The sequence below is a fragment of the Mercenaria mercenaria genome, chromosome 19, assembly GCF_021730395.1.
Source record: "Mercenaria mercenaria strain notata chromosome 19, MADL_Memer_1, whole genome shotgun sequence".
In the NCBI taxonomy this organism is placed as follows: Eukaryota; Metazoa; Mollusca; class Bivalvia; order Venerida; family Veneridae; genus Mercenaria; species Mercenaria mercenaria.
In genome coordinates this window covers 21,995,388-22,135,858 of record NC_069379.1, presented here as the reverse complement: position 1 = coordinate 22,135,858, position 140,471 = coordinate 21,995,388, and the positions used below count along the sequence as shown (strand labels likewise).

General features: G+C 35.2%; 6 protein-coding genes across 7 annotated transcripts; 4 read left to right on the top strand and 2 right to left on the bottom strand.

Moving 5' to 3' along the window:
• Nucleotides 1–33,855: 33,855 nt before the first annotated feature.
• Nucleotides 33,856–36,069, bottom strand: LOC128550990 (uncharacterized). Its single transcript, XM_053531221.1, has 5 exons — nt 36,066–36,069; nt 35,627–36,010; nt 35,361–35,498; nt 34,239–35,207; nt 33,856–34,205 (listed from the first exon to the last, which is right to left on the bottom strand). Exons 1-5 carry the CDS (start codon nt 36,067–36,069, stop codon nt 33,856–33,858), a joined length of 1,845 nt encoding a protein of 614 aa, XP_053387196.1.
• On the top strand, nt 36,068–36,882 carry LOC128550989 (zinc finger protein 853-like). The gene is made up of 3 exons (XM_053531220.1): nt 36,068–36,190; nt 36,278–36,615; nt 36,873–36,882. The coding sequence occupies exons 1-3, from the start codon at nt 36,068–36,070 to the stop codon at nt 36,880–36,882; spliced, it is 471 nt and encodes a 156-aa protein (XP_053387195.1).
• Nucleotides 36,883–45,339: 8,457 nt separating this feature from the next.
• On the top strand, nt 45,340–82,227 carry LOC123542126 (uncharacterized). Its single transcript, XM_045327789.2, has 4 exons — nt 45,340–45,745; nt 70,836–71,211; nt 75,749–76,079; nt 76,628–82,227. The coding sequence occupies exons 1-4, from the start codon at nt 45,575–45,577 to the stop codon at nt 80,940–80,942; spliced, it is 5,193 nt and encodes a 1,730-aa protein (XP_045183724.2). The 5' UTR covers nt 45,340–45,574; the 3' UTR covers nt 80,943–82,227.
• A 5,268-nt stretch (nt 82,228–87,495) lies between these two features.
• LOC123541918 (alpha-mannosidase 2x-like) lies at nt 87,496–105,140 on the bottom strand. Its single transcript, XM_053531219.1, has 21 exons — nt 104,993–105,140; nt 104,715–104,886; nt 103,995–104,122; nt 103,146–103,319; nt 102,244–102,433; nt 101,212–101,389; nt 100,130–100,350; nt 98,739–98,921; nt 98,411–98,519; nt 96,585–96,661; nt 96,093–96,258; nt 95,589–95,722; nt 95,159–95,255; nt 94,659–94,784; nt 93,780–93,894; nt 92,707–92,843; nt 92,352–92,493; nt 91,826–91,888; nt 91,410–91,480; nt 90,839–91,168; nt 87,496–87,567 (listed from the first exon to the last, which is right to left on the bottom strand). The coding sequence occupies exons 1-21, from the start codon at nt 105,138–105,140 to the stop codon at nt 87,496–87,498; spliced, it is 3,033 nt and encodes a 1,010-aa protein (XP_053387194.1).
• A 9,126-nt stretch (nt 105,141–114,266) lies between these two features.
• Nucleotides 114,267–120,083, top strand: LOC128550923 (uncharacterized). 2 transcript variants are annotated; one of them, XM_053530992.1, is made up of 2 exons: nt 114,267–115,192; nt 119,090–120,083. In XM_053530992.1, exons 1-2 carry the CDS (start codon nt 114,979–114,981, stop codon nt 119,686–119,688), a joined length of 813 nt encoding a protein of 270 aa, XP_053386967.1. In that variant the 5' UTR covers nt 114,267–114,978; the 3' UTR covers nt 119,689–120,083. The 2 variants fall into 2 exon arrangements, with proteins under 2 accessions (XP_053386967.1, XP_053386966.1); XM_053530991.1 differs by lacking the exon at nt 119,090–120,083 and adding an exon at nt 117,439–118,629.
• Nucleotides 120,084–125,126: 5,043 nt separating this feature from the next.
• Nucleotides 125,127–132,726, top strand: LOC123542883 (uncharacterized). Its single transcript, XM_045328915.2, has 7 exons — nt 125,127–125,271; nt 128,100–128,188; nt 129,805–129,876; nt 130,520–130,688; nt 131,122–131,219; nt 131,480–131,548; nt 132,463–132,726. The coding sequence occupies exons 1-7, from the start codon at nt 125,226–125,228 to the stop codon at nt 132,679–132,681; spliced, it is 762 nt and encodes a 253-aa protein (XP_045184850.2). The 5' UTR covers nt 125,127–125,225; the 3' UTR covers nt 132,682–132,726.
• The last annotated feature ends 7,745 nt before the right edge of the window (nt 132,727–140,471 follow it).

The following is a 140,471-nucleotide window of genomic DNA, read 5'->3' as shown; positions in this document are numbered from 1 at the left end:
GGCGGTGCTCTTGTTTGTTTTCGTTTGTCTCATACCATTTGCCAAAACATTGTAAAGATGTGTGTTTTGTTATACACAATAAAACAGTTTATCAAGTAACGACACGTTTCTTTGAAAATAATTCCCATGCACCAAGTGAAGTATGAAATATTTGTTATTACCACGAGTACCTCATGTTTAACAGTCTGTAAACACTTAGCAACCAGTTATAACTGGACTTTATTTCATCACAGGCGCCTTACGTTTAAAAGTCCAACCAGTTAGAACTGGGCTTTATTCCTTCATTTCAGGCGAATTGCGGGACATAACTGTATGTATGAGTTCCAATTCTCCGACCATAGGTCTTACACATGAAAATTCATTATTTTTTATATATTAGTATACAAATTTCATAAACTTGTAGAAAATGCATTATGATCGGAACAGTATTTTAGGTTATTTTAGTTTTTATGGAACATTCCTATGGATACTGTATTCTTGCAATGACTGAAAAAAAGAAACGTAGCTAGCATAATTATCAAACAAATGATGTATTTAAATAAAACTTTTTTTATTCTTATTCCCAAAAAGTAATTATGTCTCCCACACCAATGTGGTGGGAGACATATTGATTTACTGCTGTCCGTATGTCCGTCTGTCACAAATCTTGTCCGCGCTTTATGTCAAGCATTTCTCATCCGATCTTCACCAAACTTGAACAAAATGTGTTTGCCAATAATCCCTCGGCAAAGTTCGATAACTAGCCAAATCGGCCCAGGCACTTCGGAATTTATGGCCATTCAGTTGTCGAAAATCGCACGGGTCTTGGGACATAAATGACTCGTATACTACTAATCATTTTAATAGTAATATATGAGTCATTTATGCCCCAAAGACCTAATAATGTCAGTTGAGGTCATGGTGCATGGTTGACTCAAGTATTACTATTCAGATTCAGGCAGTTGTGGGAGACATGCGCTTTTCTCAAAAGCAGCTCTAGATTGAATGTTTGAATGTCTTTTACACACCTTCCCTCCCTCCACTTCCCCACATACCTAACTCCCTTACCTCCACCTTCCCTCCCTCCACCTCCCCACCTACATAGCTCCCTTACCTCCATCTTCCTACCCTCCACAACCCTTAGTTATCATATATAATCTTGATCTCTGACTAAGAGATCTGACATTTGTACAGAACAAATTTCCACATTATTCCAACATAGTTTTGTAAAGTTCTTTTCAAACTTAAATTTTGAATTACACATGCATTTTCCTCTTAATGTGTCCTTTTGAACGAGAATTATACATGTGTTTCCTTGTACTTTGTCGTGTTTCATACAACGTATTCACACCCAACTCCCTACCCACATTACCTTATACGTACACCCCTGACTTTTTCTATCTTTTCGTGTTTAATTTTAACGTTTAGCTGAAACTGTTTAAGACTTAGCTTTACATTTTGAAAAAAAAAAACAAAAAAAAAAAAACATCAAAAAACAAAACAACAACACTAAATCATTGAAAGAAAAGGTTGTTTTACATGAATATTTAACAGCATATAAAACATGTATATTACTCTGCACAACTTGGTTTTGCTGTAACTCTGTGATTCCAGCAGGTATGCAAATTTTGATTCCATACCTCATGTTTTTATTTCGATGTAAATGAGATGTGAAACCAAAATTTGTAGTCCTGTTTGGCGCCATATAACCTATACTGTGTTAGTGTGCCGTAAAACCCAAATAAATAAATAAATACTGAATTCCAGCAAAGGGCTGCATAAAGGGGTCACACTTTCGGATAATTCAGCGCGTTTTAAAAACTCACCATTTTCAAAGAACTGTTACAAATCTTCGTTTCGATGCATTTGAAATAAGTCCCCATGCTGAAAATTCACATAACTATGTTGAAAGTGGTTTTCAGCATTTTTATTTCTTTTACAGATGGTATACATTTTTAGCTCATCTGATTTTTTAGCTCACCTGAGCACGAAGTGCTCAAAGCTGAGCTTTAGTGATCGCCCTGTGTCCGTCGTCCGTCAGTAGTCCGTCGTCAACAATTTGACTGTTAACACTCTAGAGGTCACAATTTTGGCCCAAACTTAATGAAACTTGGTCAGAATGTTACTCTCAATAAAATCTTTGACGAGTTTGTTATTGGGTTATCTGGGGTCAAAAACTAGGTCACCAGGTCAAATCGAGGAAAAGCTTGTTAACACTCTAGAGGTCACATTTTTGGCCCAATCTTAATGAAACTTGGTCAGAATGATACCTTTAATAAAATCTTGGACAAGTTTGATATTGGATTATCTGGGGTCACAAACCAGGTCACCAGGTCAAATCAAAGGAAAAGCTTGTTAACACTCTAGAGGTCACAATTTGGGCCCAATCTTAATGAAACTTGGTCAGAATGTTACCCTCAATAAAGTCTTAGACGGGTTTGATATTGGGTTATCCAGGGTAAAAAACTAGGTCACAAGGTCAAATCAAAGGAAAAGCTTGTTAACACTGTAGAGGCCAGATTTATGATCATATCTTCATGAAACTTGGTCAGAATGTTAATCTTGATGATTTCAAGGTCCAGTTTGAATCTGGATTATGTAGAGTTAAAAACTAGGTCACCAGGTCAAATCAAAGGAAAAGCTAGTTTACACTGTAGAGGCCACTTTTATGACCATATCTTGATGAAACTTGCTTAGAATGTTAATCTTGATGATCTATAAGTCAAGTTCAAATCTGGATTAGGTGGGGTCAAAAACTAGGTCACTAGGTCAAATCAAAGGAAAAGCTTGTTAACACTCTAGAGGCCACATTTATGACTGTATCTTCACGAAACTTAGTCAGAATGTTAATCTTGGTGATTTTTAGGTCAAATTCGAATCTGGGTCATGTCTGGTCAAAAACTAGGTCACTGGGTCAAATCGAAGGAAAAGTTTTAGAGGCCACATTTATGACCATATCATAATGAAACTTGGTCACAATGTTAATCTTGATGTTTAGGTCAATTAGTCAGGTGAGCCATACAGGGCCTTCATGGCCCTCTTGTTTTAAAAAAGATGAGTTATTGTCATCACTTGACATTGGCTTCGGCGTCGGCGTCGCATGGCTAAGTTTTGTGTTTAGATCAACTTTTCTCCTAAACTATCAAAGCTATTGCTTTAAAACTTGCAACTCTTGTTAACCATCAAAAGCTGACTCTGTACAGCAAGAAACATAACTCCATCCTTCTTTTTGCAAGAATTATGGCCCCTTTTGGACTTAGAAAATAACAGATTTTGCGTTTAGGTTAATTTTTCTCCTTAACGGTCAAAGCTATTGCTTTAAAGCTTGGAGCAGTTATTCGCCATTCAAAACAAAACTGACTTTGCACAGCAAGAGCAAGTACCGTAACTCTACATTGCTCTTTATGGCTCCTTTTGGACATAGAAAGTCAGATATCTTGGTTAAATTTTGTGTTTAGATCAGCTTTTCTCCTAATCTATCAAAGCTATTGCTTTAAAACTTGCAACACTTGTTCACCATCAAAAGCTGACTCTGTACAGCAGAAAACATAACTCCATCCTGCTTTTTGCCAGAATTATTGCCCCTTTTGGACTTAGAAAATATTAGATTTCTTGATTAAGTTTTGCGTTTAGGTCAACTTTTCTCCTTAACGGTCAAAGCTATTGCTTTAAAACTTGCAACACTTGTTCACCATCACAAGCTAACTCTTTTGACAATATTTCTATTATACTGAGACAACAGATGAGCGTCTGCCCCCGCAAGGCGGTGCTCCTGTTAAAGGGTCAGGTGTGTCAGGTGCTATATAATAACAGTGGTTTGTCCAATAGTTCGTCTTGGCCACCATTGTTTGACACCAAATCTTCAGATCCATTGATATATGCTGGGGAACAATACTTAAAAATTTGCCCGAATGCATTGAAACCGAATTCTCTTTCGCAATTTATTTTCACCAAGTTACCATATCAATTGGGTGTTGTCGCAAGCTGTTTAAAGGTACGTGTGTATGAGTTGAAACAGAAATCTTTTTTTTTTTCGTATCTGAAAGGTTATCTTTGGCAAAAACCACTGTACAAAGACTTTCTTGAAGGACATTTGTTCAATAAATGAATGATATTCAAGATATCGCCGGACTTTACTCTGACCTTTTTGAATCCTTTAGAAGGATGTTAATTTTGTTCTCGCATATTAATGTATAATTCATATTCATTTAGCAGTGGATCGGTAAATAATTATGTCAATCGATTAAATAGTGGGTTCTTACTCTCAATTTTTATTTTGCATTGAACGTTTGCATTTTGCATCAATACAGTCGATAATTAATACAAAACTAATTAAGTTTTCTAAAACCGATACATGCATTTGCTTATTGTCCCCGAAATATCTTCTAAAAGTTGTATTTATCAGTTAATCAAAGCCGCCGCTATCTTTATCGCGTGATTTACAACAGTTAAAAGCTTATACCACAGTCACACATACGGCGCGGATAGCTACGTCTAGCCACGGATAGAAACGTATTAATCCGTATCGATCCGTACCTGAGCCGTACCTTAAAGTAGTAATCCGTATCAATCCGTACGGCTCAGGGACGGATCGATACGGATTAGTACGTTTCTATCCGTGGCTAGACGTAGTTATCCGCGCCGTATGTGTGACTGGGGTATTAGATGGAGGGATTATGGTAAATCAGACTAAAACCACGAGAAGACTTCGTTCATTTTCATTCAAACATGCTCATTAAAACATGATGATATAATTGGCTTTAGTACTTAGCCTAGAGATAGTACCTAAGATTTTCAAATCATAGGTTTCAAGTTAAAAAGCTTTGAAATGAAGACAAATGTCCATATATTTCTCAAAAACAGAAATATAGACAATATTTTAACCAGAAGTGCGGAGTTATGAGCATTTAATATTTTCATGATAACGAAAATTTTGTGATCAAGGACATGTAACTCTTCTTGAACATGGAGAGCATAAACATCAAAGGGACATAATATAGTCAGTATTTTCTAATTGGGTGCATTTGATTTAACATTCAACTTTGATCTGGATTGCTAAATACTGATCCATGATACTGTGTGCTAAAAATTTAGAACATCTGGAACAGTCTATTAACAGAAAAACTATGCTTTAGCAGAATCTAAATAGTTAAGCTCTAACTGGGACTCGAACCCAGGACCTCTCACACCTAAGGCAGACACTCTACCACTTCCCTATAACAGCAGTAGCTAATAGCTATGCAGTTTAATTGCGGGATTACATTGCGTGAACTGGAACAATAATCGGTGAATTCCGGATTATCGGCGTGTTCGCTTTGTTACCTGACGGCATTTTTTGTATAAAGAAAAAATATAATCTAATGCTGCCAACGTCATAATTGGTCAAATCTGCCCAAATTTCTCTGACGTGTTGTTCAGAGTATGAACTTACTAACTGGCAGTACCAGTGAAATATTACTTACACTGAATATTTTATATTTGCCCTTTTTGCAGCTGCCGAACGGCAAAGACGATAAGATTTATCCAAATATAAGTAATTATTTTACCAGTTTTGAGAGAATTTCAATTAATGGGAAATTACAGTTACAAACTAAATACCTTTCTGCAACACATGGAGTCATTAGCATTCACTGTCAATCAGTATTATGACTAAGATCGACTGTCATTCATCACACCCTATTACCTGATGTCCACCACGCCGAGGGATGCAGCTGCCACAGAGGTAGGAAATCAATAACGGTGAATAGTGGTGTTAGTTTTTTGCGCTGTATTTTTTCATTTCGACTTTCCATGAAAATATTCTGGTGCAGGCATATGTGTAAATGCCTAAACATATTATATGATTAATCCTGGTCGCCAACTTTGCGGAATAAAGAAGTATTCAGCTGTTTAAATTGGACGTTTATTAAAATTGATGCGAAAATCATATTCAACGGCCCAATTCGAAGTGTTTACAAAATATTTTGATCGGGTTTACCTCACACGTCAAACGAACAAACATCTGAGGATAATCCTGGCAAGTTTGAAGTCTGTCATTACGTCTACACCGACGTTATGACCCTCCAAAGGGACTCGGGTACATTCACGTATGATAAACTTTACCGCAGAGGGCATTTTTAAATGATGCCCATCCCACCGAGGAGTCAAAATATAGGATATCGTTTACGACAGAGGGAGATTTTGTGTAAAAATGTCAATTTTGGCGGTTTGTTTTGCTTTTGATACCTGGGAGGTCATGGAATTATTTGCAGTATGCATTGTTTATACTTATGTTTAATAATAGGCGATTTTCAATGGCGGACACCGCTGTAACACGGTGTTTATCAGTCTAGATTGAACGTCTATCTATCTCCGACGTTGTTTTGCTACTATAAGTCTTCGTTTTGTAAACTCAATTTTGTTTCAATTTCTTTTATAATGAAATATACAGAAATAATGATATCGTAAGTCCTGATGGTATCGGTAATTGCGTTCTTGCTGGATTCAGTGTTGAATTTACGGTTTATATTAAGGTGACGCATATTGCTACATTCACAGTTCATACAGCAATGCGGAAGGGGTGCATATTCAAGAAATCGATGGTGGGAAAATAAAAAACATATTCCTAAACTGATATAATACTGATGGACACCTGTAATATTCAGTATTTTGTGGATAAGGATGTGGTACTATGAATGTAATAGGAAAACAGAGGTGTTTGTGAAAGTACATTCAACACAAAATATTAAGCTTTTGTATAAGGAAAAAACAGGTTTTTTACAATAACAGTGTTCCAAATAATGTTGAAGGGATGAGATTTGCTTTCTAACACACCAGGTTTGCTTAAACATGTAAAAATTTAACGCCACGTCAGTTCATCTCGGGATGGACGCCATATTTCTCATTGATAAAAAATGTAAACAAAAAAATCAGAGTGGGATTAGCATTGCAAGGGCATAACATGACATTCTACACAATGAATACCTTAGAACAGATATCTAAGATGCTACACAGGTCAGGCGGGTTAAATGCATAATGCCGATCACTTGAAATTAATCTTGAAAAGGTGGTTAATTTTAGTTTGTTTACATGGTTTTTAATTTTCCCACGACTTCTCGGCGATTCACTGCAAATGTATTACTGCGCCGGACGAAAGGTAACTCTAATAAACAACGGGAGACAACTTAGGTGTCAGCACGTGTACGATTTTTAAAAAAAACATGTCGATGATTATAATTTCTTATCAAATAATGAATCCTATTCAGATATTCGTCTTTAATATTAGAAAATTATTAATTTCTGTGGACATTTGTCAAAAAATATTACCTACAGTGGACTACTTTGCGCATCAAACTGGTTTCCGCTTCAGTTGTGAGGCACTTCCGTTATACTTTTGACAACAATAACAAAACACAAAATGAATCGATAAGTCACTTATAAACCGACTGCTACTTAAATTAGTGTAAGTAAAGTTGTTGTTACAACATTATACATGTTCGTTACGTTATGAGATAAAGTTTATCTTGAACTGCATAATCCATTAACTACGTTTACATGATATTGCATTTACAACTTATTTCACCCCATTTTTTTACGTGAATGACAGCATTCTCGTGCAACTCGTGCAAACAGAGTTATGAAAAGTATGGTGGAGAATTCAAGGACAAATTATAAATGACATTAAAATGAGGATAACTGTATATTCGTCCAGTTTTGATCATTGACATTCCTGCTGTGTATTAGTAACTTTTGTGAACAAGATTAGAATGTTGCTTTTGCACATATACACATTGATTGGACCTCTCAACAAAATTTCATACCTTATTTTAGGGATTTTTAAGACAGTACATTTTCAAAAGTTTGTTGAATGTATTTTGATATTTAAGTGCATTGCAATTCATGAATACCAAGTTAAAAATTAATAATGGCAACATTTCTAGGCCTTTATTGTAAGCCACTAGACTTCTGTAATGATAAATGTTTAATGTATTAAGGGGAATATACTCTTTTAGTTTTGTAATGTGGCATTCCTTGACCACCGTATCTTTTCTTATGCACTACTTTGTAAACAAACTGAATAATGTGTTTTAGCTCACATATGCCAAATGAAAAGCAAGACAGTGAACTTATTTCACATTCTTTCTTTAAATTAGAATCTGTAGGACATTGATAAATGTTTGGACAAAGTGAAGCACTATTATTTTCGCACCAAAAAGTCTTAATTGTTGACTTTGAATGTACACAAGAAGTCTTATGTAATTCAACAATAACTTTCTTGTTTCAGTTTTTCTCATTTTTATTTTAGTGAGCAATCCTTTGTGTACTTATAACAGTTGAAACAGTATTCATTTCATTTACCAAAACCGTGTACTTTTTTGCAGGTAAATTTTATAATACCCCACCCACTTTTTTTCTAATTTCAAAGTATGCGTCCCCTTAAATGATAAATCGTTTTGCAATCAGTCTAGATTGTATATACATTGCATACAATCTGATACTGTACATGTATAGAGTTGTTTTACCACTGAAAGTCTTCGTTTTGTAAAATCATTTTTGTTTCTTTTTTTATCATAATATACAGATATTTGCTGCCAGCAATGAAAGCCTAAGTCCTGGTACTTGCGTTCTTGCTGGTTTCAGTGTTGAATATATGTTAATATTAAATATCAAATCATTTTTGTTTCTTTTTTATCATAATATACAGATATTTGCTGCCAGCAATGAAATCCTAAGTCCTGGTACTTGCGTTCTTGCTGGTTTCAGTGTTGAATATATGTTAATATTAAATATCAAATTGTTTTGCATTATCAAGCTTTCATACTAAGAGGCCACTGATAGTAACATAGTTCTACAAAAAAGATCCGTTAGGCTAGAAAATTTGAATATATTTGTTGTCAGTGGCATAAGTCAAGTGATCGGTTCTAAATAAAAGCTGTTATTCATGAATCGTTTACAGAAATGTTCTAAACAATTTATTTTGTATTCATTTTCAGAACCAAAGATGAAGGCATACACGTGTTATTACTGTAACAATGATTTTGAAGTTAACACTGGAGTGATTGACCATTTAGTTAATTGTCACGTCAAGAGAGATCTATCACAATGCAATAGAAATAACTAAACCATCTGTTATTACCGAGTTACTATCTGAAATGAAGATTTCATTCTGATCGATCTCTCTTGAAAACTTTAAAGATGTATTCAATTTTGATATTTTGCCCTGTAACTTCGATACATGCCCACACGTGCACTAGAAATGAATATTTCACCTTCATTTTGGAATCACGTCGGTATATATTTTCTGTCCTATATCCAGCATTCCAAATGTTTTCATCTTATTCCAGTTCCATGACTTAAATGGTCAATCACTCTACGTAAGCTGAAAATCAGTGTCTTAGCTTTTTTAAAACAATTCTCATAAAAGAAATTGAAGCAAAAATGAATTTACAAAATGAACTTTTAAACAGCAGCAGAACCAATCTATACATGTACAGATAGTATGCAATGTCGGAGATAGATAGAAAACAATCTAACTGATTAACACTGCGTTCAGGGGTATCCGCCTTTGAAAATCGCCCATTTATTAAACTTCAGTATATAAACAATGCATACTGCAAAAATTCCATGACCTCCCAAGAACTTAAAAGCAAAACAAACACCCAAATAGACGTTTTTATACCAAATTCTCCTCTGCCGTAAACGGTATCCTACTTTTTGACTCCTCGTGGATGGGCATCATTTAAAAATGCCCTCTGCGGTAAAGTTTTTTCATATTTTGACGTACCCGGGTCCCATTGGAGGTCATAACGTCGGTGTAGACGTACTGACAGACTTGAAACTTGCCAGATTATCCCCAGATGATGGTCGTTTGACGTGTGAGGTAAATTCGATAAAAAATATTTTGTTAACACTTCGAATTGGGCCGTTGAATATGATTTTCGCATCAATTTTAATAAACGTCCAATTTAAACAGCTGAATACTTCTTTATTTCGTATAGTTGGCGACCAGGATTAATTATATAATATGTTAAGGCATTTACACGTATGCTTGCACCAGAATATTTTCATGGAAAGTCGAAATGAAAAAATACGGCTCAAAAGACTAGCACCACTACTCATCGTTATTGATTTCTGACCTCTGTGGCAGCCGCATCCCTCGGCGTGGTGGACATCAGGTAATAGGGTGTGATTCATTCATTTCAAAGTTTCATAGACAGAGTCCGTTGTTTACATTTTTATCGTAACCGGTGCACTTGTAAAAATCACTTTAGTTTGAAAAATCAAAGTATGCGAAGAGCTATGGTACGGTCTCTACTTAGCCGGACGTCACGCCGACATTTCACGTCATACTATTTTCTCACCGGTACGCGCGTAAATCGTTGATTTTCGTAGAATATACGGCTGTTGATAAAGTGACAAAATAAGCCATGTTAAAATAATGGGTATATCACTGATGAATACATTCTTTCCGATACACAACTTACATGAATGCAATCCTACTGTATTTTTTAAGTATCTCCAGCGCTTGTGTATTTTTTTTAAATTTTTTTGACGGGTATTTGCAATCAGTGTATCGACAGAACCATTTAAAAAAACATTTATAATATCATACCCATTTATGAAAACCTTATCTTCATCTAGAGTTCCAGAACTCGTTACGTATAAGGGAAGAAAATGAAGACCGCTTTTATACGAGCTTTAGACAAAAAGACATAAAACGCACCTAGTCTTTATTTGGTCTGAACAACTGTAGAGCGTCGATATGATAGGTTTTTAAGGATTATGATTTTAAGAAGCTGCGCAACCAATAACATTTTAACATGTTTTTACCTGATAATTTCAGAAAAAGATATAATTTCAGAAAGTGTTTAGTCTTTAGCGTTTACAGTTAACATGGACTTAATATAAAATTGTTCGCTACCTCATATCATTTCTTCAAATTCATAAAATATGGGATTTTGTGTAAGATTATGTGTGACTCTAGTTGTGCTATTGTTTTTGTGTTGTTTTGCAAGTACCATTACAAAAGTTTACAGCCGCCTATATTACATAGATACAGGACACGTTACTGGCATTTCTTCCTACCCAGTGGCCGCAAGGTAATGCAGCTTTAATGTGTCAAAGTAACTAGAATATTCTTTTGTCCTTTATATCGTTATCATTTTATACTCTACGGAGGTTAAACTTCCTATATCCGTCACGTATGTCCGTCTGTCCTACGTCAAAAGGGTCCGGTCTTTATTTGAAAAGCGCATACTTTTTGTCACATACTACCCCTTAAATTTCGAAACTTTGTTATTCAAGACATAACTTTTTATTCTAATTTGGTAGATCACAATAGCACATATTAACTTATGTAAATTTTGCATTTATTATAGGAGTTTTAAGAAATCTTTCTAATTTGCAACTACATAAAATCTTTGTCATTTTTAGCTCCACTATTCGGAGAATAGGTGAGCTATTCTACTCGCCCCGGCGTCGGCGTGAGCTTTCTTGGTTAAAGTTTTTCGGCAACCTTTGTTTTTCTGTAATATCTTTGTTACTATTGCTTATATCTTACTGTAACTTCACATAAACATTGTCCAGCATACAAACAAAGTATGTGCAGGGGCTGGGCCCATTATACGCAAGGTCAAGGTGATCAAGGTGTTATACTTGGGTTATTTTTAAGGCCATTATACCCAAGGTCAAGGTCACAAACTTGTTATACTTGGAATTATTTTCATGTAATTTTTTGAAAGCTTTGTTTATAGACATATCGTTGGTTCTTTAAAAGACAATGACTTGAAATTTAAAATAGTTCTTTATAATGTGTGTTACAATTCCCATAACTCTAATTGTATTTTTGACAGAATTATGCCCCTTTCATACTTGATGTTATTTTAGTACAATATAAGATAAAGTCTTGAAACTTGAAATGTATTTTTATCATGCTCATCTGGGTAACAATCCCCATAACTCTGATGTGTATTTTTGACCAAATTATTTTCCTTTCATATTTAAGTTTTTTGACAATCTTCGTTTTCTGGACATAACTTTGATACTATATAACGTTATGACTTGAAACTCAAAATATATTTTTACCATCTTATCTGCATGTATGGTAACAATCCCAATTACTCTAGTTTGTGTTCTTGACAGATTATAATGCCCCTTGGTGTATCTTCCTTTTAAAGTAGAGGTCTCTTATTGAGATATATATTCATTTTACTGTCAAATCGCCGAATAGTGGAGCGCGCTGTTTTACGGACAGCTCTTGTTTAACCACAAACTTTCCGTAGACAAACGACAATTTTACTTTTAAGAAACTGTCAGTAAATGAATATGTAGACATTGGTTATGACTACTATATTTATGATTCCACTCCTTTATCAAAAAGACATCAATTCCAGTTTCAGAGGGAAAAAGCCTAATACCGGTAATATCCATCGCCCAGTACTTAACTTGTATTTTATTGTTCTATGGCATGTTATTACCTAAACTATTTGAAATTTAACTATTTGAAAATTTTGCTAATAGCACAGCTATTGACATCTTTTCGCCAGCGTCGGTGTCCATTTCACATAAGCAGGCTTCTCTAAAAGTTATTGGCCAAATGCTTTCAAACTTTACACATATATTCGGCAACATGAGCTCACAGGACAACTTTCATAACTTTAGCTTTTATTTTGTCTCTTTTTAACTTAAAATTTCAAGTTGAAGCTTTGCATATAAGCAGGTTTCTGCAAAATGCTTTCAAATTTCAAAAATGTCTTCGGCGTCATGAAATACCTCTAGCTTTTTTTGTCAAAATTATCCCACTTTTTTACACAGAAAGCATGTAAGAGTGTTGCTCAGGAGGATATACGGACAAATGTTTTCAAATTCTATATATATTTTTGGCATCATAAGATGCTTGCATTTCAGTAGAAGGGATCTCAAAGTTGGGTATGTTGGGGATAGCGGCAAATTCTAAAACGGGCTTTCCAAAGTCTTACCAGTACATGTTTTTGTATAACATCTTGGACCAGACCTTGTGTAAGATGAGAGGGCGGGGCGTGCGTGTGGGGTAGGATGTTCAAATAATATTATTATTACATGACGCATTTACTACACAGAAATTTTACAAAATGAACTGAAACATACAAAAACTCGCAAGTTATCCTTACAAGATGAGAATGATATTGTAAAAAGTCATGTAAATCAATATATAAATTTTAATGTCGAACTTGACGACAATCGGATGAAGCTCCCTACCACTTATTGGATCCCTGAACTTTACAAAATTACATACAAAGTTGGATTAATTGTAAATTTAACCTTATGCTATACAAAAACACTTGTTTTACTTCAATAGAAGACCACGTACAGAAGTCTTGCTCTAGGGTATATGAGAACTTGGATGTTAATCTGTTTTGGTCCATCAATAACTCTCTGTAGCGAATGCCCCAATTTTAAATGCTACATAATCTTTTATTAGTTTTTTTTTAATGATAACAAATATCCATCATATTTAAATCATATCATATTTTCTTATACACCTTTTTACTTTATAAATCCCAAACTGAAAAGCACTAGTCTTTCCAAATAATACACCTATTTATAGTTATTCTAAACAATGAGATTCACATGGAAAGTATGTACTAAAGTCCGCCGATGCTGATCCGCCGGTAAACATAAATCATGCCGGCGGATACAAATAGATGAGTAATATTGCATACTTTGCAACAGTTCAAATACTATAATAATTTCGCGTACTTCGCGACACTCTGGAGATGTTATAAAAAAACTAGTAAACAAACACTTCAAAACTTCAAGTATAAGTACTTTGTATGACTTTTCTACTCTTTAGACTAATTTACCACATAATCTCATTCAAGAAACTGAACTTGTAGCTGTAATTGAGAAAACATTTGCAAGAGAAAACTTATCCCTCCCCCACCCTTCTCCTCTATCTATATTTTGCATAAAATTCAAATGTACTTGTTGAATTTTTGAAGCAATCCGAACTGTAATATTTTTCTATTACAGCTTCTTTTTGTTGTGGGCCTACTTTGCAAATGCGTGGCTCTAAGGCTGTGTTTTAAGTGCTCTCTGCTTCCGAGAAATCTATCCTTACATATTATCTTTTGCTAGGCAAAATGTAGGCTGTCCCTACTCTCGGAGTTGAGGGGACGACCCCACTGGTATTTGGCTTTGTTTTACGGAATTTTTTCTATTTTAATGTATAATGTCGATGAAATATTTAATCCGGATCATTTTTCACTTCAGAAGCCGACTGGAATGTGTGAAATCTTGTTTTCAAGCTAGCTCCTGTTTATCCGCTCTATGTGATGACGTTAACGTAAACAACACTTTAAAAGAATGTCGTCATGTGAACAACGTACTACAGGTTACTAGATCTACTATGTTTACAATAAAAGAGGAAATGTTTTTGACAATGGATGCTATCTGGGAGTTTATACCGCGGCAAAGTGTAAGTATTAGTGAAATTAACGGTTTGCAGTGATGACAACATTATCAAAAGACAAGATATATCGTCACTTTCTGGGCTTTTTTTCTATATTTTTACAACGATAAAATGCATCCTGAATGTGTTTGTAGCTATATTTGTCTAAAGTTGATCCTTTCACAAGATGGTTCAGTCAGGGTAAAATAATTACCTTGTAGGAAGGTATCTGGTCTTCTGAATCTTCCTATATATGAAGGTATCTGCTCTACTGAATCTTCCTATATATGAAGGTATCTGCTCTACTGAACCTTCCTATATTTGAAAGTATCTGCTCTACTGAATCTTCCTATATATGAAGGTATTTGCTCTACTGAATCTTCCTATATTTGAAAGTATCTGCTCTACTGAATCTTCCTATATATGAAGTATCTGCTCTACTGAATCTTCCTATATATGAAAAATTCTGCCCCTACTGAATCTTCCTATATATGAAAGTATCTGCTCTACTGAATCTTCCTATATATGAAAGTATCTGCTCTACTGAATCTTCCTATATATGAAGGTATCTGCTCTACTGAATCTTCCTATATATGAAGGTATCTGCTCTACTGAATCTTCCTATATCTGAAAGTATCTGCTCTACTGAATCTTACATTGCAGGAAGGTAGTACTAGTACTTCTGAATCATCTATTGCAGGAGTAGCTCTTCTGAAACTTCATTCGTATTGTCCTTTCTGGATCTTCCTTTTTAGGTAGCGTCTCTTCTGAATCTTTCTTTGTAGGAAACTTTCGTCTCTTCTAAGTCTCCCTTTGTAGGAAGCTATCGTCTCTTCTGAATTTTCCTTTGTATGAATGTATCGTCTCTTCTGAATCTTCCTTTTATGGAAAGGTTATCGTCTCTTCTGAATCTACCTTTGTCGGAAGGCATCGTCTCTTCTGAATCTTTCTTTGTACAGTGAATGTATCGTCTCTTCTGAATCTTCCTTTTATGGAAAGTTTATCGTCTCTTCTGAATCTACCTTTGTAGGAAGGTATCGTCTCTTCTGAATCTTCCTTTGTATGAATGTATCGTCTCTTCTGAATTTTCCTTTTATGGAAATTTTATCGTCTCTTCTGAATCGACCTTTGTCGGAAGGTATCGTCTCTTCTGAAGCTTTCTTTGTATGAATGTATCGTCTCTTCTGAATCTTCCTTTTACGGAAAGTTTATCTTCTCTTCTGAATCGACCTTTGTCGGAAGGTATCATCTCTTCTGAAGCTTCCTTTGTAGAGAATGTATCGTCTCTTCTGGATCTTCCTTTGTAGGGAAGGTATCGTCTTTTCTGAATCTTTCTTTGAATGAAGGTATCGTCTCTTCTGAATGTTTCTTTGTAGAAAGGTAGGATCTCTTCTGAATCTTTTATCATAGAAGGGTATCGTCTCCTATATTCTGGATCTTCCTAGGAAAGTATCATCTCTTCTGGATCTTCCTTTGTAGGGAATGTATCGTCTCTTCTGGATCTTCCTTTGTAGGGAAAGTGTCTTCTCTTCTGGATCTTCCTTTGTAGGGAAGGTATCGTCTCTTCTGGATCTTCCTTTGTAGAGAATGTATCGTCTCTTCTGGGTCTTCCCTGGTAGGGAAGGTATCGTCTCTTCTGAATATTTCTTTGAATGAAGGTATCATCTCTTCTGAATGTTTCTCTGTAGAAAGGTAGGATCTCTTCTGAATCTTCCATCATAGAAAGGTATCGTCTCCTCTATTCTGAATCTTCCTAGGAAAGTATCATCTCTTCTGGATCTTCCTTTGTAGGGAATGTATCGTTTCTTCTGGATCTTTCTTTGTAGGAAGATACGATCTCTTCTGAATCTTCCATCACAGAAAGGTATCGTCTTTTCAGAATCTTTTTTTGAATGAAGGTATCGTTTCTCCTGAATGTTTCTCTGTAGAAAAGTAGGATCTCTTCTGAATCTTTCATCATAGAAAGGTATCGTCTCCTCTATTCTGAATCTTTCTAGGAATGTAAAATCTCTTCTGGATCTTCCTTTGTAGGGAAAGTATCGTCTCTTCTTGGTCTTCCTTTGTTGGAAAGGTATCATCTCTTCTAGATCTTCCTTTGTAGGGAAAGTATCTCTCTTCTGGATCTTCCTTTGTAGGGAAAGTATCATCTCTTCTGAATCTTCCTTTGTAGGGAAGGTTTCATCTCTTCTGGATCTTCCTTTGTAGGGAAGGTATAATCTCTTCTGAATCTGGCTTTGTAGGAAGGTACGATCACTTCTGAATCTTCCATCATAGAAAGGTATCGTCTCCTCTATTCTGAATCTTCCTACGTAGGAAGGTATCATCTCTTCTGAATCTGGCGTAGGAAGGTATCATCTCTTCTGAATCTTCCTTTGTAGGGAAGGTACGATCACTTCTGAATCTGGCTTTGTAGGAAGGTACGATCACTTCTGAATCTTCCTGTGTAGGGAAGGTATCATCTCTTCTGAATCTGGCTTTGTAGGGAAGGTATCGTCTCTTCTGGATCTTTCTTTGTAGGGAAGGTATCATCTCTTCTGAATCTGGCTTTGTAGGAAGGTACGATCACTTCTGAATCTTCCATCATTTAAAGGTATCATCCCTTCTGAATCTGACTTTCTAGGAAGGTACGATGTGTTCTGAAATTCCATCATAGAAATGTATCGTCTTTTATGAAACTTCCTTCGTAGGAAAGTATCGTCTCTTCTGAATCTTCCTTCTTAGCTCCACTATTCGGAGAATAAGGTTGTTATTCTACTCGCCCCGTCGTCGGCGTGAGCTTTCTTGGTAAAAGCGTTGGTCTACGGATCGCGGGGTCGCGAGTTCGATCCTCGGGCGGGGCGTATGTTCTCCGTGACGATTTGATAAAAGACATTGTGTCTGAAATCATTCGTCCTCAACCTCTCATAATTCATGTGGGAAAGTTGGCAGTTACTCAAAACAAACAAAATTAGACTATACTTGGGTTATTTTTAAGGTTAAGGTTTTTCGGCAACCTTTGTTTTTCTGTCATATCTTTGTTCCTATTTCTTATATCTTACTGTAACTTCACGTAAACATTGTCAAGCATACAAACAAAATGTGTGCGGGGGCTGAGCCCATTATACATAAGGTCAGTTTTTCGAAAGCTTCGTTTATAGACAAAGCTTTGGTACTTAGGATAATAACTTGAAATTTAAAATATTTCTTTACAATCACTATCTGCATTTATGGCTACAATCCCCACAAAGCTTTTTTTGTATTTTTGACAGAATTATGCCCCTTTCATACTTAATGATTTTTTTGCAATATTTGCTTTCTAGATAAAACTTTACTATATAAGATAATGCGTTGAAACTTCCTTTTCTAAATCTCTTTTTGTAGGAAAACAGTCGTCTGTTCTGAATCTTCCTTTATAAGAAGCTATCGTCACTTGTGAATCTTCCTTCGTAGGAAGTTTTCGTTGTAGGAAGCTGTCGTCTCTTCTTAATCTTCCTTTGTGGGAAGTTATATGCTCTTTTGAATCTTCCTTTGTAGGAAGCTATCGTCTCTTCTGAATCTCACTTTGTAGGAAGGTATCGTCTGTTTTGAATCTTCCTTTATAGGAAGGTATCGTCTGTTTTGAATCTTCCTTTGTGGGAAGGTATTGCCTCTTATATCAATTTGCCTTCGTGGGAAGTTATATGCTCTTTTGAATCTTCCTTTGTAGGAAGGTATTGTCTCTTCTGAATTTTCCTTTGTAGGAAGGTATCGTCTCTTCTAAATCTTCATTCATAGGAAGGCGTTGTTTCATCTGCATCCCCTGTGTAGGAAGCTGTTTGCTTCCCTGAAGTTTTGTTTAGAAAGGTTATACAGTAATTTCGTCTACTTCTGACTTAGGGTCGTTCGTATTTAAATGCTTTATTGTACACTTGCGTTCTTGTAAAATATTGATTCTTATTAAATCTGTAAAATGGTGTAAATTTAGAAAGCTGATTTTACGAGAAAAATGTTTCAAGCATGACTGATGTATCATAACCTTATATACCATATAACCTGAAAACCAGCGAATGATTATAAAATTAAGTAAAGTATTGAATTCTCCTTGAAGATCAAAGTAAACGTAACTCTGTACTAAGACTCCTTAATAATTCATCATAACAGTCTGTTATTAAGGAATTGAGTATGACTATATGCGAAACACATAAAGGTTTTTATTTTCATAATCTGACTGAAATGTAATCTGTGATTATATCAGTCACAGTATCTTTCCTATCTTTCAGTCAAGTTGGAGACTTATTCATGCGCATGATGGGGACGATTGAACAACAGTCACAGCATCATTGTATTTCTCTACTCCAATATCGACTTCAGCTATTAAAATAATAGCAACTTCTGCACCAGCAACGACGACAATAACAATTTCTTCACTAGTTTCACCGAAAACAATAAATACACTAGGTACGACAACAACAGCTGCTTCACGGATTATAATAGGAAATAAGAAAGTAAGAAATTAAAGTTATAAGATACTTTTACAGAAATGTTCCATACGATATCATATACCAAGATTGTTCAAATTGTTCTTGCCGGAGAAATGGCTGCCAGAGGAAGTGGTAATTTTAGTAGCAGTTTTAAAAATCTTCCGTTAGTTCAGAAACTGTTTGCCCAGTTAAAAGAAAACTTCTACAAAATTATTCCTCGTGGTCATGTTACTGAGATTTAACGGGTATAGGACAATCTTGTGAAAATCTGACTGGACTTTAGTCATAGACCTGTATGTGAACGTAGATTGATCTTATGAACAAGACTTGTTTGCCTGAGAGTGTATATATGCGACATGTCGTACTAAACACGTGCATTTCCCTGGTAGCGTGCGCTGTTATACGACATTAGAACGTAAGCTAACGATTTTGACGTTTAGATTATGCATAGTCGACCTTCACAAACAGTTCAATGTGTTTTCTACATCTAATTCATAGTGTAAATCAGAGGGCATTAATAACAGCCAGTGTCAACATGTACCTCATAAAGGCGGGAATTGGAAACTAAACCACTTTCCGGAAGCTTTTAAAGTTCGTATCCGGAGAAAGTGTACGTATAACCTTTCGCTGCCAGGATTTTTTTATCGTTTTCGTGCCTAACACGTGCTTAAAAGTTGTTTGCAGATATATAAGGCGTTATGTAACATTAAGTTCATATTTTCACATTTGTATATTATAACCGTGAAATTGCTGGTTCCAGTTTTAGTGACTTTTGTTTTCAAATAAAACGAGAACTGTTCTGGGCCATTTGTAACAAATTTTGTTACGTTAAATTGATGTTTTTCTTAACCGTTCTTCCGCACGAATACTTGATACTTTGAAGAATGGAGTAGTTTGTTTTATGTTAAGAAATGTTTTTATTAAACAGGGGTTGAAAATTGATAACCAAATTAACGTATATTAATTATATATGTACAATTTTACAATCAGAAAAGAATAAGAAAGCATTCCTTCAAATACGACCTGACTATTGCAAATATGTTAATACCTTTCAGTACTGGCCAATCGGGTCAATATAGGTCGCAAAAACTTAATCTACAAATGATGAATGTGTTTATATTGAACGCAGAAATATCTTAATACCTGTGACCTTGATCCGAGGGTCGAGCTACTTTACCCACCATGCCACCCCTAAGTGTCACCTTGATCCGAGGGTCAAGCTACTTTACATATCATGCCGCCCCTAAATGTCACCTTGATCCGAGGGTCAAGCTACTTTACACACCGTGCCGCCCTTAAGTGTCACCTTGATCCGAGGGTCAAGCTACTTTACATATCATGCCGCCCCTAAATGTCACCTTGATCCGAGGGTCAAGCTACTTTACACACCGTGCCGCCCTTAAGTGTCACCTTGATCCGAGGGTCAAGCTACTTTACATATCATGTCGCTCCTTTACTTTGTTTCCTTTAAAGTTCCATCAGTAAATAAATGTTTGACAGACAAGACACTTTGACAACTAAATCCCACTTTGACCTTGAATATAAGACTTTTACGTGACAGAATGTTTCCATAGTAACGTAACACTGAATATCTTACTTAAATCTGTTTTATTAAAACATTCAGACTTATATACACGACATAATCATGTCTTGATAAATATTAGCATTATTGTATTAGGAATACAAGAAGCGACAGATTCGCCCTCATTCTTACAAGAATCTTGAAATTGTACAAATAGGCTCACATCTAGTTAATCCAAACTTAACAGAAATAGGTCGGTATTTCTTCTATGTATACGGATTACAAGCCTGAGGTGGCAAACTGAATCAAACGTTATGTTGGCGGTGGTGGGGTTGCGAGAGGGGACTGGAGTGAGTTTGGATTCAATTTGCAATTACTATAAAGGATGGCATATTTGTTTAAGTAGTGAAAATATATCGAATGTTGAGTTAAGGAGGTAGGTTACCTTGTTACAAGGGTAAATTCAAATTGGTTGAACCGCAGCATGTTTTTGTATTTCGTGTAATATGAAGTTTTCACTGCAACAATCTCAGTTTCGTTTGTCTCTGTCCCTTTAAGTTCAATTTTTATCCAGGTTTGAAGAACATGACCCTCCAAAGGTATTTTATATTGAAAGAAGAAGGAAAATACGGATATTTAACACTTTTCAGTGTATTTTAGTTTCATTGATATCCGTAGAAGTCTGCATAATTGATAATTTTACTGGTATGCACGTTATCTTTCTAATATAAGCTTAAAATGTATATGTCGCGGGGCTCGTGTTTCCATTGTAACGCATTTTCTCTCATTTTTAAACAACTATGTATAAAAATAGCTGTTTTCGACGGCTTCAGTGCCATTCTGTTAATGACCAACATGAAATGTTTGGGTAATATTATTAGCAAAATACCAAGCACTTTACATGGTACTCTATTTTTCTTAAATTTTAAAGTAACCATGGCAACAGAGATGTTTAAAATAGCTTATATCTTGCTGTTAGTCGTAATTTCTTTTTAAAAAATATTGAATAAGATTATCTTTCTAGTTGATGTAGCTTTAAAACATATTATTTCTAACGTAAGTTACATTTTCGTGCTTTTTGAATTTATTCAAACAAATTTCACAGCTTAGAATACGTACAGCAGTACCCCTCGTCTGCCATTTTTCATGGAAAATCGTTCAGCGTGCTGCTATTATTCTCATGGCTATTGTTGAAATGAAAATAAAAAGCCGAAGCTGTGTTTCTTAAATAGACCAGTGTCAGCGCTTTTGAATTTTACATTTAGATACATAGGTCACGGGCTTCGTTTCCATGGTAACATCAATTCAATTCATGAATCCACAATTTTCTACTGAAATTTGAACAATTTTAGATCTTAGTTTTAGTATATAAGTAACAAATTATCAACGGAACCTGAAAAATAGGTATTACAAATCAAACGGCTAGACTTTGTATTTGAAAATGGCCGTAACAAGTAACCTTTCACCCAACTATATTCCAAATAACATCGGTTGCCATCATCCATTTTCTTACATTCCGCATAACATTTCAATATAACTACATAAAAGAAGCAAAATATTGATTATTATTCAGAGCAAAAGACTCATAAAAAATATTTCAGCAAATAATGGTTATTTGAAAATAGTTAAAATAAAGAAAATGTACAGAATTACGTACTTTCAAGATAAAAGCTATTAATTTTGCGCGGTAACTGACACGTAACGTCATGACATCAATGACGTCATTTTAAGGCAACATTGTTTTGAAGCGTTTCTGCGGCAATTTATTCATTATTTCTGCATTATTAAACCATAAAGCATCAGATCGAAAACAAGTTCATGATTTGTTTTCAGAAGAATGAATATACAAACACATTTAGCGATGTAACTCATTGCAGACTTGGAGCGGTCTTCTGCGCATGCCCGAAAGTGATTGTCAATTGTAGCGCACGGCAAAAATATGCATATTTTTGCATGTCCGCATGCATTTAGTGTACAATATGCATAAAATACTGACTAAAGGTTAGGGTTAGTATCACCATGGTTACAAAATATATACATTTATGATATTTTCGTTCAAATTTAGTTAATCCGGTATGTACCGGAGTCTGTAATTTATACCGGCGCTCCAAGTCTGCATTGAGTCACAGTCCACATTTAGTTTGTCGTAAACGTCGTCGTAAATCGTCACGTTAACTTCCGGTTGGACATGCGCACATACAAATATGAAGGTAACCTACCTTCTTAAGGTATATACGATCCACAAATAGGTAACATTTAAATGCCTGGTGACGCCATGTTTTTTGTATCATTTGAAAGAGTTGTGTTTGCTGAATTAGTAAATAACATGACCATAGATGATATGCAAGAATCATTACAGTCATTTTTTTTTGACTACGAGATGATAAATCTTACATTCTAATAACTGAATTTCTGTTAAAATATCATTGAAAAAAAAAGACATTGAACATATTTTTGTCTTTTAATTTATCTTTTTCTTTTTCAGATGACATTACACTTTCAAATGATACCAAAATTATATAAGTTTGCCACGCATCAATATTTGATATACTTTAACAGCACTGTTATTTAGAACTTTCTTATTTGTGGAGAAGTGTTTGTACTTCCGTTTTTGCAACATTTACAAGAGAATGTGCTCGATAATCAAAGGCTGATATTGTAGATTCTGTTTCACGTGTTTGTAATCGATAGGCATATGGACGGTAGATTAGTTCTTTAAAGATTAATAAAATCTTAATGGAAGTCACATTATGCACCACAAAGCATAGTCGTAATTTGAAAATATTTATTCCTATTTGTTAATTGGCTTATTTCAGTGCGTAGCCTCTTGAATAGGAATAAGTGGAAGAAAGCCTGAAACTTCATTGATAAGTTAGGTTATTGTTCATGCTTTTGTTTTTCTACTGGTATTGCGTTTCGCTCTAATAAAAGAATTCCAGGAGCGCAGTACGTAATCTACAGTGCTGCATCTGTTTTTTCTTCTACTAAAACATTTCACTATGATTCGACGCCGCAAGGAGGCGGTGTCGAGTATATGGGATACACTTTTATTTTGGACCCTATAAAGATGGTAATGAATAGTTTTGGAATGATAAACTGAACACAGTGAATAGTTTGTTAAAGGACCCACGATATTGCACAATAGATTTTAGTGAATAAACAAAAAAAAATGGCAAAAAGAAAACATAAGAAATGTATGTAATGAAACTTATTATGTGATAAAAAACAATGTTATCTGTCTTTCCTCTCCTTATTTGTCGAGCAGAAAATATCTTTTTTATTTACAATTTCGTCAAAATGCTAATCTGATTTATTGATAAGGGAGGTTACCCTGTAAGTCAAGTTTTCTATTTCTGACCTTAGCATGGCCTACTTACAAATCTAATTTTCTATAAATAGAACACATCGCAGATATACCATACTGCAACGCGTGAATTGCGGACAAGGGAGCGTTCATGTATTTTACAATAATTGACCTTTCAGTAAACTTCGAGAGAATATTAAGAAATAAAAATACGGAAAATTACACTTTTCCTGCATAAAATTCCTTGAAAAAAACGTCTTAACAAATTAAATAAAGTTATCAATAAGCATATATATGCTAAAATGAACGTAGGAAGTGCCGCTGTTAACTTATTTTTAATCTTTTGTCTTATTTTCTTTGTTGATAGGTACAGTGATGTAATTTCAGAATGCGAACATTTTTGCAGATTCCTTTTACAGTTGTATATTTATTTAATTGTTATGGTTACATTAACTTTGAAGCATGGAGTTTCCCCACTTTCAAATAGATTTCCTTGTTGAATTTATATTTTCATTAATTTTATATGACTAGTCAGTTGCTCTTGTTGTAAGATATATCTTGTTACTTGTTTCATTTTTCCGTTTTTTTACTTAAAGTTTTATAGATAGTTTGTTTTTGTATCTGTCCATTCCTGTCTAACTTAAAAAATGATTTTCATTAAAACATTTTCTACACTTTAGCAGTGGGTTATTATGCTTGCTAAATTTCTTGTAATATTAGATTTGAATCTAGACACTGACATATTCCTAGTAACCTTATGGTTCAACGAGGACTTCAAGTTTACCGTTCTTTAAAAAAAAAAAAGAATTCTATAAAAGACTATGATATTCCAAAAGTATATAAGAAAGATTCATGACATTTGCTTTGTGAATAGGAGCAATTTAGATATTATTCATGTTATATCATTCTTTTCTTGGACAAGATTTTTGGTTGTTTTGGCAACGGAAACTGTATAATCTGCATTCTGAAATTTATAATGTAGGTGACTAAGGTCCATGAAACTTCATCAGTGAAAAGAAAACACTCATTACATTATATGATAATAAAAATAATGGTTTCTGTGAACCACAACTTTGAAATAATTATCTTTCAACATTTCCACATTCCTCAACAAACTGCATTTCTGTGAAATTTCATACACTTGCTCCTGCATATAAGAACTTTTCATAGGAGCTGACCTTAGTTGCTGAAATAATAACTTTAATTTTGTATGTAAAGGGACCATCTACTCGCAATGTCAATGTCATTGCAGGTAGACGAACTGTAATGCATGGTAATACATTTCTATCATGCTTATTCTTCATGCTCTTAACAGTTTATAACATATATTGTATTATGTGCTAATGTTGATAATTTTTAACCAGTCAGACTAACCAAACTAATAATTAGGTGATGTACTTCAGACACAACACTTGGCGGCGTCTTTGATGCTTGCATCAATGAATTTTCTTGTATCTGTAAATGGAACTTATTTCAGAGAAGTTTATCAAGAATGTTAAATTTGAACTTTGTATGCCATTTTTCCAAAAATACTGCACTGAGAAATACATTTTTATTCCATTCACGGAAAATGACTGTAATCAAGAATTCTGTATTTTTTGGAAGTTGTTTTGTTCTTGCATAATTAAGATGATATTTAAGTAAACGCTTTTATTTATTTAATGAATCTTTTTACATTTGTGAACACTATCAAATGTGCAATTTTTCTGATCTATTACACCTCACTTTTGTCTACAATATAAAATTCCATTACCCGAGAAAGAGATATTTTGACTCATCGGCCAAGTGAAAGTGACTGTCATGTCATGTGACCGCGCTGATATTTTGAATATCATATAAGGGCAAATAACTGCTTCAATATTTTAGCCAAATCATGAAATGGTTGCCTCCCTTGTACACGTATAGTAGTGACGCCACTATTCAATGCGTAGGCACAAGAAAGTGGTTACGCGGAAAATATTTCCTCTGTTTGATGGTGAATATTAGTGAATTTATGAGTGCAAGACCTGCAATAACTGGCATCATTTAATAGAGGAGATATTAAAAGTAGGTACATATACAATTTGACAGAATGAGAATATCAGAATATACATAACATGACTTTTTAATAGGGCCTGTTTTGCCTGTTTGCGCTAGCTAGAGACTATCCTTCATACGCATGATTGTGATTAGGTTCAAAATGGTGGAAAAGAAGAGTCGCTCAGTCCCATGTTTATTGTGACTGGGATTTTTTCTCTTGAATAGTTCTGTTGAGTTCAGGTATTTTAGGGGGTATGGAATGCGTACAAAATTGCAATAGTGTCCATTGTAATAGAACATATAAGTAACTGTGGTCTTATGTCTGAAAACTGTCATACAGAAAAACAAAAGAATTAAACACATTTTTAACTTTTTAAGTACTTAATTTTGTTCGATATAATAAAATAAATATCATTATGTCAACCATTGAAACAGAATGTCACCACTCGGCTTTTTGACACGTGACGAAGCGGAAGTGAATGTGAATGTCGGGTCATGTGACCGCGCCGATATTTTTATTTTATTTTTTTTATTTTTTATTTTATTTTTTGGTTAAACGTCGCACCGACAAAATTTTAGGTCATATGGCGACTTTCCAGCTTTTCATGGCTGAGGAAGACCCCAGGTGCCCCTCCGTATGACCTATAATTGTGTCGGTGCAACGTTAAACCAAAAAAAAAAAAAAAAATCAAAATATCAGCGCGGTCACATGACCCGACATTCACTTTCGCTTCGTCACGTGTCAAAAAGCCGAGTGGTGACTATCATGTACACCCAGTAACTGTCAGAAAGAAACAAAAGAATTAAAAACATTTTTTAATATTTTTATGTAGACTCTACTTAATTTTGTTCGGTATAATAAAATGAATATCGAAACAGAATGTCACCACTCGGGTTTTACCCCGGGTGACATTCTACCCTCGGGTTGACGATATCAATGTTACACACGGTGCCAATAGATCTAAAACTGTTCTAGCAGTCTTTTCAATCGTGGGCATTAGCCTCAATTTATATAATGCATTTTGAATCAATTCAGCCGATAACGTAAACAAAATTAATAATTAACCTGTTTTTGATGTAAGGCGAGACTATATCAGATATGTTCATCATTACAGGTTAACTTCTATTGAATATTATATACTCATCTATTGTTTTGAAATTTTCAGACTTGTATCAGTAGGTTAGTGTACTAGTTTAGGTCAGCTCGATTGTGATGAAAGCTATTTTGGCGATCTAATAATTGTTTCGAAGTATTTGTGTTTTGTTTCTTTCATATCTGTAACTTAAACATATACAAATACATGTAACAATCCTGAGTTTTCATTTCCGACTGTCAGGCACTTTGTCTTTGATTTTTATCTGTTTCTTAACAGGAATTTGTTTTGATTTCTTTTATATATAATAAAGTACAACTTTATACAGGAGCAGATGGCTTTTTCTTCCTATCTTGCTAAAAGGACATGAAACATACGTTCTTCTTTGGCCTAATCCGGAATATCTGCTTTGTAAATCATCCACTATTGACAACGAAAGAAGTACAAAAATGTGTCCTTGTAACACAGGGGGTGTTTTTTTGAAAATCATAAAAATGTTTTAGTTTACACGGAACACGGAATTAATACCACAATGTTCGCTACACTTTATACTTTATTTAAACTTTAAGATATGGAATTTTGTATGAGATTATATATGAGCCGTGCCATGGGAAAACCAACATAGTGGCTTTGCGACCAGCATGGATCCAGACCAGCCTGCGCATCCGCGCAGTCTGGTCAGGATCCATGCTGTTCGCTAACGGTTTCTCTAATTGCAGTAGGCTTTAAAAGCGAACAGCATGTATCCTGACCAGACTGCGCGGATGCGCAGGCGGGTCTGGATCCATGCTGGTCGCAAACCCACTATGTTGGTTTTCTCATGGCACAGCTCATATTGTGATTTTGTGTTGCTATTATTGTGATATTTTGTATGTACCATAACAGATGTGTACAGAAATGTGTATTACATTGACACAGGGCATATTACCGACAGTGCTTCCTACCCGGTGATTGCAAGGTATGTAGCGCGCGTAAGTAGAACATTCAACAATTGCATAAATGTTGTTTTTTGTAAATATCGTTATTAATTACTTTTTATCATATCAGTCCTTTTAAAGAGGTTAATTCAAATATAAACCAAATGAGGGAGCCTAGTGAAAACAGATTACAGAAAAGTGTAGTTATTTTTTGTGGCGCAATTTCTACACATACAAAGAAGGCTAAACTCAAGAAACTAGCGTTATTACTCTATGATGTGTCTGGTCTGTGAGACAGATGACGTCTACCTTGACCACCCCGCTACCCTGCTATCACTAAAAACAAAGTGTTTGTAACCAAACTCTCCTTAACAATAAAAAAAAAAAAAGAAACAAAGAAAACACTTTTCATGTTCAGCCGGAAAACGCACAGTTTTCAGAACTATTCTTATAAATAAATGAGGCTGCAGCGTGTAAATCCCTTTTTTCGTATTGAATGTTTAGTTCCATTGCCATCCATCCCCATTTCGTCAGGCCATAATGTTACTTGTACTAATTAAGCGAAACATTGTGGTGTGTAGTGCGCAGGCTCCGTCAACCTATATTCGAATTCAGGGTCTTAGGGGCACAAATCAGTTTGATTAGAATCATCACTTATATATGCTACGCATTTGGTCTAAGGACAGGCTACGAGACTCACGTTCACCAAACACAGCCTTGCTTTCAAATTTGTGAAAGTGAAAGTAGAAGTTTAAAATAATCTATATTTAACCTGGGATTCCAGTTTTCGATTATCAAGGGTTTATAATTTTTAAATAAGAAAGCCTATGGAAACACATGAGAATTAATTGTTTTCCTATTTTTTCAATTCAGAATTGAAAAGCGTTTGCAACGGGGTCCCGGAGGTAAACTGCCTTAATTATAAAGCTTTATAATATTTAACCATCGGTAAGAACGTGTTCCTCTGTAGTGTAGTTGTCAAACTTTTATTCTAAAGCAAAATTATTTTAGCAAAAATCTAGAGTCCAATCCCTTTTGGCCAAACGCTTGTTGAAACAAGTCGCCTGATTGGTTCGAATAGAAATAGATTGGTGAAAATAATAATAGCAATACAGGAAATCCAATTACTTGAATCTAACTTTTAGGAAGATCGACGGTACCAGTACTTTAGTCAAATGGGGGCACAAATGCTTTTTAATGTTGCCATTTTCTTTTCTTTCCTTAGTCCAGTTTTTAAACTCATGACACAGTCATTTATGCCGTATACTACAGTGCAAGTCTTCCTAGTCCAACCTTTAAGGTCAACGATAGGAGGGGTCAAATCAGCCTAAAACATTTCACTGTATTGTATATTTTTAGATTTCTATATTTACCGTCCAGTTCAAATATTTGATCTTGAGAAATTCTTCACTTCAGAAGCCGACTAGAATGTGCGAAGTATTGCTTTCGCATTAGCGCCTGTTTATCTGTTCTTTACGGTGACGTTAACAACACGGTCAAGGAATGTCTTCACGTGAGCAGCGTGATACAGTTTTCTAGCGCCAGTGCATTAAGGTCAAAAGAGGATACGTTTCTGACACTGGCAGATATCTGGGAGTTTATTCCATTATATCACGTGAGTATTTGGGGAACGCAGTGAAATGCAACAAGGACAAGACCTCTTATATGAGCTACCTGTAGTTGTTTGCGCTAGTTTTCTTCATTTTTTTAAAAAATTTCATTTGACACTGTAAACTATGTGGGAAAATCACATTTTTTTTGTTTAACAGAAATTGTAGCTCTAAGTTAAATTTACCAAACTCTGGTAAAAGGGGAATGAAAATACATTCGTTTGTTTTAGTAAGTTATTTGCCCTACAAAGGTTTTGTTAAATGTCCGAGGTCCGACCAACCGAAGGTTAGGACTTGGGCAGTAGTTCTGACTACTGACCTGCAAAACGTGTTTTATTGCACAAACTGTGGACCGGCAATTCATATAGAGAGTCATGTAACCATTCTGTTTATATATCTACCAGAATCTAATTCAACAAGGTTATTGACCAAGTACTTTATACATGTACTGTTACAATTTCCCATTACATTTCTTTTCTTTCAAAAATAAAGATAGACCAGATCGATCAAATATAGACAGAAGATCAAATGACTTGCCATTAAAAGGCTCTCGTTGCGTGCAGTTCCAGCTGGAGTATTTTGTTGTTTGGATAGAAAATTAAAGAAATCAATAAATTATGACAAAATATTTGTGCTAACTGAGCCTAATTGATGCTTGATCATTTTCGTGTTGTACCTTTTCTACGTTGTATAGAACTAACATATATATGCAAAACATGCAAAAATCATTGATGAATGAAAACTGGACGGTAACATTGAATTGAATTAATGACGATTTCTATAGCATTCTTGTGTAAATTTTTTTGTTGGGTTCAGAGTTAGAGTAACACACTTTAGGTCAGAAGATGGCTTTTCCAGTTTTGATGGTTGAGAAGAAGAAGAAAAAGATTTTATTTCAGATTCAATAGGCCATAGGCTCATGTGAACATATACATGAATTACAATTACATAACAATAGCAAGTCACGTGACAAAAATTGTGTTGATATAAACCAGCTTTAAAAGTGCATGTATAAACACAACGTTCTGCTCAGAATAAATAGCAACTGGACACTCTTAACTAGCAAAAGTAAGAAAGATTAAGGGTTCAACTGACCGTCCAGTAATTTACTGTATGCGGAGAAGGTGTCATTTCTTATTTTGTTTTGACTAGCTGAGTATGAGATTATATCAACACAAATTTACATATTTGTACAACATATGAATATACAATACTACATCGCTATATTACACATATATCGTACTCAACATATGTAGAGACAAGGTATGATAACAAAATACATTATGTGCCATTTATACTGTTTCTAATTTCAAACGATTTAAATATGTATATACTTAAACGCTTAATTACATTTTCACTTTTACACTGAAACAATTGTTTCAATTTAAACATACTTGGTCTAATCCAAAAGTACCTGTTGATGTATTGTTTACGTAAATCGTAAAAGGATGAACATTCTAAAATGAAGTGAAACTCATCTTCAAGTTTATCACAAACTGTGCATTTTCTATCTGCTAATGGAATACTTCTTGGTCTATGCCACCTGCCAGACTCAATCTTAAGGTTGTGAGAGGAAACAACTAACCTGCTGAACGCTATCCTAAATTTCTGTACGTTTAAACATTTTAGAAAAAATTGAAAATCAAAATCAATAATCTCCCTGAAGAAAACTGCTCGAGTTGAATTTTCTAAACGATCGTGCCATAACTAAAGACTATTTTCATGGAGGCGTTGCTTGAAAATATGTAGGAAAACACCAAAATTACCAACTCCCTGTGCAAGCCATACATCATGGAAATCCATTGAAGACATTAAATCTCGGACTAAAGTAACCCAGGAAGTCTTATTTGGATGTATATTTGCATCAGCCATTAACATGTTATATACAATCTTATTATACTTATTATCACTGCTACATGTAAGTTTAAACCAATATCTAATAACTCTAATGTATCTATGATCAGTAAGACTAAATCTTCCTAAGATACCATATACAAAATCGTTCTGTGTTGTGCGCTTAACTTTTAAAACTCGTTTACAGTTAAGGTGCCACTCAGGGCATTGTTTCAGGCATGCGGGGTATTTGAGAACAATGTGTGATAAATTATTGTTACATATATATTTTTTAATGTGCCAAAGCACACATTTCTTCATGTGATGGAAATGTTGGCAGAAGTTTTTTTTCTTTAAAATATTATAGTAGTGTTGATCAGTTATGTTGATATATATTTCAAAAGAAGTAGAACTGTTTGAAAACATTTCTGTAAAAATATTTTTTTTTCATATACAGAAATTGTCATCACGACTAAACGTTTCTAATCTTAAAAAATCTTATAAAGCAACACCGGATAATTTTACAAGCTATTACTTCATGATTCCTGCGTACATCTCTGAAATTGTGCACAGTTTCAAAACTATTTGTTCATTACGCAATTACAGTAATATCAAAATTAAATTCAGCTGTATAGACAGGCCTTTTTATTTTATTTATTCTTTTTATTCAGATCATATTATCACATTAGTTAGGTCGGTGGTTTTCCGGTTCCAATTATAACCTTCTGGACCTAAAACAGAAATAAATCGAAGAAAAAAGATGATATATAGAGTTATAGATATGAGCCTTTAATTCATTGCATATGATTGAAGAAGAGACTTCCTGTTTGGAACTGGCCGCAAGTAACTAAGTAAATCAAGAACTGTCGAGCGGTCTTCCTGGCTCATCGTGAACAAAAAAATTGTTATCGGCTTTTATAGGGAATTTTTCGACGGGTCTAATGTGCCTACGCTGCTCTCTCCCAACTGAATTCGCATATGTATGTCTGAAAAATCCAACAGTCTAAAACAAAATATATATATATTACTGTTTTAGGAATTTAATACTATTCTGGAATTGTATGCTGAAGTTAAATAAACTTTTAAATCCTGTTTTTTTCTTTGATAAGTTTTCTTTTTTAGTTCCTTTTCAGGGCTTTGAAACAAGCTTTTATGGCACGTGTGTGTTGTTTTCATAAAAAGATATATTAACATATGACCAGAAGCATTAAAAAGACACTTAAACGATATAATTATGTGAGAAATAAATAACCCTCATCTCATCGCTTAATCAAAAGTGTGTACTTTGTGATCTTTTGTGCCCTATTATTCATTGACCTTACTCTTAATTTAAGGTGGCTATTTAACATCTACTGTGGGATGGTAGGATTAGACAGACACCCAAAAGTTCATCTAAGTTGCGTAATATATCAAACTTATTAGTAGTGTTTGTGAATAACTGAAGTCAAAAATGTCAAACACTAGTTTTAACAATGTAAAGCAATAAAAGTGTTGATCAATAAATTAGGGTAAGATATGTCAAATGTTGTCGTATTTCATACCTAATTTAGGTTAACTAGCAATGCATTCTGTTAGATCATTGATGAAATTGTATGGGCAGTTGTCATTCCTACGTTTATTCAACTTATATATTCACGCAAAAAAACGTTTATGTATTATGCATTATCCGAGACTAGTCAGTATTGTCTTCTTATTTTTAATGATTGGCGACACAATGTATTTCATTATTGTATTAACCTGTTTATACAGAAAGGGAAGGCAATTATTGTAATGTTACAATAGTTAATATGATAATTTAATAAATGCGTGTCCCGAACCTACTACCATAGGTACACAAGATAGTTAGAAAACAAGCTTAAAAACTATTTTAGAATTGTTTCTTTCAAAATTGTGCGGCAAAAGTAAAGCTTAGTCATAAATTATCGACAAAATTAGAAGTTTGTTATTTTTTATAACTTTTTTAAAATTGATCTAAAATTCCTTATTCTTCAGGTATAAAAACTTATGTTTTGATTAGTTCTATTTTTGAGTAATTAATTCAGCGACAAGACATGTGCAATTGTGCATATTGTTAAAATTCTTTTATACTGACTTTTTTTAACTATTCACATTTCATAAATAAAATTGGAGTCTAAGTCTTCTCAAGGAAATGCTAACTGTCTTTAAAGTTTTGATTTGCAATTTTTATGACAAAACTTTCGTGTAAGCAATTTATCATCAAAGCTGGTAATAGAACTTTCATTGTGTGGTATTCGCTTAAGAAACATCCGGGGAAAAGGCAGGAGATGACCAGAATTTTAAGCAACAGGATTTGCCAAAAATAAAATTGTTTTGTCATGCCGACCATTTAAGTTCACTATGCTATATGGTGAGTTAGTGTGAAGATTTCATTTGCACCTCATCAACCTCGAGCAGATACAAACATGGAACCAGCGGTCCTCTGCAAACCATAAGATAGACTCCGTTTTGGATTATCAGTAACAAAACGTTTGTCGGAAACAGCATTTCTTAAAAAAGAACTATGACTACATGTCTTATTGCCTATATTTCTTTTTATATAAAAATTATCGACAGAAGCGTTTTGTAAACGAATGCTGGATTGTGATAGCATGTACCTACATAAATCTGGTTTAACATAATATAATATAATAAGTAGAACAAATCTCGTTGTTTGGTCAAGAATAATCATGTCGGTTCTTATGATTCTTTCTCGTATTTCTCAGCTTACCTTTCAGTCAAGTTGGGCAATTATTACAACATCCACCACTAGCGTGCAAACAATATCAACATTTGCACCAAGTACTCCAGCAACAACTTCTGCAGCAACTACTACAACAACAACTTTTGTACCAACAACGGCAAGAACAACTTCTACACCAGTTACTACAACAACAACAACTTTTGTACCAACGACAACAACAAATTCTGCACCAACTATGAAAACAACACCTTCTTCACCAACTACAAAAACAACAGCTTCTGCACCAACTACTACAACAACAACTGCTACACTAGCTACTACAACAACAACTTTTGTATCAACAACGGCAACAACTTCTGCACCAACTACGACAACAACATCTGCACAAACAACGACAACAACAACTTATGCACCAACTATGACAACAACACCTTCTTCACCAACTACAACAACAACAACTTCTGCACCAACTACTACAACAACAATTGCTGCACCAGCTACTACAACAACAACTTTTGTACCAACAACGACAACAACAGTTTCTGTACTAACTACGACAACAGCAACTACTGCATATGTTACAACAGCAACAAATGCACTAACAACGACAATATTAACTACTACACCAACAATGACAATAGCAACTACTGCCCCCACTATAACAACAGCATCTGCAACAACAACGATAACAACAACTACTGCCCCCACTATAACAACAACTACTGCACAAACAACGACAATATTAACAACTGCACCAAAAACTTCTGCACCAACAACGACAACAACAACCACTGCACCAATTACGACAGCAACAACATTTGCAATACCAACGACAACAACTACTACTGCACCAACTACAACAATAACAAGAACATCAGTACCTACACAACCAACAACAACATCTGCACCACCAACGACATAAACATCTACTGCACCAACTACGACAACAAGAACTACTGCAACAACTACGTCAACAACTCCTGCACCAGCAACGACAACAACAACTCCTGCCCAAACTACAACATCTACGCCGCAACCAACAACAATAACTACTGTACAAACTACAATAACAACTCCAGCACCTATTACAACATCTGCACCACCACCAACAACAACTATAACTATTGCACCAACCACGACAACAAATAGTACACCAATTACGACAACAACAGCTCCTGCACCAACAACGACAATTTCTGCACCAACTTCAACAACAACTACTGCACCAATTACAACAACAGCTACTGCATCAAAAACGACAACTACAACTCCTGTACCCACCACGACAACAATATCTGCACCAACAACGAAAACAGCAACAACTGCACCAACGACAACAACAGCTTCTACACCAACAACGACAACTACAACTCCTACACCGACTACAACAATAACAACTACTGCACCAACTGCGACAACAACTTCTGCACTAACAACGACAACAACAACTCATGCACCGACAACGACAACAACAACTCATGCATCAACAACTACTGCCCAATCTACTCTGCCACTAACAACAACAACTATTGCACCAACTACAACAACTACTGCACCAACTACAACAACAACTCCTGCTCTAACTACAACATCTGCACCACCACTTACAACAACTATAACTACTGCACCGACCACGACAACAAATACTGCACCAATTACGACAACAACAGCTCCTGCACCACAACGACAATTTCTGCACCAACTTCAACAGCAACCACTGCACCAACTTCGACAACAACTCCTGCACCAACAACGACAACGACAACTGATGCACAAACGACGACAACAACAACTCATGCACCAACTACAACAACAAGTACTGCCCATACTACAACATCTACTCTGCCACCACCAACAACAACTATTGCACCAACTACTGCACCAATTACAACAACAACTCCTGCACCAACTACAACAACAACTACTGCCCAAACTACAACATCTACTCTGCCATCACAACCAACAACAACTATTGCACCAACTACAACAACTACTGCACCAACTACAACAACAACTCCTGCATCAACTACAACATCTGCACCACCACTAACAACAAGTATAACTACTGCACCAACCACGACAACAAATACTGCACCAATTACGACAACAACAGCTCCTGCACTAAAAACGACAATTTCTGCACCAACTTCAACAGCAACCACTGCACCAACTACGACAACAACTCCTGCACCGACAATTTCAACAACGACAACTCATGCACCAGCGACGACAACAACAACTCATGCACCAACTACAGCAACAACTACTGCCCAAACTACAACATCTATTCTGCCACCACCAACAACAACTATTGCACAAACTACAACAACTACTGCACCAACTACAACAACAACTCCTGTACCAACTACAACATCTGCACCACCACCAACAACAACTTTAACTACTGCACCAACCACAACAACAAATACTGCACCAATTACGACAACGACAGCTCCTGCACCAACAACGACAATTTCTGCACCAACTTCAACAACAACTACTGCACCAATTACAACAACAGCTACTGCACCAACTACAACAACAACTACTGCACCAACTACAACAACAACTACTGCACCAACTACAACAACAACTACTGCACCAATTACAACAACAACTACTGCACCAACTACAACAACAACTACTGCACCAACTACAACAACAGCTACTGCACCAACTACAACAACAGCTACTGCACCAACTACAACAACAGCTACTGCACCAACTACAACAACAGCTACTGCACCAACTACAACAACAGCTACTGCACCAACTACAACAACAACTACTGCACCAGCTACAACAACAACTACTGTACCAGCTACAACAACAACTATTACACCAAGAAGACAACCGCCTTGAGTACGACAACAGCAACATCTTTACCAACAACGACAATAGCAACTACTGCACTAGGCGTTGAGTGCTTTATTTTGGTCGCGTTAGTTATATAAGTTTTGTCGCGCTGGTAAAGCGTTTACATCGACTTTGATAAACTTTGATCGTACTATACGGAAGACTTGGTCTATATATTTCTTTTATTTCAGCAGTGCATAAATGCGTTTCTTTTTAGCTCACCTGTCACATAGTGACAAGGGGAGCTTTTGTGATCACCCTTCGTCCGTCGTCTGTGCGTCCGTCCGTCCGTGCATCAACAATTTCGTGTCTGCACGATAGTGGTTTCGTTTATGATTTTATTTTAACCAAACTTGCACACAACTTGTATCACCATAAGATCTCGGTTCCTTTCTTGAACTGGCCAGATCCCATTATGGGTTCCAGAGTTATGGCCCCTGAAAGGACCAAAATTAGCTATTTTGACCTTGTCTGCACAATAGCAGCTTTATTTCTGATTTGATTTTTACCAAACTTGCACACAACTTGTGCCACCATAAGATCTCAGTTCCTTTCTTTAACTGGCCAGATTCCATTATGGGTTCCAGAGTTATGGCCCCTGAAAGGGCCAAAATTAGCTATTTTGACCTTGTCTGCACAGTAGCAGCTTTATTTCTGATTTGATTTTAACCAAACTGGCACACAACTTGTATCACCATAAGATCTCAGTTCCTTTCTTGAACTGGCCAGATGCCTTTATGGGTTCCAGAGTTATGGCCCCTGAAAGGGCCAAAATTAGCTATTTTGACCTTGTCTGCACAATAGCAGGTTCATTTATGATTTGATTTTAACCAAACTGGCATACAACTTGTATCACCATAAGATCTTGGTTCTTTTTTTAACTGGCGAGATTCCATTTTGGGTTCCTGAGTTATGGCCCCTGAAAGGGCCAAAATTAGCTATTTTGACCTTGTCTGCACAGTAGCAGCTTTATTTATGATTTGATTTTTTACCAAACTGGCACACAACTTGTATCTCCATAAGATCTCGGTTCCTTTCTTGAACTGGCCAGATCCCGTTATGGGTTCCAGAGTTATGGCCCCTGAAAGGGCCAAATTAGCTATTTTGACCTTGTCTGCACAGTAGCAGCTTTATTTCTGATTTGATTTTTACCAAACTGGCACACAACTTGTATCACCATAAGATCTCAATTCCTTTCTTGAACTGGCCAGATTCCTTTATGGGTTCCAGAGTTATGGCCCCTGAAAGGGCCAAAATTAGCTATTTTGACCTTGTCTGCACAATAGCAGGTTCATTTATGATTTGATTTTAACCAAACTGGCATACAACTTGTATCACCATAAGATCTTGGTTCTTTTTTTTAACTGGCGAGATTCCATTATGGGTTCCTGAGTTATGGCCCCTGAAAGGGCCAAAATTAGCTATTTTGACCTTGTCTGCACAGTAGCAGCTTCATTTATGATTCGATTTTAACCAAACTTGCACACAACTTGTATCACCACAAGATCTTGGTTCCTTTCTTGAACTGGCCAGATTTCTTCATGGGTTCCAGAGTTATGGCCCCTTAAAGGTCCAAAATTGGCTATTTTGGCTTTTGCAGCCATATAGAGACTTCATTTATGGTTTTATTTGATACAAACTTCCAAAATAACTTCAACAACAATAATTCTTGGATTCCATGACAAATCAGATCCAAGTGTAGGTTCAGAGTTATTTTATATCTGATTACCTCCCCTGATTGTAATCAAAATGGATTTATATCAGTAAGTACTTATAGTACTTATTTGAAATTTCATTATTGTCATTAGTTGGACTGAGCCAATCAGGGTAGATAACTATGGACTGATTTTATGTCAAATTACCTCCCTTAATTTCAAATTAAAATGGGTATATCTCCGTAAGTAATGAAGATACTGATCTGAAATTTCATTTATGTCAACAGATTTATTTTGCAGATCCTTCTTTTCTTCACTTACAATAATTTTTTTTAATTACTTCCCTTTTACGTTACTATTAATAGCTTATTTTTAGTAACTTTTTTATTATTGGCCGTAGGGAAAAACCGAGACCACTTTTCTGTGGTACAACATGGATGGTACCTCCAATTTGTAGTGTATTTTGACATATCTGTACCTTGTAAGAATTGTTTTTCTTTTTGGTTAAATTTCTTCCCTTTGTTGTTACTGTCCTTTGGACTTAGATATTTTTTCTGAGGATCTTCTTGTCCTCAAGTGCAATGATAACAGGTGAGCGATATAGGGCCATCATGGCCCTCTAGTTTATTTTAGCCGCTTGCAATAAAAGTGCTCACCATTTTCTTTTAGGCCAGTTTTTAAAAGGCATTATCTGTTTAACTTTTACTTTTCTGGGGAAACGTTGGCTGTTTTTCATTTTGGCCTTTCATTAATGCGTTGATCTTGCTGGAAGTGATAATGGCATTTCCTGTTACTTGAAAAACAAAATATATTGTAAATATGACCGTGTATTTGCAGAAAAGGCTGTACTTCTTAAATTATAGTTTTTTACTATGCCCCCCTTCGAAGAAGGAGGGGTATATTGTTTTGCAGATGTCGGTCGGTCGGTCGGTCGGTCTGTACGTAGACCAATCCGTTTCCGGATGATAACTCAAGAACGCTTGGGCCTAGGATCATGAAAGTTCAAAGAAAGGTTGGTCATCACCTGCAGATGACTCCTATTGATTTTGAGATCTGTATGTCAAAGGTCAAGGTCATAGTGACCCTGAACACTTAAACGGTTTCCGGATGATAACTCAAGAATGCTTGGGCCTAGGATCATGAAAGGTTATAGGGAGGTTGATCATTACCTGCAGATGACCCCTATTGATTTTGAGGTCAGTATATCAAAGTTTAAGGTCACAGCGACCCGGAACAGTTAAACGGTTTCCGGATGATAACTCGAGAACGCTTGGGCATAGGACCAGGAAAATTGATAGGGAGATTGGTCATGACTAGCAGATGACCCCTATTTATTTTGAGGTCATTTGGTCAAAGTTCAAGGTCAGATTGGCCAGGAACAGTTTAAACAGTTTCTGAACGATTACTTGAGAACGCTTGTGCCAAGGGTCATGAAAGATGATAGTGAGGTTCATCATGACCAGCAGATGACTCCTATTTATTTTAAGGTCAGTAGGTCAAAGGTCAAGGTTACAGTGACCCGGAACATTTAAACCATTTCCAGACAATAACTTGAGAATGCTTGGGCCTAGGATCATGAAACTTGATAGGGAGTTTGGTCATGACCTGTAGATGGCCCCTATAGATTTTGAGATATGTAGGCTAAAGGTCAAGGTCACATTGACCCGGAACAGTTAAACCCTTTCAAGACGATACCGTGAGAACGCTTGGGCCTAGGATCACTAAACTTGATAGGAAGGTTGATCATGACCAGGAGATGACCCCTGTTGATTTTGAGGTCAGTAGGTCAAAAGTCAATGTCACATTGAACCAGACCAGTAGAACTTTTGTTTACAGTGAGCAAATAATTTCTGTTCCTTGTGCAATAACTGAATGCATCAAGGACGGCATTTCGTGTTCGACGAGCTCTTGTTTAGTATACTTCCTTTTTGAAGTAAACAGCTTAAATGCGTGGTTGCTTTCGATTTCTTAGGAATGTTATCAATTTATTTTTGACATGTCAAATCGCTCCTACGCCCGTGTTTTGTACAGTATATACATAGCATTTTATAATGAAATATATTTTTAAGTACTAAACAGTTACAAACCAATTAATCAGTTAATGTTCCAAGTTGTGATACAGTTATAAAACAGAATAATCGATCATCTATGGCATGTTATGACTTCCCGCTTATTATTACTTAATATTGATAAACTAGAATATATATAGATTCGTGAAATAAGCACGAGTTGCGCGACTTTTGGAGTGAAATATTATTCCGCTAAAGAACAAGTGCATATTTCTCGACACAAAACAAATAACCTTTTTATTACATTAGAATAGCAAGAATCTACACGTAATAATAATTTAATATTATATAAATATTATGAGTTTGTTCAATAACCTGTATAAAACTGATAATAGTGACGCAAGTAAAAAGTAAACATTAATGCAACGACATACATTTTAATGGCGTCACGCACCCGATATGAAATTCAGATATGGAAAAACATTTCCGGTTCCATTGTAACTTTACGGAGAGTGAATATATAATGATAGTACGTACAGTAATGTATCTCAAAATCTCCGAATAACAATTGTAAAAATAAAAAAATATGTGAAAAAAAGGTTGTATTTGACCCAATGGAATTTTTCTGTGTTAAAATGGGTTTCAATAATCTTTTTTACAGATAGGACACGACAACGATGTTATTTTGTACATTACATAATATTTCTCGCTAGTTTGTAAATTCTAGATACATGGTGTATTTGTCTGACTTTTCATTATGGGTCAATCTTGATTTTATTTAAATTTTTGAATACCATCTACAACATATTTTTCTGAGCATACGCAAAATTATATTATAATGCATGTTGTATTTTGTATTCTAATGAAGTTGTAGAGGTAGTGTTACTGAAGTATTTCTATAATTGTATTGTGCCTATCAAGAATGGAAGTATAAATGTATCGAAAATATGATAAACTTAAAGCATTTACATTTAATTCCAGCCATTGGTATAATTAATTTCATTGCTTTCTGTGCAGATCTCATTACAATATATTATAACGATATACTATCCGTAACATACGAAGTCAGAAACTGCCATTCCTAGTTGCATGTGAAAATATCGAATGTTATTTTTATACGACCGAAGGGACGTATTATGTTATACCCTCTATGTCCGTCTGTCCGCTTGCAATTTCGTGTCCGTTCTGTAACTGTTGAAGGATTTCAAAGAAACTTGACACAAATGTTCACCACATCGAGACAACGTGAGAGCGCATGTTCTGGATGGCTCGCTTCAAGGTCAAGGTCACATTTTAGGGGCCAACAGTCATATGAGTGTGTTTCCTGTCAGCTCTGTAACTCTTGAACTGCTTGAAGGATTGTAAAGAAACTTGGCAAAAATGTTCACCACATCGAGACGACTTGCAAAGCGCTTGTTTTGGATGTCTCGCTTCAAGGTCAAGGCCACACTTAGGGGTCAAAGGTCATCGCTGTGTAACTCTTGAACCCCTTGAAGGATTCCGAAGAAACTTAACACAAATGTTCACCACATCAAGACGATGTGCAAATTGCATGTTCTGGATGGCTAAATAGAAGGTCAATGTCAAATTTAGGGGTCAAAGGTCATTACCTTTGGGCGTATATTGCTCTGCATTGCGGTGCTTTGTTGTTGAAATATCACATAGTTTTAGAGAAGAAAAGAAACTGAAGAATTTCCTTTCTTAAAATAATCACAACAAAAAGTAAATAAAAACAGAAAAAAAAAAACTAAATGAAAACGGGGAAATATGTTTCTGTCATTTAAACCCAAAAACTTCCATCAAAACATATCGTTTGTCAGACCAATATGTTTTGAGTTTGCAACTGTAAGCTGTTTCCTTCCTATCTGAATGGACTAATAGTGGTTTTTTAAACAGGGAGACGTTTTAATCAGTACATATTAAACTGACGGAAATCTATTAGTGACGCATTTCATTTCTTTAAAACATGCTGCGGTTGAGGTACGTAAATGAGAACATTAGACTGTCTGCCCTGAACTTTGAAAGGTGCACAGTTTTATTAAAATTATTTAACATCAACAATTTAAGTTAATAGATAATCAATTCATATCTTAAATTACATTTATGCACACCTTACAAAACATTGTCAAGTAGATGATTGTTAAAAATTCAAAGATCCATGAATTAGCATTTATTTTACGACTAAAATTTTCAATTACGACACAAAACAAAAATGGGCGTACACAATGAACCTGTTTATTGTAAAATGTTATATATATTTTTATTGTTTATACAAATGGAATTGCGTCAAATAATTCACAGCATATGTCATCATAAATCTAATAAATTATTTCTATGAACTTGTAAATTTGTCAAAATAATATGCACTGTACATAATTAAAACTTCATATAAACAGGTTTTAAATTCTTAGTTTTGCTAAATTAAAATCATTTATTTCAAGTAAGCTAATAAAATTCCAACTGAAGTTTTAATTGAAGGTGAGAATTTGACATAGATGTTTGGGCCTATAAAAAGAAGTTATTATATGGAACGAATTCCCTCTTTTAAAGCTTGTCGATTGCCTAGTACACGTGGCTTTTTAATGCACTTAAACCTTTGGGTCAGAAAATTTACACACACAAAAAAAAAAAGAAAAAAAAAACCTAAATAAATACGGTATATAATCCGATACAAACATAAAAATCGTGCAAATTATGAGGTGAAATGGTGTCCTTTTCTAAGTTTATTTTTGTTTATTGTTCAGTCTTTATCGTCACTACATTCTGCTAAAAAGAATTATCATCATTATTATTAGTATCATTTCTTTATTCATTTCTTTATTTCTATTTTATCTATGTATTTATTTTGTTAGTTATTTCAAAATGTTCAACAGTCTTGCGAGATAAGCAAGCCAATGATTTTCCATTCGGCAGGTAAATCATTGCAAAACAAACCTTTCCTGTATGCTATTACAAATGTATGTTTTGTAGTCTGTGTTTAACAAATAAAATATCTGTTCTGTTCTATTCTCTTCTGTTCTGCAATATTAAGAGTTCAGCTGTACTTATATATTATTGTATAATTCTTCAAACATTTATATTTTGCACGTTTTCTAGTTGTACTGTAAACTTTTTCGTTTCAACTGAATCTTTTCCATTGAATATATTTTCTCTTGTACTTTTATTTATTTGTTCTCGTTGTTTTCTAGTAGTATCGCATGCTTTATATCAGTTATATATTCAACCGTTTGTATCAGTTTGGCTGGTATCTGATAAATTTTAATACTTTTAGGATTATGGGATGCATTTGTTGTTTTTTTTTTATAACGAAGTGTTTCATTGGTCAATTTATTTGTTAGTATGACAGGCTGCTCAGACCACGTGAGTATGCACTTAAGAGACAGCCAATTGGTTATACATCATTGTAAACATCATAAATAGGTTAGATGTGTCTTAGCAAACCTTTATGGCCTATTACATTGATCTGTAAGTGGTTTCTGGCGCCTGAGTTTTAGTCTGACCTGCATATATATATTTCGGAATATCTCATGCAATGGGATTTCAATGATGAACAATGCAAGTTATTGCTTAGTCTGAACGGTAATTTTGTCTCAGATGTCCCGGACGTGATCAGCTTTTGATGAGAAAGAACAGCGCCTAATGACAAAAGTATTCAAACTTAGACAAACACTTGCAGTAATATAATATTTTGTTAATGTTTGGCCATCATGCAAACCGATAGTTTGAGGTATTTGGTTGGTAAATACATTCTTGATTTTGTATTATACTGACGTATGAACATGCAAACATTTTAGCAACAATTAATTGCGTATAGAAATGATGTATCATAAGATCACAGTCTAGGGATGAAGTCGCCTGCATTCAGATTAAAGGGTTTGACGATATATTTCCGACTGCTGCCGGGCTACCTTTATCTTTCAGCAAGTGACGCCCCTAACAATAACGAGCTACATCAACTATTCGGCAACACAGCCCCTAGCTTAGTCCTCTAACAACTCGGCCACAGAGTCCCTAGTTGAGCGGTCTTCCTTAACCACTCAGCAATAGACGCTCATTAGCTAACTTGTATTACATTAACCACACGGCCATAGACGACCCCTAGCTAAGCAGACATATTTATTATATTGTATCAATTCACTGCAACATGTAAATTGTCATCATTTATTACCTTTACCAATTTACGTTTACCATGTAAATCACAATCATTTACAACAAATCACAATTATTTATCACATTTGTATCAATTCAAAAGCGTTTCTACTTATCCGTTTATATACATATTTTGTTGTTTTTATAGACATTTTTGCATATAGATATGTAGGATAGTTTTAGTCCGTCAGATCATTAACTCAGCAGGTGTGATTATGTATTATGATGGACACATTTATCTTTCAGTCTTTTTCAGGACATGGCGACATTACGAAAAAACGTCAGATTGACTAATGACTTTCTGTTTGAAACAAAACAGTATCTGTATCTACTGTTTTACTTATCTTAAATGTTATAATAAATATAATTCTACATATTTTTAAAAAAAAATAACTCGATATATTTTGAATGATTACAGACTCGATTTTAAGTTTAAATATTAAAAGGTCGATTAGAATTCCCTTGTCACCTTTTATCATTGAGAGTTCTAAAAGTCTCAAGTTCACGTAACTGTCTGATAAATCCTTTCATATGGAGCCATTTTAATTTGAAATAATTGAAAGGTAGTTCTTTTACATTCTCAATATATTGTTTCTTTAACAACTGGTTAAATTGTTTTGTTTTGTTTGCCATTCCAAAAATTGCTATAAATTTGCATGAAATATTGAGATTTTCTTCAGTTCACTTAAATGCATGATATATCAACAAAACACAAGTAAATTGCGTTATTTCTCATCATAAAGCGAAACACCTATAGAATAGATTCAACTGTCACTAATGCGCCAAAAATAGAAGTAGTTATATCATGTCATATTTTGTCATCAGTCATGTGCGTCTTGCTAGAAGGTGACATTCTTCCTTTAGAGACGGTGTAAGGCAGGGGACGTTTTTCGTGCTCCACAATTTATTCTTTTTTTTCTGATTGATCTTTTACATATAAAAATTAAAGTTGCATAAATTGCATGACAGGAAAAGAACAAAATAGACAGATGAAAAATTAAACTGTACAAATAACATTCACAATACGTAGAATATTTCAGTCGCTTATATAAATGTTAAACTTGACAAAATAATCTCAAGATGCATTTCATCAAGTATTTCTTCGTAGTTTTGATTTATCTTTGGAATATTTTTCTGTGGGCGGATGCCAATGCGATGCTTAAACCTACCCATCGCGGGATGATGTGGACACGAGGCAGTTATAATTCCGCAGGATATAATTACATGGGAATTAACTGCGGAGGAATTGGAGTAAGTGATAAAAAAATAATTTTGTACTGTAAACAAAGTCAAAATCTATTATAAAACGTAAACAAGTAATTCTTAAAGCTTTTTTCCGAGCGTTTTTATTTTTTCTCTCGAACATAAACTATTGAAACATTTGCAAATCACCACGGTTATTCTATATCGGCTGTAATTTCGTTTATTCTTGATCATTTCGTATACAAACATGTCACTATTTCATTGTTTTATTTCATCTGTCGACAATAAATCGCCGTTCATGCGGCCTTATCATGCTCCTATCAGATGTCATTACTGGCTCATAAATGACCACAAGTAACATAATTGAAAACACAAAACACAACATGTATGACCATTACTGCTTCTTTGTCACTTTTGGTTCGGAAATTGAATACTTAATGTTCATGTACACATAGCTTTATATGAAATGTATATACGTTATTTGGAAGAACATAAATCACGTGAAGACTGACAAACTGAAGTATAAACTTGAAAAAAGACTCGTCACCTTTCCTTAACATTGGTGTTTCAAAAGTGATCGACCAGTTTTTGGCCACGCAATAAGTAAGTATTGATCACTTGATAAAGAATATATACTGACTTTAAGGATTTTAAGACATTTTTCTAAATAAAGACACAGAGAAAATATACCAATCATACTTTAAATAAAGAATTTTAGAAATCTGAAGCAACCAAGTATATATGTGAAAGATTTGCATCGAAACGAGTACAGATTTAGCATTGAGACAATACAAAACCTGGCTCCGCAACCAAGAAATATTGAATTGCATTGAAGTTTACTTATTGGTTCAGACAGTTGAAATATTACTAAAGCTATCAAACCGAATGTGAAACAGAAAACTCTTTCGAAAGTAAATCAAATACATAACCATTTTTAAATATTTCAGACTAGTAAAACAGAAAATTGTTGTAATAGATCACAAAGCTTCTATTTCGTGTGTTAAGCCCTTTAGTTTTTAACGAAACAGTATTAATCAGTCACTTTTGTTGAAAACACAGAAGAAATAAGAAACGTATTTCTGACAAACCTTTACACACCAGATTTAAACAAGCTCGATATCAAGAGTTATACCATGTTTGTCAAATGATTACTATATACTAAGACATATATACTTAGACAGAGCATGACATAGCTTACTGTGTGCCTTCTAAAGAACATGCGAGCAGTAGACAGTGAAGGCATGGTGAAATGTTAAGAAGAGTCCCTACCTGTATTCATGTCAAGGAAACAATTCTCAATCTCAAACTGTATTCATGTCAAGGAAACAATTCTGTCTCAAACTGTATTCATGTCAAGGAAATATTTTTATGATTTTTAATCTCGAACTGTATTCATGGCAGGAAAACAATTTTTGATCTCTAACTGTATAAATGTGGTAATTTTCTGTCAAGGATTTTGTTAAGATTTAATTAATAACTAACACAACAATTCACGAATTGTTCGTAGCCTGAGGATCTAAGTGTCACATCATTATGCAACAGTTTGGGACTTTTTGCATTCGCCAGTGTATAACTATGATGTGCTACGGCAGCATATATTTCATTGCGAAAAAATGCATTCCTTTGTGAGAAGAAGCACGCGCAGTGTAATAAATGACAATATAAGCTTCCGTTTCAATGAATAAAACTCACACAAATCATGTAAAATTAAAAGAAACTTAAAGTTTGATGGATGACCTTTTTATTTTGATAGCCAGTTTCGTGTTTAGGAACTACGTTGATTTCTAGGTTTTTGTTGTTTCTACATTCGGTAGTTTTTCAGCTTGTTTTTTTTTCCATTTCAAATTTCTTTGTTTAATTTGTTTTTAGTTGTTCATCCAACTAATTATATATCTATGATGCATGAAGATTCATGAATAACAACATGACAGTTATATACTTTGAAGAGGCAACAACAATAGACGCATATCATTAACATGTTCATGTCTCTTTACCAGAAATTAAAGATACGAAAACCATACATTAACCTCTTCCTTTATTCAACGTATTTCCTCGAAAACCATAAGATTACCTCTGCTAATTCACACTTTTTCTTGGAAATCGTACACTCTAACCGCTTCCTTTTCACAACATAATGCCATATGAATAATACACAAACTCTTCATCTTTTTCACAAAGTAATGCAAGTTTTGCAAATTGAAGATTCTAACCTCTTCTTTTTCACAGAAATAATACACAGTAACCTCAGCTATTTCACAAAATTAAAAATTCTAACATAATTATTCTATTTCAAAGACATAATATACAATAATCCGTTCTGTTCCTACACTTAAAAATAACAGAACAGAACACATTTTATTACACATAAACTATTTAGTGTTTTCCATTGTAAAGTTTTAAAACGATATAAACAAGACATATATATATGGGAACAAAACATGTATATATAGAAAATATATTTTTCTCAACAAAGTTATGTGGATGAACTTACAAATCTTTTATGAATATGACTTTCAATGATCTAAATAATTTTACAATAACAAGTTGGTTATGCGGTGATATTGGACAAACGGCTACGCATATCTAGAGCTTCATGTATAAATTTGCTTAACAAATATAATGCGGATTTATTTCGGCTACTTATTAAATTTACAAACTTAAACATGCTTGATCTCTGTCTATAATAGCTCTTGATATATTAACTCATTGTAAGGTGCACATACAAACACAAATAATACGCATCTTCAATTTCAATAACAACACTCTTCTAATACACACAAACCTATTATACTTCAAAACATAATGTCTTGGAAATCATACACATTTACCTCTTCTATTGTCCTCTCTTATGCCTTCATCTTCTTTTCATAAACATGATATACAGGCTTTAATCATTCTCTATTTCACATACATGATATACACATCTCTGTGCAATTTCTCGGACATAATTTCACATAGTACACTTCTTGCAAATAATACAATCTTACCTGTTCAACTCATGCAACAACTTTGATGTCAACGGCGACATTTAGCGAGTAATTCTCTAGTAGCTTCGTAAGCTGTATTTCTTCTTCAGGTACAGTAATATATAATAAGGATCTATTGGAAATTAGTCCTTGTCGTGTTACAAACGTTCTTTGAATTAACAGATTGTCTATCAACATCGTCAAATATTCTATAAGATAAACGCACCAGCATATTGTTTGATGAAGTACAGAACTATTAACACAGCGTCAAAGGTTTTTTTTCTGAATCTGAGCATGTCAACAATATCAAGGTTTTTTAATTGGCTTTACTTATGAATACACGTTTCAAACTAGTCTAAATGTTAATCAAAACATTCAAAAACATAACCTTGAACACGTATACTAAATTATCTTTGTGCATTCTGAAGATTAGAAAACTCAGTGTTTTAGAAATCTATCACAAAACCGAGCTGATTATTATTACACTTCATGTTTTCACAATGTAAATGATTTGTGCATTAATGCATTTAATTGTGCACTATGCTATTGACATGTGCACTATTGTACTTTATTGCGCACTTTGTCATTGACATGCGCACATTTGCAATTTATTGCCATTGATGTGTGCAATATCGCAACTTATTGTGCACTATGTCATTTGCATGTACTCTGTTGCAATTAATTGTGCACTATGCCAATGATGTTTGCACTATTGCGCATTAATGGGCACTGTGCCATTGATGTGTGCATTATCTTACCTTATTTAGCACTTTGCCATTGACATGTAGTCTGTTGCAATTTACTGTGCACCATGCCATTGACACGTGCACTTTTACACCTTAATTGCAATATGCCATGCCATTGATGTGTGTCCTATTGCACCTTATTTTGCATTATCCCATTACGTCGCACAAGCTTCTGTTTTTCTGTTTAGCTTGGAAGGATCCAATAGCAAATGATAAGTACATCATCGTGTATAGAGTAAATTGTTCGATTGTATTACATGTATTCCTTAATAAAATTACATACGGTATGACTCTAAGGAACACATATACGACTACAGTGTTGGTATACTCGTTGTTTCAGATGGTATATTCTTGCCCTTCTTCTAATTTCATATGAATTTTAGTGTATAAAGATGTAAACTACCTCTTTTACAGATATATTTAAATGAAAGTTTTTATCGTAGTTCAGATTATAACTGCTAACCAGTTCATCCTTGATCTGATCATGGATGATATTTGCTTTTTTAAGGCATTTTTTATTACGCGCATATAGTGCCACAGTTTTCAAATTTCAGTTTCTTAATAGTACTTAATTTATGGCAGTTTTTTAATATAAAGGTTAGCGGAGGTAATATGACTTTTATGCAATGTAATTAGTATATGAATGTAATCTGTTTTTGTGTCTCTTATAATTCATTTATTGAATGACCAGTAACATGTTAGATACATTCGCTTTTTATTATACACCCACAAAACGAAGTTTGGAGGGGGGTGGGGGAGTATAAAGGACTGAGCTTGGCGGTTGGTCGGTCGGTCGGTCGGTCGGTTCGTCCGTTGGTTTTCATGGTTTCCGGAAGATAACTCATGAAAGGCTTGACCGATTTAAATAAGTTTTGGTACACAGGTGCAACATCATAAAATAGAGGTCAAGTTCGAATTTGGGGTCAGTAGGTCAAAGGTCAAGGTCACAGTGACCCTGAACAGTTAAACAGTTTCTGGATGATAACTTGAGAACGTTTGGGCCTAGGAACATAAACTTTGGTACACAGGTGTAGCATTATGAAATGGAGGTCAAGTTCGACTTTGAGATCTGTAGGTCAAAGGTCAAGGTCACAGTGACTCGGAACAGTTAAACGATTTCCGGAAGATAACTTGAGAACGCTTGGGCCTAGGAAAATAAATTTTGGTACACAAGTGTAACATCATGTAATGCAGGTCAAATTCGACTTTAAGATCTGTAGGTCAAAGGTCAAAGTCACAGTGACTCGGAACAGTTAAATGGTTTCCGGATGATAACTTGAGAACACTTGGGCCTAGGATCATAAATTTTGGTACACATTTGTAACATCATGAAATACATGTTAAGTTCTACTTTGAGGTCATTAGGTCAAAGGCCAAGGTCACAGTGACTCGGAACAGTTAAACGGTTTCCGGATGATAACTTGAGAATGCTTGGGCCTAGGATCATGAAAATTGATAGGGAGATTGGTTATGACCAGCTGATGACCCCTTAAGATTTTGTGATCAGTAGGTCATAGGTCAAGGTCACAGTGACCCGGTACACTTAAACAGTTTTCGGACAATAACTTCAGAACGTTTGGGACTAGGACCAGGAAACTTAATCGGGAGGTTGGTCATGTCAAGCAGATGGCCTGTATTGAATTTGAGTTCCAAAGGTCAAAGGTCATTTAAACCTTTTACGGACAAAAACTTGAGAACGTTTGGGTCGCGGATCATGAAACTTCATAAACTTCATAGGGAGGTTGATCATGACTAGCAGATGATCTCTATTGATTTTGAGGTGAGTAGGTCAAAGGTCAAGCATGTTCGGCTTTGACATTGGCTTAGTTCTGTGACAAGGCCATATTGTGGGGGTATAATTCGTCACTCCTGTGACAACTCTAGTTATGTCAATTGTGAAAATTGTAACATGTATGTTGGATGAGACGTAAATAAACTATATATATATATGATGTGCGCATTCTATGCCACTCATGTGTGCACTATTGCAACTTATGTCATTGACATGTACACTGTTTAATTTATTGTGCACTATGTCATTGATTTGTGTACAGGTGCAAATTATCGTGCTTTATAACATTGACGTGTGCACATTTGCACTTTGTTTTGCTCTGCGAGGTTGATGCGTACGCTACAGAAGGAGTAGTAACAGAATTATCATAAATTTACTTGTAACAAGGTGGTGTGCATATTTTCAATACTAATTATATGGCAGACTGCAGTTCATCAGTTTTTGTTTGTTTTCCCGTCTGGATTTAGCTTCGTGAATCTCATAAACAACATAATGTATACAGGTTGCAATTTGTGTACCGTAAATATATTATCAAAAAGAAAAGATAAGGTCAGCGGTAGATATACAGACTTACTCACGATAAAACTATGACTGTCACATACACTTGTCACAATGTGTCAACTGCAACATGCATATCATACAAAACGTGTTCCTTTAACTTTTCTTCTTGTCTATATAAAATGTTTATCAATATATTTTATTCAACATTCTGAGTTATTCTCCGCTTTAAGGCTTCTTCGAGTGGTGAAATATTAATATACCATGTAATCTATATGGAATTACTGCATAAATGTTCGTATACAAACTACAGTAATGGTCAAGATTTATTATGAAATGTTTCATTTGAAGACCGAAACCGAAATATTTTTCCGTGTATTTGACAGAGATCTTACAGCCAGTTTGGGTGTAGGGTATAGTTAAGTTTTCTCCTTTATATTTAATGATTTATTTCTATCGAAACCTGGAGATACTTTTCCAACGACCAAGTAATGTTTTCCTAACTTGTTGAAGATGTTCAAGATTCGGTTAGCTAGTTTTCTACTATTTTGTGTCTGATTTAAGTTAAATTATGGTGTTTGTAGCTTTAGAATAAAATTGTTTGATAAATGGAATTCCCAGTCAATACTTTTTGCTACTTGTTTATAACATTCGGAGAGCCTGTTACTATACAAACTGTCCCCACATTACAACTGAAACAAATCACTTCAAACCATTCAGCTACGTGACATTAAATGGAGATCTTATATACGCAAAAACAAAAACTGTATGCTATAATACAACCGAGGTATATAACATTATACTTGCGTGGCTTTCGATGTATGCTGTATACGATTCCCGTCAACATAAATTTTATTTATATGAATTTCGCTACTTTACTTTTTTTTATTTTAAACATACTGCCTGCATCAGTTATCTTTGTAAAGTAAATGTTAAAACCCATGCCAGTGCATAAAGTGAAATTTGATCAAGGATTGTCCATCAGATTTACCAATTCGCGTGATGTGGCATACATGACTAAACGGGTAAATTAAATTATTATGTTAAATTTTTCTTGTTTTATCCAATCCTTTATATCATCATCTCATGTCGACATTGAAGCTTTGTTGGAATAGAGCTGACACACAGTTGTCCATGAAATCTCAGTGTTGTTATATTATCTAGACCTTCGGGATCATTGATTTCAACTCATTTGGATTTGAAGATTGAATACTGCTTAAGCCGGTGCTAGGGGGCGTGGGCAGTGTTGCATTTTCCATTACTGCTCATGAACAGACTCAATCAAACCGAGTTTGCAATTTTCACTGTTTGCCTTGTTCTCGGTGCTTCTGAGGGATCTACTTTTCAGATTTTATTGGTTGTGCAGAAGCGAATTACAGAGTTCTTGCTAATATTCGCTGAAAACCATCAGACATCATGTGCGTAAATATATATATCAAGTTTTTTACTGCACTCTTATTTTTTAAATTATTATATTTTTTTCTTCTGACTATCTATATTCTGCAGTTTTCTATTTTACTGCAGATTCTTTTGATTAACTATCTCCGGTAATAACAAACAGTCAGCAAAAATTCAATGTTTGACATGTCATTGTTCCCGTTGCATTCCTTATTCTCCTTGCCGTCAAAGAAACCCGACATAATATACTAATTAGAACATGAAATTCTGTTTAATAATTGTTTTGATTACAGGAAAGTTACATTATAATTATTTAAGAAAGACTTTTAAAAGCCCGTCACTGTTTAACCACTTAAGCTTTACAGTATGCAAATTTGCCGACATTTTTTGAAGTAAATTAATGAGTTGATAATATTCAGGGGACATATGTTCATCCACAGTTTCCATTATTGTACATTATTTACATAGTTTTCGTGAAAATTGTCTAAATATAGTCTAAAATATATTTTGTGTCGCAGATATGCATTTTACAATGTCTGCTGCATGTGTCTTATTGCATTAAAACATTACTTATTATTTATCTTATGTAAATACAGCAAAGTTACTTACTCGATACTTGGTATCATGCCAAATAATGCCTAAAATTATTTCCCATGCTATATATTTTATTTTGTTATTTAACATTTATCTTTACGATACGGCGGTATATTTGGACGAGACCTATTCGAAGTGGAATATTGGACGAGACGATAGGCGAGCCCAGTATGTTTTTTTTTTCGGAGTCTAAATAGATGTCGTTTTGTACAAGACCATTTTTTTCTAAACATATTTTTCTCAGTCAAAATTAAACAGCTGACGGACACGATTCCGTCTTTTAAACATACACAGAAACAGTGTGTCAAACTAGTTTGTGCAGATGCTGATAGTCCTTCGGATAATTTTATTGATCAACGGCTTTTAGGTCACACGGACCTAATATCATTCCAAGTATATTCTTTAAAAAAGACAATGTTCACAGAGCTGTCATACATATCTAGAGCATTTTGGAGTATCTCATTTTAAAAGTGACATAAATGAAGAAAGAAGTAGGACTCATGCTTCTTCTAAGAGATATTTTTGCTGCAACCACACACCAAATCATACTGCTATGACTTGGTACTGCTGCAACCACACATCAAATCATACTGCTGCGACCTGGTACTGCTGCAACCACACATCAAATCATACTGCTGTGACCTGGTTCTGCTGCAACCACACATCAAAAAATACTGCTGTGACCTGGTACTGCTGCAACAACGCATCAAATCATACTGCTGTGACCTGCTGCAACCACACATCAAATCATACTGCTGTGACCTGGTACTGCTGCAACAACGCATCAAATCATACTGCTGTGACCTGGTACTGCTGCAACAACGCATCAAATCATACTGCTGTGACCTGGTACTGCTGCAACAACGCATCAAATCATACTGCTTTGACCTGGTACTGCTGCAACCACACATTAAAGCATACTGCTGTGACCTGGTACTGCTGCAACCACACATCAAATCATACTCCTGTGATCTGGTACTGCTGCAACCACACATCAAATCATACTTATGTGACCTGGTACTGCTGCAACCACACATAGAATCATACTGCTGTGACCTGCTGCAACCACACATCAAATCCTACTGCTGTGACCTGGTACTACTGCAAACCACACATCAGATCATACTGCTGTGACCTGGTACTGCTGCAACCACGCATAAAATCATACTCCTGTGACCTGGTACTGCTGCAACCACACATTAAAAGCATACTGCTGTGACCTGATACTACTGCAACCACACATCAGATCATACTGCTGTGACCTTGTACTGCTGCAACCACACATCAAATAATACTGCTGTGACCTGGTACTACTGCAACCACACATCAAATCATACTGCTGTGACCTGCTGCAACCACACATCAAAACATACTGCTGTGACCTGGTACTACTGCAACCACGCATAAAATCACACTCCTGTGACCTGGTACTGCTGCAACCACACATTAAAAGCATACTGCTGTGATCTGGTACTACTGCAACCACACATCAAATAATACTGCTGTGACCTGATGCTACTGCAACCACACATAAAATCATACTCCTTTGACCTGGTACTGCTGCAACCACACATTAAAAGCATACTGCTGTGACCTAGTATTACTGCAACCACACATCAAATCATAATGATGTGACCTGCTGCAACCACACATCAAATCATACTGCTGTGACCTGGTACTACTGCAACCACACATCAAATCATACTGTTGTGACCTGGTACTACTGCAACCACACATCAAATCATACTGCTGTGACCCGGTACTACCACACATCAAATCATACTGCTGTGACCTGATACTACTGCAACCACATCAATCATACTGCTGTGACCTGGTACTGCTGCAACCGCACAACAAATCATACTGTCATGACCTGGTACTGTTGCAACCGCGAATCAAATCATACTGCTGTGACCTGATACTACTGCAACCACACATCAAATCATACTGACTGTGACTGGTACTACTGCAAACACATCAATCATACTGTGTGACCTGGTACTACTGCAACCCACATCAAATCATACTACTGTGACCTGGTACTACTGCAACCGCACATTCATACTGTTGTGACCTGGTACTACTGCAACCGCACAACAAATCATACTGTCATGACCTGGTACTACTGCAACCGCACATTCATACTGTTGTGACCTGGTACTGCTGCAACCGCAGAACAAATCATACTGTCATGACCTGGTACTGCTGCAACCGCGAATCGAATCATACTGCTGTGACCTGATACTACTGCAACCACACATCAAATCATATTGCTGTTATCTGGTACTACTGCAACCACACATCAATCATACTGCTGTGACCTGACACTACTGCAACTACACGTCAAATCATATTGCTGTTACCTGGTACTACTGCAGCCACACATCAATCATACTGCTGTGACCTGATACTACTGCAACTACACATCAAATCATATTGCTGTTACCTGGTACTACTGCAGCCACACATCAATCATACTGCTGTTACCTGGTACTACTGCAACCGCACATCAAATCATACTGCTGTGACCTGATACTACTGCAACTACACGTCAAATCATACTGCTGTTACCTGGTACTGCTGCAACCGCACATTAAATAATACTGCTGTGACCTGACACTACTGCAACCACACATCAATCATACTGCTGTTACCTGGTACTACTGCAACCACACATCAATCATACTGCTGTTACCTGGTACTGCTGCAACCACACATCAAATCATATTGCTGTGACCTGACACTACTGCAACCACACATCAATCATACTGCTGTGACCTGGTACTACTGCAACCACACATCAATCATACTGCTGTGACCTGGTACTACTGCAACCACACATCAAATAATACTGCTGTGAAATCATACTGCAACCACATCAAATCATACTGCTGTGACCTGATACTACTGCAACCACACATCAAATCATACTGCTGTGACCTGGTACTACTGCAACCACACATCAATCATACTGCTGTGACCTGGTACTACTGCAACCACAACAATATCTCCTGACAATGCAAATCAATCTAGCTGTGACCTGGTACTCTGCAACCACACATGAATCATATGCTGTACTGGTACTACTGCAACCACACATCAAATAATACTGCTGTGACCTGTAACTCTGCAACCACACATCAATCATACTGCTGTGACCTGGTACTACTGCAACCACACATCAAATAATACTGCTGTGACCTGGTACTACTGCAACCACACATCAATCATATGCTGTGACTGTACTACTGCACAACATCAATATTGCTGTGACTGTACTACTGCAACCGCACATCAATATATGTGTGACTGGTATACTGCAACCACATCAAATCAATTCTATCTGGTACTCTGCAACCGCAATCATACTGTGTGACTGGTACTCGCAACCACATCAATCATATCTGGACCTGGTACTTCTACTACTCTGTATAATCCAAATTACAACCTGTTCATCTACAACCTTTCTTTTGACTAAATGTAAACTAGCGTCAATTTAGACTCCTGTTGCCACTCAAGCCATTAATCTGCCCGCCATTACAATCACATTATGTGTCGTATTGTCATAACTAAAAGTTACTTTTGGTTTTGATTATAACGTTAAAAAATAGTAGATGAACACTTGACAAAAATTTCTGACGCCCAACCAATATATTGACATTCATTTTATATTACTTATACTAAATTAATGAAATAAACAAAAGTTAAAAATAAGCTAAGTTGTTAATAACAAATCCATATGACGTCAAACCAAGTCACAAAAATATTACTCATAAATGTCTAGAATTTACAAACGAGCTGATTATGTTATATATATAAAAAACAACATTCATGTCTATTTTGTGATATTAAAATTAGGTAGAGGTCATAAAATGAATAAAAACGATTATACAAGGATTTTTTTTTATATCTTAATGTGTCATTTACAACATCTTTTAAATAGTTTTTTCGAAATGTGTGAGAAAATTTATCAATAAATCTTTACCATTATATATAAAACATATTGCAAAGAATGAGAGAGGCATTAGAAGTATTGTTTAAGATATACAAAGCGTTTTTACTATCTTTCTGAAGTTATTACATGTTATTAAAATATCTGACGTGTTAAATAATTCCTAAAATGTCTTAAAATCAGCTTGAAATGCATGGATCTTTTTTTTTAAATTAGCGAATACACACGGCCGTGTATATTTTATTTCATCATAATTATTTTTGTCGTACTCTGAGAAGTTGTTTCATTCAAATCTACATTGTAAAAAAAAATTATTCCTGGAAATGTTGTCAAAATTATGATCATTCCCATAGACTCCCATTATGAAAACTTGTGTGAGGTCAAAGTTTGTTAAATCAATTTAGCAAAAAGATAAGCACACGACCCTTTATTACTTATTGTAGGATTTTTTTATCCGAACGTGCAGAAGACCTACCTTCACTATGCATATTTTATGAGTATACTGTATAAAATTAATGTTGATTCTGTCTTCGTAGAAATTGTTCATATTTTCAAATATGAACATTTTGTCTAGTATACATTTAGGTGTATATATACAAGTATGCGTAGTTCCGTAATGTCTTTATACTGTTTATTGTAAGGTTATAAATAGAATAAATTATATGATTCTGCCTTTCTAGTTGAGGTTTTGGTATTTTATTATGATTGATAAGAACAACTAAATTCAGTATACACTATTCTATTACCAATAAAACATCAAGTACTGTATCATAGTATGACTAATTCCCTATTCTTTTTGTAAAAGTCGAAAAAAAAAAAAAATGAAAGCAATTGTTTGTCATGAGAACAAGCGGAAAAAAACAGAAAAGTTTGGTTTCGCTGTATTAGGGGGAAAAACTGTAAGGAGGTTATGGCTGGCGAACAGATATGTGTAAAGGCCTGGGACAGGTCGCATCGAGCCTAGTTGTTAAGAAGGTAGACCTCACAAGAGGTATAAAAGTCCGAATAAGGAACAGGACTTAAATGACAATGTCCAGTAAGAATTAGAATAAGAAACTGGTAAGTAAAGTAGGTTTACTTTACTGTCGAAAAATGTTTTAACTATGTATTTTCCAAATATTTGAGATTGTATGCTTGAAAACAGAGGTACAAAGTTCAAATATGGACACTGTTAAATAAGAAGCTCGTAGTTAATGGACCTGTCTGATTTGTCGAAACTAGCAATTAGCTCAGAAACTCGGGACAATTTATGGTTTTGATGACGAATCGCCGACGATTTCGCAGGCAGGGCCCAAAAAACAACAAAACACACGCACACACAGAGGGAGAAAAGGCGTGATCGCTCCAAAGCGCCGTTCAGCTGTATTACTGGGAGCTGGAACTGGTCTCCTTTAATGCAGTCCGTTATTGGACATTTCAATGTAATATAGATCTAAGTCCATTTCCTTATTCTAACTTTTTACCTCTATTTTGAGGCATGCTCTTATCCATGGAAAATACCGCTTACATATTTAAAATATTTCATGATGGTAATGTGAAAGATTCTAGTGCAGTTTTATTATTTTCATCTCTTTCATGTTTTAAAAGAGTTTTCTGTGGCAGGCCATGGTTTCGTTTTTTTCTTCTCCTTATTCAACTTTGGAAAAAAAAGAATTAGGAACCAGTTCATTATTCCTTATTCGGTTTTTCGGTCTTACTTGTTTGTATTTTGATCTAATATGTTTATTTATCCCATGAAACGTTTTTAACCGCGAGTAAGCCGATTAATGGAAAAATTGAAAGTTCAATATGATTAGTTTTTGCTTTTACAAAGTATTCTCCGAAAAGGGAATAAGAAAATTCAATTATTTCGTACTTGAAAAAGGAAAAAGGAATAAGCCTACTTGTTATTCGCCATTTAAACAGTTTTAATTAAAATATTGCTTAAACTCAACACTTCTTTAGGAGTCATAACTGCACGTGCAAGTAAAAGGTCAGGTATATCTATATTGAGAAACAATTAGCGTATCTTTGTTTAAAATTGCGAACAAGACTAATTGTTAAGACAAAAAGTAGTAACCAGTAAAACTGACAGAAAATTGTCTCCTGCGATAGTCATATAAATATGCATCGTGACGAACTATGTCTGCTTAACGCAAAATTGAGGGCTGAACAGAAAACTGTCGTAACTCATTGAATAAAGAGAAATAATTACGACAGATTCCCGTTAGCTCTAGAATCAAAGAAATTTCACATATTCGTGTGCTATTCACTTTGTCAAACACAGTGAAGTTAATTAAATCCTCTAAACAATTGTCCAGCGCAATAATATTAAATTATGCAAACAGTAGGCAAACACTTCAGGTGGCGATTACAAACTAACAAAAGCCCCTGCGGTAACGTGCAGTGTCGGTCATCATTAAGATGAAAGTTCTTATCTGACATTAGTAATTTTTGTTAACTTTCATTTTTATTTTTTAATTTATTTTTATATTGTGTAAAGCCACTTTTTAGTTTAACGTCCTGTACATTCTGTTGAGACTAAGCATTAGGTTTCTATATAAAACAGGAGTTATTTTACAAACAGAGGTACGGTAAATTTTTCTGGACGACTTAGACAGAGACATACATGTAGATAAACAAGAGCTGTCCTTAAGACAGCACTCTCGACTTTTCTCAGTGCTTGACTCTGAATTAAAGTTTTGCCAGTAAAAGGGGCATAACTCTGTCAAAAGTCTAATCAGAGTTATGTGGATTGATTCCTATGTTGTATCCTTTGATAGTAAGTAACTATTTTTAGTTTCAAGTCAATAGTTTTGATAGTAAGAGAGTTCTTGGACGTTACATAAAATTTCAACCAAAACATTCTAAGTCAAAAAGGGGCATAACTCTGTCAAAATTCAATCAGAGTTATAGGGACTGTTTCTCCTGGTGTAGACTGTGATAGTAAATAACTATTTCAAGTTTCAAGTCAAAAGCTTCGATAGTAACAGAGATATTTGACTCTATCAAAACTTCAACCAAACAATTCTAAGTTAAAAACGGGCATAAATCTGTAAAAATTCATATAAGAGTTATGGGGATTGTTTCTCCTGATGAAGACTGTGATAGTAAACTATTTCAAGTTTCAAGTCAAAAGCTTTGATAGTAACAGAGATATTTGACTCTATCAAAACTTCAACCAAACAATTCTAAGTTAAAAACGGGCATAAATCTGTAAAAATTCATATAAGAGTTATGGGGATTGTTTCTCCTGATGAAGACTGTGATAGTAAACTATTTCAAGTTTCAAGTCAAAATCTTTGATAGTAACAGAGATATTTGACTTTATCAAAACTTCAACCAAACAATTCTAAGTTTAAAAGGGACATAAATCTGTCAAAATTCAAATCAGAGTTATAGGGATTGTTTCTCCTGGTGTAGACTGTGATAGTAAATAACTATTTCAAGTTTCAAGTCAAAAGCTTTGATAGTAATAGAGATATTTGACATTATCAAAAACTTTAACCAAAAATTTCTATGTTAAAAACGGTCATAAATCTGTCAAAATTCAAATCAGAGTTATGGGGATTATTTCTTCTGGTGTAGACTGTGATAGTAAATAACTGTTTTAAGTTTCAAGTCAAAAGCTCTGATAGTAAAAGAGATATTAGACTTTATCAAATAGAGAATAATAGGTTAGTGCCGTAGATGAGAAAGTTTATCTGGCGGTGTAGAGGAGGTTATCGGGTGAGCCGAAGGCGAACCTGTTAACGTCCGGAGCCGAGCCATATAAACTTTCTCCATCTTAGGCACTAACCTATTATTCTATTTATCTTGTCATTACTTCATTTTCCGATATTTGGCAATTTATTTTACAAAAATAAGCGCGCGACAACCATTTTAATGACGACATATTCGTAATGACGTCACTTATATAATGACGTAATCACCGACAAAATCGCAATAACTTCTTCGTTTTAGAATAAAAACTCATTATTTGACCACTCATTTTCTTAGTTCCAACATTTCCAACACAATGGTGATGGTTTCAATGCAAAATTTCTTATGACAACAATATCGATCATAAGGTCATAATTATGATCAACTGACCGTATATCACTGGTCACGTGTCAACTGACGGTATATCAAGAAAGATATACGGCACCCTGATATCGGGTCGAAAATACTGAAAGTGACAGGATAATAGAGAATATTAGGTTACTGTCGGATAAATTTAAATTTATTAGGCGAGTTGAAGAAAATATATTAGGCGAGGCTGCTGCCGGGCCTTATATATTTTACGTAGACGAGCCTAATAAATTAAAAATTTTCAGACAGTAATCTAATATACTATTTATCCTACGTGCTCAGAATATTGGGGAAAAAGTCGTTGGAAAGAGCAAACAGCGTGCAGACTTGACGTCATATATAACGTTTGCAAGTGCAATAAAATTTGCGGATAAAATTGAAAAATTGCAATAACTTTTTTGTTTCTGGATAAAAACTTTTGATATTACCACTTATTTTCTTAGTTAGAACATTTCCAATACAATGATAACGGTTTCAATGAAAAATTCGGAAAAAAAATGTTTTCAAAATTTCCGGCTGAAGTGCCGTAAAAGTGAAAAATAGCAGATCCAATAACTTTTTTGTTTCTGGATAAAAACTTATACTGGTTCGAGTCGTAAATTCGGCCAGGTCGTAAATTTATCCTGTCACTTGCAGTTTTTTTCGACCCGATATCAGGGTGCCGTATATCTTTCTTGATATACCGTCAGTTGACACGTGCAGGTGATATACGGTCATTGATCAGTGACCTTATGATCGATATTGTTGTCATAAGAAATGCATTGAAACCATCACCATGTTGGAAATGTCCGACTAAAAACAAGGGATTGGTCAAATAATGAGTTTTTATTCAAAAACAAGAAGTAATGCGATTTTGTCGGTGATTCGTCATTATATATTCATCAGTACGAATATGACTCAATTGAAACGGTTGTCGCACATTATTTTGTAAATAATTGCCAAATATCGGAAAATGAAGTAATGACAAGATAAATAGAATAATAGGTTAGTGCCTAAGATGGAGAAAGTTTATATGGCTTGGCTCCGGACGTTATCAGGTTCGCCTTCGGCTCACCCGATAACCTCCTCCACCTCGCCAGATAAACTTTCTCATCTACGGCACTAACCTATTATTCTCTATATTCGGCCACCCACTTTAAAGCTTTTTTTCGAGCCAGATGCTTGAGAACGCATCTGTGTCATCACAAGCACTTGCGTTAGCAACAAAGTCGGCAAAAACAACAAGTTGAGGTGAGTAGGAAAAAGGTTGTCCTTCCCTAAAGTTTCGTACTCTCAGTAGCAAATATTTTGTCTAACGGGTCGCGTGACGTCATTGCAAGCGCTCGTTTATGCTGAGGCCCGGCAAGGGTTAATTCAAATCTAAACTTTATAACACAAAAGGAACATGCGCTAACTAGCTTCAAACGCGTTAAAACCAAGAAAATGAATATATTGTCCCTCAACGTCATTGAATTGCCATGTCTACGTTGTTTTTTCACGTTGACGTCATTTCCTTTTGAATTATCCGTTTTGGGGCCGTAATACGTTTATGCTTTGCCACGGAATGCGCTTATATAAAATGGTGTTATAATAGCACGTGAGAGAAAGATTCTCTATCATCTCCTATTGAAATTCCCCCGAAAAGTGACAAAAACAGCTATGCTAGAATGTGTGATGAACAGTGACGTAAAAATTAAACTACGTCATGCTGATGTGAGACGGATGACAGGTGCCTTTAAATCTCTGTTGGCAAATATTTCCCACTTGGACAATTGATTGCAGTTTGTTGAAAAAAGAACACTTTTGGCTGTGGCATCGGTTTATTTCCAAGAAAATGTTGAAAATACAACCAACTTTATGTTTAAAAAGTGGCCGAATATTTACAACCTCTAGAAGGTAAAATGTGGAGGCTTAACCTGTCCGTTATTTTTAGCGCGGTTTTACTGTTTACCATACTGTAAACGGCCGTTAATGATAACGATCAATGTTGCTTGTATCAAAGCACATATGGTAGAAATTTTGTACAAATCAATTGTAAAACGAAAGAAATATTTATGAAAAACCGCAAAAAGTGACCGAATTTACGACTCTAACCAGTAATTTGACCACTCATTTTCTAAATTCAAACATTTCCAATACAATGGTATCGGTTTTAATTAAAAATTTTGATAAATATGTGATTTCAAAATTTCCCGCAAAAGTGATATTTTGACACTGACTGAATAAAGCAAAGTTTATTAGGCAGGCCGATTTTGTGCCTATCTTGTATAAGGGTAGGATAAAAAACTTTAATCAACGCCGACGCTGGGGCGAGTGCAATAGCTCTACATTTTCTTCGAAAAGTCGAGCTAAAAATGAGGTTAAAAAAGAAATTTGATTTTTTTAATCAGCCATGATTGAAAGCTAGTGCTAAATTCATGAATGCAATAACGTGCGAAAACCTGATGGTTCTACCAATAGCGCCACGTTCCCTATAAGGAATAAGTCACATTATATTCAAGTATGTAAACTGTCTGCACAATTCTTGAAAATAACATATAACACCAGATTTATCTTTGAGGAGAATTTACATTTTATGACAGGCTTTCAAGTCATCATAAAAGCACAGTACCTTTTATAAACTGTCAGTACACGATAATGTCATCAGAACCGTCATTTTCCCTATAGACAGACATTATGAAGACTTGCCAAGGCAACGGGAAGGAAAAATATTTATAACTTCTTCTTGCCAGAAACCAATTGCTACAAAAATAAGGCTAAAAACTTCAAACGCTTCTTGAAATTATTCAAAGACCGGACTAGCGGGTAAGAAGTAAATATCGATTATCGAATTTTTTCTTCTATTTTAGCTTTTGTTGCTACGTTTTTGACAAACTGAAAGACGCTTTCAAATTAAGTTTTCTCTACAAAACATACTGCCAGTTTTAGGTGTGACAGAGCGAGCTGGATCGGTCACAACTCTCTACTTTTAGTTTACTGTTGTTTTGAAAAAAGTACTATATTTCACAAAAAAACAACTCATTGTTAATTCAAGAAATACACTTTACAAAACAAATCTATCAAAACATGCCAACTATCTTAAAATACATAAAATACTTTTTAAGTAATCGTCAGGTACAAGTCCATAAAATAAAAAGACACCGATAATAAAACAGCATTTTGTAAGAATGCATTAATGTATGGTCACATAAAGCTTTTTAATTTATTGACGTTATAATGAATTTTCACAATCATATCCCTTTAAATATCACCAATGAAAGCTGTACAAATAGCCATTGTTAGAGATGGTAGCAAAACATGTCGTAATTTATCAACTTCGTGTGCTCCCGGACGTAAAAGACTTTTTTGACATTCATTTAAAATTTGAAATATTTTACAACAGTACCTTTAAAAGTTGTCTTAGTTGATACCGTGTTATTACATTATCTGGTGCCTCCATGTAATGATTATGTATAACATAATCTCGGTCAGGCTGGTGCAAAGATGTTGCCGCTCAAGACTTTACCCGATCAAACCGAGTCGGCCGTTAATTTGCTTGTATGCGCTCTGTGATCCCAGATAATCTTCAGTCAAAAACAGTCAGGCAATATGTGCATGTGCTTGACAAAATCTGATTTATTTCTTGAAATAGAACAATACTATATTAAATTTGGCCGCTCATTGCTATAAAAGACGATACAAATTGGCAAAACTGAACAATGTGTATCTGGTCAGTCAAGTAACACTTGACATTTACATTAAACTTCGAGCTAGTTAGACAAAATTATCTATAAAAATAAAGCCGCAATGTGCTTTAAGTCAATTAGACTACATTTGTAAAATGGTTACTGTACAAATAAAAAGCCTAATAAGGAAATATACGTTAAAAGTCATAAAATTGCCCCATTTCCTCCAGGAAATACTAGTAAAAAGTCGTACAACGCACTATTTACACATCAGGTTGGTTAGCTATAATTTCTATGAAAAATGAATGATAATTATTTACAGTAAAGTATACTTATTTTCATTCTTTCGTTGTCGATCCCTCATAATAAACAATATTGATGGCTTATATCTTATAAATGATATGAAATAGGGCTGTATATTGTATCAGTGCAATGGAAATTGGGAGATAATGTATCAAAGCCGGTGGTTTTACGTCATGGCAACAATAAACAAAAGATAGTTAAACATGACGCACTACATATCGTTGAAATGAAATATTCGCAAATTGATATAAAATCAAAGCGCTCAAAGCGCTGATGGTGGCTGCTAATCAATGTTTAAAATATTACAAAGAAAGCGACAACTGAGGAATTGTTAATACAAACCGTAAGAACATTTTTTTTGCATTTTTTTTTTTAATATTCGGCTTTGGTTTCAAAATTAATCCTTTTTCACTGCCCGTCATTGTTTACATACACACTGATTCAGTCTTTAACGAATAGTTTTGATCCTTTTTGATTATTTGTGACGAAAACTACAACATAAATTACATCGAAGATGTTTTACTATGAAAAAATAATATAGGCTTTTCTCCAAATCATTCAGCTTTTAAGATTTCTTTTTAAAGCTTTTGGGCAGTGTCTGTCATGAATTATTATACACACTGATTTAGTCCGTATCAGATAACTGCGGTTTTCACGAGACTTTTGTGAAAGAAAACAACACAAACATGCACCACAAATGCACCTCAGAATGTCAGTTCTGCAGCCAGAGTATTTTAGAGGTACATTAATTATCACTCCATCTGTTATACTCAGAAGTTCGCTAGACATAACAGCAGGCTTCGCAAAATTGCTGGACATTAAGTGAGACGTATAGTATAGCAAGGATCCTGACCATAGTCAGTGGTGTGCGGGTCCGCAGTTTGATCTGGGTCCATGCTGGTCACAAATGCACTATGTTGTTTTTCTCATGGTGCGACTCGAATGAATTTAGCTGAAGGGAGCAGAATCTTTCTTGAAACAATTTAATTTTTAAGTTGGTCAAATCTGTTATCCGACGAATTGCTACAGTCTGACAAATTGCAGTTTCAAAAAGGCGAGTATTAGTATCATCGCTGCGCCCACTTTCATGGGCTTACAAGTTGATGAAATCGTGATACAGTAGCACCACTTAGTCAAAGCGAGCATGCAACACTTCTCAGCTTTGGCGACCTGTGGGTTTCCACGTTGATAATTCGTGTTTTGTCAGACGAAATTATACCGAATACATGTGTATCTATGCATACATATAGTATCTTATATTGTACATTTGCTGAAGGAAGACTATCCGTGAGGGAATATTATTTAGAAAACATGCATGTCTTTGATTCTCACGGCAGGTCACAGTGCAAACAATATCGAATGAATTTTAACTGAATGTTCTTTTATTTTTGTTCACTCTCGTATTGCTAAGCATGTTTTAGTATATTTTGTTCTTGATAGTGATATAACGATGAACTGTACATGTTCAAGTTATATAAATAAAGTACTGTCCTGTTCATAAATCATCTCACTAAATCTGCGCTAATTAGTGTTAATCGGCAGTATCAACGCCTGAGAAAATCCATATCACTGCTGATTATCGATTTTCTATAAATAGCCTAATTAACATGTGGTCATATTTTTGCATGCTTGAAATGCAGTCGAAAATTCAGTAACTTTCTTAGATCACTAGGGTTTCATCAATATAATATCTTACAATTTGATAGCTATGACGAACATTTAAGTTTGTTCTGACATATTTGAAAAGTGTTACAACTTGCTGGAAAAGCTATCAGAGGTACAAACTGGTATTGTATACGGACCGGAAATGTTTGGAAACTTTTCCGTTGAAATTCCGTTTCTGTTTTTAGCCGCAAATTATTGCACGGCTCATTGTTCTTTATCAAATAAAGCCTTATATTTCGGGAGTTATACATGTGACACTGCGGTCAGGAAACGTTTTTGAATTGTCAGTCTGGATTCCGAGGCTAGGTTTCTATATAAATAAGCTAACTTTTCTACGTTATAAGCTACGTGACCTCTGGGGCAGTACTATGCAATAGCTAATCAATTTCATTGCTCCAGTTCAGGTGACATGAGGTCATCGTTTATTCACGTGACCATAGATTTGCATATTTGTATTCATACACGTGGTTGTTTTAATTAAAACGTTTAAACTTCATTTGTATTGATTTTAGTCGCCGAATTTACACTAAAATGGTATTAAGGCATATAAGGCATATATTATAGCTTTGCATATTCTGCACGTTGTAAAGATAATTGTTTACTTGGAAAGCTTGGAACTATTTTGGTTGTGTTGTTAGGATGGTCTTAAGAACTGACAAGATTTCTCAAACGGAGTATTCTTTTTGATACTGGTGGCAGCTAGCAGCCACCAATGAGTCTAGAATGCGAAAAGGCTGTTGTCGTTTGAATCCAACTTGGAAGACAGACGTTGACACAATGTGTTATCATTGTGCACGTTATTTACATTTAGTTTAAATATATTATTCCGAATCTGCATAGACACAGAAATGACTAAAGTATTGTGATGATTATTTCACTCAAGTAGTTAAAGCTTTTTAATTTGGTTTTGATTGAACAAAAGAAGAGAGAATATGAAATAAAGGGTTTCTGGTCCTGATCATAGAGGGAAAGAAAATAAAATGTAAAATAAGACACACTTATCATTAGTACATGTCATTGATACGTAATAATGATCAGAAAGATGAATTTGTTTGTTTGTTTGTTTTGGGTTTAACGCCGTTTTTCAACAGTATTTCAGTCATATAACGGCGGGCAGTTAACCTAACCAGTGTTCCTGGATTCTGTACCAGTACAAACCTGTTCTCGGCAAGTAACTGCCAACTTCCCCACATGAATTATCAGAGGTGGAGGACGAATGATTTCAGACACAATATCCTTTATCAAATCGCCACGGAGAACATACGCCCCGCCCGGGGATCGAACTCGCGACCCCGCGATCCGTAGACCAACGTTCTCCCTACTGAGCTAAGGGATGAATTTGATAAAAGTCTTCGGTTCATACTGTTGAAAACATTTTTAAGAATTAAGGGTTCCAGGCTTATCCAATTTCAACAGAACAAGTGTGCAATTTGAGATGACAATATTATAAATTAATAAATTCAAATGAATACTGTTGACCTTTCGAGTCGTCCCCATATAAAAAAAAAATAAGAAATTTCGAAAACAGTGTGTTTCTGATCCTGATCTTAGAGGGAAAGAAAATAAGATGTAAAATAAGACACACTTATCATGTGTTCTCAGTTATTCAAAATTTTAAAAAGCAGATAGTAAAGTTTTAGCGGTAAGCACAAATGGTTAACTAGAAAGAATGCTTAAGAAGACATTGTGGTATATTTAAAAACAAAATGATCAAGAACTGTGAGAATTTAACATAGCCTAGTTTATTTACTTCTTTATACCTATATATCATTGCAAGAAATGTTAAACAAATAAACTGTTTCTGATTTAGATTCTTTCCATTTATTAAAATTTCCTTTAATAAGCATTACTTTTAATCGTTGAAAACACTCTTAAACAGGCATGTTTAGTGTACGATATCAAAAATCAAAATCTCAACAAGCCCAGTTTGACATTCATAGAAATGTTTGAATCTAATTAACCCTTAAATTGCTGAATGTAATCTGAAGTTATACATTTATAATAGTGTTGATATTGATAGCTTGTCATTTTTTAAAAGTAATAAATCGGGAACAATTTACCGAAACGTATGAACATCACTGTACTGTCACTCAGTTTGTTTATAATTAGTAAAATGACATGCAAAAATCAAGTACTAATGATTTCTAGTCTCGCTTGAATGGAAGTCATAAATTAAAAAATATTATTGTCATAGGAAGGTTTCATCAAAATATATCATTTATGTCAAGATGGAAGTTAATTCGTCAATCGTCAACCGGCAGACAATTACACTTCTATCATAGAAACAAGTAACAAGGAAACAAGCAGAACTAATACATTCAATCACGTGACCTGTATTTCTTCATAATAGATATACATAGTTCTCCTTTGGATTCTTTAATTTTCAAATTTTCTTTAACTGTTTGTGAGAACAGAGTATGCAACTTTGTTATGAAATATAAGTGCACCTGAATGTTCAGCCTAAGGTTCCATGTATAGGGGCAAAGTAAGAGACAACCACTTTGTTGCAATGTCTTTTCTTTAAGTCATCCTACATTAAACACAGAATAAGGTATCATCTTTGTCCTCTTAAAAATTTGAAGTTGAAAAACCTATAAATGTAAGCTGATCACTACCAAATGAAATGTAAGTCTACGCTTGTCTGTCACAAGTAGTCCAAATAAAAAGAGTCCTACCCTTTCTTCCTTTCCTTGTGCTCTTTCTCAACCTTGTCGTATTTTCTTTACTCTACGGCGTTTCATAATGAGTGTGTAGCATTCTGTCGAAATCGGCATATTCCTATATATAGCCTATAAGAGGATTTTGTATGAAATAAAGAACAGACGGATTTAGTTATGTTTAGCCTATAAAGTATCCCGCTTGCTTCTATAGAATGTACCCAAACCTCAAAAAGTCAAAATCAAGAAATAAAATGAAATAAAAAAACCCCGAACTCGCTCAATATTTCTTTCTAGTATTTTCCAAAGAACTAAAAACCTATTTCGCACGATCCTATTTGTTCAATTTTACTGCATTCAATCATTTTATATTCTGATTACCTTGCATATATATATATTAGTTAGGTACCGCCCTAAACACGACTTTAGCAATTAATCTGCAATGGTTCTGACAGAGGCTGTCAAGCAGTGCATTAAAGATAAGAAAAATTCGCATAGTACGATAACTCATAACTCTTTTAACGTCATTATAGCCTATGGAATGAACGTCACTGGATTTACTGGTGTTTCTAACGTCGGTCGCAGCATTTAACTTACATTCTCTCACTTGCTACAGAATGCAAGACATCGAAATGCTATGATATGAATGCGAACTACTATTTTAATGCATTGAATCTTCCAACAGCGGTCGATAATGGTAAAATGCCCACAGCTATTATCTGTTATTATATACAGAGGATGTGGACTATTTTTCCCCTGAAAAAGCTTTTTTTTGTACCGGCCACTTTGGCTTTTTCATTCAAACAAAAATCACTATCATGCGATAAGAGGTATAACTTTAATTAACACTTACTGTCTTATTCCATCTTTCAGAACGTTAAAAAGAACGATGGGAAATGTGGTTTATGTGGAGACTCTTACACTGGTCCCCGGCATCACGAAACTGGCGGGAAATATGCTACAGGCGCAATTGCTGACGTTAGCGACAGAGGACAGAGAAATATATATGTTAAGGTTCTACTGAACTCTAACCAAGGAGGTTATTTTGAATTCAAGCTCTGCGCATCTAATGGGACGGCAGAAACACAGGCATGCTTCGACAAACATTGGCTAAAAATAAGTGAAGGTCGTCTCCAAGGCGACGAGTATACGTACTATGTGCATCGAGCTGGGATTATACCTTTAACTATTGAGATACCCGACGGAGTTTATTGTGACAAATGTGTGTTGCAGTGGACATATGTTACAGGTAACTTTTTAACTTTTAAGTAAATAAGTTTCAGGTAAGACGTAACAAATCAATCACTGTTCGATCAAGTATAGAAATTATGAACGACTAGTAACTACTCTTCTGAATGTCAAACTATTATATTGACGAGGATATTGAAAATTTAATGACAATTTATGCGTTGTCAAAGTTACATGGGCACAAAATATGTTCACTTCATGTATCGATTACTAAATTTCATTTTACTGAGAAATAAATCTGTACTTTTACCAGGTAACAAACTGAAAATTTGAAAGAGTTGGCGATTCATTCGTTCAAAAACCTTTTTTTAAAAAACATGTCATGCAAACTATTTACAATACACGAAACAAAACAGAATTTTGAATTTGTAGGAAGCCTTGAAAACGATGCTTAAATTTGAAAACAACAGACATGAGAGACAATGGAACTGCTTTGTTAGTGTTCACGTGCATTGAGTAATACTACACAGTAACGACATAAGTAGACTCTGAGATACAACTGTTGGGTTTAGAATAACATTGCTCACAGTGACATTAGTAGACTCTGAGATACAAGTGTTGGGTTTAGAATAACATTGCTCACAGTGACAATAGTAGATTCTGAGGTACAGGTGTAGGGTTTATAATAACAAATCTCACAGTGGTATTAGTACATTCTGAGATATAAGTATAAGATGTAGAGTAACAACGCTCACAGTGACATTAGTAGACTATGAGATAAAAGGATAACATGTAGAATAACAACGCTAACAGTGACATTAGTAGACTATGAGATAAAAGTATAGGATGTAGAATAACAACGCTCACAGTGACATTAGTAGACTATGAGATAAAAGGATAACATGTAGAATAACAACGCTAACAGTGACATTAGTAGACTATGAGATAAAAGTATAGGATGTAGAATAACAACGCTCACAGTGACATTAATAGACTATGAGATAAAAGGATAATATGTAGAATAACAACGCTAACAGTGACATTAGTAGACTATGAGATAAAAGTATAGAATGTAAAATAACAACGCTCACAGTGACATTAGTAAACTATGATATAAAAAGATAACATGTAGAATAACAACGCTAACAGTGACATTAGTAGACTATGAGATAAAGGTATAGGATGTAGAATAACAACGCTCACAGTGACATTAGTAGACTGTGAGATAAAAGAATAAGATGTAGAATAACAACACTCACAGTGACATTAGTAGACTATGAGATGAAAGGAAAAGATATAGAATAACAACGCTCACAGTGATATTCGTTGACTCTGAGATACAAGTGTAGGATGTAGAATAACAAGGCTCACAGTGACATAAGTAAACTATGAGATAAAAGAATAAGACGTAGAATAACAAGGCTCACAGTGACATTAGTAGACTATGAGATAAAACGATAAGGCGTAGAATAACAACGCTCACAGTGACATTAGTAGACTATGAAATAAAAGGATAAGACGCAGAACAACAACGCACACAGTGACATTAGTAGACTATGAGATAAAAGAATAAGACGTAAAATAACAATGCTCACAGTGACATTAGTAGACTATGAGATAAAAGGATCAGACGTCGAATAACAATGCTCACAGTGACATTAGTAGACCATGAGATACAAATGTAGAATGTAGAATAACAATGCTTACAGTGACATTAGTAGACTATGAGATAAAAGGATAAGACGCAGAACAACAACGCACACATTGACATTAGTAGACTATGAGATAAAACGATAAGACGTAGAATAACAATGCTCACAGTGACATTAGTAGACTATGAGATAAAAGGATAAGACGTAGAATAACAACGCTCACAGTGACATTAGTAGACTATGAGATAAAGGGATAAGACGTAGAATAACAACACTCACAGTGACATTAGTAGACTATGTGATGAAAGGAAAAGATATAGAATAACAACGCTCACAGTGATATTCATAGACTCTGAGATACAAGTGTAGGATGTAGAATAACAAGGTTCACAGTGACATAAGTAGACTCTGAGATACAAGTGAACGATGTCGAATAACAACGCTCACAGTGACATTAGTAGATTATTAGATAAAAAGATCAAACGTAGAATAACAACGCTCACAGTGACATTAGTAGACTATGAGATAAAAGGATAAGGCGTAGAATAACAACGGTCACAGTGACATTAGTAGACTATGAGATAAAAGGATAAGACGTAGAATAACAACGTCACGGTGACATTAGTAGACTATGAGATAAAATGATAAGACGTAGAATAACAACGCTCACAGTGACATTAGTAGACTATGAGATAAAAGGATAAGACGTAGAATAACAACGGTCACAGTGACATTAGTAGACTATGAGATAAAACGATAAGACGTAGAATAACAACGCTCACAGTGACATTAGTAGACTATGAGATAAAAGGATAAGGCGTAGAATAACAACGCTCACAGTGACATTAGTAGACTATGAGATAAAAGGATAAGACGTAGAATAACAACGCTCACAGTGACATTAGTAGACTATGAGATAAAAGGATAAGGCGTAGAATAACAACGCTCACAGTGACATTAGTAGACTATGAGATAAAAGGATCAGACATAGAATAACAATGCTCACAGTGACATTAGTAGACCATACAAATGTAGAATGTAGAATAACAATGCCCAAAGTGACATTAGTAGACTATGAGATAAAAGGATAAGACGCAGAACAACAACGCACACATTGACATTAGTTGACTATGAGATAAAACGATAAGACGTAGAATAACAATGCTCACAGTGACATTAGTAGACTATGAGATAAAAAGATAAGACGTAGAATAACAACGCTCACAGTGACATTAGTAGACTATGAGATAAAAGTATAGGATGTAGAATTACAACGCTCACAGTGACATTAGTAGATTATGAGATAAAAACATAAGAGGTAGAATAACAACGCTCACAGTGACATTAGGCTATGAGATAAAAGGATAAGATGTAGAATAACAACGCTCACAGTAACATTAGTAGACTATGAGATAAGAGTATAGGATGTAGAATAACAACGCTCACAGTGACATTAGTAGACTATGTGATACAAGTGTAGGATGTAAATAACAACGCTCTCAGTGACATTAGTAGACTATGAGATACAAGTGTAGGATGTAGAATGACAACGCTCACCGTGACATTAGTAGACTATCAGATAAAGGGTATAAGACGTAGAATAACAACGCTCACAGTGACATAAGTAGACTATGAGATACAAGTGTAGGATGTAGAATGACAACGCTAACAGTGACATTAGTAGACTTTGAGATAAAAGGTATAAGACGTAGAATAACAACGCTCACAGTGACATAAGTAGACTATGAGATACAAGTGTAGGATGTAGAATGACAACGCTAACAGTGACATTAGTAGACTATGAGATAAAAGGATAAGATGTAGAATAACAATGCTCACAGTGACATTAGTAGACTATGAGATAAAAGGGTAAGACGTAGAATAACAACGCTTACAGTGACATTAGTAGATTTTGAGATACAAGTGTAGGATGTAGAATAATGTTCAACGCTCATAGTGACTAGATTTTGAGATAAAAGTACAGGAAATAGGAAAACAATGGTCACAGTATATAAAACTAAAATAAAAACATCAAACTTCACTCACGCCTTTTTATTACTTTATTTACCTTAAATGTTTTTCATTTATAAATAGAAATTTTCATGTTTGTTGAATCTTGTTTTTGAACGATAAGATAATAAACACAATTAAATGTAAAGCTGTTTTTTTTTAAGAAAATATCAAGATGGTTTCAGACAGTTTTTTTCCAACTTATAGTGAACAGTTACATGACAAAGAACGTTAACAGGTCTATAAGGCTCGTGTTTCTTCTCATAATGTCTTGATCTTACTTAAAATAGAAGTAAAAAATAAGCCAAATGCTACATTCTAAATGTCGAATTGCTAAATGATAAATGCTAGTCGACAATTGCTTTCACTTAATGAGTTAATGATCTGTTTCTTTAAACCAATAAATGTTCTATCAGTCTGGTTCGTATAACGTCTGCAGACGATTTTGTAGGGTATTTGTTGAGGAAACCCTTGTTTGATTTACCAAAATATGTGAAGCTATAGCTTTTGTATCATTCAATTTTTTTTCCCAAAAACTGGTATTTCACAAAGCAGACTTGTTCTCGTTTTTACCCAATTAGGATGCAATATGGACATTATTTAACCAGTTAGGTCGCAGGCAGTATTGGTGTAAGTAAATAGGCTATGGCGCAAAGCAAACTTTTTTAAACCAGTACGTGGTAGTATGATAATTGAAATAATAATAATGATAATAAAACTATAATAAACTTTTATTTTGTGAAGGTAACATATCAAGACATTAGCTTATTTACCATATGACCTTCAGTTAAAGCATATAAAGGTTTAGATGAGTGTTATTCAGCCAGTTAATGCTCAATATAGATATTAATCTGGCAATACTAGTCCTGTTTGAAATACTGGTAAGACCTTTTTATAAAACAAACATGTGATTTTCTTCACTTTTCCTCATTGTAGGCAACACATTTGGTCGCGACGAACACGGTGTTGGCTGTCTTGGATGTGGGCATCAAGAAACCTATGTTAATTGTGCAGATATAACGATCAAAGGCTGGGAGATACCTATCACCCCGCCGCCCCCTACCACACCTATACCAACTACAATGATATGGACAACCTCAACAGCCGCTCCAACAACAACAACAACAACAACAACAACACCTGTCCCTACCACACAGGCACCCACAACACGTGCACCCTCGACAACTGTTTCTAGAATAAACCAAATAACGAAAGTACGGAAGATCAAAACCACACAGCTTGCAAACCGATACGCTACAAAACAAAGGTAAGTAGACTAAAGTCTGAAGCTTCAGAAGTTTTGTTTTCTGTCTTATCTTCATGGAGAACTCTGTCTTGCTTGGGTATCGACCGCGTAACGTTTTTGAAGACTGGCAGTTTTTAGCTCTATCCACTTTGGTATTTGGCCGGGGATTATAAATTTACTGTACTACATGTAACTGGACGGGAAGTCTCAAGATTACCACAGTGCTGACTGCCCAGGAAGTCTCAACCCACTGTGTTAACTGACTGGGAAGTCTCTTTCCCAAAGTGCTAACCGGTTGGAAACTCTCTCAACCCACTGTGGTAAATGACCGAGAACTCCCTACCCACTGCGCTAATTGACCGAAAACTCACTACCCACTGTACTGAATGGCCGAGAGCTAACTACACACTGTACTAACTGGCCGAGAACTCACTGCCCACTGCACTAACTGGCCGAGAACTCATAATATAAACACTCAGTCCTAACACTGAGACACTTTTCTTTAAACTTAATTCTAATTTATAAAGTTGATTGATCAGCATTAACCAGTTACTTTATGTCTTTTTCAGAAGACCCGTGACAGATTTCGATGAGGGTTCAAGGCACCGATACGCCCGGTATCCCAGTGCCTATGCGTCGGTTCCAGCTCCGGTTCCAGCACCTGCTCAAAAATCACCATCCGTTGTTCCAGCAAGTGTTGTCCGATCAAAGTCCGTAAATATAGCTCAGAATCAGCTAAAAGCTGCTGTTAAATCCCCAACTGTTGTCGTTAAAGCTCCAGACAAAGTAAAGAATAAAAATGTGGTCAGTCTTCCGAAGAAAAGTGAGAGTCATAAACCAGCTAATCGAGCGAAAAAGCGAAGTGGGCCTTTTAAAATTCCTCGTCCTCCTAGATTGTCTAACGAACAGATAGACGCTCTGAACAACAACAAAAATATTGTTCCTCATCATGATCCATTACAAAAATATGTAAAGGTAGGTTCAAGTAGAATTATTGCAGCTGTTGACTTTACAACACTGCGCGCGCAACAAGTTCAGACACCACCTACAATATATAAGGGGGGTAACTCCGAGAAAATATCTAAGACTTCAGCTGTTACAACACCTGTAAAGGGCATACCTTCCGGGGGACAGAAAACTAATTCGGTGGATATGTTCAGCAGTTTCGGAAATGAAATGATGGGTTCTCCTATAAACTCTAGAAAGATAAATTCTGGCACTGATTTGATGAATGAATACAGCGTGTTACCTGGCAATACCCCTAAAGGGTCACAACAAAGACAAACAAATGTTCAAAATCGGAATAATCAAAACAATATGGGCAGCCTTTTAAATGAATTTACTGACGGAAATACGAATATCGACGGCACCAGAGCAATTCCTAAAACGTTTGGTATTGCAGAACCTACCACAAAGGGACCACAAGGAAACCGTTACTTTTCTTTTGACAGGTACAAATCATTGACAGCAATACCAAAACAATCTCCTCTACTGCAAGATAATAATATAGTGAGAACTCCTACTAGTAAACCACTACAACTGAAACAAACACAATCACAGAGTTCTGGTTTGCCTAAGTCCTCAATGTACAGTGGACATCAGCAGCTTTCGCAGAATTCATTTATGTACAACGGGAAACAACAGACATATTCTCCAGCACATCCTAATATTAACCTCGTACCAGAAACTGATATGTTTGGAAGTAGTGTTTCACAAAATTCATTTGGATATAATATGCCTAATCAAAATTCCTTAAACGTAGGTTCAGTATCTCGGTATGGTCAGTTGCCAAACAAAGGCCTTAGTAATACCTACCCATCATCTCAAAATATGAATCAGGTCAGTGGAGCGCATATAGATAAAAATCAAAATTCTTACAAACAAATCAATCAACAAAATCAACATTTGAACGCCATGCGTGCGAATACCGAAATTCGAACTAGACCAACAAAAACAACTAAACTACCAGTAATAGATACGTCAACACATCGGGTCAAGAACAAACAATTGTCTGAGAACAGTGCACCATGGCGCAAGCTGGCTTTGAATCCTAGTTCTAATATGAACAATGCTAACTTGCAGGATACTCCTGTCAATTTATTCAAAAACAAAGAACGAAGTTCATTCAAGGCCCCTGTTGTGTTCGAGAGATTCACAAATTACAAGGTTGGCGGCGGTCGCAAGAAACCCAGTGTCGTGCCAAAAGATTTAATAAAAGCAAATCAATTTTGGCAGCAAGAAAATGTTTTATTACAGAATACAGGGATTTCAAATGAGAGTTTTCATCTAAATACTGATATACATTCTCCACAGAACTATTTCGGCCAAGACCACTATATAGCACATGATGTAGAGATCAGTAATCCAGCTTTTGGTGGACCAGAAACACAAGATGTTCAGTCACAACTTGCACTTAATCTTGGTCAACATGAAATCCCACAGGCAGAAGGCGGTCCACAGTCATATGATAATATGCATTTAAATGCTGCACTACATTCGCCCAAAAACTATTTTCCCCAGAAAACAGCAAATGTTGATCGAACTATGCCGAGAAGTCACGATAGAAGTATTCCCGAACAACAACATATAGGTATTCATAACGATCTTAATATCGAAAAATTATTTGTAAAAGCAAGTGCTACTAAAATACCCACGACAATAAAACAAGCTCCAACAACTTCACTGTCGACAACAACAAAACCAGCGACCGCACATACAACCGACGCACTAGATTATCAAATGCAGGAGCTGAAAAAACTGCGGGAAAAAATGGAACGCCTTCAAAAACTGATAGAAATGAGAAAGGGTGGTTTTCGATCAGAAAGCTCTACAATTAATAGTCCTACACAAAGCTTCAAAGATAAACACTCCCAACAAGGAAAGAGTGTCTCACAAGCAACAATTGATGTGCCCCGCTCCTTTAATAAACAATTTATTTATACAAACCAACAGAATATCAACAGTAACACAAACCAGAAATCACAACAAAATGTACAAAACACCAATTTTCAGCGAAACAACCATTATATGCCAATTGCTAATGGGAAGTTAGAGAGCAATGAGATGACTGTGAGAAAACCTTCCACTGTTCCTCCTGGTATGAGCAAGGAAACTACCAAATATATAAATCATTTTAAGACCCAAATGCTGCAGTCAATAAAAAAGGCAAACACACAGAAGAAGCAACAATTGTCGCCTACACCTGCAAGTACTCTACGTAACAAGAAAAATGATATATACAATATAAAACCGTACAATATGGAGAAAACAACTTACGTTACACCAAGTATACGCGCAAATGTCCAAAGGTCAGAACCCAGTACAGTAGATTCACAAAGTCAACCACAAATGCAGAGGGTACATCGAAAGCAAAAAAGTATGCAGACAAACACTGCGGCGACGGTGTCACCGGACCAAGATAGGAGAGAAAAGTACAGAAGGCTCTTGGAGCTACTTATTGAGCGAAGAAAACAGAAACAGTTGGCTGCCAAACAAGAGCAACAAAACAAATTCACTGAAAAGCAACAACACTCTTCGCAGCAATATAATACAAACAAACAAAAGAATATTCAATACATAAAAACACAACAACAGCAGAAACAAATGTCAAATAACTATGACTCTCAGAATCGTTATCAACAATCCTTTCAGCAGAAACCTATAATGGCTGAAATACAGACACAGTCAGTCAAAAAGCAAAGGATTGTGCAAGACAAACAGACGACAAGTATTCGTCCAGTAGAAACCATTCAAGCACCGAATACCGCAGCATCGATTTCCAATGTGCAAAAGAAACACAAAAGTGTTTATGCAAGCCACTACAAACCAAATGCGGTTAAAACGACTATAGATAAACTTGCTGACAGACTTGCAGCTGGAATGACAGAAAAACTAAGTTCAGCAGGACATAATTTTCACGTTTTACCTTTATCAAGCGATTCTGTAATGTCAGCGTTACGAGATATTGCAGCAAATGTTTTAAAGAGCCAAAATGATCAGTCTCACTTACCACAATCAGCGAATAGTAAAACTGATATCTCTGTAGGACAAAAACAACAACCTTTCGAAAAACCACTTTTAAGTGAAATGCAGGTGACAAAACGTTTTCAAAAACAAAAGACAAGAAATGCGAACGATTTGACGACGACTGAGGTCAACAGAAACGGTCCAGTAACGACTGCAGCTAAACATACAACAACAAAAACAGCACAAAGACACATGCAGAGTGGGCGTAACTCGTACAAGTCAATGGATAAGTTAGCTAGACGACAAGAACTAATCAGAAAGATGAAGGAAATGATGCTTAGAAGAAGGCAAAAATTGAAAATGAATACAAAAACAAAAACTGATCACATACCAGCATACATGCCGAAAGTTAAACCGCCCCATTCTGGACAACGTGATATGGTCAATAATGCAAAACTGCAGTCTCGTGGCGACATATCAGTACACAATATTGCTCAGGCCAATAATATCAAACAAGTTTACAAATATAACGATCCATCAACGACGACCAAAAATTATTCACCATCAGCTTCGTATAATAACTTACAACAAACATCACAACATACTGCAGGCAAAAGTAGTTCACAGATACCCGCGACCTCAAGTGCTTCCTCTGAGTCGATATACTCAAATAACAAACCAACTGTTGATACTAAATCTAAACTGCGATTGACACCTGATATTGCAAGAGCGATGTTATCAAGAGTTAGAAACATGCTAGCAAGGAAAAACAGCCAAACCGGGGGATCAAAAGAGGTATCACCGAAAAGCGTTCAAGGTATGTCAACAAAAGATGTGTTAGTGATGCCTTTGAAAAGAGAAACATTATATAAACTTTTACATTCGATGAGGAAACAAAAAGTGAGTACTGGTAGATGACGATCAGTTTAAAGATCTACAATATTTGCGCCTTTCATGGAGTATCAAGTAAGCAAGTGCTCAGAATTACGTATAAAAGTATAATGAAAAACGTGCATAAAAGAGACTCACACTCATATATTTATATATATACATATATATATACACACACTATTTTTGCCGTTAGATACCCGGTTTCTCTTTAGAAGAAGTTCATCATATATTATCATCACAACCCATTATGTGATAATCGTAAAATGACGCGAGGAAGCAACCATTTTACATGCTGCTGGTACTTTTTGTTTATTTCGCGGATGTTTCGATATTAATGATCCGAATGCCAGTGTCGATGACAGATGTTATTAAATGTGTGTTGAAATTTTAAGATGCAGAATAAGACAGTCGAACCGCGAATTCTTATTTTGTCTCAATGCCGCTGACCAAAGCGGCAATGTGTGTTTGAGAGCGAATGTCATGCACACTTTGCGAGGAACTACAATTTAGAAAAGACTGTTCCTATCATGTTTATATCAAAAATTGGGACTGACAGTGTGCCCGGTTAATTTCTTTCATTGTTTTAGAACATTAAAAGGGGAGATTAATGTGATTATAACTATTATGCAATCCATTTAATTTTTGCAAGTTGAAGTTTCAAGGATATTTAATAATTTATATAATCTTATATGTATGTTTGTGTGTAGAATGTATTTAATGTTGGAATTCTTACATGTAGTGATAACTCGATGATTAGAATGACCAGCTACATATGTCATACTGGTTTTGGACCGTGTTTGATATCTTTCAATGATGGTATGTTAATTGTTGTTAATACTGTCGAAAGAACAGAAGCGGACAAAATGCAGAATTGAACAATAAGAAACTAAACAAGCCTAAGAAACATTATGTAATACATGTATAAATTCCATTCAGCGAATGTCTGGTTTATCTTTTTATTTTGTTTCATGTTTAATGACATGCACATCAGTTGTATTTCTTTATATAAAATATCATGTTGTTTAAAACAGTTGTTGTTAAAACTTCTTGAAGATTTTAATTGTGAATAATGGCAAACTAGGGTATGACAATGTCTTGTCGTGTCTAGAAGAAATGTGTTATTATGTGGCGCAGACTGCCTTCGCACCTGAAAAAATGTGTTATTACGTGGCGCAGGCTGCCTTCGCACCGGGTGAACTGTGTTATTATTTGTTGGAAATTGCCTACACACCGGCGGGAGGAATGTACTATCTTGAGATGGAACCAGCCTGTGCACCGCCTTAAATATGTTAAATAAATATTTTGAAATTAATTCAGTTTTTTTTTTATCTAGTGCAGTAATATTACAGCATGTCATAATTTATATTGCCATCGTATTGCAACATTCACTACATTGAACTATGAATATTTATTGAATGAAGACTTGCGTCCAGATCGTACAACAAATAAAACAAGAGGGCCAAGATGGCCCTAGGTCGCTCACCTGAGAAACGTACTATAACAGTGTAAACATGTTTGACCTAGTGATTTCATGAACACAAATATTCTGGTCAGTTTTCATTAAGATTGGACAAAAAATGTGGTCTCTGGAGTTTAAACAAATTTTTCATTTGATATGACCTAGTGACCTACTTTTGGGCCCCAGATGACCCATATTCAAACTCGACCTATATTTCATCAAGGCAATAATTCTGACCAAATTTAATTCAATTGAAAAATACACCCTCTATCGCATACACAATGTTGTTGTTTTTTCATTTGACCTAGTGACCCACTTTTTAAACCCAGTTGATCCATATTCGAACTCAACCTAGATTTCATCAAGGAAATGGTTCTGACCAAATTTTATAAAGATCAATTGAAAAATACAGCTTCTATCACATACACAATGTTTTTCTTTCACTTTACCTAGTGACCTAGTTTATAATCCCAGATGACCCATAATCAAATCTGACCCAGATTTCATTAAGGCAATCATTCCGACAAAATTTTATGAAGAGCAGTTGAAAAATACAGCCTCTATCTCATACACAAGGTTTTACTTTGATTTGACCTAGTGACCTAGTTTTTGACTCCGGATGACCTATATTAAGATTCAATCTAGATTTCATCAAGGCAATTATTCCGATCAAGTTTCAAGAAGATCAATTGAAAAATACAGCCTCTATAGCATACACTATGTTTTACTTTCATTTGACCTAGTGACCTCTAGTTAATGACTTTTGATAATTCATTTTTAAACTCAGCCTAGATTTCATCAAGTTCATCCTTCTGATAAAATTTCATGAAGGTCAGTTGAAAAATACAGCCTCTATCGCATACACAAGGTTTTACTTTGATTTGACCTAGTGACCTAGATTTTAACCCCAGATAATCCATTTTCAAATTCGACCTAGACTTTATCAAGGTAATCATTCTGACAAAATTTCATAAAGATCATTTGAAAAATACAGCCTCTACCGCATACACAAGCTAAATGTTGACAGACGACAGACAGACGCCGGACATTTAGCGATCACAAAAACTCACCTGAGCACTGCTCAGGTGAGCTAAAAACTTTAGGATATCAGAAAATGATTATCTTTGTTAAGAAGGCTTCAAAAATAGTTACAAACATATTAGATATTATGACACACATGAGAATTAGTTGTTTTCGCTATTTTCTTTTATTTAAAATGTAACGTGTAACCGAAAGGGAACTACCTTAATCGTAAAGCTTTATGTAAACGATCATTAAGTATGATTTCCTCCATGGTGTACAGGTCAAGATGATAGGAAAGGTTTCTTGGGCTTTTTGTTGTTGCCGAGACAGCCCGAGTTTGATTCCCGACTAAAACAGGGTTTTTTTTCTTGATTTAGCCTTTTTTAAAATAGATAAGAAACAAGAACTCATGTTTTAATTTGCATAATCAAACTTCAGTTTTAAAGAAAGATCATTTTAACCAAAATCTAGAGTCCAGTCCTTTAAATACATATAGCTACATTTATAATTATACATGTTTATTTGTCAAATTTAACACTGGCACTGAAACTTGTATTTTACAAAACGGACATCTATCTGATTTCTTCTACCTTATCACAGACAAAGGGCTCGATTTCGTTTTACCTATTTATTCTTTGCCTGAGAATTTAGGAATTATGATTAGTTTACATAATAAACAGTATAAATAAAGCAATATGCTGATGATTGTTCGCCTGTAACGCAACCCCTATATTACCAGTTACGGGAAGGAAAAACGAGGTTATCAATTAGAATTCAAAGTGAAGCAAAAAGTCAACGCAAAAATAGCGTGGTACATGTAACACGTCCAAACTACATTAGGTCTGTTTTTGTAATTAGGGTTTATATTTATTATCATCCATGTGGTTCTTGTCATTGTCTATTTACACACAAAGATGTACATTGTCTATTTACACAGAGATGTACATTGTCTATTTACACACATATGTACATATTTTACAGTTTAATTGAATACTGCGTCTCTATGTAGTCAAGGACATTGTGTATAAAACTAAGAATGTGATGTACTTTGAACCCAACTCGACTTTTTTAGGAGAAAACCGTCATTAATGTTGGAAAACCTGTGGCTTACGCAGTCGCTTTCCTTTCTTAAACCAGCTTGTCATTTTCTTGTTACATGTATTTCTTTACACTCTGTATTATGCATTTACATTAGGAATGAAACCTTTAAAAATAGGGGCGGCGAGAAAAAAAGAACAGTGGGTGTAATTACCGGAACAACACTAGTTTTCGCCCTAAGTCGGGAATATAAATTACCTTTTACTGAATGATTAATGATGCGCATTTTTGTATGTTTCCTGTCTATGACATATGACTCTTTTGTTCTCGGTGAATGTTAAAGTTCAAAATATGCGTAATATAAAAACGATTATGGTGCAATACATTAATGTGGGAAGTTAACTTGAATTTCTTTAGGTATCTGCTCTGTCTTCCTCAAAAACATATCAGGCACAGTCACGACTCCGATGGTAGTACCGGAATGAAAAATATATATTTAAAGGATATGCAATCTGGAACTTAGCTATTGTTTTAATAAGATTATTTCATGCGCACGTCATCTAATCTCGAGCGTACGACATCTTCTCTCGTGCGCACGACATCTTATATCGAATACACGACATCTTATCTCGAGCGCAAGACATCTTAGCTCGAGCGCACGACATTTTAGCATTTGGTAATTCGATGGTCTCCTTACAAAACCACAGTGTTAGTTTTGTTCTACAAAACAGAAACACGCTCCCCAAAAGATAAAAATAAAAGTGATTGTAAAAAAAAAAAAAATATTTAAATCTAGCTGATGGCTATGGTGGCGAATTTGTGAAATTTCGTTCTGTCGCAGCGACATAAATAATGATAAACGTCGTTATAGCTCCGAACGTTGCCCTGCCAAATGCCACCCCGCCAAACGTCGTTATGACGCCTCGCCAAACGTCGTCCCGCCGAATGTCGCCCGCCGAACGTCTCCCTGCCAAATATGACCCCGCCGATCGTCGCTCACCGAATTTCCAACAAACGTCGCCCCGTGGAACGTCGCCCCTTTTCGCCTTCCGGGACGACATAATTGTATTAATTTGATTGGAGATAAAAGGCGGTAATAGTTATAATAGAGCTCTTCCATGTAAGAAAGCCATCCAGGTGGCTTCCTGAAGGTCAGCAGCTCTACACAGGTAGGTGCACCAGGGTCTTCATGGTGTCAATCAAATGGCCGTCATTCTCTCGTTAATGCCACCGTTGATATTTCCCTTTTTCGTATATCATTGTAGTAAATAATGAAAGAAATGATTAATTAGAGATGAATATCTTAGTGAATATCAAATGTATGTTTGTAGTTACTCTGAACATTCAACTTAAATTACAGAAGGTTCAAAACCTTCTCGTGATAGAGAACGAAGGCATAGCCATAAATTTGATAACACATTTATATTCCGAAAATGAATAGTAAAAATTGTTTAAGTGTCAGCATGCTGATGTATTCGTCAGGATATCTAACAGATGGTACAGCACAGATTACAGGTATGCCTGCCATATTGTTACTGCTGTAAGGCATCAAACAAATTGTTGTTCATAAACCTGACAGAACCAATTACATAACGCTTGCTCATGCACACATAACTAGGTAAGCCTCATCATGTTAATACGCTTGTGTCTTGAGTTGATGACATAGAAATAATGGAAGGTACAAGAGATGTATCACTTGCATATGACATTTAGAATTTATGTAAAGTGACAGTTTGAAAAAAAATCATCTTATCCGAACGTCCGTCAAGGACGATAATGGTACTGTAAACTCTTTTATCTTGCATACCAGACTATTAATGCTATTAATTCATGGTTTAGCAGTTTACACTTGGAAATAAAATATGCATGTTAAAAGCGTTGTGGGGCCTATACAAACCCAAAATGAAATTATTTAACTACGATTAATCACTTAAACGTCTAAAATGTCTGTTTTCTCCTTTCACTTTATTTAAATTGATCCAGTGTTATTACAGCTTTGTGAAACAACAAAGCAGCTGATAGAATGGTAAACGTTCAAACGTTCCGTCAAAAGCGCAAGCTTCCGGTAATTTAAAATGCTCTTATCTCGAATGACGTAAGACGCATGTAAACAAACGTAGCTAATCGAGCGTTGTGTCACCTTTACGTGACGTCAAAGCTATGTAAACTCATTTGGAATTTATAAACAAATGGGTCATGCGAATTCAGAAGTATTATAAATTTAATGTTAAATCTCCAAATATGTGTCCAATAGCCCTGCATTGTCAATCGAGTGCAGAGGATTAGTTTAAGAAATAGATCTAGTATTTTCCTTAAACCAACGACAAATATATAGAAGAATCTTGACATTCATCTCTGATATTATTTTTGTTCACTCCGTCAAAAATCACATTACTCTGCATAGATCCAACCGATGTCCAAACTGTTTAAGAATGTTCATATGTCACTCGGATTGAAAATTTTACCGAGGAAACAATGTTATCTAGTAAGCCATATATAACAATGTAACCAAGAATGAAAAGCCGTTGATAACAACTTAGAAGCAACCGCCTTCATTGACCGTATTTTGTTGATGTAACTATGCAGTATTTTAAATGCAAGAGGACGAAGTATTTCCTCCTGTCGTGTTTTATTTACTAATTGCATTTAGTTATGGCTCAAAAATGACAGCTGACTTCAATTAATTTTGAAATGTATAAAAGTAAGCACATACGCGAAACATTTGTCGTAACGTTTAACGTTGTTATTTTCTCCTGTAATTAAACTTGTTACACATAGTGTACACTTTGATCTGAATATTAAGCGTCGTTTATCTCTCGGCGTTCACAACCACCTGTCCGTGTACAGCGGGAAACGACGTCACTTTTATGCCCTCCTTACGACCATTGACGTTTATAGTTCGAGACATTAGAAGATTAGACAAAGATGCAATAGCCGTCTGGCTTTGTTTCACATTACTTCAATGTATTTTAGTTGGCCAGACAAATAGAGGATGATCTAAGAAGCCTAAAGCGAACATTGTAACGTTGCGATAAATATATCAAATAAATCTGTTTGAATTCAAGTCAATGCGACGACCTGTTCAGGCCTTCGGGGTGGAGGAAGAATCTGAGGCATCTCCCAACCTATAAACTGAAAAGTAAGAAGTATACATGTAAAGTATACCCTACTGTTAGGACTTTTTCTACATATACACCCCCACACTCTCCATCCCCCACACACCAATAGAAGAAATTGGAAAAAATATATTTTGAATTAAAAGCGATGATCTGGATCGGTAATGTTTAATCATTCCGATCCTTGATGTCCTGGACTTTGAATCATGAGAACAAGGAAATGCACACCAAAATATGTGAATATGATTATGACACTGTATTTTTATTTGATAAATTAATAAAAAAATATGGTAATCTAAAACAGTTTAGATAATGGCAAAATGTTATACTTTACAAAATGCCTACCCTCATTTTTCTTGCACAAAATAAATGTACAATTTCAAGGCTATATACATGTAGCCATTGTTTCAAAAGCTGAACACCTTCAAAAGAATATAACAGACAAATGAAAATATCCTCTTTCGCTGAGCTCAGAATATGTTAATTTGCATTTAAGGCCAAGCAAAAAGGATCCTATCAACCACGAGCATGAAAAGTGTTGAAACTATATGTACATCAAAACAGGAGCCGTATAGTTATAGCACACTCGACTATTTGAAAATATTATAACAGCCTATTTACAGAAGGTATAGTAAGGACGCCAGTACACCTTGTTTAAATTTTCATCAAAATTTCTCAGTGAATAGGGGCATAATTTTTTAAACGTTATGAAAAACCTTTTCTCAGGTATTCCTATAATATTGAAGATTTGTATGCAGTTTCAAGCTTTCGGTTCAGTAGATGCTGAGAAAGCAGCTTTCGCCTAAGTTTCCAAGTTATAATGAACATTATTTTGACACAATATGAGCTTACATTATATAACTTGCAATTTTAGATCCTCTTATAACGCCGAAGTATTGTGTGTTCGGAGCTTAAAAACATTCAACTGTTTATTGCAATATATGCTTCGGATGACAGCAAAAGCTAGATACTATTTGAATCACAGTCGAGATAAAAAAAAGAACGTTGAGAACTTCAATGCCCCCTAAAACATAGCTACTGTGTAATTGGTTGACCACACCTTGAGAAAATTAGAATGTTAACTCCGGTCTGATTTCCAGAGCACGGGAGACAACTTATCAGTGTAATCCTTTTTAACAGATTATTTGTTAGAGTCCTTAACACAGAATAATATATTACTAACGCTCAGTCATAAGGTAGGCAAACACAGGAACTTGTATTCTAAAATAGGTTACAACATGAAATGCTTCTACAATGAACCATTTGAGTATATTTTTTGAAACACAAATGGTCATATTAGAAGATCTTCGCAACATGGTCAGTTATGTGTGTACGACTCTTAAAACATCAAATATCACTATTCTGAAAGCTTGAGGATTGTTTTAGAGGTGAAGGTATACCGCTAGACTCATTTTAAACGGGCTATTAATGTCTTTATTTCCATCGGTGAAAGTTGAACTTTGTCTGTGACATTCAACTCCTTCTTTGTATGTAGCATTGTTAATGAGGTTTCTCTCGCTGATTCTACTTCCATATAGGAAGCATGAAAGATGTTTGAAAGCTGCACCTGAAAATAACGGGCAATATCAGCAAAAATATCAACTATATTCCAAAACAGTAATAAGGAAATTCAAAGAAAGTAATAGATAAACAAAACAGCAACGGGCAAAATTCATATAGAGTCATGGGGTAATAGTTTAAGATAGGCACCATCGTAAGAAGCAGTTCAGCAGTTCTCGATACCAAGCAGATTCTTTTCAAATATAATGTAGATCGTACGCATCCTTCATAATTGTAGCATACACCGCAAGTAACCAACTCTACATTCATGCTGCAGATATACTGCTTATACATTAGGAATAAGGAACCAGCCTACTCACCATTACATTTCTATACCGCACTTTTCCAGCAGTCGTCCTATATTGTTAATAGTAATGCTGTAAATGCACTGCATTCGTGCTGCTTTGACATGAAACACGTAGAGTTGTGTTGCATTATCAGCATATAATGTTAATATACTGTAGCTACTGCTTTGATGTTGCATTTACTTAAAAGCATAATGCTGCAAGCATGCGGCATATTTGCTGCTTCCATCTGCACATAAAAGAATTAAAGTGGGTCAACACTGCATTTATACTGCAATAATACACACAGATATTTTTTGTTGCGGAGGGAGTAAATAAACTGCAATCATGCTTTCTTATCCTAGCATAAAGCAGACATGCTGCAAACAAAGACACCAGCACTTTATAAGATCTTTCACCAATTTACACCCATAAAGGCAAATATTGTAGAAAGTGCACTATTCAAAAATATTTTACCAAAACAGGAGACATTATATTATACATTTATTGTCTCAGATCTAATTTCTATTGAATCCATGTGCTAAATTTGAGATTTTAGATGTGTACCTAGGCGAGAACTGCTACTAAAACCTGCTAAAGGTAAAGGTTTTGGTGGATGTCCGTATGTTCGTTTGTCCGTATGTTCGTCAGTCTGTGACTTGTTTACATCTACAGCTTTGGAGAAACCTAACGTAGTTTAGATATGGGCCAAATCCCACCATAAACTCAGGCGTTGTGATCCTTGATTAATCGAAAATGCCCAATTTGACCAATGTTACGCGCAGTTATTTTGCCCTTTAAGAATGTAATGTTTTGGAAGTTAAGGTTACGGTCAAAATCAGTAATGAACCAGACCTGAATTTGAATTTAATAGGTGAACTACGTATTTGAGAAAGTCCTCTTTGACTGTTTCAAGAATCAGTTGATCGGCTGTACTAGTACCAACTCTTCAAGAACTTGTTCTTAAACTTAACTTCTTGATATAGACATTCTGTTAGAATTAAAGTTCTTTAACTCTTGAAGAACTGGTTTGGGTCTTATAACAAATATCGATATGGCCACGTCTTGAACTTTGCTATCATGGTTTTTGAAATTCTCGCCGGGGATCCTACGGTATATATGTGTACGTTCACTATTTTTCCAGCATATAAGCGGCATATTCCTAGTTTTAAATTCGAAAGGTACTTCATATATGCTGAAGTGCTTCAATCATACTTCCTGCGTTAAAACGTATGCACTGCCGATTTAACAATTCTTTGTTTGCTGGGCAATTTTGCCGTGCCTGTTTGATTTTAATTTCCTGCATAAATTCTTCTTTCAGTAGATATTAAAATTCTAGTTAGTAAGAGCAACAGTTTTACTGTTCTTCAAAGCCAAATCAAGGTTCTGAAATGAAAAATAATAACATATACCATAAATACAGCCGTGAGCAAGATGTCTTACCATGTCACCAATGTATTCACAATTTTCACTGGGGTTTTTAAATGTGCAGTCTAGCCCAGTTCTGTGTAGTATAAGAGTTGTTGTTGTGCTTGATATTTGTTCCTGATTTTCATTATCATATTCATCACCGTCGTAATTTTGCTGCATCGTTCGCAAATTCAGCAGATGTGTATCACATGGTAAGTTCTTCGTAAGTGGCGACACGTTCGACTGTTTTGGATATTTTCCCAAGTATGTTGAACTGGCGGGCATTACAAACACCGGGTGTATCAAGTCAAGCGAAGCCTGTTGTGCCATGCCGGATGGAAATGCCGTTATTTTCTCACTATCCTATATAAAATATTCATTTTTCAGATAAGCAATCAGTTATCCATGTTTAATAGCATTTCCTTTAGAGTGCAAAACAGTCTAGTTGTGTTTGCCCACAGTAAAAAAAAATCAGTTTCGCCTGATGAGAAATGAATGACATTTACGAGCAAAATCTTCGCATAACAAGTGATAGCATGTGTGCTTAAACTAACAAATCATCAAGATTATGGAAGTCATTAAAACTGTTCTAATTCATACTTACGCACTGTTTTGATGCACAATTTTCAATGAGAAGTCTGAACCTACTGGACGTGGCTTTGTTGTCTGTTACACCTATATCAGAAATCGCCGAGAACAAAATTATACAATGAATTTTAAATTTTATAAAGACACTATATATACTGAACAGTCGTGTAAAATACCCTATGATTAACAATAATTATTGCCCTATATAGGGTAAATTCTTGTGAAGAACAGTTGTCGCGAGAAGCCAAGCTAACGGCATTGTCTACAAAAAAAGGTTTCATTTGCAAACTTCCTTTACTTAATATACATATCTTTAATAAGATTTTGCTAACCTTATGTACTGTCAGGAATTACCTTATGTATTGATAGGAACTGAAAACGGAAGCAACTTTCCTATTGTAAAATTTAACGATATCCAGCTGAAATCTATACCTTGGAAAAGACCTCTGTTGTCGTCTTGGTTTAACCGTCTATCCAGCATCACTTCCATAATTCCTAATATGTCGCAAACAATTCCATAATAAAAACAACTATAACTAACATAATGAAACGCATTGCCATGCAATACTCTATGATAAGTTATTTTCTAATATACAATTAGGACTGTATTCAAGTGGTGAAAGTTTGTTAAATGTAGGTAGTCATTAGACAGTAGACTGTGTAATTTCAACAATAATTAATATAATCTCTACTGGAATATCCTTTGAAAGTAAGCGATATAATAAGGAACTCGGGTTGTCTTTACCTAGATAAGAAGCAATTAAAAATAAAACATCTCTCACGATCCCTAGCACTGGTGTAAGTGATCTTTGTGCTAAGATAACGAAGAATGGACTGCAAGATTCAATAGGACCAAAAAACAATAACAGTGCAAGTATTTGAAGTTCCTCACCAGTAAGTTGTCAACATACATCTTCTAAGAATTTCAACTGAATTTAAACAGATACGAATTACCTACCTTGTTCAAGACTTGAGAATCCTAAAGAGTTAGCGGTCAAAATGGAATGTCTGTGATGATTGTCTTGTATAAAAGCCATGGTTGCCATAGGATAAACATTTCCTTGTATTGGTAATTTGTCGTATGTTCTCCGCCTCTGTATCTGGGATGAATATAAAGAATATTCATTATCGAAGTATTCAGGCCACCTGGCAGGACACAACACATCTGATATCATTTGTTTCAAATGATACTGAATCCAAAAACACTACATGGGTAAATGGCCTGAAATACATTATCTGAATAGTGTCGTCTACATCTAAAAAAAACAAACAAACAATCACAGTTGGATAGATACGATATGCTTGATATTTACCTGGAATCCATTAAGGTCAGTATAGAAGGTTCTGTTAATGTTCTTTGTATCTGTTGTTATCCTGAGCGCAAGCTCAAAATTATGTTCTGCACGAATGTCCACAACGTTTTGTATATCTACACAACAGCTTTCTATTCCTGCAGTAAGAATAGCATTATTGGTACTAATTGATACTTTCCGTCTTATAAATCCAACCATGCTCTAAAATTATAAAACTGCAAAACTGCCAGTGGTCAATATCAAAACTGTGCTTAGAAATAAACAAATTGATCATACCTTGGTTTTGCAATCACAAATTGACAGTGAAACACTACAAGTCAATGTCTAAAAGTTTGTGCAATACTTGATATTTTAAGTTAGGTTTAGACCATTTTTTTTGTTTCTACAGTGTAAGATGATTCTTTCAATTGCTTTTAAATTTTTAAAATATGCTGAGCAAGGGACTGACTGAATAAATTCTTGACAGAAAAGGCAGATACTCATTTACTTAAAAAGGGCCTTAAATTGTCCACCTGTCATCTAATTAACAGAATTTGGCATGTGCCATCAGAATAGTTTTGATTAAAATTAGATCAATAGGTTATAGTTGGTCTCAAATGTATTCGCTTTGCATTTATAAGTGAACAAAACCTAGCATTGTTCATATACATGGGAGTAATTAGTACATAACATTTGTTTGAAGTCGATAGGCTTCTCTTTTTGAATGTTCTTTGCGAAAAATCTAAAAAAAAAATATATTTGCATTTGCGAAATAGCTAGTTTGGCAGCAATTGACACGTGTATTAAAATCTTTTAAAAGTAACAATATGCGTGTTTCGTTCCTAATTCTGTGTAAGAATGAAAAATGGCATCAATTTTTTAACTTCAATTCCGTACTTTAAGCTGTTTTACAGTACGATAACGGGCATAATTTCAAATATTAAACGTAATTGTGAACACCGGGTATCTCTCCAGTTCATGAAGTATCTAATTGTCTAATTCAGCAAAGAGGACAGTACTTGCTGAACTTGCAATGAAAGGACATAAAGTTTCTCATTATTATTATGATTACTTGTTATATTATAAAGACTCACCTGTTGTATTATAAAGACTCACGATATGTATCAAGTTTTCCGAGCGTACGTGCACCTGTGATCTAACTGGCCCACGTAAAATGTAGACTTTGGGTTGTTGCTCATTAGCCAATAACTGAAATTGTCAATATCAAAATAATGTCCATTAACAGAAAACAATATGAAAATTATATGTGATATCTATGCCCTACTGCTTACCGCAATGGGGTTAGTAAACATGTCGAGCTTCAACCGGAAGTTACAGTGCATTCATTCATTAGCTTATTATACTGCTTTAACATGTAATGCTTTGAAATTATTGATTTTTGTTGCATAATTCAACCTCCAGGGAAAGCAGTTGTTTGAACATGTATTCACAAAATGCGTAATTTTGGAAAAGTCAGTAATACACTTATCTTTGTTACGTCAGGCTTATAAAATAAACAAGAATTTACCATGAACTAGATGCTGCACAAATTACATTCACACTTTACTAATATTCCAAGGCTATACGGGTTATTGACTACTATTGTCAGAAATTCACTACAATTTCAATTGTAATCTGTCGTCCACTGATAGCATCGTTTATTCTCTATTTCAAAAGCTCCACCTGTATGGGTAGCTCTCTTGGCAATTTGTCTACTAGTCAGCCAATTTAAAACAATACCTATATAGCCTTTCTGAAACTTTATATCGTTTATAATAGCAACTTTTATAATAGTAAAGATTTTATTTTGTAAAAGGGGGAGTAAATCTCCTACTTGATCAAAGATGTTCTATGTCAAGCTCAATATCTCACTTGTGTACATTTCCGCAGAATCATAGGAACCTAGTACGAGTCAAATTTCTCACTGTAATGTAATTTATCATTATGAATAAGCCTGACTGAGACTTGTTTACCTTGGCCGGCCCATCTGGAAGGAAAAGATAGGCTCCACTTTTGACATCATGGTGGGTTTTAGTTCCATACTGCATAAATTCTACTTCCGTCTTGTGCAAGATATCGTCACTTTTTGTTAAAACTGACTAAAATGAAAAAAAAATATATTGAAAGAAATCAAACAGAGTGTATTTCATTTTCTGTTTCTGCTTGTGCTTGAAGTATGAAAATATATATTAAACTTCCACCATTAAAGCTGGAAAGTCGCCATATGACCTATCATGTGTCGGTGCGACGCTAAATCCAAAAAAAATTTAAAAAATAAACTTAAAATGAAAATACATTATCAAATTAAACAAGTTGTCAGATACGTGCGGAGGAAACAAGTCAGTGACGTGTCAGGGAAAGCTGGTTGGGATAACTGAACATTATTACATAACTGACATACTGTTTAAATGTGCCCTTAAAGCCAACACCAGTCAATCAAACCAACAGATATAAAACACTGACCTAGCTTTACCTGTAAAAGACCTGTTTCGCCATTAAATATTGCTTTCATGTGAAGATTTTCCAACACGTACTCTTCACTTCTGCCTTCCAGAAATGAAAAATGACCTCTGTAATGTTTAAACTAAAGATGAACATTTAAAAAAAATATTTTGTCATCATCATCATCATCATTATTATTATCATTATACCACATATATATAGAACCTTTTTAATGTATCTAAACACGATCAAAAGTACTTAAATCAAAATGATTCAGTGATTAGCTGATAGGGCCTATACATTATACTGTTATCTTGAACAAATATTGAGTAAAGTTTATATATACGAAACTTCATTTGATAAAGACGACTGTAAAAGAACAATATCGTAACTTAAATAAATCGTGAAAAATGACATTTTGAACTCTACTTTGTAAACTTTAAAACGTGAACATTGCATACGCCTTGTTCTGTCGAATTCTTTCATCAGATGTTCCTATAGAAACAAATGTTGATCTTTCTTTATCATTGTAAGCAACGTGCTGTACTGTATATAAAACAATCCCGAGACCACTGACACTCACTTCAAATGAAATCTAAAAATCAAATGTGAATCCCTTACAAAAATGGCAGCTTTGAAATATAATCTGCAAAGGTCATGTGACAGTGCAGAAACATATATATATATTGTTAGTCGATTTTGTGATGTATCAGAAAAAAGTATCATTGTTACAAACTGTATTATAGTGTACAGAGTAAAATAATAATATATATTTTCAGTCTGATTCATTGGAACTGTCACCGTTACACCAAAATTAGCACGGTCTGACGGATATGCATTCTGGAAAGTAAAATGATAATAACATGATACAACAGACTTCCTATATCAACGTACGACATATGTATGTAAATGTTCTCCATTTGTCAGGCATGCAAGAAGAGTTTAATTAAGGTTCTGTATTTTACCTGGTAGATTTGTCTTGATATGTCATATTTTCCCATCCAGTACGGCTCCGTTTGAGACTGTATGTGCCGCCCGGCCTGATCTCGTATTGAAACATGTGGACTGTTTACAAAAATGGACACCGTCGCCTTGCTCTCAAATCCGATGGAGTTGTAAAACATGACAGGCCTTAAATAATATTTTATAACAATACATTTTGTATATTAATAGTTACTTACCAAACTGAATTATTGAACAATTATAGAACGTAAGATGATACTCAGATAAGTTCGAAAGCAAGTTTATAATCAACTAGACAATAATTCGGGAATTATTAAAATCATTTTAAAACTAAATCGTAAAACTGATGATTTCTCAAAATGTTTACTGTTTTCAAACTTAATTATATAAGTAGTGGCAGTTCAGAGAGAGGATTTATAAAACATGTGAAACTTTCCTTAATCTAGACATATTTGACGATAACTTTATTTAAACTAAGAATGCATGAACTATACCTTGGATCGCTATATTCCTCGCCAACATTGAGCACGGTTGGTTTCGATATGATTTTTTGTCTGTCCATTGTTTCATCCTAAAATATTCAATAACGTATGTTTTAAGTATATAACTAGTATGAAAACGAACACAGTCTCGTAAAGCAAATAACAATCTATTCGATACTATGGCATACGCCAATGGTCAATGAAATGGGATCTATCTCTTAGGTGATTGGGTCTTAGACTAGCTGTTTGACCTTTGTTGAAACTGCTAAGCTGGTAATATTTATTAATCTGATTATCTGCTTTACTAATTAACAGAGTGTAAATAAATGTATAATGTAAAATAATTAAATAGAATAAAATATTCTAGCGCATGCACCTTAATCAAAACCCCGTCTGCACATATTTACTTGTTACTAGTATTTGATATTTATACATCTATATACACATATTTACGCATACACATATAATATATACACACACATAGACATAGACATATACTTTGAAGTCTGTGGAATTTTATAACAATAGAGATCTTTAATAAGATTTTGGCTTACTTTATGTATTGTCATGAATTACCTTGCCTAAACATTGCCTTGATGATTCGTTTAACAGAAATCTTTGTAATGGACTCAACAATTCCATTCGTCCTAACTTTCTGTAGGTTGTAACTTACATATTTTACTTGCCTTTTGGATAAAGTTTATGTGGATGGCAGATATTTTGAAATAAAAAAAAAACGATTTTGTATGTCTATTCAGTCTATGTTTCAGAACATACATCTGTTCAAACAACTTGACCTACGAAAAGTATATCAATCAAAGACACTTGTTAAGCTTCAATGATGAGCGACTCTCCTTTCTAAAATGTACGTAGGTCAAACTAAGCTCTTGTCCCAAACTATTGCTGCTACTGTTTACCGCAAAACTTTATTACAAACATGGTCTTAGACACTATCAGGGTTTAGCAAAATCATCTTAAAAAGCAGCCAAGTCTATGATCTGGACATACAGTACAAAGACACAAGAAGCATGAGCAGAAGCTGCAAATATGAGGGACCCTGGGCTCTATTTACTTATCCAGGTTTCTTATACTTATCGCAGCCGGAAACCTATAATGCATGACTCTTCCAGGAGACTGTTAGTTATTTTAGTTGGAGGACAGTTAAAAAAAACAACAGTAGCTTCTCTGAATCTTTAGCGTGCAAAGCACCCACATACAGGACTCTTATCCCAATGTTAGTAATGTTAACTGAAGGATCTGGGATTCGAACTTCAACTTCTGTTTTCCTAATCAGACAAGTGTTACCACTGGACAACTACGTACGCTATAATCTAAACTCTTTTGTAAGCTGCAACCCTACGTCTACAGTTTACTTTTACACTGTGGTATTTATATCGGACAATCTATTTGGTTGAAAATAGTACCTACACCAAGCACGTGTTTAGTTACGATTATGGTTTGACGTTTTATGAAACATCTAGAGGGTCTTTATTTATTTGATTGAATCAAACGGCTTAAATGTCTATGCTCATTTACGTTAGAAATAATCAACCAGTTAAAAAGCAAATTATACTTACTGATGGCGATCGAGTAAAAAAATCAACAATTATACCAGTTTTAATATTTAGTGTTAAAGCAGAGGATTTTTAATGTTTAATGGACATTTGTACACTTTTGAAAAACTGACTTATTACATTTTACCTTTGTCAGATAACAATCGCGATTGATTTGTTACGATTATTATTGTAAAACTTTGCCTGATACAAATCTGGTGCCACTAAATCAGACAGAGGAACAATATACGCCGTTACTTTTTTTAAATACTGATCTGTTATTACCAAGTCATACAGTGGAACGGTAGAGTTGTAGAACAGTTTATCATCCATTGTCAAGTAGACGGCAGATTCTCTCATTACAACTTTCATATCTTCCAACGACTCCATAAGTCTGGAAAAAAAGTCGAATCATTGGTACACTATCTATGCTTTGCTTACAAAATTTCAATACGAATGGGAAGATACTGAATACATCTTAGAGAAACGGCTGCCTTTTAAAACTGAGAAGTATTCAACCATTAATTTGAAGTTTCCAAATTGTCCACTTGAAAAAGTGTTAGATATGGTATATAAGAAGATGACTGCTTCGTGTTAGTTTACATGGATTTACCTGTTTGTATAATCGATTACAACATGGTCTTTAGCTGTTCCTGTGATGCCATCATGATGTTGAAATAAGCCCAAATTTCGCCTTGCTGTAATCAGTTTCTTCATCAATCTCCGCAATGGAAGCTTTGTACCTGGTTCACGTCCTGCTTTCGTAGATGCCAAGGTGAACAGAATTTCTGCACCTCTGGAAAGCAATCCGGATAATAAGAGAAAGTTTTGTTATCAATTAGATCTATATAGGCTAGAGAACATTAGGTTACTGTCTGATAAATTTAAATTAATTAGGCGAGTTAAAGAAAATATATTTGGCGAGGCTGCTGCCGAGCCTTATATTTTTTTGTAGACGAGCCTAATAAATTTAAATTTTTCAGACAGTAATCTAATATTCTATTTATCCTATTTGCTCAGAAAATTGGGGAAAAGGTCGTTGGAAAGAGCAACAGCGTGCAGACTTGACGTCATATATATATAACGTTTCAAGTGCCATTCAATTTGCGGGAAAACACTGCAATAACTTGTTTTGTTTCTGAATTAAACTTTTGATATTACCACTTATTTTCTTAGTTAGAACATTTCCAATACAATGATAAAGGTTTATGTGAAAAATTCGGGAAAAAATGTGTTTTCAAAGTTTCCGGCTGAGGTGCCGTAAAAGTGAAAAATAGCAATAACTTTTTTGTGTCTGGATATAAACCTATAATTTGACCACTCATTTTCTAAGTTCAAACATTTCCAGTACGGTTTCAATTCAAATTTTGATAAAATATGTGATTTCAAAAGTTCCCGCAAAAGTGATATTTTGACACTGACTGAATAAAGCAAAGTTTTTTAGGCAGGCCGATTTTGTGCCTATCTTGTATAAGGGTAGGATAAATATATAATTTAAACTGTTATACACTCACAGACTTAAATAATCTGTCAATGTTCTAATTGCGATAACTTTGATAATATTTAAATTACACGACTGAAATTTTCTCAATCACCTTTGTTCCCATATGCTATTTATTCATGAGGGTATTTTTCCATTAAAATGGATTAAATCAACCGTGCACGGTATACTTTATTGTTTTATTTTCAGCGTAGTCTTAACGAAATAAACCGATTATAAATGTCTAGGAGTGTACATGATAAGCACAACACGCATGGTCTTTAACTAACTGTATGTAATATCAACATTTGTTTCAAGCATCCGAATTTCATGTAAAGTGTTACATCATAACATATCAAACGTTATATACAAAATGGTTTTCTAGAAAGAAGTAAAACACCTTTCCTGTGTAATGTTGTATTATTACCTGATATACCTGACCAAAATACAAACCAGATGAATTATGTAACAACAAGAAAATGAATAGTATATGACTTTCTTACAAACTATCCATATACATTTACCTTAAATGGCTTTCCATTTTTCTGTCTAGATTCTTCTGAAACGGTCTTGATGTGAAGTACCCACTCCAATAGTGATCTTCTCTATCCGCATAGGTAAAGAAATCGCCACTCAGTGACTCCAATCCCTTCCTATCTTTTTCAGATGTCATATCACTCTTTTGTTCGTGAGTTAACTCCTCCCGTATGATTTGAAAATAATCTGATAATGTACCAAATTGTACCTGCAACCATCGAATAAATATATAAGCTATCATTTGTATAGAACTTTTACAAATACCTGTTAAAACAGAATGTATGTTGCCAGAATAGCAAATAAATCTACTATATTTTACCGATGGTCATATACCAGTGGTGAGAAAAGCTCAATCTATTGCTATACCAGTGTTGAAAAAGGGCATTCTATGTACATTTACATGTAAAGGCCAAGTCATATGTCACCTTCTTGCAACACACTTGTACATTACAAGAAAGTATATGAGTGACTACATCTACTTGTAGAAATTTAAAGTCATTCCTTTATTTATATTTTTTTAAGTAGTTGTGCTTTAAATTTGATGCCCATTTCATCCACAAATTGGTAGAAAAAATTACCTTGAATAGTACTCCTTTGAAATATGTAAAGATTTCCGTAGTGACTTCCATGGTTTTCTTAGAAATATTCTTTCTATAAAACTGATTTCTCGTGGAAAGTATTAAGAACTATTTCCTTAAAGTTTATTCCGTAATAAATTGATACGGCATATGATATTAAATCTAAAGGACATTTTAGATTAGAATCATATAGTCTATATATTTTAACTCAAAAAGAAACGGGAAAATCGCCCTGTAATTTACAATGTATGGGAAATAGCTGTTTTCTAGGGGACAATGAGCTCATCTTGGAATCATATTGATAGAATAACAAAAATCACGCTTTTTTCAGTTTTCATGATTCATTTGATGCATAGTATTTGTTTAAAACTTCTCTTGCAATACTAGATCTTTTTGCCAAAATATCGTTCCTGGCAATATCAAAATTGCGGCTTTGTTGTGCATTTTGGCTATCTGTAAGATGCAATAACGACTGTATATGAACACTATACCTTTACACCTAAATCTTCATGACTGTTGATATATCTAAATAACTTTAAATAGTTCGAAAACTGGCGGTCCCATTCAGCTGCGGTTGAATATCGAAAGTCGTCTCCAAGAGGAACAAGAACAACATTGCCTTTATATAAAATCGCCTTTTTCTTCCATTGGTCAACAATAGTATTAGATCTAAAATTAAAAAGAAACATGTCAAACATTACTATATAAACTAAATATACTTTTTGTTAATAATGGTATATGAAAACAACAGAAATTGTGGACTTAGATTGAAAGTGATATGCGAACACATTTCGTCCCACTATACGCACCTAAAACGGTGACAGATTATATATCCAGTCCGAAGTCCCTATTTCTGGATTTATTCTATAACAATTTTATCATATGACTACATTATAGAGAGCTTGCACACAGGGTGGTATTGAGGTATAGAATATTCCCAAATTATGCTGTACACGAATAGCTCAACTTGATCTACTATCTCTTAAAGCAGCTGATCATACATGTGTTACTTACCTGCTTCTAAAAAGTAACGGTTACACGCGGTTACCATTATACACTCCATTTTTGACGAAACGGCCGAAGCTATTACACAAATTCAAGTACACTGGAGTTCTACCCGTCGGAATTCCAAGTTGTGCATACCCAGTCAATTAGCGACATTAGACATTTATCTTTCTCTTTAACGCAATTTTATCACACTGGATGTAATTGTGTTTGATCCTGATTTGTCCAAACGTGTGTTTATATATAGGTACCAATTGTTTGTCTTGTGAATCGAATTTCTTGATTTATGCATGTTATTTGATGGATGCCTGATATATGTCCAATATCAATCATTTTAAACTAAAAGTGACAAGCTTTCAATATTAAAATAGGCATTGTTGTGAGGTATTTTCAAAGACATGCACTTACTTAGAAGAGTACGATTTTGGTTGACTAATGGGACGGTCCGTGTCATTCTGCCATGTATGTGACAAAGCCAAATAAGATAATGTAAATATATAACGGATAGTGTAACCAACCTTTCCTTAACGTTTGCATCCGTAATTGCTCGAACCGTTGAATATTTCCACGGACATTGTAGTCTACCAACTGGTTTACGAGCAAAGTCAAACTCACAACACACTGAAGGATCTGGCCCGCATGTATGAGGGATGTCATAGTTGTAATACGGCATTAAATGGCTTAACATATCTGTACTGCCTTTATTGTCTACAAAAAATAAGTCACAGAATCTGCGTAAGACATTTGTACATAGTGTAACCTAGCGAACTAATTTTACAGTGATTATTTTTATCATCATTTAAATTTCTTTTTGCTTTTTCAATTCACATTTTATGTAATGTAATCTTAGTATAGGCCTTACGGTACTCAAGAAACCATTGTCGGAGCCATCTGGTCCCTTGAAAACTGTAGGAGTTATCCTGCCAAGGCCTATATTAGTATTGCACAATATACAACAGTCTGTAAAATTTCAAAGGGACATAATTTTTAAATCAGACAAGGTAAAATCATGTCCTAACAATATGCGCAAGACCACTTCATAATTATACATTTCTATAACTTTGGGCCAAAACCCTTGAAAACTGTAGGAGAAATGTCCGAACAAATATTTGGGACTGACGGACAAGACTATTGTTTTTATTAAATACCATTTCGTCTGATGACTATGACACGAGCAATTTCTCAGCCTAAACAGATTTTTCAAAGTTTTGATTGATAGCATTTTATCTCAGATTTCCAGTGTATTAACAGTTTTGCAAACTACTTGTACTGCAGAAATGTATTGCTGTTGGATTAGTAAATAACAGACATGTATGATAACAATACTCACCCCACACCTGCCTCCACATGAATTCCAGCTGTTAACAATACTCACCCCATACCTGCCTCCACATGAATTCCAGCTGATAACAATACTCACCCCATACCTGCCTCCACATGAATTCCAATTGTTTCGACTTTGACAGATATTTCTTCACAGCATAATGCACTCGTTGCATGACCATACCAGTGAACCCTGACTGACGTAGCAGATAAGCCATTGAAGGTGTATGGCCGAATGGATCTATTGCCCAACCAATAGAGGGCGTCACACCTAAAACACCAAAAATAGTGTATCTCTCTTTCTCTCTTTACTTATTATTATTCGTCTAATTACCTCCCAACACTTAATTGTAAGAGTCTGTGAATGGATCTATTGCCCAGCCAATAGAGGGCGCCACACCTAGCAAAGTCAAAAATAATGTCTCTCTATCTATAACTATCATTTATCTACTTCTCAAATTAAACTTGACCGTACGATTCTGCGTTAAGCAAAATTACTTTTACAGCAATCATAATGTGCCCATATACTAAAAGTAAGATAAGTTGTACATCGCTAAACCAACCGCTTCGGACATAGGTTACCTCTAAAAACGACATTCGCTACCAAAATTGCCTTTAATTTCTGAAAACTGTTATTCCATCGTTCGGAATCCTTCTTGACCTAAGTAAGTTACAAAAGACCACTAGATTAACGAACCCCATCCCCCCCCCACACACACACACAGACACACACTCACCTCCCCCACGGCTGTTATACGAAACATGCCTTTAAGGGGAAGCATTTATGAAAGTGTAAACAAAAGTAAAACTTTTAAAAGTTCATTCTAGGAAAATTAAGAAATGTTCTTGATAATTTCAAAATAAGTTATATACACTGATCTTACTCATTACATATTCTACTATATTCTACTAAATCAATATCTAAACATTGCTTTATGACACATACCAAGTGTTTGATTAAGCCACTGATGTCCTTCTATCAGCTGATCTATCATAGCAAAGTAATGCGTGTTTGCCTCGTCATTCATCACCCATCCTCCTGTGACAATCTCAAAACGGCCTTCATCCAACAACCTGCTTAATTTAGCTAATCATAAATATACTCTAAACAAAATCAATTAGTTAGTGTTACCCCATTTTAAAAAGCATTGGGGAGCCCATTCATTCAAGTACCATTGCTCCCTAATTCCTACACTCAAGTAATATTCAAATTTATTCTATATCTGTTGACAATGAGACAAAAGATAATGGTACGGTTTAATCAATACTGTATCAAGTACTTCTTGCATGGCATTTAACTGCTACTTTCAAAAAGTGCAAATCAATTTGAAATTCAACTACCTTAAGTTTCTACCCATGAAAAACTTGACCATGATATGTATGGATACTCTAATGCTATAGTAAATACTAGTGCTAAGTTTATCCTAATTAAAATTTCTCTCCGATAAGATTGAAATGAAACATTTAGACCTATATCGTTTTCTACAAGAAACTGAAAATATTACCGGTATATAAAATGATCGATCACATTATAATTAATGAAATTATTCATATATTCACTGGTATTTCGAATCAACCTCTCCATGATTGCACTGTGATTCTTACTTAGCAAAAACGTTTTTACACAAAATATTATGTATGTAATAAATTGGTTTATAAATATAACCGTTTAACTCTGCCTCTGTCATGCGCAGTCAGACCATCCCACCACAAATGGAAAAATGATATTTCTGCGTAAATAAAGCGACCTTCCGGGTACTGCTCTAGCTTCACTAACATGTTGTCCAAAATACTCTTCACAAATTTCTTATAATACTCTGTATATGTCATCAACCAACCTGAAATATATTTACATTTCGTGTAAAAAGATCAACTTTCAATCCTTCAAAAATGTTTTCTTGTCAGCAAATTACATTTTCATATCATTTTAAAACAAAAAATCACCTGGGTCCGTATGTGAATGCGGAACAACAACAATTTTCAAAATATTTGTAGAGTTCCAATAGTTGCTAGGATACGTAACTTGCCAGCCCTGTTTCCATACTCCGCCGTCAGGATCGTCAAATGGAAGTTCTTTGTATACTTCGAACATCTGAATATAAGATAGATTTATTAAGAGTCATTTATTAAGAGTCATTGACTGTTTTAATCTGACTGACTTACTCAATACTGAACGGAATGCTATTTTCAGTTAGATGACGCGTTGAATGCCCGGGCACCAGATCTATGATTTTGTCTCCACGGAAACTAGTTTATTGTACCACTACCTTCATAACTGACATATTTACTGTTTTTGACGTTATTCCTTTATTGTGACACTAGCATCGTTGCTTTATTCTATCAGCTATCAGTAATGCTATATTATGTCAGCGAAAACAATATATAACGTTTAACTATATTCCCTGACATCAGTTATTGTATTATTACTAAAATTCAGAATATATAGAGGAAGTATTTACCTGGATGTCAGGTTTAGCCCCTGGTTCCATTTTCAACAAAGGGCACTCATTCTTCTGTGTCTTACTTAATCTTTCTGTGAACTTCGAAAAGAAAATAAATGCTGTAACGATACAGCGGTATCTGTCCGGCGTTAAGGAAAAGGTCAGTTTACACTGTGACCATTTTACTAAGATACAAGACACAGAGTAAAAGTTCAAGATAAGAGTGTGTCTGTTTAACATGGTTCAATATAAAGCATATAAACAAATATTCTAGGTGATGTATAACGCTTTATGGCATTTTATTATACAGACTCTTTAACGTTTCTATTTTTAGGAAGTATACGAAACGTTTTCTGCTAGAACAGCGTAAGCGCATGTTCATTTCATGTTATCACATCTTCAAAATCAATCGGAATACGTTGGCACCCTCGCCCTACTGGGCTCCGGTACTAACCAATCTTTCGGGATTATGCAGATGCACACGACATAAACATGCGTTATCCGCACACTGTCACTTCAAAAAATACAGGTCACTAAAGGAAATGAAATATCTAACCAACCATTAATTTCAGCTAGTGGTTGAACCACTGTACTCAAACGCTTTTTACTATATTTTGTATTAAACAGTATTCCCTGCTTGATGGAAATATGTAACAAAATTTTGATTACTGTCTTCCAATTCATTTTGTGCTCCGAACTATACCTCCTTAACACTGCAATAGAAGTAATATAATTGTATCAAATCATTTTTAAAATTCTTTCAACGTCCCATAAAGCATGAACTAGTGAATTAAGTGACCAATATCTTTTTGTAGTCTCAAGCTAATGTATAGAATCAGTTTTGTTCTTTCTTGTTTACGGACGTTGATTTCCCGCGCTTTGTTTAAATACGCTGCTATAAGAAATAGTTCGACTGATTTTATTTTTATTATTATATCTTTATTTCGGTATGCAAGAAAAAGATTCTGTCACTGGTTATAGGTACAGACGGGAATATCCGGCTCTCGGGTAACTGTTTAGGCGGTAACTCGGTAGGAACCTCGTTACCGCCTAAATAGTTACCCTCGAGGCCGGAAATTCCCATCTGCACCTATAACCAGTGAAAGAATCTTATATGACCAAAACAAAATAACATCAGCGTCGTACTTTATGTAAGAATAGCAATGAATTTTGACAGGTTTTCGCAGGTTCAATAAAAGCAAAACATGTATGTAGACTTTTTTGACATTTTAGAAATGGGTCGAGCTCATAAAATTATTATGAATTTATAGATTCGATATTCTAAACATTTTGAAGTAATATCAACAACGCATTGTTCTAAAATTGTGACAACACTCAAAAATTTATTTTCAGTAATTGTAAATCAAGTGCTGAGTTTAGAAGATCAGTTATAGGCACACCTGATCACTTCGGAGAATGATTGGAAACTTGCCAAAAAAATATAGAGTACGGTGTTCTTTTTTATTGCATGCTGTATTATTTTCCTAGACGCAAAGGTACCAAAATATGCAAAGGCAACCTTAAGTTTTTATTATCGTTTCAAAATTTAGTTTATCTCGATACTAAAACAGATTTAACAAGAATTAGGAACATTAACAAGTCTAAGCAATAAGCCGAAAATGATTTAATTCCATGTTGCCATTTTGGCCGAAAACAAAATATGCCATAAAGTGTATGTTTGGCAGAAAGAATTACAAAATAAGAAACATACGTGTGCATGTAGGCTTGAATTTTGATCCCTGTAATGTGATTGGTGTGAATTTGTCCTAGACCTCTGCCAACTGTTCATCTCTTGTATTACCTGTAACAAATGGAATGAATGATAATATTTTATAAATGTAAGGTTTTATTTGGTATCGGAAATCCCTGTCTGGTATGCAAAAATCAATTATACTGCACAAAGTGAGTCCTCATCGCTCCATTAGCGGCAATAACGACATATAACTTTTAGCCTGCTGGCGGCAAGTGATTCTGCCTTTGCAAACTGCGCAGACCAATATAATCATGCACGTTCGTGCAGACTGATCATGGTCTGCACTGTTCGCTATTCAGTCAGTAAATATTCAATGAAAACACCTTTGAATAATAAATGGTATTGCCAAAACTGAATGATGGACCAGTCCATTTTAGAAATTTAGCAGGATTATGATTTAATCATGTTTAGATAGTAATTATCATATAGCATTTGGTTCGTTTCGATCTGACGACAATCATGACATTTAAAAATATCTCGGCGCAATGTTTTACAAAATTTATGATTCTTACAGGAGTTCTTTGTCACTGTGGCTTTTGATACAATAAATTACATTTATTGTTTAACATTTATTGTTTATACCAGTGTGGCAGAAACAACTGACTATTTCTTGTTTTATATAAAAGACGTTTCCGAATGGTTATGGTTAGTTCCTTTAGTGAATGCCGGTAGCTGACGTTGATATGAAAACAAAACAGGTTTGCAAGAATATTGAACCAGTTCATACATTTTTAATTGCATTTCATTTGAAACCTAAGTATCTCTTGTGTGTATAGTCTGTGAATCGATTTTTTCGGCGACGCCGTCTAAATTCGTTTTCGTTACCTATGCCACGTGACTTCAGTTTGCAAATCAAACTACTTGATAACGCATTATAGATCTAGATAATTTATCAAAATGGAAGATTTATGCAACACTCTGCCTGATTGGACGGGAGTGTCAATTTCTTTCACTCTGTTGATTGTGCTGCGCTGAGTGAAATGTAGAGAATATTTATTATCCTATTGAAGTATTCTACAGACAATAAACTTTTTATAAATGTTTTTAGTTTGAAATTATTTTAATGCCTTCTTGCTTCCCTAGACGTTTAAAAGTTGGTGATTTTTGTATTATTTCTTTATCTGCCGTGTCCGTGGTATTTCCGGACGCGTGCGGAAACGCACGAACTCGCCAGAAGTTTAGCTGCCGATGATACAGAAAATATGATTGTTACAACATAGTATTAAGTGATAATAACAGTGCGGGAATAATTTCAGTTATATTAAGGCGAGCCATAGTTTTTGGGAATTACAAGCTTTCCGCAAAATAAATGTTACAGAGAAAGATGCTGACGTATCATGTCAATAAATAAAAAAATAAGACATGATGCACGTTGCAACTATATATATATTTCTTTCTAAACCATTGTCTCGTATTTTAAAGATTCGTTTAATTATACTTATACCCCTTAGTTTAAGTTTAAACCATAAATATGTTATAAAGAATTTATATAATGCAACATTTGAGTAAATTGTTTTCGGAGCCTCTGAAACAGCCATATTAAAGCGCTTTTCGATAGTTTTTTATTACCAATTAACAGCTTTTTGCAAGTTTATTGCTTATCAACACCTTTTTATTAGGGGATCAGGTCTTTTTATTACACAGACAATAATCTTCTCGGTGACTGCGTAAGAGCATTTTGAAAATTGTAACATGTTTAATGAACGAGACTTAAATACACAATAAATATTTTTTTTATTTTTTTGTTCATTTTTAAGTACAATGTTGTAAGATACATAAGATAATGGGACAGTGATTGAGTATTTAATTGTATTTGATTAACAGATTTTTTTCTGAATACAGGTTAATTGTTCGATATTAAAGTATAACTACATTAGTGTCACTTTATCCTAAATCTTTTCTAAAAGACTTTTTTCTATGGTGTGCTTGTTTTATTCTTAGGTTTTCCAATTTTTATTTTAAAAATCTGACATTTATTAAATTAGTTGGTCAGTCCCTTTTGAGAAACCTTGAGAAGTCATAATTCGCAATTTACTTTATTACACAATGACTAGCTCGGGGGCAAATAGGTCACATTTCCAATTAACAGGCTCTGGTGTCATAAAAAGATACCTTTTACATTGTCAAGTATGTTTGCTAGTTTGTTTTTCTGTTCATTTTTCATCAGTGTCTGGCAATTTGTTTTTCAAATGTTCATTACATAGCAAAATTAATTTTGACAAGTTAAATAAGATTAATAATAATAATAAAAAACGCATTTCACATCTATTTATAATAACTGAAAATGAAATTGTTAAGTTTGTAAGCACTTTTAAAATATATATATTTTTTTTTCCTGCTTTCTATTTTTTAAGATAATAGTAGTTTCATGTACATGTATGTTATGCTCGCCTAATATACATGATTTTGTGTATTTATATTTGTTTTTTTGTGTCAGTTTCTTTAATGTAAAATATAAAGAAGATAATATAGTGTTGATCATATTTTCATATACTATGCGAAAGAAGTATAAACACATTTTTTTTATAGCTCTTTGACCATGCAAAATAAAAGAATAAATAACGTAGTGTCTTCTTTTTTTCCGTTCTGTATTTTACATTATTGAAAAACAGAATTAAACCAAGTTGATGACTATATTTGCTGTTGTTGTTTTACAGGTACTTAAAATTGGTGTAAAATAAATCACCCGTCTCACTACGTTCTTACAGGAGATCTCTAATCTATAATCCTTGTTTTGTTTTTTTTTTATGATCGGCACCTCCCGTGATACGATAAGCGGAGATAGCCGAACCATAACGATCTGAACACCCGCTAAAAAATATCCGATAGTGATCGATATTTAGCTAGACGGTCGAAGGGAGACAACAAGGTATAGCGTTGATCTCAATAAACAAGGAAAGATAAAAGAATCGATTTTTGCCCAATTCTTCAGTATGAAAGCGTTTATCCTAAACGACGCTGTTCACAGTTTTAAAGCTAACTTTGGCTCAGTATATTTAGCAAGAATATTGATATATCTCAAAACGATAAGTAAGTTTAATAAATATGATAAAAACCTGTTCAAATACCAACATATATCAAATTAAAGAAAGAGCTGAATACGGTCTGCGTATCTCATGAATAAGGGTGTGATAAGAGTCTTTTATGTAGAGAAGTGCTTTTTAAAAGATTTTCCTTGTTACAATTGTCGTCTGTATATGAAAAGGTTTCTTGCTTTTGTGACTTATTCAGATTGCATATTAAAATGCGTACTTGTTTGCTTTGATATATTTGTTATAAATTATTTAACTGATTTATTATATATGAATATTTTTCTTTAGTATGGTATGCAAATATTGAACTCAGTTGAAACCTGTTTTATTATATATATGCTATATAATGACTGAATCTCATTACACTAAAATGAAGGTACGCTGCATACAGTTTATCTATGTGATATGACTACGGTCAAACTTTGCTTATGAAACAGAAATATTGAAATAATTACAATTGTATGTTTTGCTTGGCCTTCACTTTTTTATAGGTGTGACGTCATTGTCCAAGGATTCATGAATAGCGAATATGCTATTTGTTAAAGCGGGATCAGTTGGCCTATTTTAGAAATAAATAAATAAAAATAATAAATAAAAAAAATCTTTAATTGATTTTTTTTCTCATGTATTCTAATCAAACTTGATTTGTAGCATCTTTATTAAGCCCGCAGCCAACTTTGTTCAGCTGGGACATTTGACTCCTTTTAGGGGCTGCTAGAGCTAAAACTAGAAATACCTTTATACAGCGTCTCATGAACAGCTTGGTGGATCTTGGTCATACTTGTTCTGGAGCATCATTATTAGGTCCTCTTCCAAATTTATTTATATAGGAACTTGGGCCCTATTAGCGACCACTATAACTAAAAGTAGATATGCCTTTCTTCGCATTAACGACTAAAATGTAATGGATTTTTATCAAACTCGATGTGTAACAATATCGTAAGGTCTCCTGCTATTTTGTTACAAATGGGGATAGGGACCAATTTAGCTAAAAATATAAACACGTTTAATGACCTCTTCTCATGAACCGCTTCATGAATCTTCATCAAACTACTGCTGTAATTGTTCGTCTAAGGATAAACGAAACAAAATTGCAACCCTACGAAACCTATGCGAAAAATTAAAAGAGAACCATTTAAATTGTTAAAGTGCGGTGTTTAGTTTTGCAATTTGAAAAATGTTAGATGAAAGATGAATGTTAGATGAAAAATTCATAAACTTCTTTCCTTATTACAATTCGCCGACCATCATTTTTAAAGATATTTCTTGTTTTCAATTGTAGTCAAGGCAACTTCATTTAAAAAACTAGTGCTTCTTTTAAGAAAAGCGCATGTCTCCCATAACTGCCTAATCAGCTGAATAGTAAGTCTGTCTTTATATACTGTTTACTCACAGAAAATATACCTTTGATAGTTTTGGAGTAAGTTTTGGAGTATATGGCATTTAACAGTTTTTGGAGTAAAATTTAGAGTAAGCGGCCTATCTGATAAGTTTTGGAGTAAAGGTGGCAGGGAAGCAGTTTCGAATTATGTCCCCGATCGATTTTTTAAATATTTAGGGTAGCTTTGATCAAAGTGTATTAATATTAATTTTGTCATTATTGAAAGTTTATTCTAAAAGAAATCAATGTGTACATGCATGAAACTATAAATAGCAGATGCGAATATTTTGCTACACCTAGATCCATAAATTTTGTGAGTCATTATTTATGGAGGCAGATTTGAACCAATCAAGTGTTTTCTACAGCAAAATGGACAGTAAGTATCTTTGACCTTCTTTTTCTCCTGAAACTTGGTGGTTGACAGACACTTTGCTTAGCAGGGCTTTGCAACCTGAGGGTTGATTTATATGAAAACCTGGTGTAATTGTATGAAAGTTTACAAACGAGTGTATGGCATGTGTTGAAAGTAAGGAAAAAATGCTCAAATTTTCTTGATTTAAGAGGGGTTAGGAGTAGGTTGTAATGTCTACTCCTTTTAAAATTGACCACATGGATTAAAATTAATGCTTTCAGTTTGAAGCTTACTTTAGTGCCATATCACAATGTAAAGCAGAAGTACTGCTCTTTTTTTGTACTGATAACTTATAAAGAAAAATAATTGAGAATCGTGGACTTGCTTAAAAACTAGCAAAAAAAAACTGCTCCCCTGCCACCTAAGCGGCCTATTGGTAATTCAAGGGCCATAATTCCGGAATGCCTGGGTCGAAATGGCTAGTTATCAAACTTGGCCAAGGACTTTTTGGCAAACACATTTTGTTTAAGCTTGCTGAAGATCGGATGAGAAATGTCCGACTAAGAGTGCAGACAAGATTTGTAACAGACAGACGGACACACGGACAGGAGTAAATCAATATGTCTCCCACCGCAATGGTGTGGAAGACATAATACGTTCGCACTATTTTATCACAAAATAAACAATCAAATTTATTAACAATGATGCATTTATGGTTTAATTTCTTTGCTTAACTAGGTATTTTATCTATCAAAATGAATATTGTCAGTTGAAAAGCATGTTTTGTTGTTTTTATGATATTTGTACAATTTAAATAATATTTAATTATAAAATGACATCATGATCTATGTAGAATTAATCACTAAATATACACCTGACTTTTTTGTCTAAATATCTTAACAATAAAGATGTTACAAAACATTTGGTATCAAAATGCTCCAACAGGAAGACATGAATACGACACTAGAATGTACTATCTTCTAGAGAGTCCCTCGCGTAACTGACGACTTTAAAGCTACGACCAAGCCCTTTCCTTTGATATAGGATTTACGTAATTTGTAATAGCTTCTGATTTATTATGTAAGTAGCATAACATATAGAACACCATGCATTAAAGTCAGACACCATCATAAATAATTATAAGATATTTTACATATACAAACTGTAGATATATATAATTGACGATTATGTTGAATAACATGCGAGAGCAAATTTAGATGAAAACAGAAAAATTACTTACCAGCAAACCGTCTAATGACGTTGTGACCACTTGACACATAAAGTAGATTGATATCAAAACGACAATGAAAAATGCCAAACCAAAAGTCGACATATATTTCTTAATCTTCATGCTGTACCCGTATATACATTTAACCGTCAGCTAAACATATGTGGCTTATTGTAATATCCAGATTCTTATAATCTGGTATATTTGTAGTAGAAGACGATGTTCAAAGCAAATGGAATTAATTTTTAAAAAGGTTCTTTTACAAATCGGAAGAATTATTGATCTGATGTAAAACTATACGGGAGCACAGAGTTATTGAAACAATGGAATAATAATTATTTATTCATCGAGTATAACTCTAACACAATAATTCGAAAGTCTGTCTTTAGTAAATAAATGAAATGATGAATTAGAAAGACGTTTTATGTACAAACGTATCCTTAGTGGCATAACTGTATGTAGAACTATGAAAAGAGCTAAAATCATGTACAATTAGTTATGGTATAAATATTATTTATAACCCGCACATCCAATTCTATAATATAACATTCTTATGTGAGAAAGGTACAGGAAAGCTTTGGATTGCATTTAAAAAGCAATAATATTGTTATTATGTCTGTATGAAATTAAATACTAGTAATAACAGAAATAGACTAAAGAAAACTTAACAACAAATTGTTAACAAGAGCACCGCCATGCGGGTGCAGACGCTCATCTGATTTTTTTTGTCGTTGTATAATAGAAATATTGACCTACCACTGATTTTCTAACTCATAAAGGAGCCATAATTCTTGCAAAAAAATTGCAGAGTTACTGTACTTGCTGTGCAGTGTCAGCTTTTAATGGCAAATAACCGCTCCAAGTTTTAAAGCAATAGCTTTGACCGTAAAGGAGAAAAGTTGACCTAAACGCAAAACTTAACCAAGAAATCTGATATTTTCTAAGTCCAAAAGGGGCCATAATTCTTGCAAATGCAGGATGGAGCTATGTTTCTTGCTGTATAGAGTCAGCGTTTGATGGTGAATAAAATGTTTACGACATATAGCGTGAACAACATTTATTTTGCACGCGACCGCATGGTTCCCAAGATCCAATCAAATAATCCGTTTCAAAAATTTAGAACCGCCCACTACATTTTACCCCATATATAAACAGCCCACGCTTCAGGAGCGGTCTTTTTTCCTGCAAATTCCAAGAACGAGAGGTAGACAGTTAAATTTTTAAAAGTATACATTTAGAAAATAAAATGTACATGTTTAAAACTTGTATCAAGATCGACTGTTATTTTATTGTTACTTTCGGAAGATGTTCATTGTAGTATCTATCCGAAAAATAAATTTATTGAACGCTCTAGATCTAGCTCATTTAAACTAAGTCTTGCTTTACAGTATATATTTGAATACGCGTCATCAAGGTGACGTCATATAAATGAGCCGCGCCGTGAGAAGGGTTCTTTTGCGGCTGGATCGGGTCCGGGCCGGCCTTCGCGTCCGGGCGGTCTGGTCGGGCTCTATGCTGTTCAATTTCAAAGCCTGTAACAATTAGAGAAACCGTCAGCGAATAGAATGGGTCGTTGCGGGCCGCGGGGCCACTGTGTTGGTTTTTTCTTGGCGCGGCTCAAATAATAACTATAATAAAAACAAAAACATCAACAGAAAACATGGTAGCTTTACGATCTGAATTCCTCTAAACTGAATATTAATTTTTTGTTTTGCTTTTTTCCATAACTTAAACAAACTGAGCATGCTTCCACGAAAACGGGCCCGGACATCACAAAGAGCTCCACATACATCATCATCGGATGGAAACAAGGGTCCATCGGATCAAGCAACACCGAAATCTGGCCAGCCAAAGAGTCAACAAACACCACCGTCACCGCCGAATAGGAAACGTCAGCAGACACAGCCGGCACCGCCGAATAGGAGCGAAGGTCACGTGGACAGCCCGGGACAATCAGGTGAACATATCCCATTATATACTTGTTCTAACGGCATATTAGATGCTCACGTCAGTAATACTGTCAAGGAAAAAATCTGGTTAGGCCAGTATGTTGACTTACAAACTCTCCTTCATAGCCAGAACAATCAGACCTCTCAAAAACAAACATTTCAATTATTAGACGGAGAATTAGTATTAGCTAAGAAAGAACAATCTGCTAAAATTTTGGAAAAAATCGAAATCTGGTCAGATGCCTTTCTAGTATATATGTATATTTACGGCTTAAAGCACCCCGGGGAAACCCTACAAATGCTCCAATATTTTTATAACATCCGTTTAGCTGCAAGTAAATACACAGGTTGGTGGGTGTACGACAAACAGTTCCGGCTCAAAAAGTCGCTAGCTCTGTCAACCAAGTGGGAGACGATTGACCCTGAACTTTGGATGCTTTTCATGCAACCATTACATGCAAATCAGTTAAATAGCATGTCCGTTAGCTCAGAGAAGAAATGTTTTGCCTACAACAGATTAGGTTTTTGTAACGAAAGGTATTGTCCTTATCTGCATTCCTGTATAAGGTGTCATGGTAACCATCCTTCCATGAACTGTCACACTAACCAGACCTTTGGGAATGGTCAGCACCAAATCAGATTCAGGCATAACATAATGAGACCGTCGTTTAACACTCGTTTCAGGGCACCAGCCCCAAGGCCGTTTATGGGACAAGGACCTCATGGTGCAAACAAACGGGCTATGGGACCTCGGTATCACTCCAATTAATCTTACAACTTTAGAAAAGCGATTATCGACATATCCAAATAAGAAAGAAGCAGATTTTCTGTTGGCTGGTTTCAAACATGGTTTTAGCTTAAATTATTCCGGGCCGAGAATTCCTCTACATTCAAATAATCTTATATCAGCACGCAAACAATCGAAAATGTTAGACGAGAAACTTTATGCTGAAAAATTAGCTGGCAGAATTATAGGACCTTTCTCGACACCCCCAATCTCAAATCTGCGCATTAATCCGGTAGGTTTAATCCAGAAGAAAACAGGAGGCTGGCGCCTAATAACTAACCTGTCCTTTCCACCTGACATCAGTGTTAATGATTTTATACATCAGGACTATAGCCATGTTGAATATTCCTGTTTTGATAATGCTGTCAAAATGGTGCAAAAAATAGGCTCGTCTGTATACATGGCAAAAGCAGATATAAAATCAGCATTCAACCTATGTCCCGTACGGCCAGCCGACTTCGATCTGCTAGGAATACGGACTGACGACGGATACTGGATTCAAAAAATGTTACCGATGGGTGCATCTTGTTCATGTTTTATTTTTGAAAAATTCGCAACTTTTCTTCAATGGTGCGTACAAAAGATTCAGGTTCTAACAATTTTGACCATTTATTAGACGATTTCTTCATGGCTGACGATTCTTATGAAAGTTGTTCAAGTTTAATGTCAAATTTTCAAAACACTTGTGAAGATTTAAGCGTGCCTTTAGCTGAAGATAAATGGACGGGACCTATCAAAATAATTACTTATTTAGGTTTAGAAATAGACGCGGAAAATAATACAATTCGGATACCTTCCGACAAAATTAAGAAAGCGGAACAGCAGCTTCTGTCTTTAATAAATTCCAAGAAAGTTCGCCTCCATAATTTGCAGTCCACAGTAGGACTCTTGAACTTTATGTGTAAGGCAATACCGGCAGGTAGAGCTTTCCTTCGCAGATTTTATGACGTCATGTGTCAAGCACGTAAACCGTTTCATTGGATCAGAGTAACACATTCAATAAGAGAAGACGCAAATATTTGGTTACAATTTATCAAAAACTTCAACGGGTCATGCACTTTTATTAATTTCGATTGGGTTGATGCTACTAGTATTGATTTCTTCACAGACGCATCAGGAAACAGCCATTTAGGCTGTGGGTGTTATTTTCAGGGCGAGTGGTCGTTCATAAAGTGGCCCGATTCATGGGAATCAGAAATTTTCAAAGATATAACATATTTAGAACTTGTACCAATTATTTTAGCATTTCATATATGGGGCAAAAAGGTAAAAAATACAAGAATAATTTTACATTCGGACAACGAGGCATTAGTCAGCATTATAAATAAAAAGACATCAAAAAACGGTAGAGTAATGCATTTAATTAGACATCTTATGCTCCTTCTGATGGAAAATAACACTGTTTTAAAATGCAAACACATATCTGGAAAATTAAACAGTATTGCTGATTCTATCAGTCGATTTCAGTGGACAAGACTCAATCATCTACTGCCCCTCTCCGCGGACCGGGAGCCTTGTCAAGTTCCGGAGTCCTTCCTCCAGCTGTTGAGGGCGAAATAGACAGGCTTATCAGCGCTTCCCTTTCACAAAATACACAGAAAAGATATCGTTCAGCAATCGAGTCTTTTACAAATTTCTGCATTAATAGTTATGTCGAATTAAACTGGCCACCAACCGTCGAGCAAATAACGGAATACATCGCATTCATGTCTTTAAGGCAATACTCGCACTCATCTGTAAATTGCCATATTTCTGCGATCAGTTACGTGAATAAATTGAATGGTCTACTGGATAATACCAAACAGTTTATCGTTAGAAGCATGTTAGAAGGGCTAAAGCGCCTGAAAACAAACACCGATACCAGACAACCAATAACGCAGTCAGTTCTGTTGAAGCTGTTAGATTCCCTAACACACGTTTGCAGATCACAATTTGAAGCCATGTTGTTTACGGCGGCTTTCTCGTTAGCTTACATTGGCTTATTACGTATTAGCGAATTTACTTCTAGCAATAAAACAACAACTTCAGGCGTTCTCAAGTTTCAGGATGTAATCATTGGGTCAAACAAAATACGAATTTACTTACAGAAATCAAAAACTGATCAGACGGGCACCGGAACATCAGTTGACATCGAAATAAGCGATAAGAACAAATTCTGTTGTGAAAACATTGCTAACTATATTGCCTTCAGACCAAATACAGATGGTCCATTCTTTGTTCATTTTGACGAAAGCCCGCTAACTTCTTTCCAGTTTAACGCAGTTCTGAGAAAAGCAATAAAATTTGCAGGTTTAGACGCCAATTTGTATAAATCACACTCTTTTAGAATTGGTGGCGCAACTTCAATGTTTCGAGACGGGACTTCAATAAATAATATAAAGTCCCAAGGAAGATGGAAATCTGATAGTTACAAATCTTACATTCGTTAAAATTGTGACTGATCTCTGACTGAGTGCTAATTTTGGCGGTAATAAGCCTTAAAATGTATAAATTGAAAATGAGTGTGCCTTTGTAAAAAATCATATCTTGAAAGTCACATTCGCTGTCACAGTATCATTATTGCTATACCTGTTGGTATTACCTGCTTGTTAAAGCCATTGGTATATGGCGCACATAATTCAACCATAATTAAATTAAAATAATATTTATAAAAAAAAAAAAAAAAAAAAAAAAAAAAAAAAAAAAAAAAAGTTTTGTGTAAAGGACGTGCCAAATGCCATTAAAACCATTGGTATATGGCAGGCTGTGCAGTCCGCTTTTCGGCAGTTATAATTATTTTCAAATACATTGATCAAGCTACAGCACCGCATCGGGCTGATAGCAATTATACAACAACATACGGAAAACTGTTGTAAGAACAGACGACATTTTGAATGAAGAATACTAATTTTAAGCCAGTTTTCTTTTTTATTCCAGTTACATATCTGTAAATATGTTTAAAAAAATGGTTGTGTGTTACCGTTTGTTATTGATAATTCATGTTACTGTTTGATATTAATAAGAGAAAGTGCATTTTATTCACTACAATCTAACCTGTATCCTTACGCCAAGAACTAAAATTACGATACCAATCTTAAGAAAATGGAAATAGAAAAACTCTTATTTCAAAATATTGCAGTTAAGCTGACCAATGTTTGGATAATAGGGTCCTCCCTAATAAAAGGAGCGTACCATAGACTAGCCTTTAGACCGGATGGCAACAGTTTAGGTTTGCAACATTATAATGTCAGGACCACGTGGGAATTTCTCAGTGGCATGAGAATTAGAGATATACGCAGGTCTGTACAATATTTACTACAATTTAAAGATGAACCAGACATCATTGTCATTCATTGTGGTGGAAATGACATAGGCACCAAATCCACTTGGGACATAACATTCGAATTCAAAATGTTGATAACTGATTTCCTGCAGCCATTACTGCCCAACACTAGGCTTATCTGGTCACAAATTCTTCCGCGCAGAACCTGGCGTTATGTACCATACACACCAACTGCGGAAAACATTAGAAAACGTATCAACAGTTCTCTCGCAACATTTGTTATTAGAAACGGAGGTGGCTATATAAAATACGCTGACATTTCTTTAGAAAAACAATTTTTTCACACGGATGACACTCATTTGTCAGAACTTGGATACGATATAATGCTTAATACACTGTCTTCTGCTCTGTACAAAATAATAATTGAAGGAGAGAAAGTATATGCATGTACATAGTGTTACTCTAACTAAGGAAAACTGACTGTTGTTCTTGTTCCCTTTTCTGTTCATCAGTCTAACTTAGTTATAACTCTGGTTTTGACAGTTTAATAATAAAAATGTTTGGCAAAATTTCAATTAATATAGTCCTGATAAGCTAGCAATGGTCATGACCAGTTATCTTGTTAATATCCTGCAGATTCATGCTAGTCCGCAGATTTTGGCGGAAGGCTCACTCTTTAGCTAGTCTAAATCGCGCCCCTTTTTGGCATAATACTAACATGCATCTGCAGAATGTATTCTGGGATTTTCTACCGTAATCGGGGAAAATCTTATTTTATTAAAATATCTATCATTCAGTCATGGCCAAATTAATGCCAAACCTTAGTTAATTAAAAACGTAAAAATGAAAATGTTTTGTCTTATATACTTACTGTTTCATTTACAGCTAAATCACATTGTAACGACATTTAACAAAAGGATAGTTGAAACAAGAGTCCATTGAATCTCGATTAAAGTACTAAAGTACTATATATAATTGAATGTCGTTACGGTGGGATTTTATTTTCACGGGTACAATAACTACAGTGCAACCTCTCTACAACGGCCCCTCCCTTGAGCAACATCGTTTTTACCTCAACTCCTTTCAAATGGTCCCAGAAAACCACGACAGGCATAGCATGCTATTTTGTTAAATATTTCAAGGTTTAGATGATTTAACAAGTTACTTATAAATAGAAACATCTACTTCAGTATGCTTTGCCTGTTGTGGGTTTTGTGTCCGAGTCGCGTTGCAAAATAATAAAATGTTTACGACATATAGCGTGAACAACATTTATTTTGCACGCGACCGCATGGTTCCCAAGATCCAATCAAATAATCCGTTTCAAAAATTTAGAACCGCCCACTACATTTTACCCCATATATAAACAGCCCACGCTTCAGGAGCGGTCTTTTTTCCTGCAAATTCCAAGAACGAGAGGTAGACAGTTAAATTTTTAAAAGTATACATTTAGAAAATAAAATGTACATGTTTAAAACCACACCCACCCTTCCCTTTTTTCTCGGCTTATATTATCTATTTTCAGTGGAACAACATGATTTCAACCATGGTGCCTGATACGTGAAGGTGGTCTCTTAATACGATACTGACTCCAAACCTAGGATATCGTCATGACTGGATTCACGCATGCGCACAACACATTGAAATTATAGATAATAAACATTCAAGTTCGCTAGAAGCAAGTGATGATACAGAACACTTTGTAAAAACAAAAGACAAAATAATCTTTACAGAATTTCACCGTTGATCGGGGAATCTGTTTAAATGCTGTAATTTTCTATTTCTTGTTATGGCATAATACTAACATGCATCTGCAGAATGTATTCTGGGATTTTCTACCGTAATCGGGGAAAATCTTATTTTATTAAAATATCTATCATTCAGTCATGGCCAAATTAATGCCAAACCTTAGTTAATTAAAAACGTAAAAATGAAAATGTTTTGTCTTATATACTTACTGTTTCATTTACAGCTAAATCACATTGTAACGACATTTAACAAAAGGATAGTTGAAACAAGAGTCCATTGAATCTCGATTAAAGTACTAAAGTACTATATATAATTGAATGTCGTTACGGTGGGATTTTATTTTCACGGGTACAATAACTACAGTGCAACCTCTCTACAACGGCCCCTCCCTTGAGCAACATCGTTTTTACCTCAACTCCTTTCAAATGGTCCCAGAAAACCACGACAGGCATAGCATGCTATTTTGTTAAATATTTCAAGGTTTAGATGATTTAACAAGTTACTTATAAATAGAAACATCTACTTCAGTATGCTTTGCCTGTTGTGGGTTTTGTGTCCGAGTCGCGTTGCAAAATAACAACTGTTGCAAGTTTTAATGCAATAGCTTTGATAGTTTAGGAGAAAAGTTGACCTAAACATAAAACTTAACCAAGAAATCTGATTTTCTAAGTCCAAAAGGGGCCATAATTCTTGCAAAAAGCAGGATGGAGTTATGTTTCTTGCTGTACAGAGTCAGCTTTTTGCTATCAAACTGACAACAGTCCAAGGAGACTAAGTGAAAGATATTGAGACGACATATAAATTAGGTTTGATCAGGGAACTGGAGTAGCTCAATAGAAAAAAAGAGAGATTGCTTACACAGTTTCATTTAAAAGATACAATTTAAGGTGCTTTTAGATTGACTTAGAGTGTCACAATTTCTGGTTTCGTAAGGAATTCATTCCACAACTTGGGACTACAAGACTACAAAGCGAGATTGACCTATCGTGTAATGATGTTATTTGATCTAATTTTGAGACGACTTGAGGCTTCTATAGTTAGAAACACAAATATTTGTGATCAATTTATTAATGTACGGCGGTGTCATTTCATTAAGTGAAGACAATCATGTGTGACTGATAGCAACGCCAATCCCCTGAACATGTCCGACGAGGGTGTCATAATGTCAGTTTGAAGGAATAGCCTTGCTGCACGATTTTGAAAATTAGACACTCTGTCTATGCTGTAGGCAGGTTTTATACCCCAAACGAAACAGTCATAATCAAATACGGACCAAGACAGGATCTCGTGGTCACGAGATCCTTAACTTGTGATCACAAGATACTTAACTATAAGCCACGACGACATAGTTATCTCATTATGATGAGCTAGTATCTCGTGGTCACGGTGTACTATCTTAACAAACGAGTTAGTTAATACGTCACCACGAGATAGTACCTCCTACCCACAAGGTAGTATTTCATGGTCATGAAATAGTATCTCATTCCCTAAAGTATTACTGTACGTATTTCGCGGCCACGATATAGTCTCCCGTTCCCAAAAGTATTACTGTAAGTATTTCGCGGCCACAATATAGTATCTCATTATTTCGCAGCCACGATATAGTATCCCATTCCCAAAAGTATTACTGTAAGTATTTTGCGGCCACAATATAGTATCTCCTTCCCAAAAGTATTACTGTAAGTATTTCGCGGCCACAATATAGTATCTCATTCCCAAAAGTATTACTGTAAGTATTTTGCGGACACTAGTATCCCATTCCCAAAAGTATTACTGTAAGTATTTCGCGGCCACGATATAGTATTCCATTCCCAAAAGTATTACTGTAAGTATCTCGCGGCCACGATATAGTATCCAATTCCCAAAAGTATTACTGTAAGTATCTGGCGGCCACGATATGGTATCCCATTCCCAAAAGTATTACTGTAAATATCTAGCGGCCACGATATAGTATGTATTTTCCAAAAGTATTACTGTAAGTATCTCGCGGCCACGATATAGTATGTCATTCCCAAAAGTATTACTTTAAGTATCTCGCGGCCACGATATAGTATCCCATTCCCAAAAGTAATACTGTAAGTATTTCGCGGCCACAAAATAGTATCCAATTCCCAAAAGTATTACTGTAAGTATCTGGCGGCCACGATATGGTATCCCATTCCCAAAAGTATTACTGTAAGTATCTCGCGGCCACAAAATAGTATCCAATTCCCAAAAGTATTACTGTAAGTATCTGGCGGCCACGATATGGTATTCCATTCCCAAAAGCATTACTGTAAGTATCTAGCGGCCACGATATAGTATCTCATTTCCAAAAGTATTACTGTAAGTATCTCGCGGCCACGATATAGTATCCCATTTCCAAAAGTATTACTGTAAGTAACTCGCGGCCACGATATAGTATCTCATTTCAAAAACTATTACTGTAAGTATCTCGCGGCCACGATATAGTATCTCATTCCCAAAAGTATTACTGTAAGTATCTGGCGGCCACGATATAGTATCTCATTTCCAAAAGTATTACTGTAAGTACCTTGCGGCCACAATATAGTATCTCATTCACATCAATTAGTATCTCGTGGGTAAAAGTATCTGAATTTTGAGGCCACAGAATATATCTATGGAGGCTGATTTCTGCCAGTTTTGTTCTGATGTTTGTTTGCTTCCACTAAATTGACAGAGCAATAATTTTCTTGTTTCTTTCCTTGTTTGTCTCCGCCGAGAAAAACGACCGAACGACACTTTCAGCTTTGTTCATTATTTTGTTGTGTTTTCATTCGCCAAAGCCAAAATAAAAACAAGAGGGTCATTGCGGTCATTTATTGAATATGAATATCAAACATTCAGTAAGAAAAATATATAATAATAATAGTAATAATAATAATAATAATACTGAAAATAATGAAGTTTATATTTGTAAATAACAAAACATTGACCACCAATAATCATCATAAATAATAACCGAATAGATGTATAATTTAGCAACTGTTGACATGCCATACTTTTGCACTTTAAATTGTTCGTTTCTTATCATTAGGGTCACAGAGCATTAGTGCATTAAGGTATAGGGAAACCTACTTTCAGTAAACAGATGTATTAAATTTCGAAACTGATGTGATTTTGTTTTAGTGAATACGAACTATCGTTGTAGTTGTTATGTGTGTGTCTGTTTGTAAGCTTTATAAACATGTTTATAGTATAAGCCGTCAACATGTTTATAGTATGAGCCGTCAACATGTTTATGATTTTAGCAGTCAACATGTTTATAGTATGAGCAGTCAACATGTTTATGATCTGAGCAGTCAACATGTTTATGATCTGAGCAGTCAACATGTTTATAGTATGAGCAGTCAACATGTTTATAGTTTGAGCAGTCAACATGTTTATAGTTTGAGCAGTCAACATGTTTATAGTTTGAACAGTAAACATGTTTATTGTATGAACCGTCAACATGTTCATAGTGATGTTCATAGAAGCTAACGTGTTTATAGTATGAGAAGTCAACATGTTTATAGTATGAGCGGTCAACATGTTTATAGTTTGAACAGTTAACGTGTTTATAGAATGAGCAGTCAATATGTTTATAGTATGAGAAGTCAACATGTTTATAGTATGAGAAGTCAACATGTTTATAGAATGAGCAGTCAATATGTTTATAGGTTGAACAGTTAACATGTTTATAGAATGAGCAGTCAATATGTTTATAGGTTGAACAGTTAACATGTTTATAGTATTAGAAGTCAACATGCTCATAGTATGAGAAGTCAACATGTTCATAGTATGAGAAGTCAACATGTTTATAGTATGAGCAGTCAATATGTTTATAGTTTGAACAGTTAACATGTTTGTAGTATGAGCAGTCCACATGTTTCTAGTTTGAGCAGTTAACATGTTTATAGTGGGGTCAGACCCACTCCTTCTCATAAGACACAAGTACGGACACTATATTGGTTTAAATTAGCTTGAATCTTTCATCACAATCGAGCTAAAATAAATTAGAACAATTTAAACCTAGGCAGCACATGTCCCATGTCAGAATTCCTAAAGGTTCACGGGTATCTTAAGCAGAACCTCACTCAACTGGCCTCTATTATATTTAGAAATGTTGACTAAGGGTTTTCCGGTACCTTAAAACTGTCAATAACATGTATTAGGAATGTGATAATATGGTGTGATAATTATTTTTCCTCTTAAATGACAGTTAAGTGTTAAGTCAACGACAAATTAATAGGAAAACAGGAAAATGCCGCGTGTTCTTGCTATAATTTATCTGTTTTCAATTGGTCAATGTAAGTTATATTTAATCTTGTTTACTAAAATATTAATTTTGAAAATTTAACTAGTACTGGTCAGTTAATCATAGTACGAGTCGTACAGTTCACAGTGTCGAACGGGGCTGACGCTCCTGTAAAATTAGCTCTGAAAAGTTAGTTTGGTTTTTGTAAGAAACAAACACCCGACGCGAGATCCGCCATCTATTAATTGGCTTTAGGAAATAAAACATATCCATATTGCTACATATTTTACAAGTCTAGCTGAACCTGTGGTATAACTGCATGAAGTTCTATAACATGGCAACACTTCTCTGGGAAAATGAGTTAGCTTTTTGCAATTTTAGTTTAAGCTATCCATTGTCAATACTGATTTCTGGAATTGAAGCCTATAGCAAGCAGTCATTTTCTTATTTTATGCTAAACTGAATCAGTTTAAGGTTTTCAGGTTTAAGTAGAAAATAAATTGTTTGTGACATTCTTATGACCTTTTTGAAATATAAGGGGGTCATTACCCACTGTCACTGCACTTTTATGGACATAAAATGAATTTGAAGACATACTAGTATATCAGAATGCTGTGATAGGTTTACCTCAAGCAGGGAATATTGTATAAAAAGCAGTTAAACTTTTGGGTACTGGAGATTATCCCTTGTACCTGTAGGAACCGGTATCGTTTTGCAGTCTAAAGGATCATGATCAGTTTTGTTTTTAAATGACTAAGAGCGCTGCGGACGCAATTGTCCTGTGGTGTCTTGACTACGAAACAAGGGGTCGTGAGTTCGAGCCCCCGGTAATTGAACTAATATAGTCCTTGCTAACATTTGGATAAGAGTCCCATTTATACGCGCTTTACACCTGGCACGCTAAAGAACCAGGAAGCTTCTGAAATTGGAGCGTCTTCTGAATCTTCAACTATAATCCCACTTACACTACTTACAGTCTTCTGGAAGAGTCATCCATATAGGTTACCGACGGTGACTATAAAAGATCTTACATACAAACAAACAAACATCCGAGTAGAATATTGCCACAACTGCGGTAACAACAGCCTATGCTTCAAACGAGGAACAGTTGACGGTTTCCGAAACTTAGCAGGGTGAAATTAATTTGAGTAATTGAAAAAAAATCTCCGAAAGAAGATGAACCGTTGGAGAAATATACATCAGATAAGAAAAACAGTTGGAGACGAAAGGATGCCTTACATTTAAGAACGAAATAAAAAGGTACATTCGAAGAAAAGTAGGACAATATTATTTAAGATATAAATCTGATTATAGTCCCACTGTAATACAGGAGAAGAGTTGTGATATTAGCTCTTGAAGCGATAGTTGGAGGAAGCTTATTTACTAGAAAGTCACTGGACAGAATACAGACAAGTTTACACTGGCCTGGTTATATAAGATTTCTGATAAAAATTGTGTGAAGGTCAGGCAGTATTAAAGCACTATCACGACAAATTTGCCAGAAGAGGTATGATTGTTAATTTTAGTACCATTGGCAAGGGTCGTAAGACGTAGCTAATCGGGTAATAAAGATGGCATATAAAGTAAAAGAATGTTAACACAGGAACGTATCACATCAGTCCACAGAATGACAGGACAGGATATGTTTGCGAGCAGCGTAGCAGTTACTGAGGCGTACGAAAATACAGAGATAGGAGTAATTGACGACGTGAACTTGCGTGACTCAGCTAGACAGAAACATAAAAAGATGTGCAAATTAACTCTTAGTTTTCCGGTAGTCAGAGAACCTAAACAGTCACTTGTATAACAATACCGAGCTTTTTTACACACACAAAAAATTAGAAAGTTTATAAGAACACTTCTAAAGAACCAGGTAGCGTTACACAGTAGTTCCATATACAAAACGGAGTGGACCTAGTGAAGCAGCAGAATAAATTTTTGACTCTGATGCTATGGAGTTTGCAACCTCTGCATGCAACTCTAGAATCCCCATAAGAACGAAAGAAGGACAACACGAATAGTATACTAGTATATTGATTTCAGGTGATCAAATGACAGAACATATGGGAAATGATTGTGATATTCGATCCAAACTTCACACTTCATTTCATTTCAAGAAATATTTTAGCAAAGATTACTATACCAGATTTATACCAAAATAGCTTTACATGAGGGAAAATTTCAATTTTGGATGGTGTCCTTAAAATGATGAATTCATGTGCCATGTTCATTCGAATGATCAGAATTTTTTTTAACAGGATGCAATTATGCCAACAATTACGTCGACGATATTTCACGGCATACGAATCATGGAACACTCATATTTCGATGCTAGATGCTATTTCCAGCAGAGTTAGAGAAGCAGATCTTACATTAAACAGTCAAGGTGTTTCACAGGCTGCAACAATAGCTTTTTACTAGGTTCAGAGTAGGAAATGGTCAACGTCAGACGGAAGCTTATAGAAAATGCATACCGACAAAGAGGCAAGTCAAGGTTTCTTTGGTATGATGTAGTATTACAGAAAATTTATAGCCTCATATGCAGAATTTGCAGCACAAAACACAAGCATGACACAAGCAAGAATTGTGCGATATGGGAAGAAAAACAGCCCAAAGGCTTTCTAACTGTGCTTACTCAAACGCCCATACCACGATTAACTGTATTTCACTTGCCTTTTATATACTAGCATAACAGTACGATTCAAGCAAAGCTGTGGCCATGACCGCGAGATAAATAAAAACACACACTTGTCACCTCGTAGCCTCAGTTCATCAGGCCATTTGTCAAAACCACACTTTTTCAAGTATACCACAGGTTAAACTGGACTAACCCCCTATTTTCAAGGTATAGCTGAAACTAACCATTGTTTTTCTTTGCAGGTTTAACTGAAGCTTACCGGTGTTTCGAATGTTCTAATATACCCCATCTCAGGGATTGCAGCATAGTAACACAGTGTAACACGCATGAAGTGAGTACAGGTTTGGGTCATACTTCTGTATTATAGAATGTAAAATTATTAAACGTTGCATGTAATTAACATAGATGCAACCTGGTGCCCGACGAAACAGGACAGAACAGAGGAGATTTATGGGAATACTTCAAACACCGTTTACATGACAAGTAGCGGGTACTTGCACAAACGTGACCTGAAGCTGCGACCTACTTTTAAATTTTTGCTTTTCTTAAAGATAGAACCCTTTTATCATATTATGTCACCTAACTTTGACTACTCCAGCTACCTTATACTATACTCAGTTCCAAAAGAAAGTGTGCACTTTTTAGGTTTAAATATTTCAACAAATTCCCCGACGTTTTTCATACACTAACTCTCAGGTATAACTCAAAATCTAAAATGCACACCAATTTGTTTACGAACTGATTTAAATTTTGGTACCAAACATTATAAGTTTTCATGAAAATAACCGAGAAAAAATAACAGAAAACTAAGTGCACACTTTCTTTTGGAACTGAGTGTATGATGGCTTATACAAGGCTGGTATATACTCTGCTTGGTAATACCAAGCTGCTTAATACTATCCAGGTTTATACCAAGCTTGCTATTACCAGCAAGGGTACTATGAATTAGGCGAATTAAGACTGGATCATATCACACTAGCTAACACCAGCCGTCACACTTATACCTGGCTGTTTGTAGCTAATACCAGCCACTCTACTGCCTGGCTTGTTTACCCCAGGCTGGTTGGTAATATCAGACTTGCTAATATCAGACTGGCAAACACCAGGCCGGCTAATATCAGACTGGCTAACACCAGGCCGGCTAATATCAGACTGGCTAACACCAGGCCGGCTAATATCAGACTGGCTAACACCAGGCTGATGTAACATTAAAATTGACACGTTGAAAATTGACCTCATTGATCAAAATTTAATGTTGAAATGTTGACGAGGTCAATTCTCAATGCTGAAAAGGAACTTTTGGTTAAAATTTAATGTGGAAATGTTGACGGGGTCAATTCTCAACGTTAAAAAAGGACCCATGGGGTCAATTTTCAACGGGTTCAGTATTTAATGTTACACTGGCTAATATCAGACTGGCTAATACCAGGCCGGCTAATATCAGAATGGCTAACACCAGGCCGGCTAAAATCAGACTGGCTAACACCAGGGCGGCTAATATCAGACTAGCTAACACCAGGCCGGCTAATATCAGACTGGCTAACACCAGGACGGCTAATGATCAGACTGGCAAATATCAGACTGGCTAACACCAGGCCGGCTAATATCAGACTGACTAAACTGGCTTACACCAGGCCGGCTAATACCAGGCTGGCTAACACCAGGCTGGTTAATATCAGACTGGCTAACACCAGGCCGGCTTATATCAGACTGGTTAGTACCGGTCATGTTTATTCCTAGCTGGTTCAACCCTGGCTGGCTAATGCCCGACCGGCTAGTACCCGGCTAGCTAATACCAGACAGGCTTATACCCGATTGGCATATGTCAGCCAGGCTTGCTTTTTGGCAGACTCCAGTAGCTGTAAGATAATATATCAATTATTTTGCACATTATCGCAGGTAGTTGTGAAATAGTAATCAATATATCATTTTGTTTTTATTTTCCAGATATGTTATGTTCAAGAGATTGTAACTACAAGTGGACATATTCTATTCAACTCCGGTTGTAGGACCAAAGAGGTACTAACTAAATATCTTATTCATATTTAACTCCGATTGCATGTCCGAACATTTGCTCATTAAATATATCGTATTCATAATAAAACAACAAGAGGCCATGATGTGTTCAACTCCTGTATGAACAGGTGCCCGCTATAGACCGCATTTATATTGTAACAACTCCTGTTGTAGAGAGAAGCAGGTACATCTATTCAAGATATAGCAACAAAATGTCATGTTTTATTCAACTTAAGTCGTACAAACAAACATGTTTTCATTATATAAATTGTTTTTAAATTATGACAATAAAAGGTCTTATAGTATACAACTCCGATTGAAGGGTCAAACGTTTACTCACTATCATATCGTATCCATATTATTACAAGAGGTCATGTTATATTCAACTCCGGTTGTAGGTACAAACAGGTGTTTAGTATATATTCTATTTATATTAAAACAAAAGAACTTGTTGTTGAATGTTTCTGACATCCTCATGACCCTATCAATACGACGAGTAATCGTGACCCTTTTTGACATCGAATGAAAGGCGTCGATATATCTGACCTTTGCAATGTTATTGCCAGTGGGATTGTCATCTTGGCATTGGGTTACAACTAATAAGGAGTTTTGTGGTGCTTGCCTTTCATAAAGTTATGCATTTCAGAACTGTAAAAAACTTACAGGAAGAAGTATTGGTGCTTCCTACAATGGTAACAGCAACATTACTGTAAAGGACACTGCTACTCGAACTATGGTGAGACGAAATGATATCTCTGTTTGTGAACAGTGTTGTGACTCGGAATTCTGCAACAACCACGGCTGCAATGAAATAGGTATAAACACAATGTACTGGATGCTATAATTAATTGTGTAAATGAATATTTCTCCATGGAATTCTCTACAGAAAAAGATGTATTATATGTCAGCTGTGGATCTCTATAGATTCGGACATTAGGTGTAGGAGAGCAATTTTTTTAGTATTTATAAAAAAAGCCAATGCCCACTCCAACTTAGACCATAAAGCGACTTAACCATCCAGCTTGTGTGAAAGAGAAAGACCATATAACATCTCGGTGACTTGCGAAAGCCGTAAGGCTCAACAGCTGGCAGGAGTAGTGATATTTTAACATTCTTGTTTAATATTTCTGTGTCTACTCTCACAAGATGATACAGAAATGGAGACAAATTCTGAACTGCATGAATATAGTGTTAACTGATGTAAGCATTTTGTGTATGCTCTGATATTTATAATTATTAATATTTCAGCTACTCCAGTCAATCAGCGCGGTCCATATTGTTTCTCCTGTAAACGACAACGTGAATTAGATACATGTCGTCATGTAACACAGTGTAGTCCAACGCAGGTATTTTATATTTAGAAAAGTGTCAAGCGAACTCCTTCACTTTTAAAAGTATTTTTCTGTAAAGAATGTATTTGACGGACTCTGTCAATTTTGAGCTTGTGAGTCCCATATATCACCGTTTAGAAATATGTGACATGTGACTAATATTTTAGAATAGGCCGAAAATACTAAAGTAGAAGTAGATTTTATCATAAACATATTGCAAAATTATAATGTACCTGATATGCTTAATCGTATGATTTTTACATATTTTTGCTCAGGTTTGTTTGGTCAAAAAGTTACTTGACAGTGGTACTGTAGTGTATGACAGTCATTGTATTGAACAAGTAGTGAGTATTTTTTATTTTGTTAAAACTACAAAGGGGATAAGACTGCAGGATGAGATAAGTTAAAGCAGCTCTGTCATGAGCTCTTGAAAACGATAAACCTTTGACTCAAAACTACTCCGGATAAGCAAAGTGTCTTTGAATCTTATTGATTTATTGATTCGCCAATTAGTACGTATGGTTCAGTTTTCAAGTCATCGATGTTTTTGTAATTCCAATAATGGAACGGTCCAACGGTAGCGTTATTTAGCATGATAGTAATTCTTACCTAAATAAGGCAAAGTAAATCATTCTGAAATCAAACTATACACCTGCCACATTAGCGTTAACTTTGTCATACAGTATTAATTTGTATATAATCCCTTTGGCTCGTATTATATTATAGTTTGTTTTATTGAAATGGAATAAACTTTCTGATCACTGTAGGACATTTTACTGTTATACATGATATTGCAAAGTCGGCCTGGCTGTCCTTAATACTTCAAACCTTTTTAACCATGATGCAGCAAAAGAGGTAAAAGGTAGATCAAGCTTACCTCTGATCGACGTTTTTGGCCCTTTGCACTTAAAATGTTGCCTGGTTTCCATGTATTCAAACTTTTTCCTTACAGTATGTTGATTTACTTTGGCTCTGGTCAGTAAACTTTCAGATGAGTAATAGCCCACTCAGTCAAACCTGTGCTAAAGACCACCTCTGAACAGAGGCCACCAGGCTCTATAAACCACATGTTTTGTTTCCCATTTTAACATTTATGGTGTATTTTAGCCTGTGAATAAAGACCACCTCGCAATAAAGAGCACTTTTGGCATACCAAGAGTGGTCTTTATAGACAGGTTTGACTGTACTGATATATAACTGTTCGGATGTTTTACCATGTGTCTACATAATCGTGACTTTATGCTGTGTTGTATTTCAGCAATGCGACGTTATCAAACAAACTTATCAGCACATTTTTGGAAAGAGGTCACAGAACGCAAACTACACATTGCCTCACGTGACATCGAAAACAAATCAAGATCACGAAGATTCGGTCACGCGACTTGAACGTGCAAATGTTCTTGTTTCTTTATGCATTCTGTGCTGTGACACTGATTTTTGTAATGACAGCTGTATCACAAATGCTAGAAGAATATGAAGAATATCAATATGAAAATCACTTGAAATAAAAATACCAATATTACTTTCTTCTGTTTTATATCATTTAATGTCATAATAAATCTACGAAATGCAATGGGGTTGTACACACGACAGTATGTGTTCACCCTTGTCGCCACGAAAGCACAGGAGCCTGAAATTCTATTTATAAACCACCACAAGTCTATATATAAAAAGACCCCCACAATATTTTATATAGAGGGCGCTGTCTTGGTTTATATATAGAGGGCTGTCTCGGTTTATATATAGAGGGCGCTGTCTTGGTTTATATATAGAGGGCTGTCTTGGTTTATATATAGAGGACTGTCTTGGTTTATATATAGAGGGCTGTCTGGTTTATATAGAGGGCTGTCTTGGTTTATATAGAGGACTGTCTTGGTTTATATAGAGGACTGTCTTGGTTTATACATAGAGGGCTGTCTGGTTTATATAGAGGGCTGTCTTGGTTTATATATAGAGGGCTGTCTTGGTTTATATATAGAGGACTGTCTTGGTTTATAAAGAGGTCTGTCTTGGTTTATATAGAGGGCTGTTTTGGTTTATATAGAGGGCTGTCTTGGTTTATATATAGAGGGCTGTCTGGTTTATATAGAGGACTGTCTTGGTTTATATATAGAGGGCTGTCTTGGTTTATATAGAGGGCTGTCTTGGTTTATATATAGAGGGCTGTCTTGGTTTATATAGAGGGCTGTCTTGGTTTATATAGAGGGCTGTCTTGGTTTATATAGAGGGCTGTCTTGGTTTATATATAGAGGGTTGTCTTGGTTTATATATAGAGGGCTGTCTTGGTTTATATATAGAGGGCTGTCTTGGTTTATATATAGAGGGATGTCTTGGTTTATATATAGAGGGCTGTTTTGGTTTATATAGAGGGTTCTCTTGGTTTATATAGAGGGCTGTCTTGGTTTATATAGAGGGCTGTCTTGGTATATATATAGAGGGCTGTCTTGGTTTATATAGAGGGCTGTCTTGGTTTATAAAGAGGGTTGTCTTGGTTTATATATAGAGGGCTGTCTTGGTTTATATAGAAGGCTGTCTTGGTTTATAAAGAGGGTTGTCTTGGTTTATATATAGAGGGCTGTTTTGGTTTATATAGAGGGCTGTCTTGGTTTATAAAGAGGGTTGTCTTGGTTTATATATAGAGGGCTGTTTTGGTTTATATAGAGGGCTGTCTTGGTTTATATAGAGGGCTGTCTTGGTTTATATAGAGGGCTGTCTTGGTTTATATATAGAGGGCTGTCTTGGTTTATATAGAGGGCTGTCTTGGTTTATATAGAGGGCTGTCTTGGTTTTGGTTTATATAGAGGGCTGTCTTGGTTTATATAGAGGGCTGTCTTGGTTTATATAGAGGGCTGTCTTAGTTTATATAGAGGGCTGTCTTGGTTTATATATAGAGGGCTGTCTTGGTTTATATATAGAGGGATGTCTTGGTTTATATATAGAGGGCTGTCTTGGTTTATATAGAGGGCTGTCTTGGTTTATATATAGAGGGCTGTCTTGGTTTATATAGAGGGCTGTCTTGGTTTATATATAGAGGGCTGTCTTGGTTTATATATAGAGGGCTGTCTTGGTTTATATATAGAGGGCTGTCTTGGTTTATATATAGAGGGCTGTCTTGGTTTATATATAGAGGGCTGTCTTGGTATATATAGAGGGCTGTCTTGGTTTATATATAGAGGGCTGTCTTGGTTTATATAGAGGGCTGTCTTGGTTTATATATAGAGGGCTGTCTTGGTTTATATATAGAGGGCTGTCTTGTGTTTATATAGAGGGCTGTCTTGGTTTATATATAGAGGGCTGTCTTGGTTTATATAGAGGACTGTCTTGGTTTATATATAGAGGGTTGTTTTGGTTTATATAGAGGGCTGTCTTGGTTTATATATAGAGGGCTGTCTTGGTTTATATATAGAGGACTGTCTTGGTTTATATATAGAGGGCTGTCTTGGTTTATATATAGAGGGGTGTCTTGGTTTATATAGAGGGTTGTCTTGGTTTATATATAGAGGGTTGTCTTGGTTTATATATAGAGGACTGTCTTGGTTTATATATAGAGGGCTGTCTTGGTTTATATATAGAGGACTGTCTTGGTTTATATAGAGGGCTGTCTTGGTTTATATATAGAGGGTTGTCTTGGTTTATATATAGAGGACTGTCTTGGTTTATATATAGAGGGCTGTCTTGGTTTATATAGAGGGCTGTCTTGGTTTATATATAGAGGGCTGTCTTGGTTTATATAGAGGGCTGTCTTGGTTTATATTTAGAGGGTTGTCTTGGTTTTATAGGGGCTGTCTTGGTTTATATATAGAGGGCTGTCTTGGTTTATATATAGAGGGCTGTCTTGGTTTATATATAGAGGGCTGTCTTGGTTTATATAGAGGGCTGTCTTGGTTTATATATAGAGGGCTGTCTTGGTTTATATATAGAGGGTTGTCTTGGTTTATGTATAGAGGGCTGTCTTGGTTTATATAGAGGGCTGTCTTGGTTTATATAGAGGGCTGCCTTGGTTTATATATAGAGGGTTGTCTTGGTTTATATAGAGGGTTGTCTTGGTTTATATAGAGGGCTGTCTTGGTTTATATATAGAGGGCTGTCTTGGTTTATATATAGAGGGCTGTCTTGGTTTATATATAGAGGGCTGTCTTGGTTTATATATAGAGGGCTGTCTTGGTTTATATATAGAGGGCTGTCTTGGTTTATATATAGAGGGTTGTCTTGGTTTATATATAGAGGGCTGTCTTGGTTTATATAGAGGGCTGTCTTGGTTTATATAGAGGGCTGTCTTGGTATATATATAGAGGGCTGTCTTGGTTTATATATAGAGGGCTGTCTTGGTTTTGGTTTATATAGAGGGCTGTCTTGGTTTATATAGAGGGCTGTCTTGGTTTATATAGAGGGCTGTCTTAGTTTATATAGAGGGCTGTCTTGGTTTATATATAGAGGGCTGTCTTGGTTTATATATAGAGGGCTGTCTTGGTTTATATATAGAGGGCTGTCTTGGTTTATATATAGAGGGCTGTCTTGGTTTATATATAGAGGGCTGTCTTGGTTTATATATAGAGGGCTGTCTTGGTTTATATAGAGGGCTGTCTTGGTTTATATATAGAGGGCTGTCTTGGTTTATATAGAGGGCTGTCTTGGTTTATATAGAGGGCTGTCTTGGTATATATATAGAGGGCTGTCTTGGTTTATATAGAGGACTGTCTTGGTTTATATATAGAGGGTTGTTTTGGTTTATATAGAGGGCTGTCTTGGTTTATATATAGAGGGCTGTCTTGGTTTATATATAGAGGACTGTCTTGGTTTATATATAGAGGGCTGTCTTGGTTTATATATAGAGGGTTGTCTTGGTTTATATAGAGGGTTGTCTTGGTTTATATATAGAGGGCTGTCTTGGTTTATATATAGAGGGCTGTCTTGGTTTATATATAGAGGGCTGTCTTGGTTTATATAGAGGGCTGACTTGGTTTATAAAGAGGGCTGTCTTGGTTTATATATAGAGGGCTGTCTTGGTTTATATATAGAGGGCTGTCTTGGTTTATATATAGAGGGCTGTCTTGGTTTATATATAGAGGGCTGTCTTGGTTTATATAGAGGGTTGTCTTGGTTTATATATAGAGGGCTGTCTTGGTTTATATAGAGGGCTGTCTTGGTTTATATAGAGGGCTGTCTTGGTTTATATAGAGGGCTGTCTTGGTATATATATAGAGGGCTGTCTTGGTTTATATATAGAGGGCTGTCTTGGTTTATATATAGAGGGCTGTCTTGGTTTATATATAGAGGGCTGTCTTGGTTTATAGAGAGGGCTGTCTTGGTTTATAAAGAGGGCTGTCTTGGTTTATATATAGAGGGCTGTCTTGGTTTATATATAGAGGGCTGTCTTGGTTTATATATAGAGGGTTGTCTTGGTTTATATATAGAGGGCTGTCTTGGTTTATATAGAGGGCTGTCTTGGTTTATATAGAGGGCTGTCTTGGTATATATATAGAGGGCTGTCTTGGTTTATATATAGAGGGCTGTCTTGGTTTATATATAGAGGGCTGTCTTGGTTTATAGAGAGGGCTGTCTTGGTTTATAAAGAGGGCTGTCTTGGTTTATATATAGAGGGCTGTCTTGGTTTATATATAGAGGGCTGTCTTGGTTTATATATAGAGGGCTGTCTTGGTTTATATATAGAGGGCTGTCTTGGTTTATAAAGAGGGCTGTCTTGGTTTATATATAGAGGGCTGTCTTGGTTTATATAGAGGGCTGTCTTGGTTTATATATAGAGGGCTGTCTTGGTTTATATAGAGGGCTGTCTTGGTTTATATAGAGGGCTGTCTTGGTTTATATATAGAGGGTTGTCTTGGTTTATATAGAGGGCTGTCTTGGTTTATATATAGAGGGCTGTCTTGGTTTATATAGAGAGGGTTGTCTTGGTTTATATATAGAGGGTTGTCTTGGTTTATATAGAGGGTTGTCTTGGTTTATATATAGAGGGTTGTCTTGGTTTATATAGAGGGTTGTCTTGGTTTATATATAGAGGGCTGTCTTGGTTTATATAGAGGGCTGTCTTGGTTTATATAGAGGGCTGCCTTGGTTTATATATAGAGGGTTGTCTTGGTTTATATAGAGGGCTGTCTTGGTTTATATATAGAGGGCTGTCTTGGTTTATATATAGAGGGCTGTCTTGGTTTATACAGAGGGCTGTCTTGGTTTATATATAGAGGGCTGTCTTGGTTTATATATAGAGGGCTGTCTTGGTTTATATAGAGGGTTGTCTTGGTTTATATAGAGGGTTGTCTTGGTTTATATATAGAGGGCTGTCTTGGTTTATATAGAGGGCTGTCTTGGTTTATATATAGAGGGCTGTCTTGGTTTATATATAGAGGGCTGTCTTGGTTTATATAGAGGGCTGCCTTGGTTTATATATAGAGGGTTGTATTGGTTTATATAGAGGGCTGTCTTGGTTTATATATAGAGGGCTGTCTTGGTTTATATATAGAGGGTTGTCTTAGTTTATATAGAGGGCTGCCTTGGTTTATATATAGAGGGCTGTCTTGGTTTATATATAGAGGGCTGCCTTGGTTTATATAGAGGGCTGTCTTGGTTTATATAGAGGGCTGTCTTGGTTTATATATAGAGGGTTGTCTTGGTTTATATAGAGGGCTGTCTTGGTTTATATAGAGGGCTGCCTTGGTTTATATAGAGGGCTGTCTTGGTTTATATAGAGGGCTGTCTTGGTTTATATAGAGGGCTGCCTTGGTTTATATAGAGGGCTGTCTTAGTTTATATAGAGGGCTGTCTTGGTTAATATATAGAGGGTTGTCTTGGTTTATATATAGAGGGTTGTCTTGGTTTATATATAGAGGACTGTCTTGGTTTATATAGAGAGGGCTGTCTTGGTATATATATAGAGGGCTGTCTTGGTATATATATAGAGGGCTGTCTTGGTTTATATATAGAGGGTTGTCTTGGTTTATATATAGAGGGTTGTCTTGGTTTATATATAGAGGACTGTCTTGGTTTATATAGAGAGGGCTGTCTTGGTATATATATAGAGGGCTGTCTTGGTATATATATAGAGGGCTGTCTTGGTTTATATATAGAGGGCTGTCTTGGTATATATATAGAGGGCTGTCTTGGTTTATATAGAGGGCTGCCTTGGTTTATATAGAGGACTGTCTTGGTTTATATAGAGGGCTGTCTTGGTTTATATATAGAGGGTTGTCTTGGTATATATATAGAGGGCTGTCTTGGTTTATATATAGAGGGCTGTCTTGGTTTATATATAGAGGGCTTTCTTGGTTTATATATAGAGGACTGTCTTGGTTTATATATAGAGGGTTGTCTTGGTTTATATATAGAGGGCTGTCTTGGTTTATATATAGAGGGCTGTCTTGGTATATATATAGAGGGCTGTCTTGGTTTATATAGAGGGTTGTCTTGGTTTATATAGAGGGTTGTCTTGGTTTATATATAGAGGGCTGTCTTGGTTTATATATAGAGGGCTGTCTTGGTTTATATATAGAGGGCTGTCTTGGTTTATATATAGAGGGTTGTCTTGGTTTATATAGAGGACTGTCTTGGTTTATATATAGAGGGTTGTCTTGGTTTATATATAGAGGGCTGTCTTGGTTTATATAGAGGACTGTCTTGGTTTATATATAGAGGGTTGTCTTGGTTTATATATAGAGGACTGTCTTGGTTTATATATAGAGGGTTGTCTTGGTTTATATATAGAGGACTGTCTTGGTTTATATATAGAGGGCTGTCTTGGTTTATATAGAGAGGGCTGTCTTGGTTTATATAGAGTGCTGTCTTGGTTTATATATAGAGGGCTGTCTGGTTTATATATAGAGGGCTGTCTTGGTTTATATATAGGGTTGTCTTGGTTTATATATAGAGGGTTGTCTTGGTTTATATATAGAGGGCTGTCTTGGTTTATATAGAGGGTTGTCTTGGTTTATATAGAGGGCTGTCTTGGTTTATATATAGAGGGCTGTCTTGGTTTATATAGAGGGCTGTCTTGGTTTATAAAGAGGTCTGTCTTGGTTTATATAGAGGGCTGTCTTGGTTTATATAGAGGGCTGTCTTGGTTTATATAGAGGGCTGTCTTGGTTTATATAGAGGGCTGTCTTGGTTTATATATAGAGGGCTGTCTTGGTTTATATATAGAGGGCTGTCTTGGTTTATATATAGAGGGCTGTCTTGGTTTATATAGAGGGCTGTCTTGGTTTATATAGAGGGCTGTCTTGGTTTATATATAGAGGGCTGTCTTGGTTTATATATAGAGGGCTGTCTTGGTTTATATAGAGGGTTGTCTTGGTTTATATATAGAGGGCTGTCTTGGTTTATATATAGAGGGCTGTCTTGGTTTATATATAGAGGGCTGTCTTGGTTTATATATAGAGGGTTGTCTTGGTTTATATAGATGGTTGTCTTGGTTTATATAGAGGGTTGTCTTGGTTTATATATAGAGGGATGTCTTGGTTTATATAGAGGGCTGTCTTGGTTTATATAGAGGGCTGTCTTGGTTTATATAGAGAGGGCTGTCTTGGTATATATATAGAGGGCTGTCTTGGTTTATATATAGAGGACTGTCTTGGTATATATATAGAGGGCTGTCTTGGTTTATATAGAGGGTTGTCTTGGTTTATATATAGAGGGATGTCTTGGTATATATATAGAGGGTTGTCTTGGTTTATATATAGAGGGCTGTCTTGGTTTATATAGAGAGGGCTGTCTTGGTATATATATAGAGGGCTGTCTTGGTTTATATATAGAGGGCTGTCTTGGTATATATAGAGGGCTGTCTTGGTTTATATAGAGGGTTGTCTTGGTTTATATAGAGGGTTGTCTTGGTTTATATAGAGGGTTGTCTTGGTTTATATATAGAGGGATGTCTTGGTTTATATAGAGGGTTGTCTTGGTTTATATAGAGGGCTGTCTTGGTTTATATATAGAGGGATGTCTTGGTTTATATATAGAGGGCTGTCTTGGTTTATATAGAGGGTTGTCTTGGTTTATATAGAGGGTTGTCTTGGTTTATATATAGAGGGATGTCTTGGTTTATATAGAGGGTTGTCTTGGTTTATATAGAGGGCTGTCTTGGTTTATATATAGAGGGATGTCTTGGTTTATATATAGAGGGCTGTCTTGGTTTATATAGAGGGTTGTCTTGGTTTATATATAGAGGGTTGTCTTGGTTTATATAGAGGGCTGTCTTGGTTTATATAGAGGGCTGCCTTGGTTTATATAGAGGGCTGTCTTGGTTTATGTATAGAGGGATGT

Bases quoted from the DNA above. Each gene is read 5' to 3' on its own strand.
- LOC123542126 (XM_045327789.2), top strand. From the start codon at position 45,575: ATGCATTTCATCAAGTATTTCTTCGTAGTTTTGATTTATCTTTGGAAT. The intron at 71,212-75,748 runs GTAACTTTTTAA...TCCTCATTGTAG, and splicing joins GCAGTGGACATATGTTACAG to GCAACACATTTGGTCGCGAC. The intron at 76,080-76,627 runs GTAAGTAGACTA...TGTCTTTTTCAG, and splicing joins CGATACGCTACAAAACAAAG to AAGACCCGTGACAGATTTCG.
- LOC128550923 (XM_053530991.1), top strand. From the start codon at position 114,979: ATGCTTCCACGAAAACGGGCCCGGACATCACAAAGAGCTCCACATACA. The intron at 115,193-117,438 runs GTGAACATATCC...AGTCGATTTCAG, and splicing joins GGACAGCCCGGGACAATCAG to TGGACAAGACTCAATCATCT.
- LOC128550989 (XM_053531220.1), top strand. From the start codon at position 36,068: ATGCACCAACTACAGCAACAACTACTGCCCAAACTACAACATCTATTC. The intron at 36,191-36,277 runs CTACAACATCTG...CGACAACGACAG, and splicing joins AACAACAACTCCTGTACCAA to CTCCTGCACCAACAACGACA.
- LOC123541918 (XM_053531219.1), bottom strand. From the start codon at position 105,140: ATGTTCGAAGTATACAAAGAACTTCCATTTGACGATCCTGACGGCGGA. The intron at 104,123-104,714 runs GTTATATTTATA...TAAATTAAGCAG, and splicing joins GACAGAGGCAGAGTTAAACG to GTTGTTGGATGAAGGCCGTT. The intron at 94,785-95,158 runs GTAAAGCTAGGT...TTTTCATTTTAG, and splicing joins GCGAAACAGGTCTTTTACAG to TCAGTTTTAACAAAAAGTGA.
- LOC128550990 (XM_053531221.1), bottom strand. The intron at 35,208-35,360 runs GTGCAATAGTTG...TTATTGTTGTAG, and splicing joins TGCAGTAGTTGTTGTAGTTG to TCGGTGTAGGAGTTGTAGTT. The intron at 34,206-34,238 runs GTGCATAAGTTG...TTGTTTGTGCAG, and splicing joins AGGTGTTGTTGTCATAGTTG to ATGTTGTTGTCGTAGTTGGT.
- LOC123542883 (XM_045328915.2), top strand. From the start codon at position 125,226: ATGCCGCGTGTTCTTGCTATAATTTATCTGTTTTCAATTGGTCAAT. The intron at 125,272-128,099 runs GTAAGTTATATT...TTTTCTTTGCAG, and splicing joins TCTGTTTTCAATTGGTCAAT to GTTTAACTGAAGCTTACCGG. The intron at 128,189-129,804 runs GTGAGTACAGGT...TTTATTTTCCAG, and splicing joins CACAGTGTAACACGCATGAA to ATATGTTATGTTCAAGAGAT.